At 45.5% G+C, this 106,673-nt stretch overlaps 2 protein-coding genes across 6 annotated transcripts; both read left to right on the top strand.

The window, feature by feature from the left end:
* Positions 1-1,618: 1,618 nt before the first annotated feature.
* Positions 1,619-16,400, top strand: RAD51D (RAD51 paralog D). 2 transcript variants are annotated; one of them, XM_080679289.1, is made up of 10 exons: positions 1,619-1,869; positions 2,177-2,238; positions 2,466-2,584; positions 7,975-8,056; positions 8,298-8,432; positions 9,424-9,519; positions 12,885-12,975; positions 13,100-13,170; positions 15,555-15,719; positions 15,935-16,400. In XM_080679289.1, exons 1-10 carry the CDS (start codon positions 1,788-1,790, stop codon positions 16,016-16,018), a joined length of 987 nt encoding a protein of 328 aa, XP_080535415.1. In that variant the 5' UTR covers positions 1,619-1,787; the 3' UTR covers positions 16,019-16,400. The 2 variants fall into 2 exon arrangements, with proteins under 2 accessions (XP_080535415.1, XP_080535416.1); XM_080679290.1 differs by lacking the exon at positions 8,298-8,432 and having other exon boundaries at positions 1,625-1,869; positions 15,935-16,399.
* A 13,373-nt stretch (positions 16,401-29,773) lies between these two features.
* Positions 29,774-104,412, top strand: RFFL (ring finger and FYVE like domain containing E3 ubiquitin protein ligase). 4 transcript variants are annotated; one of them, XM_080679857.1, is made up of 8 exons: positions 29,907-30,013; positions 34,879-34,976; positions 85,589-85,776; positions 93,604-94,014; positions 96,944-97,027; positions 97,968-98,178; positions 99,643-99,666; positions 102,196-104,412. In XM_080679857.1, exons 3-8 carry the CDS (start codon positions 85,597-85,599, stop codon positions 102,375-102,377), a joined length of 1,092 nt encoding a protein of 363 aa, XP_080535983.1. In that variant the 5' UTR covers positions 29,907-30,013; positions 34,879-34,976; positions 85,589-85,596; the 3' UTR covers positions 102,378-104,412. The 4 variants fall into 4 exon arrangements, with proteins under 4 accessions (XP_080535984.1, XP_080535983.1, XP_080535982.1 ...); XM_080679856.1 differs by lacking the exons at positions 29,907-30,013; positions 34,879-34,976 and adding exons at positions 57,459-57,564; positions 61,510-61,613; XM_080679858.1 differs by lacking the exon at positions 34,879-34,976 and having other exon boundaries at positions 29,774-30,013.
* The last annotated feature ends 2,261 nt before the right edge of the window (positions 104,413-106,673 follow it).

Here is a 106,673-nt window from a genome sequence, read left to right as displayed (position 1 = left end):
CCAGGGAACAGACTGCATCCCCCTTCCAGCTCGAATGCCCGGTGGTTCAGCAGCCCTGCCCTTCTGCAGAGATCTCAAAGGCTCACCACCTAGGATGCCCTTTGGAGCTGCCCTGGGAAGGAGGAGAACGGTGGTAAGAGAAAGGCACCCTGGCATGGAGAGAGGAGACTCTGGAACGGGTCTTCGGGACTGGGGGACTGTGGGATGCTGAGGCACCATGTCCAGAAATCTAGGTGGCAAACCCTCACTATGTCCAGTCTGTAGGCAGAGGGAAAGCTGAGCTGGCCCATGGGATTCATGGCTCACATATACCTGGGTTTACTGCTAGAATTCTAAACGTGTCACATGGGTCTTCCTGGGTTGAGTGACAGGGGAGGATGCAGCAGAGGGATACAAAGATGGACCAGACGTTATTTCTGTTCTCAGGGAAACCACTCTACGGAAGGAAAACATACACACAGCTTCTGGGTGGGAAGAGAAACTTAAAGCAGCACAGGCTTTGCACTTAGATGTGAATTTGTCGCCCTAAGTCCAGTTCTGCCCTTACAGGCTCTGTCATCTTTGGCCGCTGATTCACCTCCCCCAGCCTCAGTTTCCGCATCTGAGAACTAGGGGTAAGAATAGCGCCTATCTCACTGGGTTATGAGGAGATAACCCTGTAAGGTTGTTTTGTTCCAGAGGATGAGGCAAAAGCAAAGGACATTCAAAATAACAAATCCTGCCCTGACCAGTCTGGCTTAGTGGATAGAGCGTCGGCCTGCAGACTGGAAGGTCCCAGGTTCGATTCCGGTCAAGGGCATGTGCCTTGGTTGCGGGCACATCCCCAGTGGGGAGTGTGCAAGAGGCAGCTGATTGATGTTTCTAACTCTCTATCCCTCTCCCTTCCTCTCTGTAAAAAATCAATAAAATACATTAAAAAAATTAAAAATAACAAATGCTATGTTTTGTGTTTTATGTACTCAGGGTTTTTGTTATTATTATTTTTTCAAATGGTATTTATAAAACAATGTTAAATGCAGAGACGCAGCCCTGGCCAGTGTGGCTCAGTTGCATGGGCGCTGTCCCAGTGCACCGAAAGGTTGCGGGTTCCATTCCCGGTCAGGGCACATACCTGGGTTGCAGTTTGATCCCTGGTCGGGGAGTTACGGAAGGCAACCAATGCTTCTCTCTCACATGGATGTTTCTCTCTCTCTCTCCCTCCCCTTTTCTCTAAAAATAAATTAAGTACAGAGACTCAGGTGTCCTCTGTGCCCTCTGCTGTTTCTTAGCGCTCATCATAGACTCTGTAATATCCTACCTGGTTGATTTCATTCCTGCCTTGCCCTCACTAACAGGTAGGTCCCCTGAGCACAGGCACTTGTGGAACTTTCTGGCCTAGCGTTTAGAACAGGGCTGCATAGGTAGGTCTGCGTGCGTGTTTGGGAAAGGGGTAGAGGCGAATGTGGATGCCCAAGTGTGCACAGGGCTTGGGGGTGCAGGAGCCTGTGCGGATTCGCGGGTCGCTGGGGCTGCTCAGATGAGCGCAAGGGGCTTGGGCTTGTTTCGCCCCAGCTGGCGGGCCGCAGGAGGTCGCGCATCCGTCCCGCATGGCCAGCAGGTGGCGCTGCCCGCCGGCTCCGGAGCCTGGAAGCCGGAAGAGGCGGTGCGGCCCGGGCTGGCAGGCCCTTGGCGCGGGAGACCCGGCCCCCTCTGCGCCGCCGTCCCCGCTCCGGAAAAGGGTGCCGCGGGGCGTCTGGAGGGGGCCCTGCGGATGCCCACGGGACGAGCGGCGCCGGGCCCCAGGGAACATGGGCGTGCTCAGGGCCGGGCTCTGCCCAGGCCTCACCCAGGACATGGTCCAGCTCCTGAAGAGCCACGGAATCAAGACAGGTGACCGCGTGTGCGTGCCACCCAGCTGGGCACACCGCGGGGGCCGCCCCACGCCCTGCAGACCTGGGCGGGGGCTGGCCCTCCCTCCTCTGCTCCCCACCCTTCAGGGGAGCCAGGCCTCCAACGGGGCGGAACCCCTGCTGTGTGCCCGGCCCCATGCCCGGTCCTGAGGCTCTGTGAGTTCCCTAGGCTTCCTAAGATAGCCTGCCTCAAGGTAGAATTGTCACCCCACTTTGCCGATGGGTAAAAGCCAAGCGTGGGCAGCCGCGCCCTTCGTGCCCATCAACCACACGTGTTTTGTTTTCAGTGGTGGACCTGGCTTCCGCAGACCTGGAAGAGGTCGCCCGGAAATGTGGCTTGTCTTACAAGGTGAGCTGATGATCTGCTGCTTCCAAACCTGGGTGTCTCTAAATGTCTGTCCTGAGCCAAAGGAGCAAAGGGTGCTCAGAGTTTCACAAGGAGGGGAAGGGGGCTTACGGGACTCTGGGGTGCCCCCTCCCTCGCCTGCTCCTTGCTCCTTGCTCCTGGCTGAGTACTCTGGTCCGCTTGGGGTTGAAGTGCCCCGCCCATCCTGAGTTGCCCCGCCCCTTCGGCAGGCCTTGGTTGCCCTGAGGCGGGTGCTGCTGGCTCAGTTCTCAGCCTTCCCCTGCAATGGCGCCGATCTCTACGAGGAACTGAAGACCTCCACTGCCATCCTGTCCACTGGCATTGGAAGGTGTGTATGTGCCCGTGGGGAAGGAGGTGAGACGCCGGAGCATATGGATGCTTCCGGCGTGGCTTTTGACACGTCTAGAGCAAGCATGTCAAACTCGCGGCCCATGGGCCGCACACTTCGTTGATTTGGCCCATGTTAGCCTTTGAGTTTGACATGCTTGGTCTAGAGAGCAGGGTTTTTCAAGCAGGTGTGAGGGCAGCAGGGACTGATGGTCAGGGCTCCTGAGTTCTCTTACCTTCTAACAGGGTTTCTCAACCTCACACTCATGACATTGGTTTGGTGCATCATTATTTAGTGGTGGGGGGACATCTCGTGAGCTGGAGGATGTTTGGCCGAATTCCTCACCTCTATCCACTAGGTGCTAGTAGCACCTCCCTCCACCCCAAATTGTGCAATCAAAAATGTCTCCAGAGCCCTGGCAGGTGTGGCTCGGTTGGTTGGAGTGTCCTCCTGTACATCAAAAGGTGGTGGGTTCGATTCCCTGTTAGGGCACATAACCAGGTTGCAGGTTCCATCCCGGGTCAGGGCGTGCAGGAGGCCACTGATCGATGTTTCTCTCTAACATCTGTTTCTCACTCTCTCTTTTTCTCTTTCTCCCTTCCTCTCTATAAAATCAATTTTTAAAAATGTCTCCAGACATTGCCAAAAGACACCCGAGGAACAAAATTGCCCCTGATTGATAACTGCTGTCATATAACACAAGATGTCAGTATTTCATTATTATTCAGCAGATCAGAGCAACTCTTATTCTGCCTTATGTCATATTTCACTTAAGAATAGGATAAGAAAGAACATACAGGACTAACATTTATTGAGTGCCTACTATATGCCAGCCATTGTATATAGATTATGTAATCTCTTCAGGGAACCTGTGAATTAGTGATTATTAACCCACTTGAGTTTAGCCGAAGAGGAGCAAGGGGTGGAGTGGGGCTCAAGCCCTGGGGTACTTGACCCAGAACTTGGTTCATGCCCCAAACAGCAGCCGCTGTCTGACTGAGGGAGGCCAACCTCTTCCCTGGCCTGTTTGTGTGAAATGTGATGAACTCTACCATCACAAAAGTCTTTGGACTGGTTTGGCCCTTGCTGCTTCCATAACACATTCTCTTGGCAAGGTTCACACAGCGTAGTGCTTGCGCCTCCTGGTTGCTCTGAATCTGTTATCCATCAGTGCCTCCTGGTTGCCAGATACGTGCAGGTGATAGGTGTACAAGTGAGGCAAGGCGCCTGCACTGAAAGGAGGATGGGATCCCGTGGGTAGGAGGACGAGCAGGTGAACCCAGTAGAGAGGTATAGAAATGTGTGAGGCAGCATAAGGAGGGAGTGATTAACAGGAAGCACATGGGCCTTAGGGCTTAGGGAGCTTCTAAAACCAACATACTTCGCGGAAGCATTTAGGGAGCAGTCAAGCGGTACCCTGGCAGGGCTGCAGCTGCAGTGGGGCCCTGCAGGGGAGATAGAGCGGCTCAGGAAAGCTCTGTGAAGGAAGCAGGCCTTGGGCATTGAGGATCGGGTGGGCTTTCTCTGGGTGCTTACCAAGAACCAGGCACCGCGCTTGCTCTTCACAGTGTATTATTTCATTTGTTCTTCACCAGTGAGCGCTTCAATGTCTCTCTCTCTTCATCCCCTTTCCTCCCCCTTCCTCTCTCTAAGCATGTCCTCCGGTGATGATTAAAAACTAACATTTACTGTTTTTCTGATTATAAAAGTAATGCATACTCATAATAGACAATTTCCAATACACAGAAACACAAAAAGTAAAAACCATCTCAGTCAATAATTTTAGCCTCTTATACCCTGTTATCATCCCTTTTTGCTTAACGTTCAATGTCCTTAAAAGGTCTTCAAAACATTTTTTTTTCATTTTTATTGATTTTTTACAGAGTAGAAGAGAGAGGGATAGAGAGTTAGAAACATCAATGAGAGAGAAACATTGATCAGCTGCCTCTTGCACATCCCCTATCGGCGATGTGCCCGCAACCAAGGTACATGCCCTTGACTGGAATTGAACCTGTGACCCTTCAGTCCGCAGGCTGACACTCTATCCACTGAGCTAAACCGGTTAGGGCTCTTCAAAACATTTTAATGGCTATATATAATATGTATAAACCACAATTTACCCATAATTATTCAACCAGTCACCAATTTGGAAATTTCCAAGTTTTCTCCTGTAATTCATTCATTCATTCTTTTTAAAAATATATATATATTTATTGATTTTAGAGAGGAAGGGAGAGGGAGAGAGAGAGAGAAGAATGGATCAGCTGCCTTCTGCACGCCCCCCATGTGGGATCAAGCCCAAAACCAGGACATGTGCCCAGACCGGGAATTGAACCAGTGACTCCTGGTGTGTGGGATAACGCTCAAGCAACTAAGCCACACCAGCCGGGCAATACCTGCCTCTTTTTAAAACTCCTTTGGTGCCCTGGCAGGTGTGGCTCAGCTGTTTGAGCATCATCCCACGCACGGGAAGGTCGCTGGTTAGATTCCCAGCCCAGGCTGTGGGTTCTGTCCCTGACCGGGGTGTGCACGGGAGGCAGCCAGTTAATGTTTCTCTCTCACATCGAAGCCTTGTTGGAACTCAGATGCAATCTCCACCCCCAGGTGGGGCCTGAGAGTTTGCGCTTCTAATCAGTTCCCAGGTGATGCTCTGCCTCTCTTTAAAACTATACCTGCCTCTCTTTAAAACTCCTTTGGTGCCCTGGCAGGTGTGGCTCAGTTAGGGGCGACACCTGAGAAGCACTGCCGTGATGCGACTGGAGTTCTCTGATCTCAGTGGGAGGAATGGGATCCAGGAATTGCAGAGCCTGGATGCCTTTTTAAACAGAGGCAGGGACAGCTGTCCTAAGATGCTACAGGGCTGCAGTGTTTTGACTGGCAGGGGTCTGTGGTTATAATCACGGGGTCCCTGGAATTGAAATAGATGGGGTGCTTACTAAGGTGCTACTTGGCATATACAGAGGGGTCATGGGAGGTCTCAGGAACTATTTCTGAGGACTGGCACCTGTGAAGGTGATTGTAGGGTGAGCTAAGGGATGCTTGTGGGCACGGGGGCATTGGTATGGGCTCTGCTGTAGGAGAATCCAACCAGTAGGTTGGGTAGGACATGGAGGGTGGTTGGTTATTTGTTTCATGGTGGTTCAAGGACAGAACTCGGATTAGGAATTGGCCGTGTCTTGAGTTTCATCCCAAGGCTCCCACAGCCGGGGTGCCAGTAATAATAGGACTAAATAGCATGTCCTATAGCTTATTTCTCTGGGAATATTTATTGTGGGTCTCCTGTGTTTCAGGCACTGTGCCAGTGTTGCACAGTGTCTGGATGTAATACTGAACAAGGGCCAGTTCTTGCCTCAGGGTGCTCTGGGCCACACGGGGAAGACAGACAAAAACAAGTAAATAGAAAATAATTCAAAACCCCTAGAACTAATACGTGAATTCAGCAAGGTTGCAGGACATAAGAGTAACACATAAAAATCAATTGCATTTCTATATACTCAAAATGAACATGTGGAAATGGAAATTAAAAACACAATACCGTTTAAAATTGCTTCCAAGAAAATGAAATACTTAGGTCTAAATCTAACAAAACAGATATAAGATCTGTATGCTGAAAATTAAAAATGGCTGATGAGCCCTGGCCAGGTGGTTTAGTTGGTTAGGGCATCGTCCCAATGGACCAAGGTTGTGGGTTCGATCCTCAGTCAGGGCACATACTGGAATCAACCAGTGAATACATAAATAAGTGGCACAACAAATTAATATTCTCTGTCTTTCTTCCCCTCCTCCCTCCCCCTCCGTCCCTCTCTCTAAAAAATCAATCAATTGTATTTTTTTTTTAAATTGCTGATAAAAGAAATCAAAGGGGACCCAAATAAATAGAGGGACATATTGTATTTATGGACTGGGAGACCGAACATAGCAAAGATATCAATTCTTCCCAAAATGATCTATGGATTTTATGCAGTTTCTACCAAAAATCCCAGCAAGGTTGTTTGTAGAAATAGGCTTATTCTAATAATTTTATGGAAGAGCCAATGGCCTAGAACAGCTAGAACAATTTTGAAAAAGAAGAATAAAGTTGGAGGAACCATTCTAGCAAATGTTAAAGCTTACTATATAGCTGCAGTAATCAAGACAAATGTGATATTGGCAGAGAGATAGGCATACAGATCAACGGAGCGGAATAGAGAACCCAGAAATAGACACCAGAAATGTCCGACTGATTTTTGACAAAGATGCAAAAACACTTCAGTGGAGGAGGAATATAGCCTTTTGAACAAATGGTGTTGGAGCTATTGAACATCACAGGTAATAAATAAAAAAACCTAAAATTGAAAATGGATCGTGGACTTAAATGTGAAACTTAACACTATCCATCTTTTAGAACAAAACAGGAGAAAATCATTGGGAACTAGGACTAGGCATAGCGTTCTTAGACTTGACATGAAAGTATGAGCAATAAAAAAATTGATAATATGTTTTTTAAAAAAGTCAAAATGAAAAACTGTTCAAAATTTAAAACTTCCTCTGCAAAAGAGGATGAAAAGATAATCTATAAAGTGGGGAAAATATTTTAAAGCCACATACTCAACAAAGGACTTGCATCTAGAATACATAAAGAATACTTAAACCTCAACAGTAACACAAACAGTCCAATTAGAAAATGGGGCCTTAGCCGGGTTGGCCCAGTGGATAGAGCGTCAGCCTGCAGACTGAAGGGTCCCAGGTTCGATTCCGGCCAAGGGCACATGCCTGGGTTGAGGGCTTGATCCCCAGTGGGGGGCATGCGGGAGGCAGCTGACCAATGATTCTCTCCCATCATTGATGTTTCTATCTCTCCTTCTCTCTTCCTCTCTGAAATCAATAAAGAAATATATTTTTAAAAAAATAGCAAAAAAAAGGAAAATGGGCAAAAGACCTGAACAGACACTTCACCAAAGAGGACATACAGGTGGCAAATAATCACATAAAAGGATGTTCGATATTATTGTTCATTAGGGAAATGTAAATTAAGACGCACTGAGATACTACTACACACTTACCAGAATGATTAAAGTAAAAATGGTGAGCTCTGGCTGGCCTTGCTCAGTTGTTAGAGCAAACTGTGACCTCCTGGTTCATACATAGGTCGACACTCAACCACTGAGCCACGCCGGCCTGGCTGGAGAGATGATTTTTAAGCTGCGAGCGAAAGGATGAGGTGGGCTCATGGAGGAACATTTAGCCACGCCCTTTCCCTGAAGGAAACTCTTCCTAGAGAAACCTCCTGGCCAGAGACATTGAGAGCATTTCCGGACAGACCAATGTCTTGCTTTTCTTCTTGGCTACTACTTCCCTCCCTGCTCTCTAGTACCCTGGGTTGATCCTCTTCCTTCCTCTTCTGCCATCAGCCTAGACAAACTGCTCGACGCTGGTCTCTATACTGGAGAAGTGACTGAAATCGTAGGAGTCCCAAGTAGCGGCAAAACCCAGGTAACACATACAGCCAGAAGCCAGAGGATTGGGAGAGGTAGGTGTATGATCCTGGATCCCCAGGGAAGCTTCTGTCAGTAGATTGTGATTCAGAGCTTGGAAGAGAGAAGATGGGTGGTGAGGAGTGGGCCTTGAACTTGACCCATTCATGTCACTGGGATCTGAATAGATTTGGTGGGAAGCTCCCATCCTGGGCAGTCTTTGAGGGCTCAAGTTCACCCAATGCCCGGTCTCTACTTAGGTATGTCTTTGTGTGGCTGCAAATGTGGCCCATAGCCTGCAGCAGAACGTCCTATACGTTGATTCCAATGGAGGGCTGACAGCCTCCCGCATCCTCCAGCTACTTCAGGCCAGAACCCCGGATGAGGAAGAGCAGGTAAGGGATAGGAGTGCTGGATTCCTTTTTTTAAAAAAATATATTTTATTGATTTTTTACAGGGAGGAAGGGAGAGGGATAGAGTTAGAAACATTGATGAGAGAGAAACATCGATCAGCTGCCTCCTGCACACCCCCTACTGGGGATGTGCTTGCAACCAAGGTACATGCCCTTGACCGAAATCAAACCTGGGACTCTTGAGTCCGCAGGCTGACGCTCTATCCACTGAGCCAAACCAGTCAGAGCTGGATTCCTTTAAAGCTGTGACACAGCCAAAACCGGTTTGGCTCAGTGGATAGAGCGTCGGCCTGCGGACTGAAAGGTCCCAGGTTCGATTCTGGTCAAGGGCACGTAACTTGGTTGCGGGCACATCCCCAGTAGGAGGTGTGCAGGAGGCAGCTGATCGATGTTTCTCTCTCATCGATGTTTCTAACTCTCTATCCCTCTTCCTTCCTCTCTGTAAAAAATCAATAAAATATATTTAAAAAAAAACAAAAAAAACTTAAAGCTGTGACACAAAGACCCCATGATCCCTTACATTATAAGGATTTTAGCCATTTGGATGAGTAGCCCTGCTGGCTTTGAAACTTGCTGTTCTATGAATACTTCCTGTATTCTTCCAGTCTCCCTGTTATAACATCATCCCAACTTGGATGCTGTTCACACACTATCCCCCCAGCTCCTTGCATACCTTAATTCAGGGCTGGCAAATACCCAGCGTCAGTGTTCCTATCCCATTTCTTGCCCAGGGCAGACACCACCAATCAGTCCTATCACTCTTTCCCACTGTGCTTTGACGTAGCTTTGCAGCTCAGCACCCAGGCAGCCACCACTGTGAGAACTGGCTCGTTAGACAAAGCTTACTTGCCATCCTGGACCTGAGTCCTTCTATCCAGATGCCTCTTCCTGCTCAGCCTTAAAATCCCCCTTTGTCTTGCTGGACCCTGCTCCCTCTTATCCAAAGCCCCCCTTCTCTTTCCCACCCCTTCAGGCAGGAGCTCTCCAGAGGATCCAGGTGGTGCATGCCTTTGACATCTTCCAGATGTTGGATGTGCTGCAGGACCTCCGAGGTGCTGTGGCCCAGCAGGTGAGTCTGCTGTTCCGCTCCTCCCAGCTTCACCCAACTTGCCGGGTGCTATCTATTTGTGGGCAGGTGTCCTACTACAGGCTCTCTGGAAATGCAGATGTGCAATCTGGTGACTCCAGCTGGGCTTGCCACTCCCAGGATGGGATTCTGAGTGCTTAATTCATTCCCGAGTGCCTCGTTGTGTACACACTCATCTTCCCCACTAAACAGTAAGCCCCTTGAGTGCAAGGATCATGTCATACTCATCTCTGCATTCCCCCGATGGATCAGTTTTCAGCTGCACGTAATAGAGTATGACTGACAGACACTTAAACTTTGAGGACATTTAATTATCTCACATGTGTCTGGAGGTTGGCAGGGCCACATTATTAGGGCTTTAGGCTGGTGTGTGTGGGATTCTCTTGCTCTTTCCCCTTGTGATTGCAAAGTGGCTGCTATTGATCTAAGCCTCCTAGTTTCATTTAAAAAAATAATATATTTTTTATTGATTTCAGAGAGGAAGGGAGAGGGAGAGAGAGAGAGAAATATCAATGATGAGAGAGAATCATTAATTGGTTGCCTCCTGCACACCCCACACTGGGGATGGTGCCCGAAACCCTGGGCATGTGCCCTGACTGGGAATCAAACTGTGATCTCCTGGTTCATAGGTCAATGCTCAACTACTGAGCCATGCTGGCTGGGCTAAGCCTCATATTTTTATACAGCACATCCACATTCAGGGCAGTGAAAGTAGATGCCTCTTTTTTTGTACTTCTTCCCCTTTTATCAGGGAAGAAAATCTTTCTCCAAAACCCGCTGGCAGACTGCCCATTTCCCCTTATATATGATTGGCCAAAACTGAGTTATACGTATGTCTTAGACCAGGGGTTGGGCCCACCTTCCCTGATGTCAGAAGATCTGTGTCCAGTACCCGACCACATTTGGAGTTCTGTTAACAAGCAATAGGGGTTCGGAATGGCATTTAGGTTGGTTCCCTGCAAATCTGCTAAGACAGGATTTGGTGCACTGATTAGATTTGAAAGACACCTTAGAATAGTTTAATTCATCTTAAATGTTTTCCTTCACCCTGAAGCATGACATGTTCCTATGGGCATTCCCAGGATTGTACATCATTTTTAAAAACTTTAGAACATAAAATAGTTGAACAACTATTTGCCAGGGGCTGACCCCACAGAACAGGACCCACTGCAGTGGGGCTCTGGTGCCCGGTGAGCCCACCCCTGGAGTGTGGCACTGGTGGAGGTGATTGGGTGGTGCTCCAGCGTGGTCTGAAGCTGTCCACCGGGGGGGAGGTGGGGCAACATGCAGTCTTATCTTATATAACACTAGAGACCTGATGCACGAAATTCATGCAAGAGTAGGGCTTCCTTCCCCCAGCTGCCAGCACCAGCTTCCCTCTGGCACCGGGACCAGGGCTTCCCTCTGGCCGCTGGCAGGCACCCAGGAGCCAGGCTGCGTCCGGAAGGACATCTGGTCTAATTAGCATATTACGCCTATATTATTATAGATAGCAATCTCAGGAGTGATGTCTCATTACCTTTGCCATGTAGCATAGCCTAATTAAGAGAGTGACACTCCAACACTTTTGCCATTTTAGTCAGAAGTAAGTCACAGGACACATCCATGGTCAGGGGGAGGGGATTGTACAAGGGCGTGAGAACCTAAAGGTGGGGATCGTGGGGGCCACTTAAGGCTCTGTCTGCCACAGGTGACCTGGAAGTGACGAACAGGGCAAGGCTTGCTGTCCGATTTTAACCAGAGATTTCAACCTGCTCTCCCAGAGAGTAAGGAAGGGCTAAGCCATTTCAGTTTTAGCTCCTCTCTTTTCTGCCATTCTCTCTCAGATAAGCTGATGACTGGCCAAGAGTCAGTAAGTGGAAGACGAAGGAAGATGTGCCAGAGTCAGAGCAGATAATGCTGAATATCTACTAGTAAGACTCAGCTCACGTGACGTGAAAAAACAGTTGAGAAAACAGCAAATGACTTGGATATAAGGAGTAAGGGAGAAGAGAAGCATCAAAGATGGGTCAAAAAAACAACGAAAAACACACACACACACAAAACTGGAAGATGCTAATGCTTGTGTAGAGACAAAAAATTATGATTTTTACAGATGGCTGTCTGTATAGCCCCTATTTGGAACCATTTTAGATACAGAAAATGAGGCCCTAGGGGTGGGCAAACTTTTTGACTCGAGGGCCACAATGGGTTCTTAAACTGGACCGGAGGGCCGGAACAAAAGCATGGATGGAGTGTTTGTGTGAACTAATATAAATTCAAAGTAAAGGAGCGGAGGGGAGAGCAAGAGAACCGGATAGAACAGCCGGATCCGGCCCGCCGGACGTAGTTTGCCCACGGCTGCCCTAGAGGCATGATCTGGAAGGCGACAGTGAAATGAAGAGAAAGTAAACTTGAAGGAAGTTAGGACTCTGAAAAGTGAGCAGAAGAGGGAAAGAGGGGCCTGACAGGCTGGTCGGGGGCTGACCATAAGGAGAAAGGTGGCCACTAAGAAAATTCCTGACTAGGGGCCACAACACCGAACAGGGATTTCTCAACTGTCATTATTTTATTTTATTTTTTATTTTATTTTTAAATATATTTTATTGATTTTTTACAGAGAGGAAGGGAGAGGGATAGAGAGTTAGAAACATCGATGAAAGAGAAACATCGATCAGCTGCCTCCTGCACACCCCCTACTGGGTATGTGCCCACAACCAAGGTACATGCCCTTGACCGGAATCGAACCTGGGACCTTTCAGTCCGCAGGCCGACGCTCTACCACTGAGCCAAACCGGTTTCGGCTCAACTGTCATTATTTTAGGTCACTGGTCGGCAAACTCATTAGTCAACAGAGCGGCAAACCGCGGCTCACGAGCCGCAGTTTGCCAACCACTGTTTTAGGGTATCTGAGATGTCCGGATTTAAACCTTCTCTATCCGTCCAAATCTTCATTAAAATCTCTTATATGTACAAATGGGGTTGAGAAGAAAAGACATTGATGAAATTGGGTGATACCTGCATAGCTGTATTTGGTCAGGGAAGGTTCTTACCAGTTCCTTTAAAAAAAAAAATGTTTTTATTGATTTGAGAGAGTAAGGGAGAGGGAGAGAGGGATAGAAACATCATTGATGAGAATCATTGATCAGCTGCCTCCTGCATGCCCCCTCCTGGGGGCTGAGCCCGCAACCCGGGCATGTGCCCTGACAGGATCGAAGGTGATCTCCTGATTCATGGGGTGGTTGCTCAATCACTGAGCCACACTGGTTGGGCTCTTACCACTTTATATTAGAATCAAGCTTGTGTTGTAATGGGCGCCCCCTAGAGGCCAAGTGGTTCATGACACCTGTTTCCCCCTAACCCCTTAGGTGAGCGATTCTTCAGGAACTGTGAAGGTGGTCATTGTGGACTCTGTCACCGCCGTGGTCTCCCCACTTCTGGGAGGTCAGCAGAGGGAAGGTGAGTGATGTATGTGGCAGAGCCCAGGGTCAGAGATGTGACCTTGTCTCCCAGCTCTGGAGTCCAGTCTCCAGCCAGCCCAGTCCCTAATGCCCTGCTCCCTCCCGCTCTGCTTCTCCTCCAGGCTTGGCCTTGATGATGCAGCTGGCCTTGGAGCTGAAGACCCTGGCCCGGGACCTCGGCGTGGCAGTGGTGGTGAGGAAGGGCGCTTGGCCAGCGTCTTGTCCTACCTCTGATCCCTGGGCTTCACCAAGAGGGAAGATGAACCTGATTTCTAGCTGTAGCTAGAAATTTATTTCCCTTAAACGGCAGTTTCTTTATTGCCCTTATACGGCAGCTTCTAGACCCCCAAAATGGCCCTTTAGAAAAGGGTCACAGCCCAACCTCCCTGGGTCATCTGGAGCACTGGACCCTGAGGGGATCCACCTATAAATAGCTAAGGGATCAGAGGTAGTCTTGTTTTTAGTTTTTCTTTCTTGAAGTTAAGTAAATTCACGTAGAGGAACTTTCTTCTTGTTTCAAGTATGACTAACAGCCTTGTTTCCTGTCTAGACTGCAATCAAGAAACAGAATATCCATTTCTATCACCTCAGAAAGGTGCTCTGGGCATGTGCCCTGACTGGAAATCGAATCCTGACCTCCTGGTTCATAGTTTGATACTCAGCCACTGAGCCACACCGGCAGGGCAAGAATGCTATTTTTAGCAGTTACATATTATTTTGTTTAATACCTATGTTACAGGGGTCAGCAAACCTTTTCTATTAAGGGTCAGGTAGTAAATATTTGAGGCTTTATGACTAGAGGCCCAGTATACGGAATTCATGCACGGATAGGGACCCCAGGCCTGGCAGACGATGAGGGCCGATCGGGGCCTTCTGGTTGCCGGCCGGGGCCTCCCTTCCAGCTGCCAGCTGCTGGCCAGGGCCTTCCTTTATTCCGCGCCGCCCCCTGGTGATCAGTGCACATCATAGTGAGCGATCAAACTCCTGGCTGGTCGAACTCCTGACCGCATATTATGCTTTTATATATAGACTAGAGGCCCGGCGCATGAAATTCGTGCATGGGTACTGTCCCTAGGCCTGGCCTGAGATCAGGGCCATCTTCCCTGGCTGCCCGCTGCCGGCCCCGCCCCCACCCACCCCTGGTTTCCTGTTTGCTATTGGGTGGTTGGAATCTGCTGGTCAGGGGGAGGGACCGAGAGGTTGGCCATTCTTGCCCGCTCACTGGCCCTGCCCCCACCACAGGCCACCCTCTGTGTGTGGGACAACCGGTGGGTCGGGGGCCTTGGCCTGCATCCCCCACCACCCACCCCCAGTTCCCTGTTCGCCATCAGGCGATGGGAGCCTGCCGGCTGGGGAAAGAAACCAAGAGGTGGTCAGTGCACCTCATAGTGACTGGTCGAGCGGTCATTCTGGTCGTTCTGCTATTAGGGTCAATTTGCATATTGCCCTTTTATTATAGAGGATGGTCTATGTCTCAGCTACTCAACTCTGCCTATATAGCATGAGAGCAGGTGTAGAGAATACCCAAACAAATGGGCAGGGCTGTATTCCAAGGAAACCTCATTTTATAAAACAATTTTTGGGCCAGATGTGGCCTGTGAGCAATAGTTTGCTGACTGCTGATGTACCATAACAATCTATTTCTTGATTTGGAGCCTTTAGATCATTAGTGGTTTTCCTTTATTTTATTTTTATATTGCTTTCCCTATTTTAAACAAAACTATAGTGAACACCCTTATACCTAAATCTCTTTGCACATCTCATATTATTTTTTCAAACACCTAAAGGTATAATTACTGAGTGTGGGATACACATATTTTTTTAATATCTAGATATGACTTTGCCAAATTTCCAGGAAGGATTAATAATTGCACACCCACCAGCAGTGAAAGAGGATCTGCTTTCCTCGTCTTTTGTTCTTATACTGGGTTCCAGGGCCTCCCTCTTCTGACTTTAGGTTATATGTGATCACCTGCTGGATGCTATGCTCTGGCCTAGGCAGTGGGGATTCAGTGATGAACAAGTCATAACCCTTGCCCTGGGGCTGGGGGGAGGAGCGTGATGGAGGGTGAGGAGAACCTGATCAAGAGGATGCTTTGAGGCTTGGTTTGCTTACCTATGAGCCTGGGCAGAGTAGAGCTGGCCAACCAGATTAGGAACCCCTTTCCAAAACTCTTCCCCATTCCATATACAGAGATGCACCCCCTGACACAAAGGGCTGATTGGACATGGTCTCAGGATGCCTGTCTGCTGGGATGAGGGTGAGGTTAGTGGGCTCAAGACCACCACTGGCCTCCCTTCAGGAATGTGCAGACAGCACTGCTTATTCCCAGACACATGCCCCATCACCTTTGTTGGAGTCAAGCTTGAGGCATTGTGCTTTAGTGGAAAGAGCTGTGCACAAGTCAGGAGCCCGGGGTGTGGTTCAGGACCTATGTGGATAAGTTATGGAGTCCTGGGGAAGGAGTTTCTCCATGCTAGGCCTCAGCATTCCCATCTGTAAAACGAAGGAGTCAGAACAGATGTCCTCTCTGCTAGCATTATGGATCTGTAAGTCTTTGATTCTTTCTGCTGCAGGTGACCAACCACATGACCCGAGACAGGGACAGCGGGAAGCTTAAGCCCGCCTTGGGCCGCTCCTGGAGCTTTGTGCCCAGCACCCGGATTGTCCTGGCCATCAGCGAAGGAGCAGGAGCACCGGGCAGTGAGCGCACGGCGTGTCTGACTAAATCTCCCCGTCTGGTGAGTCAGTCCCAGGGGAAAAATAAAACTAATAATAACAACAAATAAAAATGACACTAATAACCATAAAACAAAAACAAATCATCTGGGCTCTTGAGGGTAGTGTCTATGCCCATAGATGTCTTACAGAGGAATTCTTGGATGCTGAGAACTTGCAACCAAAAACTTGGGTTGCTTAACTCAAAAACTTACCCTTCCCTCCTGTCTTCTTCCAGCCAACAGGTTCCCAGGAGACGGTAGACTTTGGGACCTGGGGGGCTCTGGAGCAGAGCCCATTGTTACAGGGAGAGCAGGCATGACTGTGCTGTTGAGTGGGAAGGGAGAGGCCTCAAGGCCCCCGACTCTCCTGTACGGGAACGCCTGCCGTTCACTGCCAGCCAGCTCTTGGGATGCGGGAGACACTCTTGGGCTGGGCAGAAGGGAATCTCAGATTCTTCAGTTGCTCTCTCTATGGAAACATATAGAACTACTGGCAAGAGAGGATGCTGTAGTGGAGGACCCAGAAATTCAGGCTGGAGCCAGGTTTTCTTCTCTTGTTTCTACCATGCCTGTGTCTACTGGAGCCAAGTTCATTCACCCTGGCTTGGGGCATCTCTGGAGAGGCACGCTAGTGGCTGGATGGATAGCCCCATGCATCACCATCGTGCCTGCACTCATCCTAATACAGTGACTGAACCATGAAACTTGCCTTTGCTTCTTTTTTGTGTGTGTTGTGTGTTTTTTTTTTTGGCCTCTGTTTTTTCATTTGTAAATGAGGCTCTCTTCCCCTTAGCTCTGTTTTTGAGTTACTGAGTTGAAGTAAATGCAAAACTCTTCTTCATTTATGTCCTGCTCTTAAAAATATAAAAAGGAAATTTTCTGAGCCCCAGATCCACCTAATTTCCCCCCAGGATGTTGTCCCTCGTCCCCCCACCTCAGTTTCCACCAGTGAGGACCCAAGGAACGGTTATTCCTCTTTGGCTCTTGCTGATTTGGTGTCACACACCTGCGTGCATCACCAGGCCCAGGTGAGACCGGGAGCTCGCTGCGGTCCCAGGCTATTATCTAATGAAGGGAGGATGTGACCTGCTCCTAGTGAATCCAGACATTTGTATAATATGCACGATGCCCTGTGGGGCCCCTCCATAGTACCAAGTACCCAGAGGTGCTGAACCATGCATGGCCTTGCCCATAAACAGACAAAAGAGAATTTGCTCAGTAAATAGAGCCAGCTGGGAAAATTGATGCTGGCATAAATAATACATGGCAAATCTAGTCTTCATGCAGAAATTCATTGCCGGTGGCTCCGAGATGCAATATAATTACCCTTCTCTTCCAGCCAGCTGTACCAGGGCGTAGTGCCCTAGCGTTTGAAATTCCCCCCCCCCGCCCCGCCCCCCCCCCACACACCCTGTCTGTTACCAGCACGGTAGCCATCCGTCTGAGAGCTGAGAGCTGTCACCCTGGCTGGGAGGAGAGGAGGACACCGGGGACGGGAAAACAGAGAAATGATCAGGTTGTTTACTGAACACATTTTTTAAAAGGAAGGCTGCCTTTCTCAGAGAGCCTGTTGTGTAATGAATTAGTTGTGTCTTGGCTGCAGGAAAAGGGGTGTCAGAATCATAGACCGATGATATGACATTTAGAGATGATAAACGCAGCAGGGATAGCAGCAAGAAGCATGGCGCGTTGGGAATGCATGGGGCACTGGCTCGAGGGTATCTGCCTGGGTGAGGACAGGGTTGGTGAGCCTGAGGGAACCCTGGTGCTGCTGCTGTCACAGAACACCACGGGAGGAGTTAATCTTCAGTATCCTTTTTAAAGAATACATATTTTTACTGATTTCAGAGGGAAGGGATAGGGAAAGATAGAAACATTAATGATGAGAGAGAAGCATTGATCGGCTGCCTCCTGCACGCCCCCTACTGGGGATCAAGCCCGCAACTCGGGTATGTACCCTTGACCAGAATCGAACCCGGGACCCTTCAGTCTGAAGGCCGATGCTCTATCCACTGAGCCAAATCAGCTAGGGCTTTTCAGTATCCTTATCCTGTGAGCGGTTGGCACATTTCTGCAGCCGTGGTAGGAAACGGTACTTGAAGCGAGGAATGACAAATCCCTGCCACGCTTACCATTTGGGCATCCTGAGCCCACGCAGACATCACCAACCAATCAAGCATTCTTTTTGGCGGAGCTCACAGTATTTTGCAGTTTTTCTCCACATAGCACTCCAGGTGACCTCAGCCAATCAGTTGGACGTGGCATTCAGCGTGGAACCTGGTTGCCATCTCTGCCCTGGGGATATCTGCCATGTTTCCAGGTGCTTAGCCCCTGACTGAGGGCCCTAGACTAACGTGGTTTGAGAGGCCTGTAAAGATCATCTGTCCCATCCTGTGACTTAGAAGAAAACTGAGCCCCGAAGAAGAGTAGGACAGTCCCAGTGGTAAAGCAGGGCTGGAACCCAGAACTCCTGATTCCTAGGCCAGGATTCTGTCTGTCCCCACATCGCCTTTAATTTCCAATCCGCACAGTTCTATTCCCACTGGGGCACTTACTCCAGCTGAAGGCGCCACAGCCCTCAAGCCCAGGTGGCATCTCTGGCCGTGGGAAGGCGCCCCATTCACTGCTGTGCCAGGCCACCGTGTGACATTCCTGCAGGACCTGGCCCCTCATACTTGCTTCCTCCTTGGGCCTTGCTCTTAGGCCAGGGCTTCCTTGCCCCACGTGCTGCCACTGCACACTCTGCTCCGGGCACATTGGGCAGTTCCCAAGCAGGCCTCAGGCCAGGCTGGCTCTTCTACCCAAGTGACTTTCCCCTGCTTTGTGCTGCCTCTGCCCCCCCCCCCCCCCCCCCCCCGTGGCTGGTGCATCCACACTGACATCTTCCCTTTCTTATGCCTCCATGGTGGTCCAGATAGACATTTCTCATAACGCCCCCTGTGCCATTCTCTCATACTTTCTGTTCATTTATCGGTCCATGAGCTCAAGATCCACTTTAAGGGTTCCCCTGTCAAATTTTCTTTTGCTTGCCCAGCTGGTGTGGCTCAGTGGTTGAGTGTCAACCTATGAATCAGGAGGTCACAGTTCAATTCCTGGTCAGGGCACATGCCTGGGCAGTGTGGGAAGTGCAGGAGGCAGCTGATCAATGATTCTCTCTTATCATTGATGTTTCTATCTCTCCCCTCCCTTCCTCTCTGAAATCAATAATATAAAATCAATATATATATATATATTTTATTTTTTTATTTTTTTTTATTTTTTTCCCAATGATTTATTTTATTTTATTTTTTATTTTTATTATTTTTATTTTTTAATAAATCTTTATTCATATTATTACAATTATTTCTCCTTTTTCCCCCCATAGCTCCCCTCCACCCAGTTCCCACCCCACCTTCTGCCCTTACCTCCCCACCACTGTCCTCATCCATAGGTGTATGATTTTTGTCCAGTCACTTCATGAACGCCCCCATACCCCTTTCCCCCTGAGAATTATCAGTCCACTCCCTTTCTATGCCCCTGATTCTATTATATTCAACAGATTATTCTGTTCCTCAGGTTTTTAATTCACTTGATTTTTAGGTTCACTTGTTGATAGATATGTATTTGTTATTCATAATTTTTCTCTTTACTTTTTTCTTCTTCCTCTTCTTTAAGAATACCTTTCAGCATTTCATATAATACTGGTTTGGTGGTGATGAACTCCTTTAGCTTTTTCTTATCTGTGAAGCTCTTTATCTGCCCTTCAATTCTGAATGATAGCTTTGCTGGGTAGAGTAATCTTGGTTGTAGGTTCTTGCTATTCATCACATTGAAAATTTCTTGCCACTCCCGTCTGGCCTGCATAGTTTCTGTTGAGAAATCAGCTGACAGTCGTATGGGTGCTCCCTTGTAGGTAATTAACTGTTTTTCTCTTGCTGCTTTTAATATTCTCTCTTTGTCTTTTGCTCTTGGCATTTTAATTATAATGTGTCTTGGTGTGGTCCTCTTTGGATTCCTTTTGTTTGGGGTTCTGTGCGCTTCCTGGACTTGTAAGTCTATTTCTTTCACCAGGTGGGGGAAGTTTTCAGTCATTATTTCTTCAAATAGGTTTTCAGTATCTTGCTCTCTCTCTTCTTCTGGCACCCCCATAATTCTGATGTTGGTACGCTTGAAGTTGTCCCAGAGTCTTCTTACACTATCTTCAACTTTTTGGATTTTTTTTTTTGCTTTTTGCTTTTTCGGTTGAGTGTTTTTTGCTTCTTTGTGTTTCAATTCTTTGACTTGATTTTTGTGTTCCTCTTGTCTGTTTTTGGGTCTCTGTATAATATTTTTTATTTCAGTCAGTGTATGTTTAATTTCTAGTTGGTCCTTTTTCATATCTTCGAGGGTCTCGTTATATTTATCGGCCTTTTCTAGGATATTCTTTAAAAGCCTTATAACCATGGTTTTGAATTCTATATCCAGTCGTTTGTTTTCCTCCATTTCTTTCGTTTGTGATCTGATTCTTTGACGCCGCATTTTCACTCTTCCCTGAGTTGGTAAGGTAGATTTGTGTGCTAGGTTTCCAATATGGCCCAGTGGGTCTGCCTCCCCAGTTAACCTGAGGTGGACACTCTTGGTGCACCCCTTTGTGGACTGTGTGTACAGCCTTGTTGTAATTAAGTCTTGATTGTTGTTGGTATCACTGGGAAGAATTGACCTCCAGGCCAGTTGGCTGTAAGGATCAGCTGTGTCTATGCTGGGAGAAGTTCGGTGCTGGAGACAGCCTTATAGGATTAGACTTGCCAAATTGCAATAGCCTCTGTGCTCAGCTTGGATGGGGTGGAGTCTCAGTCTTGGCTTCCTGTCAGCCTTACCCTTGCGCGCACGTGCGCGCCTTCAGACCTCCACCTTCCCTGGCTCCTGAGTCTCTGCCCGAGAGTCCAGACTCCCCCAACAAGAGCGTGGGTCCCCAGGGGCTCGCCTGGAACCGGGGTTCAGTGCAGTCAGGAACCTCCGACTCCCTTCCACTAGGGAAAGCCTGTGGCAACCTCCGCAGCCTTTGTGCGCACTGGCGTGCGCGCGCGCACTTTCAGTCCTCCGCCTTCCCCGGCTCCCGAGTCTCCGCCCGAGAGTCCAGACTCCCCCCACAAGAGCATGGGTCCCCAGGGGCTCGCCTGGAACTGGGATTCACTGCAGTCAGAACTGGGGCTCAGTGCAGTCAGAATCCTCTGACTCCCTTCCACTAGGGAAAGCCTGTGGCAACCTCCGCAGCCTTTGTGCGCACTGGCACGCGCGCGCGCTTTCAGTCCTCCGCCTTCCCCGGCTCCCGAGTCTCCGCCCGAGAGTCCAGACTCCCCCCACAAGAGCGTGGGTCCCCAGGGGCTTGCCTGGAACTGGGGTTCACTGCGGTCAGAACTGAGGCTCAGTGCATTCAGGAGCCTCTGACTCCCTTCCACTAGGGAAAGCCTGTGGCAACCACCGCAGCCTTTGTGCGCACTGGCACGCGCGCGTGCGCACTTTCAGTCCTCTGCCTTCCCCGGCTCCCGAGTCTCCACCCGAGAGTCCAGACTCCCCCCACAAGAGCGTGGGTCCCCAGGGGCTCGCCTGGAACCGGGGTTCAGTGCAGTCAGAACTGGGGCCCAGTGGAGTCAGAAACCTCCGACTCCCTTCCACTAGGGAAAGCCTGTGGCAACCTCCGCAGCCTTTGTGCGCACTGGCGTGCGTGCGCGCACTTTCAGTCCTCCGCCTTCCCCGGCTCCCGAGTCTCCGCCCGAGAGTCCAGACTCCCCCCGTAAGAGCGTGGGTCCCCAGGGGCTCGCCTGGAACTGGGGCTCAGTGCAGTCAGAACTGGGGTTCAGTGCAGTCGGGGGCTTCCTTCCCCCTTCTGCCAGAGAAAGTCAGCCAGGCTCTCAGCCGCCCTTCCTCTCTGTGCGCACAAAGACCCTTTGCTGTACCTCCAATTCTCTGTGAGCTTTTCTCTTTCCTTCTAGTTGTAGAATTTTCACTCAGCCAGCTTTCCTGTGGTTCTGGATGGTGTCCGTTCTCTCTTTTAGTTGTAGTTTTGAAATTGTTGTGCGTGGCAGCAGTTTAGGTTCTTACCTATGCCGCCATCTTGGTTTCTCATATATATATATATATATATATATATATATATATTTTTTTTTTTTTTTTTTTTTTTTTTAAAGAGTCTTTTTCATTCTGCCCTGATAGCAGTATAGACTACTTATCCCAACCTCTTTTCAGCTTAGCTCACCATAAAAAGCTGGACCAGAGATCTACATTATCAGCTCTTTCCGATTTTCTGTAATGGAGGTTGTGAAAGAATGACAAACACTCAGAGAAGGGAGAGATAATTGGTATTAAAGTCAACTGGAGCCTTAGGGGGAAATATAATTGAATAAAAGCAATAGGGTCTAATGTCCCTGAGTTATGAGCCAGGAGGAGATAAGGGATTTAGATACATATCTACTAGGTTTTGCTGTGTTTTGTCACGGAGTTGTATGGGATAGAGTTACAACTGTCCAAATCTGTGTGTTGGGGATGAATATTGGAGAAGGCTGTGTGATGCATGGAGCTTACAATAGAGCTAGGTATAGTATTCATCAAACACCACTCTCAAAAAAGTGCTTTCCATGATTTTTTTTCTTGTCCTACTGCATTGGCTAGACTAACTTCCGGTACTAAGTAGAATAGAAGCAACAATAGCCATTGTCCTTGTTCCTGACATTAGGGGGCTGTTTCCAGGATTTTATCATTAAGTAAGATGTTGTAGGTTCCTCATTTAATCAAGGTAAAGACCTCATTGCATTTCCTGTTTGTTCTGAAGAAGGGAGGTCAGGTTCCAAGGAATACAATTTTTTTACATCTCAAATAACTTGGTCTTAGCTCTGACACTCACTTGCTGTATCTCATTGGATGATTCAGCCTCTTTAAGCCTTCGCTTTTTTTTTTTTTAAATACAGAGAGGAGGATGGGGGGAGGGAGAGAGAGAGAAAGAGAGAGAGGAAATTGATTTGTTGTTTCACTATTTGTGCATTCATTGGTTGATTCTTGTATGTGCCCTGACCAGGAATCGAACCTGCAACCTTGGTATATCTGGACGATACTCTAAACAACTGAACTACCTGGCTAGGGCCTCTTTAAGACCTAGTTTCATCCTCTATGAAATGGAGAAAAAAAAAGTTGCTACATAGAATTGCTTTAGGGTCATAGAGCTTAGGTAAAGTACTGAGTGTTTTTCCAGCATAAAATAAGCGCTCGGTCTCATATCGTTGTGAGACTTACGATGCCTGGGAGATACTAGCGACAGCTACCTTCCGTCCAGGCAAGACCAGCTTCGTGGTAGGGTGACCAATGCAGTTGCACAGCCCTGTGCTTAGATTAATGCTCTGCCATTGCCATCCCGAAATTCTTAATTCTTTCTGAACAGGGTCCAACATTTGGCACTGTGCCCCGCAAAGTATGTGGCCAGGCCCGTCTCCAAGAATGAACAGAACTCTTGTACTTGTTCTTCTCTTTGGGAAATACCCCCAGCACTGATTTTTGTTGTTGTTGTTGTTAATCCTCACCTGAGGATATTTTTCCATTGATTTTTTTTTTTAAAGAAAGAGTGAAAGAGAAAGGGAAAGATGGAGAGAAACATCAATGTGAGAGAAACACATCAATTGTTTGCCTCCTGCACGAGCCCCAACCAGGGCCTGGGCCAGGAAGGAGTCTGCAACCAAGGTATGTGCCCTTGACAGGCATCGAACCCGGTGTTAGAGAGTGGAAATTTTTGAGCATGCTTACTACTACCATTCCAGAGAAGCTGTGGACTATGCCCCAGATAGAATTGTCAGTGCTGACACCAGGCCAGGCCTTGAGATACGGTCTCATGGCCCCTTCCCAGCACGTAGGCCTTCTTTCATAGAACACTGTCAGCTTTCTGAAGAACAGGATGACCCTGTGAATAACATGGTCGTCAATGGCATGATCCTGACGTTGCTTAGGAAAAACTGTTTTGTCTTGGGTTACTTGCTCTGCAAAAACAGGATATGGTTAATGTGCTTAAAAGTGGTCCTGCACAGCCCTAACCAGTTTGGCTCAGTGAATAGAGCGTCGGCCTGTGGACTGAAGGGTCCCAGGTTCGATTCCGGTCAAGGGCATGTACCTTGGTTGCGGGCACATCCCCAATAGGAGGTGTGGAGGTGTGCAGGAGGCAGCTAATCGATGTTTCTCTCTCATTGATGTTTCTAACTCTCTATCCCTCTCCCTTCCTCTCTCTGTAAAAAGTCAAATATATATATATATATATAGAAGCCCCTCCTTTAAAAATCAAAAAAAAGTGGTCCTGCACAAAGGGTCGGGGCTGCTCTCTGGACTCCCTGTATGGAGAAAGGCAGAGCAGTCGCCAGCTGGCCAGCCGGCTAATAAAGGCTCCCTAAAATTTTTTTTTTTTAATATATATATTTTATTGATATTTCACAGAGAGGAAGGGAGAGGGATAGAGAGCTAGAAACATCGATGAGAGAGAAACATCGATCAGCTGCCTCCTGCACACCTCCCACTGAGGATGTGCCCGCAACCAAGGTACATGCCCTTGACCGGAATCGAACCCGGGACCCTTCAGTCCGTAGGCCGACGCTCTATCCACTGAACCAAACCGGTTTCGGCGCAAAGGCTCCCTAAATTTTAGTTTGATCTGGACTCCAGTGGTCGTTCACTCGCGCTCGCTCCACAACACTGGGACCCTTTGATCCGCAGGCCAGTGCTCTATCCACTGAGCCAAACCGGCTAGTTCAGCCGTGGGCAAACTACTGCCCGCGGGCCGGATGCGGCCCGTTCGGCTGTTCTATCCGGGAGCAGAGGGTTCTCTTGCTCTCCCCTCCGCTCCTTCACCAGCAGCAGTGTTAACATGGCAACGTCGGGAAACACGGTTGCAGCTCCTTCTTCTGAGTGGGCGGATTCAGTAGAAGGAACAACCTCTCAATCTTCCAGAGGCTCCTTGTAATGCCCGCGGACGCGTCCCCCGACATCACCCTGGGAATGCGTAGACACGTTATCGTGGTGATGTAGGGAGACACGCCCCTGGAGAGCACAGTATCAGAGCATTAGCTAAAAAGGAGACCAACAACACTGTTTCCACTGAAGTTGATGTTTTAAAGACCAAAAACCTTTCAACCCAGTCTACATTGCCATCTAAATCTACGTCCTGGGCATAATTTGGAAGTTGCACTAAAGAAAATGTTTAATTTACTGTTTACACATTTTGTTCTTTTCTATTTGTTTTAGTTTTAAATTATTTTATTATATTTAAGTTTAATTTGAAAGGCTTTTGTACCTTTCCTTTGTTAGGCAATTTTATTTTGCCTTTGCCATCTTCAATATAAGGTATGTTATTGTGCTATGATTCCTCCATTTTTTGAAGTTTCAAATTATAATAATTAGTGTTTACATTCTTCTTGTTAAAATGTTTGAAATGAATAAAACTATTGAAATAAAAAAAAAAGACCGTACCCTTTTATGTAATGATGTTTACTTTGAATTTATATTAGTTCACACAAACACTCCATCCATGCTTTTGTTCTGGCCCTCCGGTCCAGTTTAAGAACCCATTGTGGCCCTCGAATCAAAAAGTTTGCCCACCCCTGGGCTAGCCCCTCCACTGATTTCTTAGGGAATAACTTCCCCCAGAGAGTAACCTCTCATAGAAAAACTGGGGTTAGCTTCCTGTGTCTCTTTACTTCTAACTGTTCCATTCTGGGGAAACCTGTGCAGACTCTCTCAGAAAGGAATATTTTGTATTGTACAGACATTATTATATTTAGGCTTTTGGAATCAAGATCTAGGTTCAAAACCCTGCTGGGCCCTTTATGGCTGAGTTACTTAAACAAGGTAATGTCTCTGTCTTAGTGGTAAAATCTGTTTCTCAGGTAAATTAAACAGATAACCGATGTGAAGTGCCTTTCACAGGCACAAAGTAGGTGCGTAGTCACCATGAATTCTTCCGGTTCTTGCCAGAACAAACAAAAATTAGGGCACTAGGACTATAAGCTATGCTGCTGCTAATAAAATAAATATGATTTATTATTTCACTATTGTTTGGGGAAAGGCATGGGCTTCATAAATATGTATTGGATAGTACTTAGCAAATGAGTAGAAATAATAAAAATATGGCAAAGTAAATAGCTCCTATAAATATGTCACTTGGTAGACAAATTAGTGTTTTATTACTACTAAATACGATTGCTCACTGAAAAGGATTTCAGATTACTTAAACAATGGGTACATTATTGAGTGCCTCTCTGGAAGCGTACGATAAAGATGAAAAATAGTGATGGCCCTAATGCTAAAGGTGGAGAAAGGGGGAGTGTGGGTAAACCAGCTCCCCCCCCCCCCCCCCCCGCCCCTGAGACCTCCCCGCTTCAGTGATAGGCACATTATTTAGCAGCGTTCCAAAGTTTTAGCTGTAATATGGACCCGGGGACACAGGAAAGCTGATTTCCACAGGATGTCTCTAATCCAGAGTCAATGATTGGGTTCAACAGTGGATGAAGCACACTCCCTATAGGAACTGAGTGCTCAGCTTGTAAACTTAAGTTTACAAAAAGACCTCTCTTGGTCCCACCCCATCCTTGACTGAGACCTGTTGACATAAAAACATTCAAACCCGTAAAGAATTTTTGTGAGTTTACTTGAGCCAAACGGTAGACAATTGCCGGGAAGCAGAACCTCAACGAGTTGAGATAATGCTCCGGAGAATGGCGGGTTACATCTGTATTTATAACTTGTAATCAAAGGAAGGGATGTAGGTGGGTTACTTGAAATCTATTGCTGATAGACTAGAGAGGCGGGAGAAAGCAAAGCCGGGGGTGGGGGTGGGGGAAGGGAGGGGGAACCACTGGGATTGGATAAAAAGTAAAATGATAGACACATACTTAGGTGGGTGCAGGAACAATTAACATGATAATTTGTGTTGTCTGTCCTGGCACCCAAGCACATTAAGTTGTACCCCCAAGGGGTCCAGAAAAAGGGAAGTTACAAGTTACCCAGACATTTCGAAGGTATGTTATTATAGATGCAAAAAGACAAATAGGCTCAGTTAAGGTAAAGGTTGACCTTGTCAGTGTAGATACCAGCCTAGGATGTAACTACCCACCATAACTGCTTTTAGTTAAAGTTTAATTTCAGACCATCCTTTGTGGTGACTTTAGGTCTCTGAGTTTGCAAGACCGCCATGCAGGCCTTCCCTGAGCTTGTCAGGTCAGCATGTGGCCCCTTTCCTCCACAGACCTATTAACTTTCTGTGACTATACACTAATTAACATGGAGCTATCCGGTAGAGAATGTTGTGTCTTAATCACAGATCACAAATCCATTTCAGCAGTAAGAGAGGCTGCACAAGCCCTGGCCTCTCCAGAGACAAGGAACCAGAGGGGGAAAGAGGAGAGAAATGCCTTCATGTGGGAAAATAAAACCCTGGAGAGAAGCAGAAGGGCAGGGAATTGCATCAAGCAAAATAGCCAGGTAGGGAAAAGATGGGCGGGCACATTTATTTCAGGTGCGGGAGGCGTCTAGGAGGCCAGTCATTCCATCAGTTTCTGGTGGTGGAAAGACCCGGTTTCAAATTTCAGCTCTGCCTTTTTCTGTATGGCTTTGGGTCAATACTTAATTCAGATCTTCATTGATGACATGGGTATACTACTACTCAGTTTGCTGGGTTTTGGGGAAGAATGTAAATGATATTTGTAAAGTGACAGTCTGCACATGAAATATTTTTACTTCACTTTTCCTTGTGATATTCCTTATTTAAAATGCAAAACAAAACAACCAAAAAACACACCCAAAACAAATTGCTCAGAAGACCTCTGGGGCCCTAACTGGTTTGGCTCAGTGGATAGAGTGTTGGCCTGCGGACTGAAAGGTCCCAGGTTCTATTCCGGTCAAGGGCATGTACCTTGGTTGCAGGCACATCCCCCGTAGGAGGTGTGCAGGAGGTAGCTGATCAATGTTTCTAACTCTCTCTATCCTTCTCCCTTCCTCTCTGTAAAAAATCAATAAAATATATATTAAAAAAAAAAAAAGAAGACCTCTGGGAGGTTTCCATAGGAACCTAAAGCATAAGAAAATTAAGTGTCAATAGATTCAAATCCTCTAATCAGAGGATTCAAATTTATATTATTTTCATGATAGGTATTTTTTTTTAACCCATGCTGGCTAATGATTCCCCATGCAACCCTGGTGTTTTATAGTTTACTAAACCTTCTGTGCATTAGCTCATTTAAATCTTCCTACCAAGCATGGAACAAAGTGTGGAATCTCAGAGGGAAGGAGGGGAAGGGCGGGTGGGGGGAGATAATCAACCAAAGACCTTGTATGCATGCATATATGCATAACCCATGGACACAGACAATGGGGTGCTAAAGGCCTGGGGCAGGGGGTGTGGGTGGTCTGGAGGGGGTCAATGGGGGAAAAAGGGAGACATATGTATTACTTTCAACAGTAAAGAATTATTTTTTTTAAAAAAAATCTTCCTACCAACCTGCATTTCAGGGATGAGGAAATGAGTTCAGAAAGACTAAGTACCCCACAGCAAAGGTACAGCTGGTGAAGGGCCAGGATGGGCTTTAGCCACCAGCCATTTTCACTGCACCACCGCCTTCCTCGGGACAGTTTCCTCACCTTCCTAAGGTGAAACTAGCTAGTTCTGGGGAGTTAGACAGGGAAATGCTAGTTGAGAGAGGTGCTGTAGAGCAAGTGGAACAAACGAGGGTTTTGATATTGACAAGAACAAACATTCTGAAATGTTTTAAATTAAATTACAGCGGGCTGGAGAATAGGAGAAGGACAGAACAGTTAGCCTGTTCACAGCTGGGGGCCAGGTGACAGACGGCTCACATTCCTGAATATATATTGGAGCTTTGAATCAACATCCAGACAGCTACTAGCCCACTACTGGTTGGGCCATCCCATCTTGCATGTGCATAAACTTTTCCAGATAAAAGTAGTAAATATTTCTTTCTTACAGAGGCTGCTGTCATAGAACTGCTCCCTCACTTCACCTTATCACACCACCCTTATCTGTAGCCAATGCAAATTCTTTCCAAACACCTTACATTCCCCCTCATTCTCTCCTCCATGAGATATAAGAGGCCTGTCACAGGACCGCTGGACTGCTGCTGCTGGTTTAGATTCATGCCCCAGGACCTGGTCTTTTATGGCCCAGTAAACCCTTTCTTTCTTTCTTTTTTTTAAAAAATATATTTTATTGATTTTCTTACAGAGAGGAAGTGAGGGATAGAGAGCTAGAAACATCCATCAGCTGTTCCTGCATCCAAGGCACATGCCCCTGACCAGAATCGAACCTGGGACCATTCAGTCCGCAGGCCGACGCTTTATCCACTGAGCCAAACCGGTTTGGGGTATAAACCCTCTCTTTTGAAAAGGCTTTCAGCCCTGGCCGGTTTGGCTCAGTGGATAGAGCATTGGCCTGCAGACTGAAGAGTCCCAGGTCCATTTCCGGCCAAGGGCACATGCCTGAGTTGCGGACTCGAACCCCAGTCGGGGGCGTGCAGGAGGCAGCCAATCAGTGATTCTCTCTTTAATGTTTCTCTCTCTTTCTAAAATCAATAAAACATATTTAAAAAATAGAAAGGCTTTCAGCCATAGAAGTTAAGTTTTTTTATTTAACAGTGCCCTACAGGTCTGGCTAATAATACCTTCCAGCTGTGGGACCTTGAATAGGCCAGTGAGCCCCGATGGGCCTGAGTTTCCTCCAATGTAACTTGGGAGCCATCACCTGCTTATAGCATCGCGAGGAACAAGGAGATACGAAGGTGCGGCAACTTTCCAACTTTTATTATGCAACGAGTTCGAAGAGGTTAAGGGACTCGCCCACGGTCACCAAGCTGGACAATGGCCCAGCTGAGACTCGGACCTGGACCCTCATCTCCTCGCGTGGAGAGCAAACGCCCTGACACCCGGGGACCCACGCCTTGCCCGGCTCGGGCTCCGGCAGCTGGGCTCCGCCAGGGGGCGCGCGCGCGGAGGCCGCGCTGTACCGGCGGCGCGCGCCCCTCTCTATGGTGCTCGGGCGCGGCGGAGCGGAGGCGCGCTCCCGAGAGGGGGCCTGTCCCGCTGGGGGCGGGGCCACGCGGGGGGCGGGATCAGCCCGGCCGGCCGGCTGGGGATGGCTAGGGGGGGGCCAACTTCCTGGGGCAGCCGGTGAGGATGTCGCGACTGCCCCCCGCTACCCCTCAGCCCCGGAGACGCGGCCGCGGCGGAGCCTGGAGCCCCCCAGCCTGAGGCGTCCGCCGCCCGAATCCGGGCCCCACTCCTCCCCTTCCAGGTGCGGGCCGAGCCGGCGGCCACGGCAGGTGAGGTGGAGGTGGCGGCGCTGACCCGCGGGGCGCCCGGCCCGGGATGGGGTCCAGGGGGAGGCTGGAGCGGGTGCGCTGCTCGGCCGTGGGTGTCGCCTGGTTGTGTGGTCTGGGGCGCCTTCTCCGTGCCGGACGCGGCCTGGGACTCTCCCCGCCCCGCACAGGATGGGGGAGCTCCTGCATCGCTGGGAGTCTCGTGCAGGGTAGCCCGCACCTGTCCTGTTACAAGTCCCTCAAAGAACGCATTTCCCTTGTGGGGGCACTAACGAGGGCCGGGGAACCTCAACTCTCTTCGAACGCCGTGCAGACCGGCAGGTCGGGTTAGCTGGTGGGGGGAAGAGACTGCTTTACGGCAGAGTAAACTGAGTCAGGACGGGGCGGCCTGCTCCCCCCTTTAAAGAGATAGCCTGTCCCTGCTTCTCAGTGGAGGAGGCCTGCGGGCTTCTTGGAAGGGGAGGGCGGCTGGAGTTTGAAGGCTTGATGGTGAAGTTGGGAATGGCCACTGCTCCTCGCTGGGGAGTTGTCCTGTGCTCGTTTGGGATGATGTGTGTGAGGTCGCCCATGGCTCAGGTGGAGAGGGACGCGGGGCCTGTCTGCGGCTCGCTGCCCGGGAGACATTTGACTAGGGATGGGGAAGTAGGGTGGACCCGGGAGCCCGAGCCGGGCAGGCATCTGTCTGCCCAGAGCTTGGTTTCAGGCTGGCAGGAGATAAGAGCAGCACATTTTCTCCTTTTTGTTGGTCTGTCATTCGTTCTAGGGGGGGTGGGAGGGGGGAACTGCTTGTGTAATCAAGGAAGAGTGTTCCACGCTCTCCCCGTCTACCCAGGGAAGGAGTATTGTTAGCTTGGAAATAGGGTTTTACCCACAACTGTCACTTTGCACCCTGGCAAAAGGCCAGTGACGTGATGAACAAACATCCCAGGTGCATATGACCTTCTAAGAAAACAGTAAGGACCGTATTACATCCCTTTTACAAGTGGTTGGGAGGACGGGGAAGACTTCCGGTCACCCCTGTTGCTACAACCCTTTGGAGGAGCTTGTGGTTTTCCCAGTGACAGCTCAAGTTACTGAAATGTGGTCAAGGCTGTTCATCTTATTGAACCAATTTTCTAGGAATAGTAGACAAGGGGACGTGGTGCTGGGCTGAGTTTGTATACAGAGTTCTAGGGGTGGGAGCTGGCAGGAATACTTCTTTTCTGTTCAGGGGATTTCAGGTTGGACAACTTAATTATCCTTCTTTCCTGATTGCATTCCCTTTCACATTCAAGGAAATAGATAATGGCGTGTGTTTCTGAAACTTTGTCAAATTTTCTAATAATTCTAGGCTTCAGAATACAATTCAAAAATTACAGTTTATTTAGCGGCAAATTGTATATAACAATTGCAAATTGACGTGGCAGAGCTTCCTAGTAACTTGATTGTGTTTGAAGAAAATTCCCGTGTAATCTAGGACACTCCCTTTTTAATGTCTATATCTAATTATGAAGACCAGTTCACTAAAAACTTTCATATTGATCAGGTAGACAGCTGTTAACCTGACTGTTTACACTGGGATCAAGAGTTGTAAACTCTCTAAGTTGACTCAATTTAACCAATTGCTAAAATAATACACAACAAAAAGAGAGAGCCCTTCTCAGAATGCTTAGGAATTAGTTTTCAAACCTTTTCCCAGCCCAAGCCCATTAACGTAACTCTGCTTAGCGCACCATCTAATAGGAATATCATTTTAAGAGCTTTAAAATAGCAGTGGAAAAGGCATTTTTCAGTTACCAGCATTTAAGAAGACAAAACAGCAACAATAACAAAAAAGGACAATTTTCCCCCTAATTACATGTGTATTGTGGAGTTTAATACAGCCACACCCATCTATAAGAGAGTTGTCCTTAGGACTTTTTGAAAGCATTTACATAAACCTGAGGTGTGTTAGGGGGACTCATTCCAACTTGACTTTTTTTTTTTTAATCCTTATAATAGAACCTTTAATACTACTGCTATTTTTTTAAAAAAATATATATTTTTATTGATTTTAGATAGGAAGGGAGAGGGAGAGATAGAGATAGAAATATCAATGATGAGAATCATTGATCAGCTGCCTCCTGCACACTCCCTACTGGGGATCAAGCCCACAATCCATGTGCCCTGACCGGAATTGAATGGTGACCTCTTGGTTCATAGGTCGATGCTCAATCACTGAGTCATGCTGGCCGGGCTATTGCTAATATTTTACTGGTAGATTAGAGACATCAAACTTGTGCTAGCCATAGTGCTTGTTTTGGAAGGAAAGATTTAAACTCTGCACCTTGGAATTTCAAAACCCCTGCAATACAGAGCTAAGCTACAATTTAGAGCTTAATGAAAATACATACTTTAAATTGCTGTTGTAGTCTCAAGGGGTGAGCTGCTTCTTCATCATCATCATCATTATTATTTGGTTGTGGTTACTGATTATTATTTTTGTTTGGTTACTGCTATTGGTAGTAGTTACTTGTGTTAATGTAAGAAAGAGTTTGGCAGTTGTAAGGACATTAGTTTTATATCCAAATGCACAGATTCCCATTTCTTCAATAGGAACATGGTCTGGTCACTTTCATGTTTTGACTTTGTTATTCATGGAGTTTTAAAATCCTAAAACCAGTTGGGCTCTTAATAGGAAATCCTATTATAGCTCACACGAAAGCCATCCCACGTAGGTAGGAATCCTCAGCCTCACGTGTCCAAAGACCTCACTTCTCCCGGTTCCAGGTTTTATCAGTTGCCATGGTCAGGACAGTGGTTTTAGCTAATCCTCTAATGCCATTCTTAGTTTAAACTCACTGTCCTCTTTTCTCTTAGTTAAGACTGCCTAGATTGTTTCTCTGCTCTTATTCAGGTTGAATATTCCACATTTTTGATGCCGTTGGGCCTGTTAACATTCTAAATTGGAGCTAAGCAGTTGGTTAAGAGAGTTCTGTACGTTTTTAAACATTTTCCTTTTTCTAAGCAAGCACAAAATCTACGTTTCCTCCAGGGAAAACCAGCTCTTTGAATCTCATAGAAAAACAAAAGTTGTCTTTTCCAGCTTTCCACCAACATAAAACCTTAACTTCTTTCTTTCTGGTTTTGCCAGTATGGTGATGAACTGGAGGCACTGGGAGAGCCTGCCATCTCCTGAATCATCAAAAAAGGTCACATTGTGTTCAGTGCAGCTTTAGCGTTTTTAGTATGTTGTATTGCAAGGAATTTTCAAAAGCCAGTGCTGTTTGAAAGATTCGGTGGTACCTCGCCCTTTGCAGCTGAGTCACCGAGGGGTTCCTTAAAAATACAGGTTTTCTCGTCCCACCTCCTGGAGATTTTAATTGCGTGAGTAAGTGATCTACATAATAAAAACCTCTCTGGCATCGGTCCCAAAAGCTCCGCAGGTGATTCTGATTTGTAGAAGGTTTGGGAGCCACTGCTGGACTGCTTTGAAATTCTTTATAAATTGGTAGTCCCTTTAAAAGCATCATGTTTTTCAGGATGTTTGATTTGCTAGAATAGTCCATTTCCTAGTCCTGACAGACAAAAAGGAGCTTTTATAACTTTTATGTAAATTGCTTTACTGAGAGGCCCTCTCTGCTGTATTATGTCGTGGGAGTCATGAGAGAGGGTTGGTGAAAGTGGCTTCCTTTATTTCCTGAGTTGACAAATGAATGATAATGTGGAAACAGCTGGAAGTCTGAAAACTAGTCAGTCTGGTTATGGTCAGTGTTGGATAGGAGAGATGCCTGGGAATTCTCCGTATGTAGGGTTTTTAAATAAAGCCAACTTGCCAGATGTTTCACTTCTACATAGCTGAAGTGCTTATTGAAAATAATAAGATGCGTAATAGTCAGTAAAACGTAGTCACAAGTACTTTGCTGAGTTCATGGAAAGAAGAAAAATTATTGAAATATAGAACCATCTGAGTTAAAACAGAATTGGGGAACTAAATATGTTAGGGCAGTGGTCGTCAAACTGCGGCTCGCCAGCCACATGCGGCTCTTTGCCCCCTTGAGTGTTCTAACGCCACTTCTTCAAAATAGACTCGCCCAGGCCGAAAACCGACTTCTGCGCATGGGCCACGAAGTTTCAATCGCACTGTACCGCCCGCACATGGTATTTTGTGGAAGAGCCATACTCAAGGGGCCAAAGAGCCGCATGTGGCTCGAGAGCCATGGTTTGCCGACCACTGTGTTAGGGAATTAAACTTGGGAAAAGCTAAACAATGTAGGAAATAGACAATTGTGGTTTTGAATCCCAGCTCCTCCATCTCCTGGCTAAGCTCCTTTAGACGTGTTATTTAACCTCGGTGAGCTTCATTTTCTCTTCACCTGTAAGGTGAAAAAAATGTCTGATAGGATTGTTATGTGGATTAAAAGAGATAAATATTTTCTGTGTATGTTGTAGGCAAGTCAGTGAGTGTTCTTTTCTCCTACTTTCTCATAAGATTTTTATTCTGTAGGCTTAAGATGTCTTGCTAAATCTAGCCTTCTCTATATCTCTAGGAATATCTACTCAGCTTTTATTTTTAATTTAAAAAACTTTTTCAATTACAGTTTACATTCAATATTATTTTGTATTAGTTTCAGGCGTTTAGACAGTCATATACTTTACAAAGTGTCCCCCCCCTCCCCATATTTCCAGTACCCACCTGGAACCATATGTAGTTATTACAATACTAGAGGCCTGGTGCACAAATTTGTGCACAGGTGGGTGGGGGACCAGGATGCACTTGGCCCTCTGGGCAAGTGGGGGGATGCCCTTGCCCGCCTGGGATCCGGATCCGTCCCACTGACATTCGTGCTGGTTGTCGGGAGCCACGTGGTGGCCACTTTGATATTGTTTCTTTCTTATGGAGCGTCTAGGGAGGGGAAGCGGCCGCGGTTGGGATCATGCCAGCGGCGCGGGTCCGTCGGTGCCTGGCCCATTCTCCGGAGATTGGACCTGCAGGACTACTGAAGGAGTGAGTGGCTGCCTCTGGGCTGGTGGGCTGCCGGGATGGGTCGGTCAGCTAAGTGGTCCTCCCGCTGTGGGAGTGCACTGACCACCAGGGGGCAGCTCCTGCGTTGAGTGTCTGCCCCCTGGTGGTCAGTGCTCGTCATAGGTTATTCAGGCGTGTAGTCCCTTAGGCCAGTGGTCGGCAAACTCATTAGTCAACAGAGACAAATATCAACAGTACAATTGAAATTTCTTTTGAGAGCCAAAATTCTTAAACTTCTTCTAACGCCACTTCAGAATTGACTCACCCAGGCCATGGTATTTTGTGGAAGAGCCACACTCAAGGGGCCAAAGAGCCGCATGTGGCTCATGAGCCACAGTTTGCCGACCACAGCCTTAGGCTTTTATGTATATAGACATAGATTATTAACTGTATCCCCTATGCTGTGCTTGACACCCCCATGACTATTTTGTAACTACCAATTTGTACTTCTGAATCCCTTCACCTTTTTGTTTTATATACTCACCAAAGTGAGTATATAAAACCAAAGACATGTCCATTGATTTTTGGAGAGAAGGGAAGAGAGAGAGAGAGAGAGAGAGAGAGAGAGAGAGAGAGAGAGAGAGAGAGGGAGAGAGAGAGAGAGGGAGAGAGAGGTGAGAGAGAGAGAGATGTGAGAGAGAGACATTGATTGGTTGCCTCACACAGGTGGGAGGCTGGGATCAAACCTGAGACCTTTCACAGTTTACAGCAGCGGTCCTCAAACTTTTTAAACAGGGGGCCAGTTCACTGTCCCTCAGACCGTTGGAGGGCCGGACTATAGTTAAAAAAAAAAAACTATGAACAAATTCCTATGTGCACTGCGGGCCCGGGACGAGTCGGCTGCTAAGCAGGACAGGCAGCGGCACCCGGCGGGCCGGATAAATGTCCTCGGTGGGCCGCATGTGGCCTGCGGGCCGTAGTTTGAGGACGCCTGGTTTAGAGGATGATCTCCAACCAACTGAGCCACACCGGCCTGGGCTTCACCTTTTTCACCCGGTCCTTCAACCCCCGTCCCCTCTGACAACCATCTGTCTGTTCTCTATATCTGAGCCTGTTTCAATTTTGTTTATTTTGTTCTTTAGATCCAACATACAAGTGAAATCATATGGTATTAGTGGTATTTGTCTTTCATTTGGCTTTTTTAGAAGATGTATGAAAGATTGAGGAATAAAGTTTGGGTCATCTGGAAACGCAGATGTGCTGAGCCCCCAAATGGTGCCAGCTCCCAAAGACTGAGAGTCAGAGGTTTTTAAAGGACTAGGCAGGCTTTTTCTGGGCGGAGAATTCTCTGTGCAGGGCCGGATTCTGGGAAACTCCAGAGGGGAGAGATAATGGTCTTAGCAGGTGGAATGTGGTCTAAGCAAGTGGAATGTCCATTGTGAAGTGGCCTAAAGGTCAGTTCCCAGGGGAGGGGTATCGATTCAGTTATTTGATCAGACCTCACATTAAGAACTAGAGATTATGGGTAAGAATTTTTTTAGGTGTGGAATGTAGGCTTATATCCAGAGTTATTGTCTGCAGGAATAATTTAACACTATCCACAGTCTGCCTTACGTGTCTGGGTGGTAGCCCAGGAGCTCAGTTTAGGCCAGGAGGTTTGAGGGTGTCCCCATTAGGTAGCACCTGACATCCATTTCTTTCTTCATCTCCCTTTTTCTGCCTTTTGGTCTCTTTTGTTTCTTTTCCCCTCTGTCCTTCCTTTCCCTCTTTCAAATTGGCCTTCCATTATTGAAGGCAGGCCCCTGGAACTCCAGGCTAAGAGGTTGCTGGTTGCTAACACCTGTCTCCCAGCTAAATGAATAGGCTCTTTTGTGGGCAGAATGTTAAAAAAGCTGATTAGTACAATACTGGTTTAAAGGACCTATTAAGGATACAGCATATGTAAATCACAGAGTGAAGTAAAGCCCATTCTAAAGATTTGTTTCTTACACTATACATTTTGTATATTGAATTATGATGTTGGTTGAATTTTTACATCCCAACCATGAATTTTATTGCCCAAACAGACTAATTTCTGTCGTATTGACTGGGAATCATTTATATTCTAAAGAAGTTCTGCCCTTAAGGGCCTTTGTTGTATTCCACAAATGTCTAACGAGTGTGTAATACAATTAAAGTTTTGTTCACTGCGCTGCTGACATAATTAGTTTAATTTCTGCTCCTTATATATTTTTGTTGGCAGCTGGGAAATTAAAATACTAGACGTTGCATAAAACTGCTTTTTTGAGGGTGATTTTACTGTCTGTTGAATGTATGTAGGCCCCAGGGTACATTTTTAAAGATGTCTTATTCAACTTTACTATAATAGTCTCTTTCTCTATATAGAATTAATGTATTAAGACAATAATTGGCTATTTAAGCATTCAAAAGAGACAGTATTTGGCCTTTACCCTGTGATTTATATTGTTTTCCACAGCTCTTGAGGAAATGTATGTAATTTTTGGGAACCCCTAAGTATATTACAGTTACATGAGCATGTGAACTTTTGCAAAGACTAGAGAATGGAGTGGTTTTCTAAGATAAGGTGTATCATTTAATTCCCTCCCCAAATCACTACTCTCTTCTTTTTAGATTATAGTGTTTGCAGACCTGATAGGAAAGTGGAAAGGCTGTGATGCCTGGCAAATCCACTTCACAATTTTTCTATGATACATTTCACGGAATCATAGGCTCTAGTCTTCAGGAACAGAAGTTGTTCTCAAGGAGACTACATTTAATAACTCTAATCCACACTTAATTCCCTGCACAAAGGCCTACAGGATTTTGGACCTACACAGGTTTTTATCTGTTGAGGCTGCTACCGCCCCCCCCCCCCCCCTGTTAATGAAAAGTGACCTTGGTCTGGTAATTTCTCCTTGTCCTCTCCTACAAAAAGAAACAGTGAAACCTTCTTGCTCTCTCAGTGGCTACAACTCGTGTGCTGAATTTGAACTTGTGCTGAATTTGAACTTAAAATTTTTCATTAAGCAAGAGTTACTTGACTTTTAAAATTTGCTCCTTTCCAGTGCTACGGGCTCGCCTATATCTCCTAGTTTGAGATGCACATGCCTTTTCTAGAATTGCATATAAAAATGTGGTTTCGTTATCGCTTGCCTGTGGAGTGGTCAGGGCTCCCTGGGACAACCCTTTGTTTCCACCAGGCCAGCTCTAAGCGTAGGGGAAGCCCATCCCCATTTGAACTGTTTGGAGCCAGAACGATTTGCTGAAACCCTTTAACTGCCTTGATCCTCTTTAAAGAAATGCTGCCTAGTCATCCTGAAATGTATAGGAAGTTTGGCCAAGTGGAGGCTCTGCTAGCCTCTGAGTAGTTAAATGTAATTCGTTAGTAATCAGCACCATTGTTTATTTGTAACTGCTGGATTATGTTAACTGAAAAAAAAAAAAAGAAAGAAAGAAAAGGAAAAAAAGGCTTTTCTTAAGTAAATGGAATGCCCTCACCCACCCCATCTTCCTGCTTGTTTCACTCTTCATTTGCTTTGGAAAATCTTTCCAGTCTTAGTCCTGATTGCACAGACGTATGACACACGGAATCAATATTTTTTATACTAAATTATAGAGGAAATTGTGTGGTCCCTCCAGCATTTTCTTCAAATCTAACCTTTTTTAAAAATTTTTTTATTATTTTCATAATGATTAAGATGTCTGCTTGAGAAATAATCAAGCCTCCTCTGTTGATTCCCAACCTTTTCCTAGGTCTTGAGTGAATGGGCCGATAGCCAATTAATTATACCCTTCATGACCAGGCTAAGTTATTATTTTACATGGTGTGGAAGAAGATTCACTAGAGCATAGCCTTTATTTGAAAATGCTGGACAAAAGGAGCATTCTAATTTGGAGAACGAGGGCAGAATGTTTTCTAGGGCTTTAGCAGGAGTGGGTCTGCTGAAGTTCAGCTAGTTTGAGAAATCCTTAGAAAAGGATGGTTCCGGAAGAGGGAGGAATTGTTTTTGCAGATTAGCAAACATTGTTCGGGCAAACTGGTCGGCAAACTGCGGCTCGCGAGCCACATGCGGCTCTTTGGCCCCTTGAGTGTGGCTCTTCCACAAAATACCATGGCCTGGGCAAATCTGTTTTGAAGAAGTGGCGTTAGAAGAAATTTAAGTTAAAAAAATTTGGCTCTCAAAAGACATTTCAATCGTTGTACTGTTGATATTTGGCTCTGTTGACTAATGAGTTTGTCGACCACTGGTTTGGGCAATTTGGATTTTATGGAGATGGAGAGGAACAGGGGCTAAGATTTCATGCAAGGAGCACAGGGTGGGAAGGAATAACCAAGGGACTAGGACTTGACCAGTCCACAGTGGGAAATTCTTAGTCCTGCATTTTCTACCTTTTGGGCATGACTAGATTCAGGTACCATTCGTGGTCGTTTTGAAACCGGACAACAAATGGGTCCGGGCTGCCTGTCACTACTTGAGCCTATTAAGCAGAGAAAGGGTTGAATCATGTATGAGCATTTATTCCAACAATGCAGGTAGGATGGGAAAGCATCAGGTCATCCACGAAAATCTGCTCTGCGCCCCTCCATAAACGAGCTGCTTAGATGGGATAGGAGGACAAATATTACATGGAGAAGTAGGCAGAGGGAATAAGAACGAGTATAATGGTTACAGATTACAGGCAATGTGGGCTGGGGGTTTGCAAAGGGCTGGGGCCTCTCCTGTCCACAAGGTTGTTAATCTTTCCATGATAATAGGCAGCTCTCAGATGAGGAGAATGGGCCGCATCCAGGTCTGGGGGCATACAACTCTCAGCCTGGTTAGAATGTGCTTTCTTTCATCACAATAACACAATCATGGTTAACAGAGCATGATATTTTTTATAACTATAGCTATTCTCCACTATTCTATTTTTCTCTCCTGCCCCTAACAATTTTACCATATATTGATGGAAGAGTTTGCATAATCATTCTGTGTCAAAGCTGAAGTTTACTTTAGCCATTGTTTGCTACAGAGCAGGTGGGGAGGGGCATGCCATAATATTTCCAGAGAACTTGTCAAACAGGCACTCCACCTTCCTCACCATATGGTTGGACCCAGCACAACAGGTGACGCTGAATCATCATGCCAGCACCCATTGATCTAGTTCTGTGTTTCCCAGCTCTGACTATTGACAAAGTTGCAGACCAGTAGCTTGAATAGTGACAGTGAATCAGCGGATTAAGGGGGGACACAGATATGATAGTCCTGCAGCTTCACCTCTAGATGGTCTTCATCAGATTCCTAAATTTCATTTATTTAAAAAAATTTATACAGCACATCAACATGTCTCATGTACAACCAAAACAAATATTAGCCTGGCTGGTGTGGCTCAGTGGTTGAGCATCAACCCAGGAACCAAGAGGTTGCTGGTTCAGTTCCTGGTCGGCACATGCCTGGGTTGTGGGCTCAGTCCCAAGTACAGGGCGTTCAGGAGGCAGCTGATCGATGATGTTCCTCTCTCATTGATGTTTCTATCTCTCTCTCCCTCTCCCTCTCTGAAATCAATAAAAATATATTTTAAAAAAAGATAGATTTCTGGTTCCTAGCCCAGACCTATAGAATTAGTGTTTGGGAATGAAGCTGGGATTCTGATGTAGCATCTCTGCAGACATCCTTGGAGAAAATCCTATCTAATAAAGAGGGAATATGGTAATTGACCATCACTCCATCACAAAGATGGCTGCACCCACAGCTGAGGCCAAGTTCCCATAAAGAGTCTTAACGAGCAATCAGCAGGGACCTGAGGCTATGCCCCCCACCTTGGCGTCATTGTTCCTCTCTCATTGATGTTTCTATCTCTCTATCCCTCTCCCTTCCTCTCGCTCTAAAAATCAATAAAAGACCGCACCCCTCACCTGGCAGGGCTTGACGGGGGACCTCAAGGTGCGCTTCCCGTCCTGGTGCTGGGCTAGGGGACCTCAGGCTGTTCCCCCCCCCGCCCCAGCGCCAGGCCAGGGGACCTCAGGCCGCACCCCCCACCAGGTGGGGCTTGACAGGGAACTTCAGTTCCTGCCCCAGCACCGGGCCAGGGGACCTGAGGCTGCGCCCCCCTGCCTGGCTGGGCTTGATTGGGGACCTCAGGCCATGCCTCCCACCCAGTGGGGCTTGACGGGGGACCTGAGGCTGCGCCCCCCCCCAGCGGGGCTTGACGGGGGTCCTCAGGCCATGCCCCCCACCCAGCAGGGCTTGACAGGGGCTCTCAGGCTGTGTCCCCCACCTGGCGGGGCTTGATGGAGGACTTCAAGGCACGCCCCCACCCCGGTCTGGGCTGGGGGACCTCAGGCCACACCCTCCCGTCCTAGCACTGGGCCAGGGGACCCTGAGGCTACACCCCCTGCCCGGCAGGGCTTGACAAGGGTGGGCCTGGCCGGGTCTGGATCTAGCCCAATGGGGGGGTGGGCGGCCGGGTCTGGGTCTCACGTGATTTTGAGGTGCATGTGGGTGGGCGGGGACTTGACTCTGGGTCCTGTGGTGTGCCCCAGACTCTGACAGGAGGAAGGTTTCCATATACATTTTACTAATTTTCTTTCATCTCTGACACTTTTATTATAGAGAAAGGGCAAATAGCAATATTAAATTATTTCCTCTAATTAATCCCCTTTTAATGTGCACGAATTTCGTGCACCGGGTCACTAGTATTACTATAAGAAGGAACCACAGATTAAAAAAAAAGGTTGATAAACATGGATCTTGGTGGGCTGCCTTTATTTTGCAGAGGAGAGAAGAGCCTCAGACTTATCCAGGGTTTTCAGCTCATTAGTTGGCTCTTGCAGAAAAGCAGAGAGGTCTTTTGACTCTTAATTTAGTACTTTCCATGAGATTATACCATGGTGTGTCCTTATTGGTTTCTGTAATTACCTTCAAATCAGAAGCTATAGAATAGAGAGGGCAAAGGTGCTTTGATAACGTCAGAGCAATAAGTGACTGAATTGACACTTAATGGTGTGAAATATTAATGCTTCTCAAACTATCTGTGGAAGGGCCAGCTTTGTAAAGTTTTTTCCAATCTGTTGCCAACTAATATTGTAAAGTATAAGAAAAATAAATTACCAGAAAAATCATGCTCTCGGAGCTCACAGCAATATCAAAGTGCTCTAAAAGTTCCTATGCACTTACTATGATTTTTTTTGTGTGTGTATTAATCTTGCCATGGACCTCCCTGGAGGGTCTGTGACTGCACACTCTGAGTAGTGTTGTTCTAGGTCAGTGGTCGGCAAACTCATTAGTCCACAGAGCCAAATATCAACAGTACAACAATTGAAATTTCTTTTGAGAGCCAAATTTTTTAAACTTAAACTTCTTCTAATGCCACTTCTTCAAAATAGACTCGCCCAGGCCGTGGTATTTTGTGGAAGAGCCACAGTCAAGGGGCCAAAGAGCTGCATGTGGCTTGTGAGCCACAGTTTGCCGACCACGGGTCTAGGTTATTCAAGTCAGGTCTTTTTTCTTTAAGCATCTCTAGAACAAATTGTCTTTCTAATTGAGGCAGGGTGGGTGGTCCTGGGGGCTGTTATGGGACTGTTAACCATCAGAGCCTTTTTTCCCTGGTTACTGACTATTCAGTATGATAGCATGTTGGCAGGCTGCGTGCTAGCCTAAAGCACTTTGGTTCTTATAACTTTGACTAGAGGCCTGGGTAAGGTCCCTAGGCCTGGTGGGCGATCAGGGCCGATCTGTGGGGCAACCAGTGGGGCAATCATCGGGCGGGGTGCTGGCACCTGCCTTGGCTGGCCTGGTGCCGCCCGCTCACCGGCCCTGCTCCCCCGCCACCGCCAGTCACCTCCCTCTGCCAGGAGACCAGCAGGGCGATCGGGGCGGGGGGAGGGGCACTGGCACCCACCTTGGCTGGCCTGGGGCCTGTGGGAAGGGGGAAGCTCCTGTATTGAGCGTCTGCCCCCTGGTGGTCAGTGCACATAATAGCGACCGGTTGTTCCGCTGGTCGTTCAGCCATTCGGTTGATTTGCATATTACATTTTTATTATTATACTAGAGGCCCGGTGCATGAAAATTCATGCACTGGAGGGGGTACCCTCAGTCCAGCCTACCCCTTCTCACAGTCCGGGAGCCCTCAGGGGCGGGAGGTGACCCGGTGATCAGGGAAAGGCGATGCCCCATCGCACCTCTGCTGCTGCCACTGCCGGCAGCGCAAGCCTCAGCTGGCCCTGGGCAGCTGGACAGCTGCCATCCGAGGCTTGCCTGCACCTCGGGCTGGCCCTGGGCGGCTGTGGGGCTGAAAGGACTGGGGGACTCCGGAGACAGGAGCACAGAGTGGTCAGGCCTGCCTCAGGGCGGGCCCATCCTTGCCGCGTGCCTGCTGCCCCAGCGGGGCTGAGGGAACTGGGTGCTGCCATATTGTAGCTGTGGGCACCGCCATCTTTGAGGGCAGGGCAGTCAATTAGCTATTCCCTCCTTACTGGCTGTGGGCACCGCCATCTTTGAGGGCAGGGCAGTCAATTAGCTATTCCCTCCTTACTGGCTGTGGGTGTCACCATCTTTGAGGGTGGGGCAGCAATTAGCATATTCCCTCCTTATTGGCTGTGGGGTGCTGCTATCTTTGTGATGGAGTGAGGGTTAATTAGCATATCCCCTCTTTATTAGATAGGATGGGAAACATGAGTGAGGGTATAGGTGTTTTTGAAAATCTCCATGCCTGCTATGTGAAGTCTTGAATTTTCACTTTGAACATTACATTTGGTGAAGGATGTTATAAAACCACCTTTACAAAACAGTCCCCTTTCATATTGATATGTTGCCAAGCAGAGCTTGGGAGTGTTAAGCATGCTCAACAGGGTTTACTTTACTCATTGCATTGTGTAAAATGATACTTTTTTCTGAATGTAATTGTATGCATTTTCGTTGTTGTTGTTAATCCTCACCTGAGGGTATTTTTCCATTGATTTTTAGAGAGTGGAAGGAAGGGGGAGAGACACAGAGAGAAACATCGATTTGTTGCCTCCTGTGTGTGCCCTGACTGGGGCTGGGGATCGAGCCTACAACCAAGGTACGTGCCTCTGACCTGAATTGAACCCGAGACCCTTTAGTCCTCAGGCCGATGCTCTAACCACTGAACAACCCGGCTAGGGTTATATGCATTCTTTAGTGGGAGTTAGAAGTGGAAGGCTTATCTGTGTCTAAAAGTATGAGAGAATTTAGTGTAGGACTGATCAAAAGACTGACATGTATTTTCTTGTGTGATAGATCTCTGTGTTATATTTCACTTGCACAAAGATTACCAGCAGTTAATGTGTGCTTGCCATGTACCAGGGACTATGTGAACGCATTTCATCCTCCCAACAATCCTATTAGGTATAGGTGTATTATTATCTGTGTTCTTACAGATGTGAAAATGCTGCACAGAGAAGTTAAACAGTGGGCCTAAGGCCACACAGTGTTTGAATCCAAGTAGTCTGGCTGTAAAGGCCCAGCTCTCAACCACCAGGCTACAGCTGCCTCCCACTCCATCAGCTCATCTGTTAGGTCTTTAGAAATAGGTTCCATTTTGGATTGGCTGGAGTGGCTCAGTTGGTTGAGTGTCGTCCCATGATCTGAAAGATTCGGTTCCTGGTCAGGGCACATGGTTAGGCTGCAGACTCCAGCCCCAGTAGGGGATGTGCAGGAGGCAGTCAGTTGATGTTTTTCTCTCCCTCTCCCTCTCTCCCTTTCTTCCTCTCTCTTTCCCTGTCTCTCTCTCCTTTCCTCTCTCTCTAAGACAGTCAATAAAAATATATTTTTTTAAAAAGAAAAGAAATAGGTTCCATTTCATATAATGTGGGCTTAAAATTATCCTTTTGTACATGGGCCTCCCAGTTTGGAAGGTGATTTAAAGATATTAGCAGTACTTGTTACTTGTTTTACTAGTTTTAGTTCTGTTTGTACTGAAGGATTGTTTTATAGTTTATTCCTAATTCTAAAATTATAATTGTATTTGTTGTGTAAACTAGTCACCTTAAAAGCACATTTGGCTAAACAGCATTGGGTTAGAGGAGAATTTATTGTAGTTTTTGTTCCCTCCCTCCCTCCTTCCCTTCCTTTCCTGTTTGTCAAGAGGCCTTCTCAATAAATTGGCTTCTACATAAGATATAAAGATGTGGGCACCCATGATGCCTCCTGTTGTGAGTGATCGTGAAATAAATGGTGATAGACTACTTTTTGTAAGAAGCCCTGATCAGTAAGTATAGAAAGTAAAACTTTGTTATTTGGATTTGAGACACATATTCTGCTTTCAGTATGTGTGAGGCCCTGTGAGGACTGGGTTTCTAGAGAATCACAGAGGAAGTATCATTTAAATTTTTTCCACTGACCTCTCCTTCACATTTTGAAGACAGCTACTGAGACTTTGGAGTAAAAAGAAAAACTATTTGCAGTAAAAAGCCTGTCACATGTGAGGTCCCCTACCTGGTACCCACAGCTTTCACAATTTATTTGTCTAATTGGTGCAGTTTTTAGATGCTTTTGATTTCAAGCGGATGCTTTTGGCTGAATGCTGAGCTCAAATTGCAGTGAGTTCATTCAGCACGGGTTACTTTTCTTGCCTTCTGATTTCGTTGTTCATGGCTCTAGGGCGGCTCAGATAAAAATACCTGGAGGGATGCTATAATTAATATAAAAATATTAAGATATACCAGGTACTATTATTTCTGTAGAAAATATTGGCATCTATGTTCTAAGGCAATATTAAACATGATTATTGTTTAAAATTTAAGAAAATTAGATTCCTTTATTTTGGCTTAAAATTTGTTCACTAGCTTAACTTGCCACAAAATGATAGATTATATAGAAAAATATTCTCCACAAATGAAGTACTTAAAATATTGCAAAGAAACCAGTAACATATGAATAATTGGCTTGATTATTTCAGATTTATTGTTCTCTGTTCATTAAAGGGTCAATCCTTAGAGCTTATGCTAAAATCCAACAATGAACCAATTTGTCAGATTAGTTTAAGTTACTGTATATACTTAAAAGAATGACTTTTTCTTGAAGAAATAGCAGTTATTTACTTAATCTGGCCTTCTACAAAGTCTGAATAATTGATATTTTACTACATTTATCACACATTAAATGTTTATGCACAAAATTGAGGAGTTACTATGGTGAATGTTTTTAAAAAATACTTTTATATTTTCTTTGGTAAGAGTTCAACTTTTCTAAATGGAGGTTTTGCTCTAACACTAAAAATTCCACTACATATTTTAAATTTTACTCTAGCTTCTGCTCGATAAATAAAAATCTCAAAAAAACAAACAAACAAAAAAAAACCTGGAGGGATAGGGCACAAATAATGCCTGAAATGTATTTCAGGTGGTTGGGCCACTGCCTGATCTATGTTTAAAGATTCTTTTTTTTTTTTTTTTTCATAGGAGGCACTGCCAAATAATATCAAATGTTCTTTGCTTTACAAAGTTTTCACACTTCTTTAGTTCTCCATAGTGGTTGGACAGTTGAATGAATAATAATAATTGCATTTTACAGTCACTCCCTCCCCCCCCATCATCCCTAATCCCTGTCCACCAGTAATCTGTTCTCTGTCTATAATTTTGTCATTTCTGAAATGTTATGGGAATGGAATCATAATAGTATGTGACCTTCTAAAATGGGCATTTTCTCTCTTAGCACTTCCATCGAGTAGTTGAGTGTAGCAAGAATCCATTCCTCTTTATTTGCTTATCATTCCATGGTATGGATATACCACAGTTTAACCATTCATCTATTGAAGGGCATACTGGTGTTTCCAGTTTTTGGCTATTACAGATTAAAGCGGTTATGAACTTTGTGTGGATACAAGTTTTAATTTCTCTGGGTTAAGTGCCCAGCAATGCAATTGCTGCATCTAATGGATTAGGTTTTTTAAGAAACTGCCAAACTATTTTCTAGAGTGGCTATACCATTTTACAGTCCCACCAGCAATGTATGAGATCCAGTTTCTTTGCATCTTTGCCAGCATTTGATATTGTCACCGTTTTTTATTTTAGCTTTTCTAATAGGTAGCATATCTGGTTTTAAAGTTAATCAGGTTACTTCGTAAAACTGATCTGACTGACAAAAAGCAAAGATTTTTGAGTTGAGTGTTGTTATTCCTCCATGTGGCTTTGCCTCTGTACAGTGCTCAGTGGTCTGTTGTCTTGCTTTTTAATTTCCTTGCTATGGTTTCCTTGAGAAAGGGATGACTAAGCAAGACTAGACTTAGAGAGAAGCAAGACTGTAAGCATGAGACTCTCTTCCTTTATCTGGCAGTACCTAGCACAGCCCTGCTTCTAGCACAGTGCTCCCAGCGATGGTGAACAAACAATGCTATCCCCAAACTATGAATGTTTGCTTAATTCTTTATAAATGTGCCTCAGTGAATATAGCCTTAAATATACTGAAAATATGGCTCAGAATGGCCCTCAGAACTTGTTAAAATTGTTGTTTCTTATTATTTGTGAAGTGATCCTAGGTCAGTGGTCGGTAAACCGTGGCTTGCGAGCCACATGCGGCTCGCTTGCCGCGGTTTGCCGCTCTGTTGACTAATGAGTTTGCCGACCACTGTCCTAGGTTATTCCTTTCTGGTAATACTAATTAGCTTGCACTACTCATTTTAAAATACCTAGCTGGTTTGGTTCAGTGGATAAGCATCAGCCTGCGGACTGAAGTGTCCTGGGTTTGAATCCGGTCAAGGGCACATGCCCGGGTTGCTGGCTCAATCCCCAGTAGGGGACGTGCAGGAGGCAGCCGATCGATGATTCTCTCTCATCATTGATGTTTCTATCTCTCTCTCCCTCTTCCTTCCTCTCTGAAATCAACCAAAATATATTAAAAACACACAAAACAAACTAAAATAGCACAGAAATATATATATATAAAGCAGAAGGCAAACCCCCATCCCTACTGGAAATGACTACTATTAAATGATTTTAGACATTTTAACTGTATGTGTTTTGTATCTTTCTCTCTGTATATATGGGGTGGGTAAAAGTAGGTTTACAGTTGTTCACATGGAAAATAATAATTAATAGATAATAATACAAGAATAAACTCTGTTTCATGCACTCACAACTGTAAACCTGCTTTTGTCCATCCTCTTATGTATGTATATATCCTGTGTATATATTTGTGTGTGTGTATTCCCCAGCTGCTGTTCGATAGTGCCTTTTTTTTTTTTTTTCTCCAGTGGATAATGTATAATAGACATTTTTTCCCTGTGCTTTTTTTTTTAAAGCACTTAATGCCTGAGACAGAGCTTTGGGTTCCTTTCCCTGACCTTTTTTTTTTTTTTTTTTTCTCTTATAAAAGGGATGAGAGATACCTTTGAAAGACCTAAACAAAACAGATTTTATTCCTGTTTCGGGGGTTTGGGTTGAAATAAGGTGGTAGTTTTATTTGCAAGAAAATGAATAGAATTCTGGATATTAGTATATATCTATCCATTTTTAAAATAACGTATCTGATTTTATGATGTGATCTCTTGCAGAACCTTGAGGGAAGCAAGAACTGTGAGCACAGTAATCTTTAGAGAATGTGTGCAGTCCTTTGGGTATTTGTCTGCTCCTCAGTAGCTTAGTCAGATGGTGTTTTCTTAAGTGCTGCTGAAGTACAGTTCAGTCTTTATTTTGAAATCTGTCTTCTCTCCCTCTTCCATTACTTTGATTACCTTGATGGGACATTCAAGCTGCGCAGTCTTATCCTTTTATTTCCAGAGCCTACAGAAGTCAGTTTGAAGATTAACTGTAGGTGAACAGGTAATCTTATCTGCTTGGCGAGGCATCACCTGTCAGGATGAAACACATGTCAACAGAGGCCTCCTAGACTTAGGACCTGAATGAAGGTAACTTAATTGTGTGGATGATAATTTAAGAAGTTTGACTGGTTGGAAGCAGGGCATGAATATGGAGTGAGGGATCAGAGAGGGAGAGAGAGGAGGAGAGAATGGGGGGGGGGGGAGAGAGAGAGAGAGAGAGAGAATGAATGAATTTGGGGAGGAGAAGAATCCAGAAGTATACAGTAAAGCATTCAGGGAGTCTTTGAAGTGGAATTATAGGATCTTTGTTCTGAGAGGGGTGGTTACTGGGGAATAGGTCGGGAGCTTACTAGTCATTTCATTGTGAAGCTGTTGGAGTTGTTTAGGTGAAGGAGTGTGATGACAAGGGCCTTTTCCCTGCCCCTTTCCTGTATTAGCAGCTCTGTATAGAAATTACACCCATGCAGTGGTGCCGAGATTTCTGTTGTCAGGTGTGGAAAGCGAGCTGGCCAAGATAGCAGTTTGGCCACATTGCTGACTTCCTTTCTCCCAGTGTTGCCGTCAGGTCCTCAGACTGTCCTGACTGTGTTGGATTTTTCCTTTTCCTGCAAGCTTGCTGTGCTTTCAGTTCCCAACATTAGGAGCCTAGTATTTCATTGCACCTGAGGTAGGCAGTTGCTGTCCCCTTGATACTGGATACCTTTCTGAACTCTGAAGTATTATACCACAGTGGACAGTAAAGTGCCCACAATTACATTACAGAACAGATTCTGGTAACTGCACCAGCGCGGACAGGCTCAGCCTGTGTGCCCTCACGCAGCTCCGGGGTTGTTTTGCAGCAAAGTGCTGTGAAGCGGGTTGGACCTCACACAGTGCCAGTTCTGTATCTGAACATGAAAGTGGCTCGTTAAAGTTTAAAGGGACTGCCTGGTCCTTCTGGCCCCAAGATGGAATGATTTCCACCATGACGACAGGCTTTGTCTCCCAGGAGAGGCCATTTTATACAGCAGGTTTGTGCTTCCAAATGTTACAGTAAGCCTGCATTGGCTGATGCTCTGGTGATAAGTTGGCATTTGGGTACTCTCAAGACATATGAGCTATATAGCATGCCATGGTTTGAATTTCTGGGCAAAACTGCCTCATCAGGAAGTCAAAAGCCTCTACTTTCAACCCCTGTCTTTGGGGAGTTTTTCTCCTTTGTTTTATTTTACTGTTCTGTTAAGTCAAGTGAATTTTAATTTTCACAGGCATAAAAATTCCATTAAGCCCCTTGTACTGCACCCCAGGTGTGGAAATGTCTCAGTATTGCACCATTGTGGATGACAGCTAAAATCCTTAAAAGTAGTTAGGATAATTGTCTCCGGAGGCTTGAAGAAAATAATGGTCCAACGGACAAAATAAATTCAGTTCAATTGTTATGTTCATGGTGGTTCTTGTGGGTGAGGGGACTAATGTCTAAGACATGCTCAGTGAGACTACAGTTCAGTGCTGTTTCATCAAAACCTTCGTTTTACTGGGAACAGTGCTTAGGGGACATACCTATGACCTGTCTCCAACTCATGATCCAAGGCCCGTCTGCATCAGAATCAGTTGGGAGAGGAGGATACTTATTAAAAATTCCAACTGTGGGGCCTCCGTCCACTTTTGTGAATTCAGTTTCTGGGACTGGGATGGGCAAAGATAATTTTCAATAAGCACCCCTGTTGATTCTTAAGTATCCTTAGAGTTGATTCTCGAGTGTCCTAAAATTTACTTCATATTTCACGTTTAATTTCTGTGTTTGGTTGACAAGCATATTATCCTTTTTCTTTTTTTAAAAAAATCCTCACCCCAGGGTATTTTTTTTTATTAAGGTATTATATGTGTACATGTCTTACCATTGCCCCTCCCCACCCCACTCCCATACATGCCCTCACCCCCCAATGTTTTGCATCGTTGGTTATTTCTTTTTTTATTTATTTTTATTTTTTTTAAAATATATTTTATTGATTTTTTACAGAGAGGAAGGAAGAGTGATAGATAGTCAGAAGCATCGATCAGCTGCCTCTTGCACACCTCCTACTGGGGATGTGCCCGCAACCAAGTTACATGCCCTTGACCGGAATCGAACCTGGGACCTTTCAGTCCGCAGGCTGACGCTCTTCCACTGAGCCAAACCGGTTTTGGCCGTTGGTTATTTCTTATATGCATGCATATAAGTCCTTCGGTTGATGTCTTATTCCGCCCCGCCCCCCCCCCCGCTCCCTAACCTTCCCGCTGTAATTTGACAGTCTGTTTGATGCTTTACTGCCTCTGTATCTATCTTTTTGTTCATCATTTTATAATGTTTTTTATTATCCACAAATGAGTGAGACCATGTGGTATTTTTCTTTCATTGACTGGCTTATTTCACTTAGCATAATGTTCTGCAGTTCCATCCAGGTTGCTGCAAATGGTAAGAATTCCTTCTTTTTTATGGCAGCATAGTATTCCATTGTGTAGATGTACCATAGTTTTCTGATCCAGTCATCTGCTGACGGGCACCTAGGCTGTTTCCAAATCTTAGCTATTGTAAATTGTGCTGCTATGAACATAGGGGTGCATATATCCTTTCTGATTGGTGTTTCTAGTTTCTTAGGATATATTCCTAGGAATGGGATTACTGGGTCAAATGGGAGTTCCATTTTTAGTTTCTTGAGGAAACTCCATACTGTTCTCCACAGTGGCTGCACCAGTCTGCATTCCCACCAGCAGTGCACGAGGGTTCCTTTTTCTCCGCATCCTCGCCAACGCTTGTTTGTTGATGATAGCCATTCTGACAGGTGTGAGATGGTATCGCATTGTCGTTTTGATTTGCATCTCTCGGATAATTAGTGACTTTGAGCATGTTTTCATGTGTCTCTTGGCCTTCCTTCTGTCTTCTTTTGAAAAGATTCTATTTAGGTCCATTGCCCATTTTTTTATTGGATCAATTATCTTCCTTTTATTAAGTTGTATAAGCTGCCTATACATGTTGGAGATTAAACCTTTATCAGTGATAACATTTGCAAATATGTTCTCCCATACAGTGGGGTTTCTTGTTTTGTTGATGGTTTCTTTTGCTGTGAAAAAGCTTTTTATTTTGATGTAGTCCCATTTGTTTATTTTCTTTTTGGCTTCCATTGCCCTAGGGGCAGTATTAGTGAAGAAGTTCCTTCGGCATATGTCTGAGATTTTGCTGCCTGTGATTCCTCTAGTATTTTTATGGTTTCCCGTCTTATGTTTAAGTCCTTGATCCATTTTGAGTTTATTTTTGTGTATGGTGTAAGTTGGTGATCTAGTTTCATTTTTTTGCATGTATCTGTCCAATTTTCCCAACACCATTTATTGAAGAGACTGTCTTGACCCCATTGTATGTTCATGCCTCCTTTGTCAAATATTAATTGCGCATAGTGGTTTGGGTCGATATCTGGATTCTCTATTCTATTCCATTGATCTATATGTCTGTTCTTGTGCCAGTACCAGGCTGTTTTGAGAACAGTGGCTTTGTAATACAGCTTGAAATCTGGTATTGAGATCCCTCCTACTTTATTCTTCTTTCTCAGGATTGCTGTGGCTGTTCGGAATCTTTTTTTATTCCAGATGAATTTTTGGAGAGTTCTTTCTAGGTCTGTGAAATATGCCATTGGTTTTTTAATGGGGAGTGCATTGAATCTATAGATTGCTTTGGGTAGTATGGACATTTTAATGATGTTGATTCTACCAATCCATGAACATGGTATGTTCTTCCATCTGTTTACGTCTTCCTCTATCTCTTTTTTCAGTGTCCTGTAGTTTTCCACGTATAGGTCTTTTACCTTCTTGGTTAAGTTTATTCCTAGGTATCTTAATTTTTTTTTTTCCAAATTTTTATTGAGGTATTATATGTGTACATATCTTACCATTGCCCCCCCCCCCCACTCTCATACATGCCCTCACCCCCCAATGGTATCTTAATTTTTTTGGTGCGATGGTAAATGGGATTGCTTTTTAATTTTTTTAATTTTTTATTTTTTAAAATATATTTTATTGATTTTTTTTTAATATATTTTATTGATTTTTTACAGAGAGGAAGAGAGAGGGATAGAGAGTTAGAAACATCGATGAGAGAGAGACATCGATCAGCTGCCTCCTGCACGCCCCCTACTGGGGATGTGCCCGCAACCCAGGTACATGCCCTTGACGGAATTGAACCCGGGACCCTTCAGTCCGCAGGCCGACGCTCTATCCACTGAGCCAAACCGGTTAGGGCTATTTTATTGATTTTTTACAGAGAGGAAGGGAGAGGGATAGAGAGCCAGAAACATTGATGAGAGAGAAACATCGATCAGCTGCCTCCTGCACATCCCCTACTGGGGATGTGCCCGCAACCAAGGTACATGCCCTTGACCAGAATCGAACCTGGGACCCTTCAGTCCTCAGGCTGACGCTGTATCCACTGAGCCAAACCAGCCAGGGCTGGGATTGCTTTTTTAGTCTCTCTTTCTGTAAGTTCACTCTTGGTGTCTAGAAATGCCATAGATTTCTTGGTGTTAATTTTGTATCCTGCTACATTGCCGAATTCATTTATTAACTCTTAGTTTTTTGATGGAATCTTTTGGGTTTTTAATGTACAATATCATGTCATCTGCAAATAAGGACAGCTTTACTTCTTCTTTTCCAATTTGGATGCCTTTTATTTCTTCTTCTTGTCTAATTGCAATGGCTAATACTTCCAGTACTATGTCAAACAGGAGTGGTGAGAGTCCCAGGATATGTTTTAGAGAGAGGAAGGGAGAGAGAGAGACATTGATGTGAGAGAGAAACATCAATCGGTTTCCTCCTGTATGCGCCCTGACTGGGGATCGAACCTGAACCTAGGTATGTGTCCTGATGGGGAATTGAACCCTCCACTTTTTGGTGCATGGGACAACGCTCAACCAACTGAGCCACACTGGCCAGGGCCATAATGTCCTTTTTGAAGAGGGAGGCACACTAATGTTTAAAAAAAAAAAAAAAAAAAAAGGTTATAAGATCCCAGGACACCAAAGATTAGAATTTGGCAATGTTCCTAATTCTCAACATGGTGAGACAGCCACTGGTTGTTTTGGTTTATCATTTCACTATCTGTGAATCAGAAAAAGTATGTGGACACAGTTAAGATTAATTTTGTTATAAAGAAGAAATGTGCAGGATTGACAGTGGTCGGCAAACTGCGGCTCTGTTGACTAATGAGTTTGCTGACCACTGACCTAGACTCTCGATTCCAGTAATTACAGGCTGTTGTTGTTCCTTGTGATTAAGCCCCTATCCCAGTGGTCGGCAAACTCATTAGTCAACAGAGCTGCAGTTTGCCAACCACTGGTTTAGGATGTTAGGAACAGGAAAGTAGGTAGGTATTGAGAAAGTGAGAAGGGGACAAGATTACAGTAGTTTAAAATGGTAAAATAATTTTAAACTTTAACTGAATTTTAAATTACCAAGTCATATTTGGACATATGCTTGTTGTTTAAAAAATTTCAGCCCTAGCTGGTTTGGCTCAGTGGATAGAGCGTCGGCCTGTGGATTGAAGGGTCCCAGATTCGATTCTGGTCAAGGACACATGCCTGGGTTGTGGGCTCATTCCCCAGTAGGGGGCGTGCAGGAGGCATCCAATTAATATTTCTCTCATTGATGTTTCTCTCTCTCTCCCTCTCTGAAATCAATAAAAATAAAAAAATAAGAAAATTTCAAATATTGATAAAGCCAAAAATACCTCCTTGATCTGCTCACATTGCAATTCCCTCCCTGGCATGTGTATCCTCCCATATCTTTTGTATGTATTTGGTAATTTTCTATGGATTTGGAAGACTATAGAATTCTGAGAAATGAATATTTTTATTTCTATTTTGACAGCTGGTTACTGTTTATAATGTTAATATGTAATGCAGAAAAAAACAAACATGTGGGTTATCAATGGCATTACATATTCCTGTTCAAGTAAAACAATGGGTATGGTGTATATACCTATATACACAAAACACACGCACACACACATACACACACACACACACACCCCGCTAGCATATCTGTTGTGGCCACCCATTAAAAGTATACTTACATAGCTTTGGGTGGTGAATTATTTGTATGAGTTTTCAGGTAATGCATTGAAAGAACTTAAGCACAAAGCCACAATTTGTAAAATTTCTCATATACTTTTATATTCTCATGATTTTCATTTATCCTCATAAAACATCAAGTGGCTGAAATGATTAATTCAAATTTAGCACCTTTTTAAAGCTCTAAATGTGTAATTTTCAGCCTTTCCAGTTTAAAGAAGGAACTAGGATGGAATAAGGTTGTATTTGGGGAAAACGGATTGGAACTGTACAGAATCCCAAACAGGGAAATGATAATGTGCGCTAGCTTACCTCACCTACTAAATGGTGTTTATCTTAGTATAGCTAGAAAGTTCTGATGTTTCTGGTCCTCATGTTGCTGTTCATATAATTTACATTTATTTCCTGGGCACAATACCATCTGGATTTTCTCTTCCTTATTTACTAATACAGAAGGAGTCAGGAGCTTCTAAAATATACTGTTTCTTCCTTGTGGAGGTTCCATATTTGTATATACTGTATGTGCCTTGAGAGTTGCTCCATCCATGTTAGAATGTTTGTGACTTATCGTCGACTACAGCAATATTTTTTAAAGTGTGGTCCATGAGATAATGGTTAACTGCTATAAGGATGCTTTTATCATTTGAAAAGGACTAATTAACATACAGTGTAGGAAAACTTTAAACACAGACATTTTCTGTAAAGGGAAACACTGAAGGGGAGGAAAGAAAAGAGGGAACATAAAACCTTATACAAGCTCAGTATGGCTAACCTATTGGAGTAATATAATTAAGGGGAATTAAGTGAGTTGGATAAAAAACATTTTTTAAAGTAGCTCCTTGAGAAGGAATAGAATTAAATAGCATATTTTTAAAACCCAAATTATGATGTCCTACATGTATCTTTTAATTGACCAAGTAACATATATTGAATGACCATCGGGTTGGCAGCTGCGTCCAGTTTGAGGCTAGATGTGGTGCCTCGAGTGACTGGGCTAAGAAATAGCTAATGACCATGGGAAATTGTGAGCAAGGAACCGAAGGATCTGATGTGAACTTTAATTTCTTTTTTTCTTAAATGAAAACACAAAGAAAGCAAGGACTTAATCTTTTGTTTTCTTTGTATAGCACCAACGCCAAATTCTAGCCTGTCAGGATAAATTAAATAGTAATTGCTGTTGATGAGCCAGTCATTCTAGAATTGGTTTTTATTTTTATTTTTATTTTTTTTATATATTTTATTGATTTTTTACAGAGAGGAAGGAAGAGGGATAGTCAGAAACATCGATGAGAGAGAAACATCGATCAGCTGCCTCCTGCACACCTCCTACTGGGGATGTGCCCGCAACCAAGTTACATGCCCTTGACCGGAATCGAACCCGGGACCTTTCAGTCCGCAGGCTGGCGCTCTATCCACTGAGCCAAACCGGTTTTGGCTAGAATTGGTTTTTAAAAATAAGCTAGCCATGCCGAAACCGGTTTGGCTCAGTGGATAGAGTGTCGGCCTGTGGACTGAAAGGTCCCGGGTTCGATTCCGGTCAAGGGCATGTACCTTGGTTGCGGGCACATCCTCAGTGGGAGGTGTGCAGGAGGCAGCTGATCGATGTTTCTCTCTCATCGATGTTTCTAGCTCTCTATCCCTCTCCCTTCCTCTCTGTGAAATATCAATAAAATATATTTCTAAAAAAAAAAAAATAAGCTAGCCAATAAATGAGAATCAACAAAAATTTAGGGATTTTCCTTTTAAAAGCAAGTATTAATGCAGTTTTCACAGACTCCTATATTCCTTAAGCATCTTCTGATGGTGGGTAATTTAGCTTTAGTGTAAGAGAATGTGACAGCTGATGAAAAAAAATCCTCCAGTATTTATCTTAATTAGAGAATTTGAGTTGTCTAGCAGGCATCCTCAAACTACGGCCCGCGGGCCCCATGCGGCCCGCCGAGGACATTTATGCTGCCCGCCGGGTGCCGCTGCCTGTCCTGTTTAGCAGCCGACTCGTCCCGGGCCCGCAGTGCGCATAGGAATTTGTTCATAGTTTTTTTTTTTTATCTATAGTCCGGCCCTCCAACAGTCTGAAGGACAGTGAACTGGCCCCCTGTTTAAAAAGTTTGAGGACCCCTGGTCTAAAGAAATAGAGAGGTCAGAGAGGGCCTGGTGGGGGAAAAAACAGCGAGCCTGGTTAGAGCTAACAAAAACTCACCCTGTGGTTTAAACAGCCTGTGATGATTGAGCAAGCTCCCCTAGTCCTCTGACCGAGGCGTTCTAATTTGTAAATGCAAAGTGACATTATCAGCCTCTTGGGGGAAATCCTCAGAGCAGTGAACCTGCTACCTGCAGTAATCTTGCTGTCCTGAGCCCCAGCTGTTCTCAGATGAAATTTCAGAAGGTGACCACCGGAGTTTTCTGAGTAAAGGCTCCAGAGTCCACCGAGTGACCAGCATTAGAGGAATGAGGTTTACCTGTTCCCAGTAATCAGCACTCGATTAAAAAAAAAAAAGTCAGTGGGGCACCTTTTCTTTTCTGGGTTGCAGTTGATTGCGGTTGGCTCAGGCTGAGTTGTTTGGGAAATGTGAGTTTTGCCTGGCATGAGTCAGCACTGCCCTGGGTAAACTGCCGGCTCTGTTGCAGTCTTGCTTACCAAAGATATGTCCCCAGGCGGCACCATTCACTTTGCCTGAAAGCCACTGCTGTTGGTTCCTGAGATGATCTCATCTGAATATGGCTCCAAGGACTCAGCGGCAGGAACTGGAGGCAGCTTGCTTTCTGCAGAGGCAATGTTTTGAAACAGGCAAAATCAGGTAACCCCAGACCGTTTCTCTTAGTTCCATTAGCTAGACGGAGCTGCAGTGGAAAATCCTTACTCTTCAGAAGTGAGTTACTGCCTGATCTTTGGGTATCTTAAAGTTAATCCTTCATCTCTTTGGGACTTACAGGGTAAAGTTTTCATTTCATTTGGCATCTGGATGTGGTTTTAGACCTAATTAGACCATGTATTATATCAACCTTAGAGAAGTGAAACAGATTTACAGCTTTATACATCTTTGCTCTTGGTTTCTGTTCTTTCTGTGTCTTGTGAGAAATAGTTTAATCAAACTAAACTATTGTTAAAGAAAGGGAGAAGGCAAATATATTTGCTTATCTACCTAGTGATCATGAATATTGAATTGTAGAGAATTCAGTCTACCAGTGAGTTTCCATATTCTTTTCTGAGATATTAGGAATGTTGTAGGCAGTTAGACAGACGTGAGCAGAGTAAGGACAATGGGTCAGGTACTGAAGGTCACCAGGGTGGAAAGCCCCAGGTGTCTAGCAAAGGACAATTGTAGAGTGGGACCACACCCCCAGGGTGACTTTTCCTCCCCTATCATATTGCTGGTCAGGAGATTTGGACCCCCTGACCTTTCCTCCCTAGAGATAACATTTAGACCTCAGCTGTATTTCAGCTCCAGGCCCAGAGAAGCAATAAAACCAGCCATGTCTGGACCAGCTGCATTGAATAATAACGCCTTGCCCTGCTGCAGGCCAATCAGTGGAGACCACAACCCTGAAAGGACACTCCTGGGAAACTGCTGAATATGCAATTGAGATCTTCCCCAGGGACCTCTTCTAAAATCTTCACCCTTAAAACCCTTAGGACCGGATCCTTTGCGCTCTCCCTCCTGGCAGCAAGCCCGAGGCCCGCCCCCGCCCCACCTTCACTTCCCCTCCTCCAACATTGTTGCCATTAGCTTCCTCACTCCCAAGCTCCAAGGGCCCTTCCTTTACCTCTGTAACTTGTTTCCTAAGCCCATTTCTTTTAGGAATTGCTTTTTCTACTTCTATGATTTACCAAGTAAATATTCTTTTACAGTTTGGGTCTTGGCTCTGAATTCTTTCCTAGCCAGAACCCAAATGTCGAGGTTGCTGGACCCAGGTTTGGTACAGCAGGAAGAACCTCCCATCATCCCTAATTCTGTTGAGGCTATTACCATATCTCCGCCTCTTCACCTTTAAACTTTTAAAATCTCCAAACCCTAGTTAGCTGCCCCTTTTGAAGTTTGCTTCTGCTCCTTACAATTGTCTCAAGTCCATGTTCTCTTTTGCCTCAGGCTTTTGCACAAATAAGCCTTCTCTGAAACACCCTGCCCCAACGTAGCGCTAGTGAACTGGCTTCAGCCTGGAAGTCCTTCCTCTGTGAAGTCTCTTGTTCCTCACCAAGACTGGATGGGTACTCAGGAAAGCCCTGTGTTCACTCCAGACATACGATATATTGAGAATCAGCTTCTCTTGTTAAAATTATATCCAGGGTGCTTGGCAAATAGTCGGTTCTCAATAAGGCTAGAATGAGGAAGGGCCTATACTCTACTTCCACAACTCTGATCCTCTTAGCAATCCTTTATTTTGGCTCCCACCCCCATTATCCTAGTGATGTTTCCCTGAAGATCACCAGTAAATTCCTAATTCCCAAACCCAGTGTTCTGGTTTTAGCCTTCATTTTACTTAATCTCTGCAAAGCACTTGGCACTATTAAACCATTCGTTTTTCCCCAGCAACCCTCTTCATTGGCCTTGCCTTGAGTATGTTTTCATTCTTCCCCCACCCCCTTCCTCTAAGGATCTCTATTATACCCAAAAATTTAGCTATGCTCAGTATTTCTTACCAGCTCAGCTATTTCTCCCAAACTTCAGATCCTTACTTCCAACTTCACAGATCTTGACAAATTTTTTCTAATTCGACAAACATACTAGTTTGTTCAAAAGGCACCAATTCAGCACATGCACACCATTATCTCCCCTACCCACTATGTTATCTGCTTATATTGCTGTATGTTTGAACTCTGTTAATTATATCCAGAAAATCTTCCTGTTTACTAGTACTCTAGCCTCACGTTCTGTAAGTATGCTAAACCCACAGTTACTAAACCCTTCTGTTTACTATTGTATTGAAGTACTGCTTGATGTGTGTCTTTTCTTTATTCCCACTGTAGTGCCTATATTTACCAGAGTTTGAAAACTAGATGTTTTGTTTAACGAACCCAATGGCTTACAATTTTGTGTGCAAATGCTTTTAGGCAGGGCCTGTACTCTTCAAAGGTTACAGATACCACCATTCTCCCAGACCTTGTACACTAAAGATTTTACCACTCTGCCTCTAGGCATTTGAGTTTCTAACTTCTGGTTCAGACCTTAGCAAATCTTGACCTGACTTTTCCACTCCGTAGGTCTTTCTCTGCTCCATCTTCATATTCTTGCCAAAGTTATTTTCCTAAAGGCCAAATCTAATCTTTTCAGTCTCGGGTTTTCAGAGTGGCATTGGCTCCTTATTTCCTGCTTAGCTCTGATAGGTGTAAAGTCCCTCACAACTTGACCCTGCCCTACCTGTTACTATTACCCGTCTTATTTCCTCCTTTCCCCAGCCGTTTCTCTCCTGAACTCTGCATCTTTCTAGTTCCTGGTTTTACAGTGTCCTTTTAGGACTCTGCACTTTTTCCTAGTGGCCTCCTCTTCTATAACTGGCAAAGTGCTCCCCCCGCCCCAGGAGACTTAGTTCAGATGTTACCCCTTTTCTGACTTTCTCATATAGAGTCATTCTTTCTTATTTAGATTTCTGCAGCACTATGGGTCTCTTCCACTAGTCTGTTGAGTTCCTGGCCCCTGACCTAGTTCCATCAGACAGTGGCTGAAGTGGGGCTTCAAGGGTCGAACCACTAGTCCAAATGTCTTTGTTACGCTTGGCACTATAAGAAAATTTATAAGTTCTCTTCAAGATGGCATGTTTTTGAGTTCTGTTTGATGAACTTGAGCCAATAGTGCCTTGTTCTGTATATGTCACTTGAAACCATGAGCTAACCAAAGTTAGTTTGAAGATTTATAGGGTTTGTTAAAACTGAGTTCCATAATGTCACCTAACTTTTTTCTTTAAAACATCTCTTTTTCTTATTTATTTATTTATTTATTTATTTAATTTATTTCAGAGAGGAAGGGAGAGGGATAGAGAGCTTGAAACGTCAATGATGAGAGAGAATCATTGATCGGCTGCCTCCTGCATGCTCCCTACTGGGAATCGAGCCCGAAACCCAGGCATGTGCCCTTGGCCGGAATCGAACCTGGGACCCTTCAGTCTGCAGGCCAATGCTCTATCCACTGAGCCACACCAGCTAAGGTTCACCTAACATTTTTATAGTACTTTACAAAATTATTCCCTTCTATCATTTTATTTGATATCTATAATACCCTGTGTTGGGTAGGCTTTATTATTTCTACTTTGGTGATTATAAAGCTACTTCTGGCATCTAGGCATATATTCAGGTAAGACTCAGAGAGAAAATGTGTTTTTACATTACCTTAAGCAACTTGTTAGTTAAGTATTGGGTTCTACAGCAAAGGTACCTTTGCTCGGTATGCAGATGCTAAAACTCTTTCCTTTTCCAAGGCCCCTTTATTTTTGAGGCAGAAAAAGGAGGTACCCAGACCCTGCCTCACCTACGGAAAGGCTCTGACAATGTTAAGAGACCTTCATGGAAATTAATGGTGTGCCCACTCCAACCTCTTAAGCTTTGCTTTTGTGCTTCACATGTCTAGAATTTGTTAAAACCTACTGCAAAAATGGACTGTCAAACGAAGTTGATGAGTGAAGGGAGTCATCAAAAATGGAGTAAGCCAAGTGTTTTTAAAAAACAGTTATTCATTTTTGAGAGAGAAAGAGAGAGAAACATCATTTTGTTGTTCACTTCATTGTTTGCTTCTTACATGTGCCCTGACTAGGGACCCACAACCTTGGTGTATGGGATGACTCTGACCAATTGAGCTGCCTGGCCAGCTGGAGTAAGCTGAGTGCTAAGAAGAGAAAAGGTTTCACAGTAATTCTAGTAAGTGATTAAGTTTGTAGGGTAATTCACAACTGTGGGGTGCTAATATGTTATATTTGGGACTATGTGGAATTAGATTATAGAAAGAGGAACCATAAGGGCTAGGAAATAATCTGTTAGATACTGGTATATGACATCTAATTCTGGTCCCTGCATACTTAAGAGAGGAAAAGATGATTAAAAAGTTTTAAAAAAAAGTCATCATTAGAAGTTTTTTAAAAAGGAAAGATTTTAGCCTAGAGAAAGATTTTAGGCATGGCTTCATTATCATCTACAAGTACAAGAATAGTTTCTGCCAGGGGGATTTTGAGTAGTTGTTCTTATGTACTTCAAAGACTTAAAAGGAAATGGGCTTAAATTGAAGGAGGAATAATTTTAATGAATATGAAGAAGGGTTTCTTGAGCTTCAAAGTTGAGAAACGTTTGAATGACTGCTAAAACAGAGTGTCGAATTTCTGACTGTTTCAGTTATCTATTACTGAGTAACAAATCACCTTAAAACTTTTAGTGGCTTCAGATGACAACCATTTTATTGCTCATAATTCTGTGGGTTTAGTAGTTCAGGGAAGAGGGACATATTACTTTTGCTCTATGTGATATTGATTAGACTGGAGGATTTATCATGGCTTCACTCAAATATCTGGGACTCAGAGCTTGGCTGTTGGCTGGGACATCTTGGTTCTCCTCCATGAGGTCCATTTCTCTCTTGGCCTCATCATTCATTAATTTAAGGAAAGATCTGGAATGGGTTCCAGTCTTTTTTTTTTTTTTTTTAATATATTTTATTGATGTTTTACAGAGAGGAAGGAAGAAGGATAGAGAGTTAGAAACATCGATGAGAGAGAAACATCGATCAGCTGCCTCCTGCACACCCCCCACTAGGGATGTGCCCGCAACCAAGGTACATGCCCTTGACCGGAATCGAACCCGGGACCCTTCAGTCCGCAGGCCGACGCTCTATCCACTGAGCCAAACCGGTTTTGGCTCATTCATTAATTTAGATCAGGCTCCTTTTACATGATGGTTGGCTTCCAAGGGGCCATAATGGAAGCTGCAGGGCCTCTTAAGGGCTGGGTCTGGGAGTCATACATCATCACTTTTGCCCCATGCATTTGATTTAAGTAAGTCACAAGTGTAGCCCACATCCAAGGGGAGGGAACATGGACAAGGGTAGAGGGTCAAAGTCATACTGCACAAGGGCATGGAGTATGGTTGGGATTATTGTCACCGATTTTGGAAACAATTTACCACACCGACCTTAGAGATTTTTAATGAGAGAATAAATCAATACACGTTTATTGAATAGGTAGTTTGGGCATATGATTGGCTGCATATCAGAGTCATCTGAAAGCTTTTTACAAGCATGGACTCCTTAGGTACCATGCATGTGACCCGGTATCTCCTGAGGGGGTTGGCACATAAGAGACACTGTGTCTTTTCCTTCAGGTGACTCTCAGTAAAATGACAATGGGGTTGGGGAAAGGGACCAAGACGGATAGATATGATATTTAAGGCTGAACAGGAGGTGCTATAAGATAGGCCTGCTGGTCTCCTGCTTCCAGGGCTTGGCTGAACCCTCCACTGGCATGCTCTGCCTTCCAGTCAGCCTCGTGTAAGTTACATCTCATTCAGTTAGCACATCATCAAAGGAGTGCTTCTTTTCTTTCTTTCTTCACTTTTTTTCTCATAGTTTCTAGCACTTTTTCCTTCCTAGCATTTTTTAGTTTGTAATTACATATTTGTATGATTATTTGATGTGTGATAGACAGAATAGGTCTGCTTTTGCTTTCCGGTATCTAACATAGTGCCTGCCTCATAATAGGTACTCAGTAAGTATTTGTTGAATGAATAAGTGGTTGATTGAATGCATGAATGAATGGATAGTTTAATTCCGTTTTAAAGGGTGATTAGAATTTTGGACAGGTGGAGCAAATGAATGGAAAATCATAGTTCTGAAGCAGAATGTGTGGATTATTTTGCTCATATAATTTCAGAATATTGGAGGAACTGGTTTCAGAAGAGATGAGGGTTTGGTTTTGAGTGTACTTGGGATGCTAAATTTGGGGTCAGGATATCTAGCAGGCATTTAGAAATGAGGTACTGACATTGAAGGGTGAGATTCATTCCAGATATTTAGATTTGGAGTTATCTGAATGAAGACTATGCAACCTATTCATTCAGTGAATACTTATTTGAGCTTCCATTGTGTGTCAGACAACTGTGTTGTAGGGAAGGTGAGCTGAAGTCTGACTGATAAAGAACCAGCTTCATGAAAAGAGCTGCGGACAATGTTCCAGGAAGGAAAGGAACCACAGGTGTGTAGGCCTGGGGGCAGTAAATAATTTATTATTTTTGAGGAACTGAAAGGAGACCACCAAGGGCTTAGAGTGAGGTGCAGGTAGAGAGGGAGATCATCATGAGGTAAAGTGAGAAGGGCAGGCAGGGCCCATAACACATGGGGCCTTTGTGGGCCATATAGGGAGTCTAGGCTTTACAAAAAGCATATTGGGAAGCCACTGAAGGCTTTAAAGCAGGAGCGTAAAAAGCAGAGTATATATATTTTAAACAAAAGGTTACCCTGACTACTGTGTAGCAAATAGAGCAGCAAAGAGGGGGCCACTACGGAGGTGTTTGCTGTAGTTCTTGAGAAAGAAAGTGGCATATAAGGCAGGGTATGGCAGTGGACATAGTGAGAATGGGATACACATTTGCAGGATATATTTAAAATGTGGGACCAATATAATTCACTAGTGAAGGGAAGGAAGAAGGGTTAGCATGGAGCCCCAGGGGATATTTAGAGGACAAAAGAAGGAACCAGGGAAGAAGAGAGAGGAAGATTGGTCTTTGAAATCAAAGGAGAGTCAATCTGCTGCACTCTAAGTGGGAACTGAAGGGAAGAAGGAGCCTGTGAGAAAGACTGAAAAAAGAACATAGGTCATTGGTGTATGGGTTAAGGACTTAGGAAAAAGCCAGGCATTTAGCTGTCAGAATATCATAGGTGTCCTTGGAGAAAGGTCTTTCAGTAGAGTGGAATGGAGTGAAAGAACAAGTGTATGATGTGAAGGTGAAGCGGAGTACCAGCTACTCTGTTGGGGAAGTTAGGAATTAAAGAGAAGGGGAGGCAAAGAGTTCACTTTGTGCAAACCTGCAGAGAAGTATGTGCGAAGGAAGACAGGGTTTTCAAAACTGTAATGGACCAATATTTACTGAGCATCTACTCTGTGCTAGGTAGGAGCTATACCATGTCTTCTATTTATCTTTGTCTTTGAACAGTTTGTCTAATAGTGTATGACTTCCAAAATGGATTTCCAAATTATAGGGGAAGGTAAGACCTTCCTTTGGAGTATGAGAAAGAAATATTAAAAGTAAGTTCTTCTGCCGAAACCGGTTTGGCTCAGTGGATAGAGCGTCGGCCTGCGGACTGAAGGGTCCCAGGTTCTATTCCGGTCAGGGGCATGTACCTTGGTTGCGGGCACATCCCCAGTGGCGGGTGTGCAGGAGGCAGCTGATCGATGTTTCTTTCTCATCGATGTTTCTAGCTCTCTATCCCTCTCCCTTCCTCTCTGTAAAAAATCAATAAAATATATTAAAAAAAAAAAAAGTAAGTTCTTCTGTATTTTTATCTTAACCCTTTGAAATTTCTTTTTAGTGTTATATTTTGGATAGAACACAGTATGTTCATATAATAGTACTTGTCTACTTTGCTGTTATACATAGATATATTGGAGATGTGCTATTTTAAAAAAAACTAAACTGATGGTCAAAAATGGTGGATTCTATTGGTCTAGTGAACAAAGGGGAGTTTTTGAGTTGGAGAGAAAAAAAGAGGCAGAGAGAAGGATGGGAAATCAACACGCAAAGTAGTCTGCATGTCGTTTTAAACCTCTAAAGAACCCTGTGAAGTTATTTCCCCCATCTTACAAGAAACTGAGGACTGGAGAATTTAACTTGTCCAAGGTCATACAAAGGGTTAAGTGGTAGAACTGGGATTTGAAATCTAGTTACCTTTAAAAGCCTTATCACCTCACTAAGTCTTTTCCCTCTTTATCTGCTTAATGCTTTTTCTTATTTTTCCAACTAATTATTATAGTGATTCTATAAGAAATATATTAAAATATCCATTTTGCTGTTGAATCTGACACAGCTGAAACAATTAGTGCAAGGCTACATATCTAGTATGTGACAACACTGGCCTCCTGATTCCCGTGTTCTTTCCACTGTACCACTGTTGCCTCAGAATAAATGGATGGAATTGGTTGTTTTGGTAAAGTAGGTGAGGAGGTTTCTAGTTATCTGACAAAGAAGTGGAAGAGGGGATAAGGGTTGGAAGATTACTTTAGATAAAGTAGAAGAAAGTAATAGTTCCCATTTGTGGAGCACTTTGTGTTGTAAGGCTTTGCATTAATGACCTCCAGGTATTCTGTAGGTAATGAAGTTTAGGTAAGTGAAGCACCATGAATAAGGTCACTCAGGAGTTTTGACTTCAGGCCCCATGTCCTAAACCCTCACAACAACAATGCTCTTTGGAAAGTTGATGTGGAAACATCAACTAGAGGTGAATAAAAGATTTTCAAGCCCAGTGATTGCTTTCCCAGTGTATGAATTTGTTGGGAACCCCGTAAATAAAGTCTTCTGACTTTTCTGTAATACTTGGTAGTTCAGGTGTTGGAGAGATTGGGGAAGGAAGGGGAAGAAAAACAGAATAACAGTTCAATAAATCAGAAAAAGGCTCCACGGTACAAGAATGGCAGATTGCAATTTGTGTTTTTTACTCATTCTTTTTGTTTTGAGTTTTTTTTTTAAATTATTATTGATTTTTAGAGGGAGAGAGCTATAGAAACATCGATGTGAAAAACATTGATCGGCTGCCTCCCACACCCCACACCAGGGTTTGAGCCTGCAACCCAGGCAATGTGCCCTGACTGGGAATTAAACCAGCAACCTCTTGTTGCATGGGGTAGATGCTCAACCACTGAATCACACTGGCCAGGCTTTAATTCATTCCTTACAATAAACTTATTGTGGTTCTGTTTGATGCAAGGTATATTGGGATATGGAGGAAATGATGCAAAGATGGATAAGATGGAATCTTTGACCGCTAGAATGGTAAGAGAGGGAGATACCGTGCTTCACCATAGCCCATGAGTGAAGCGTCTGAGAGAGGTGGAAGGTAGGGAAGTAGTATTCATTTTGGCTTGTTGTAGGTTGAGACTGGCATTATGTAGGGCTGGCCTGGTGGGTGCCATCTAGCTTCTCAGGAAGACCCCTGAGGGCTTTGGTTACTATGCTTTAAGTCTGGTTCTCAGGGCACAAAATGTATTTTGTTTTGCACCTGAAAATGATAGGTCTTTTGGTGACAGGGTTCTATTTAGAATTGAGTGACTGTGCTGAGAAAGGAATGCCAATTTATTATTTTAGAGTGAAGGATTCCTTTCCTGTTAACAGGATTCTGGATTTTGCTAGGGTATTGCTTTTCAATATCAAGAGATCTGAGAAATGAAATTTAATGATATCAAGCTTCCTTGGTGAACATGGAATAATACGATAAAATAGTTTGTGGGAAAGGATACATTTACAAAAAGCTAAGATTATTGATTGCTTACTATATGCCAGGTATTGTACTAAGTGCTTTGCATACAGTAGGACATTTAATTCTCCCAGTGGTCCTCCTGCAAAGTAGGCACAATTATCCTCAATGTACAAATGAGGAAGCCAGGGCTGTCTCCAAGATGCTAAGAGGCTGAACTGAGATGGGTAATAAGTCCCTCAGACTAAGTCCATATCCCTGGCTGCTACTGTATGCTGTTTCCATTTAAGCTTCAGGGAAGGATCTTATCCCACTGCAGAGAAGATGGAGTGTCACCTACCTTCAGTATTTCTCTGCCTTGGGTGATTCTGGAGTTGAAATGGCCTCCTCTATTATTATTATTATATTTTTGAGATTGTTCTAAGTTTCTTTGTTGACCACACTTTGATGTGACCACGTTCTTTATTTAAATATATTAATACCATTGTCCTCCTCTCTTCTTTTTTTTTTAAAATATATTTTATTGATTTTTTATAGAGAGGAAGGGAGAGGGATAGAGAGTTAGAAACATCGATGAGAGAGAAACATCCATCAGCTGCCTCCTGCACACCACCTACTGGGGACGTGCCCGCAACCAAGGTACATGCCCTTGACCGGAATCGAACCCGGGACCCTTCAGTCCGCAGGCCGACGCTCTATCCACTGAGCCAAACCGGTTTCGGCTTCTCTCTTCTTATTTTTGGTTTGGAAGACATTGTATCTCCTTAGAGGGACTTTACATATCTGTACATACTGCTTTTGTGTTGATTTTATTGTCTTAATTTTATGGGTTAAGTTATGAGATTTCTCCAGCTCCTAACTTGTCAATCTCCCCTTGTTCCCCGCCTCCTTTTCCACTGGATTTAAATTCAAATTCTGAGTTTGATTTTGAAGTACTCAGTCTGACTCCAATCCAGCTGTTCAGTTTAGCCATGGCTCTCTGGATCACTAGTTATTATTATTACCATCCCTCCCTTTGTGCCCGCTTATTTCCCAAGTCAAATCTAGTTATTCACTGTACCTATATGTCCTTGGTTTTCCTACTTGGGTGTCCTTGGTTCTGCTGTGTTTTCTGCTTCGAATGTCATTATTTCTGTGAAGCCTCCTTGTCTGACCCCTCATTGGCAGTAGTCACTTTCTCCTCAGGGTCTCATAGGAGAGGATTCTTTTCTGTCTCCTTTATGGCACAGTACACACATTTCAGTTGTTTGTGTACATGCCTTTATCTCTTACTAGACCAGAGCCCCATTGTGCAGGTCTATCTGGTCGACCTTTATGTCTCCCCCTGTGTCTAGTTCAGTTCCCTTCACACAGCGGGCATTTGATATCTGTTGGATGAGTGAATGAACAAACAGAATTTCAGATTTAAGTGTCTGCTTGTTGGTTTAGATTTCTTCTTCCTTTGCTTTCCTTACTCCTTTTCCATTTCCTTTTCTTTCAACCTTTCTGTGCTTTCTCTTGCACTGACTCACAGAAATTGTCTTCCCCACTCCCTTTTCTTACCCAGATTTTGCCTCATTCTTTCCCCATTAGCAGTCACTGTGTGGGAGTGCCACATGCCTGCTGGTCAGATTTTCTCCATCCTTTTGTGGCTGGCTCTATTCTCTCCAGGAATCATATGACCAGTGTGGTTGCATTAAGATCTTAACAAAAAGACCATGTGTCAAGAACAGTCCTTAAGATTTGCTAGCCTGTTGCTTTCAAGTGGCAAACCCGATCGACATTTCTAGGGAAAGGGAAAAAATCCTTGGGTACTTGGAAGGTGGATGAATGCATATATTCACACTGTGGGACTGGGATGTTAGAGGCATCCTATTTGACCATAGAAATAATGCAGGAAGCCACAGAAGCTTCTGCTAACTGTTGGCGTGGAATCCCTGAATTTTTTTCTACAGCTGGAAGAAACATTAGGAGATTGGTGTAATCCAACCCTTTCCAGATGAGAAAATAGACCCAAAGAGGCTAAATGACAAGTCCATGAAACAGGGCTATTCAGTGCCTGTGTTTACTCCCAGTGCTGAATGTGACTCGGGGGGACCACTGCCTCTTTGAAAGCAATGGGGGGACCACTGCCTCTTTGAAAGCAATGGAAGTTTCGCTTGCAGTGGAGGCTTTGGTCTCTAAAACTGGAGGCTTTTGCAGTGCTGAAAAGTAGACTCAGGCTGGTAGCAGGTTGGATCACTCTCGGAGTTTTGCTTCTGGGAATCTGCTCAGTGGGAACTGGCTGACAGAAAATGGTTCCTTCTCTATTTAAAAAGAGGCCAACGTTTAATAATAAAAACATATTCATCATTTCTTGTTATTGTCCCCAGCCCCCATATTCTAAGTTTTGTTTCCTATCTCGGCGCTTTCTGTGTTTTTGTTGTTTACTCTAGGTCAGATGTTAGAAGCAGCATGGGAAATCCAGAAACTGCCCGAGAGGCCCATACTTGTTTGTTGGTGCTTTTCAGGTGACTCTTACCTGACTCACAGAATAATATGTTTTATTGTCATTGAAATACTGTCCAGTGAACCAGTTGTTGGTAGATATGAAAGTTTACCTATCTGTTTGTGGCTAGGGAGCAGCCGTGTATAGAGACAGCTCAGAACAGGAAGTCACGTGCAAACAGGATGTGCTTTTCTTTACTGTAACTTGTGTGCCTGTGTTTTGAAAGTTACTGTGGTTAAAAAGACTTCGAGTATTTGAGTGTGGCTGAAGAAATGTCTGCTTCTGGTTTGAAAAGGAGGTAAGGTACCTAGACCATTACTGCCCTTGCCTATATACAGGTCTTTCTTCTAGGGATCAGGTCTCTCTTTCTGATGCTGAGGCATTGTGAGTTTCCTAGCTTACACCATTATTACATCCCTATCTATCTATATCTATCTATCTATCTATCTATCTATCTATCTATCTATCTATCTATCTATCAAAGCCTAAGCGACCATTAGGACTGAATGATTGGAAAGACCAGTCAACTGGTCACTATGATGCGCACTGACCTCCAGGGGCCAGATGCTCAATGCAGGAGCTGCCCCTGGTGGTCAGTGTGCTCCCACAGCAGGAGCGCTGCTCAGCTAGAAGCCGGACTCACAGCTGGTGAGTGCAGCCCGCCCCTGCGGCACCGCTACCGAGCGGCGGCAGGTGCAGCGGGGCCAGGATGAGCAGCAGTGGAGCTGTGTCCACCCCAGCTTGGGCTCCTCCCTGGCCGCCTGCCGCTTCGGCACTGCTGCATGTCCCCCGAGGGATCCTGGATTGCGAGAGGGCGCAGGCCGGGCTGAGGGACCCACTCGTGCATGAATCCCTGCACCGGGCCTCTAGTGTTTTATAAAACAAAACCACTGAATTGACTGATTGTCTGGTAGCTGTGGGATTCAAGCTGTGCTTGGCTATTATTTTTTAAATAACAATAGAAGATCTTAGCCTGGAGTTCACCAGCCTTTCAAATTATAGGTTCCTTTTGTTGGATTCCAGGATTTCTAGCACATCTTTTGAGTGTTTCTCCAGTTCCTAAGCTAGGTAGTTTAACAAATTAGTCTTTGAGTTGAAAAATTTTTCTTTGAGGATTGAAGGCTGGATCTATTGCTAAGTGCTGAATTGTTTTACCCCGAAGCAAGTTTCTGGAGAAGAGATTAAATAAGTAATCTGTTTGTGGGTCATTCAGCTGGTAAACAGCCTTAGGAACCCTATTTTCTGAACCCCCCTCCCACTCCTCATTGTTTCCCACTGTGAAATCTGCTTCATTATGTTCATCAGGGGGCTGGATTGGCTATAGAATAACTAATTTTGGGATCTTTGTGGGTTATTATAACTGCCCGAGTTATTTCTGAACAGGTCCATTCTGATGGTCTCAAACCATAAACTAATGAATATGAGGCAGGAAAAGGTCTGGTCCTGCTTTTTGTGCATTCTGTATCCTTGCCACATTGCAAAGAAGACTAGCCTTTCACTTTTGTAATTCCAGGACCAAGTGGGCAAAGTAGTGGCACATTTCAGCATCGATGAGAATAGCATTGCTTCCTGATATAGGCACAGGTGTCTTTTTTTTTTTTTTTTTTTTCTTTACAGGTGTCTTTTTTTCTTAGGAAAAAAGGAGTAGAAAAGATGAGGCAGTTTGCACTTTGTTGTGGGCAAAGAGTAAAACCTGGAGACCAGGTTAAGCACGTGTCACCAGGAGATAATATGGGGAGAATACAGAGGTTTTCTTTGTGATATTAGACAAACTAGAAATCTCCGTTTCTGCTTCTTGGGATAGGTACTAGGCATCACACATCCTGGCAGGAGCAGAAAACATTTTGGAAAGTCAGCATAATTTTCAGATTGAGATCAAACATCAAACCAAGCCAATGGACTGTGGAAGGAAGGGGGTGGGGAGTCTGAATTCACCCTGGATTTATCACAAAATCCCATCTGACTTTAGTTCAGTGCAAGCAGTTATGGAGCACCAGGTGGAGGGCAGAGGTGTATATGTTCAATTCTTGGAATTTGGTGGATAGAAGGGGCTGAGGAGCTTTGGGAGAAAGTTTAAACAGGCTGGACTGTGGGAAAAGTGACCAACTCCTTAGCACTGGGGTAGAATTGGGAAGAAATGTAACAGCCTAGGGCTGCATCCAGGATAAACTAGTGACGGCCTCTGAGAGGAGTTCTTTGGGGATTAGAAGATTAAGAGCTGGTGGGAGGGACCTGGAACCATTTAGTTCTTAGGAAACATCATTGGAAAACTAGATTGAGTCTGATTAAAGGTATCATCAGCATGTCTAACAAAAGATAGATGGGTGATATAGCAGATAAACTTTGTAACTTTAAAGAACCTTAAAAAACTTATTCATGAAATTATTTATAGCCAACTTTTATTGAGTATCTATTATGTGCTAGGCTTTAAATACCACTAGAATCTAGAGTCTTTGCTCATTCTGTACACCACAGCTCATTTGGCTATAGTAACTCGTGCAGTCCACTTTGGAAAGGTAAAATGCCTAATTTTGATACTAGACAGAATGCCTATCTTGAAGGGCTGCCTTTTCTTAGGGCACAGGAGTGCCAGAAATCCTCTCCATGAGCATTTTTTATCCTGGTTACCCATTAGTCAGTCACTGTGATAATATCTCGTGAAAGCAGCTTCTTCCCTCAGAAGATCCATAAAAGCGTATCTAGTAAGTCCTTTTTCCTGCACGAGAGAGTATGCGGGGGATTAGTCTCTTTATTCGTGATGAGCTTTATCATCAGTTTTGATGGAAGAAGGATCCTGTGGTAATTAAACTGCAGGCCCGTTTATTCTGTTTTCAGCATTGTTAGGAGATTTTACTTTGAACTGCTTTCTTTTCCTGATTTGACTCACCCTTTGGGGCAAAATGCCTGGGCTGAAATTCAATGTGTAGGTTTCTCTGCTGCAGTGTTCAATCTGTCATCTCCTAAACTTCACACTAAGAAGCAGCCATTTAATTGGTCAGACCCCGAGGGTGATATTTTGGCACAACTCCATTGTTTAGAATTACTTTTCCCTGAACTTCATAGCAGATGCTGAGGCCCCTCTGCAGATATTTGTCATAAACTAGTTGAAACAAGGGAGTTTCCAAGAACATTTATAACTTGTGATTATTATGTATGTTTTTCTGTTGTTTACAACAGTTACCACTTCAGGAAAAGAGCTCATTTATTACCAGTGGCAAGTGAAATCTCTCTCCTTTTCTTCCCCTTATTCATAGTGTCACCTTAACACTTTATGCTCCAATACCCTCTGTTCCAGTTCATACATCCTTTTGTCATGTTTCTCTTTCCACCTTGCTTGTGCTGTGCATGTCAATAGCAACAGGCAAAGCTCTGCTTAGACCTGGATGTATCTGGTGGAGGTCTGTCTCTTTGATTTCTAGGATTTCTTTTCTGTTATTTTACTTCGCCATTTGCTTTTTGTGCATTTCTGTTTGTGTCCTTTGCAATTCTCATCAAAGCACCATTCCAAACGCAAGCCCCTGGAGGGCATTGAAGCCTGGAGTGATGGTCTGTTGTTTATCTTTTTGGCTCTTTCCGGTTTTCTAATGCTGTATTAATTGTCAGTTTTAATATTTTTCTGTTACTTTCAGAAAGTAGTCTGTTACCATTCTTTTCTTATTTCTCAAGTAATCTTAGCAGACACTTAAAAATTATCTTCAGCATGTATGAGGTAGGCTTTTCCTTCCAGGTATTTATGTGGTTATATGTGTTTAAACCCCTTAATTTGCTGATTACCCTAGAATCATGATTGGGGAGTTTTCAAGCATGAATTTCTGCCTCACCCCCTTAAAGCTCTAATGCTGTTACCATTAGTAATCTATACTAATAAAAGGGTGATATGCTATTTAGACCAGGAGACCTTCTGGATGTCCTTCTGGACAAAGCCATGGTGGCGGGGCCGAGGCAGAGGCAGTTAGGGGCGATCAGGCTAGGAGGGGAGGGCAGTTGGGGGTGAGCAGGCCATGCGGGGGCAGTTGGGGGCAAGCAGGCCGGCAGGGGGAGCAGTTGGGGATGAGCAGGCCATGGGGGGGCAGTTGGGGGCAAGCAGGCTGGCAGGGGGAGCAGTTGGGGGTGAGCAGGCCGGCAGACAGTGTGGTTAGGGGCAATCAGGCAGGCAGACAGGCAGGTGAGTGGTTAGGAGCCAGCGGTCCTGGATTGTGAGAGGGATGTCCGACTGCCGTGGGATCGGGCCTAAACCGGCAGTCAGACATCCCCCTAGGGGTCCCAGATTGGAGAGGGTGCAGGCTGGGCGAGGGACACTCCTCCTCCCCGTACCCCCCTGCCCCGGTGCATGAATTTCGTGCACCAGGCCACTAGTACTTCAATAAATACCTGGTGATCACATTTACCTGGCACTAAGGCTGGGACTAATGCTGTAAAGTAGACTCACTCTTGTTTCCTGTTTCACTTTCCACACCTAACCATGGGAGATGAACACTTTAAAAAGAATTATACTTTGAGCGTCAGCCCAAGGACTGAAGGGTCACAGGTTCAATTCTGGTCAAGGGCATGTACCTCATTACCTTGGTTGCAGGCTCTATCCCCAGCCCTGGTTGGGCACATGCAGGAGACAACCAATTGATGCGTCCCTCCCCTCCCTTCTGTTCTCTCTAAAAATCAACGGGGCCCTGGCCAGGTTTGCTCAGTGGTTAGAGAGTTGGCCCGTGGACCAAAAGGGTCTCAGGTTCGATTCCTGGTCAAGGGCATGTACATTGGTTGCCGGTAAGGGCGAGTGTAGGAGGTAACCAATCAATGGATGTGTCTCTCTCATGTCAGTGTTCCTCCCCCTCCTATCCCCATTACTCTCTCTAGAAATCACTGGAAAAAAATCCTGGGGTGAGGATTAACAACAAAAAAATAATTATACAAATTGTTAGGCAGTTGTTAAATACAGTGCTACTTAAATGCTCATCCCCTCCGAATGCAATCACCATGCAATGCAGCGACCTTGCCAGTTTTTATTCTTGGAATGCTCAGCAACTAGAAGAAGGTTTGGCAGACAGTATTGCTAAATAATCAGATGAATGAATTAAAATTATCGGGAGGTGTACAAGATGCCATGAGAGCAGACAGGGTCAGAGGTTTTCCTGAGGAAATAAATGCCACCTGCGGGAGGTAGGTGGGAGGCTGAGAAAATAACTTGAGGGAGGTTCCTGAAGCCAAAATAAGCTTGGCATTTGAGGGACTGAAAGAATGGAAAGGTAGGGGAGCTGGAGCTAAGAGCAGGGAGAGGGAGGCCCTGAGCTCTGAGGATTTACTTTCAGTTTTATTTAATGGTTACCAGTGAAAAATTGATTGAAAGGAGGGTAATAGAGCATTAGTTGTAGTTGACACAATTAGGTCAAAAACCCCTACTCAGCTGGAACAAAGATGGCCAGAATGGAAACTGAAACATCCTAAATGTCGATGAAGGGCTTATCTTTAGAAAATTGGGGTCTATCTATAGCTCCTGTACCCTGAAGTTGAAAGTAGGAAATGCAGATGACTTCCTGGATGTAAAAATTAAAATGCTGGGGTTCCTAGGGATGGTTTTTCTGTCCACTCCGAGTCTTGAAAGGTTGGCTTGGTGGGTAGGTATCCCTTTTTGGTGTCCCTAGAAGGGAGTAGAAATTAGTGTTAGATAATTCCTCCCTGCTAGCCACTTTATGTGATTTCTGTTGCCCTCTCTCACAGGCAGTCCATTAACCTGCTCTCCCAGCGCACAGGCCCTTGAATTCCTAGTGCTAAGGGTAGGGAGTATGGATGGTGAAAGAAGACGCCCTCTTTCTGTAGGACTACAAATTAATTAAAACACTGGACTTACATTCTGTCACTTTCTAGCTGTGTGACCCTGGTCCAGTTACCCAATCTTCTTTATTTACAAAATGAGCCTTTAAATTCTGATTTTTGCAGGATTATTGTATTAAATGAGAGAATAGATGCAAACATAACAACCCACTTGGCACATGTTAGGTGTTCTGTAGTGTTTTTACTTTTTTCTTAAAAAATGAAATTTTCTATGATCATTTGAGAAAGGGAGCCCCTGAGTCTAAATAACTCCCCCAATTTTCCTCGTGTCTGCTGCTGGAAGAAACAGCACAGCAGTCTCTCTCTCTCTCTCTCTCTCTCTCTGTCTCTCTCTCTCTCTCTCGCCTAAAGCTTCTAAAGCTTTGGTAATTTTTATTAAATTATTATTTGGGAAGTGGATAAGGAGGCTGAGCCTGAGCCCGAGCCCTAGCGTCTTTGAAATCTTTACCATGTCAGTTTGTATAGAGGCTCTGGAAGCTGTTTGGGAGAGAGGCAAATATTTAACACTAGAGGCCCGGTGCACGAAATTTGTGCATGGCTGGGGTCCCTAGGCTTGGCTGGTGATCAGGGCCTATCGGGGCTGTCTCGCCCAGTCCCTATTGGGGCTGGGCCGGCCAGGGCCTGCAGGACAGAGGGAGGGATGGATGCGGGCAGTTGGCCACCAGCCCCAAGCAGGGAGCTGGCCCTTGGCCCCCCTGGGAAAGGGGCCGTGTCTGCCACCACTTACCTCGTTTTCCTGTCCCAGCCTGGGGCCCGAAGGCCCCGGCGGGGTCAGGAGAGGAGGTGACAGTCACTGGGTCAGGCGTGGAAGGAACAGACGCCGGATGCTGATGCCACTGGCCAGCCGTGGGAGGTTGGCTGTGGGAGCACACTGACCACGAGGGGGCAGCTCCTGCGTTGAGTGTCTGCCCCCTGGTAGTCGTAGTCAGTGTGTGTCATAGCGACTGGTTGACCGGTCGTTCCGGTCATTTGGTCCTAACGGTTGCTTAGGCTTTTATATATGTAGATTAGCCCCATGGCTTATGATAATGCCTGCCATTTACTGAAGTACTGCCTTCTGCTCTTTCTGCAAGTTGAAAGCCTGGTAACTTGCCTCATGCCTTGACCAACAAAGGTATGCTCTTTATACTGATCACCTACTCTGTCTCCAGCTGTGACAAATAGGTACATCCATTCATGTTATACTGAAGCTCAGAGAGGCAACTCTCTCAAGCTCATTCAGTTACTGTGGTAGAGCCAGATTTAAGGTCAGATGTGACTGTCCGTTTAAAACCAAAGTAAAACGTTTATTTGGGAACTTTTTCTTTTTACTTGTTTGTTTCCTAAAAATTTAACCCTAAAATGAAATTCTTATCTAGGAACTATCCAAATTGTCTGTTAGGTTTTAGAGCCTGGGGGACTGTTTTCCCCTGCTGTGTCCCAGCCTTGTGAAATACCCTTGTTTATGTCCTGCCCACAGACCACTTGAGCAGGGCTGTGGATCTCATTTAGGCCTTGGGTTCTAAAGTTCCACAGTGTACTTGTCGCCTCTGTGACTTAGGTGTTCTGAATTCTTTATTCTCAAATAAATAGCTCAGAAATAATCTCAGTATCACAGAGAACATGCTTCATTGTCCCACACCCAGCAAGTGAGACCAGTCTACAGTATGGTTTACTCCGTGGGTTGGTTGCTTACAAACGCAACAGTTGCCCTATTTGATGCTCGTGTTGGCACCAGCATTGTAAATCTTCCCCTTCCGAGGTGGACACCTCAGGCAGGTTTACTGGAAAATTCCAACTGCGATTCTGAGATTCTGTATTGAATTAAACAGTTTCAAAGGGCGTTCAAGTTTCTTTTCAGTAACTTATTTTTTAAAGTAAGCAGCATTCTACGTGGAGAGATGATTTTAAATTTCAGGTGAGTGCTCAGATAATGATTGATTCTTTATTGTATGGGTGATGTGATCAAGTGTGCTAGAGCTCCTACCCGGGTCCCTTGGGTGGTAGGAAACTCAGACTTTAGGTAAACACAGAGAGAGAGGGACATAGCGCTTTCCAGCCAGTCATCACTATTGAACATGTTGCCGTAACTTACAATTTAATGGTAATTTATTTTAATGAGCTATTTATGGAGCACTTACTGTAGGTTAGGCACTTTATGTATGTTCCCTCTCATCCCTACAATTACCTTCCAACAGGGGAGGTATTATCTCCCTTATGTAGGTGATGAAGGAAACAGACTTAAAAAGCTTATGTAAAGTGCCCAAGGTTAGCTACCCTTTGCTTTTGATAAGGGATTTTTTTTCATAGTCACTTTATGCCATATAAATATTGATAAATTGCTTTGGGCTCTTAGGAGAGATAACTAGTACTTGCTTCACCAGCTCCTATTGATAAAATACTGAGTGTTCTTTTGGTCTCCGTTTGTTTATTTCACAAAGTATTTGATTATCTGCTATGAAGTGGCAGTGTGCTTAGATGATGCCAGTAAAAAAGTGAAGACAAAATAAATATAATTACAGATGATGATAGTTATCACGCAGGAAACAAAAAGGTCAATGAGAGTGTATGTGACTGAGGAGGATCCTCTAAATAGGCAATATTCAAGTTGAGACCTGAAGGATGACAAGGAGCCAGGAGAACACGCAGCGTTTTAAGTTTGCAGGAAGGAGCTTATATGCTTGAAGAATGGAAAGGATACCATGGCTTGAAGCTTAGTGAGTGGTGAGGAAAGGAGCATGACGTGAATTGGAGAGGTAGGCAGGGGCTGATGGCACACGCAGGGGCTGATGGCACACGCAAGGGTCTTCTCCTGAAATGCAGTGGAAATCCATTAAAGAGCTTTAAGTGTGTGTGTTTTGGGGGGAGGAGGGAAGTGGATGATGCCTGTGGAGAAAGAATCGGAGAGGGGCAGGAACTGAAGCTGGGAATCTAGTTAGGAGGCTGTTCTAGACTGGAAATACAATAGAGCACGAAGTCCCGGCCCTCATGGATCTTTTATTTCAGTTAGGTGATGCAGTTAACAAGTAAGCAGATAATATTAGCTGGTACTAAGTGTCATGTGTGAGATTAGAAAGTGATACTTAGACTAAGGGGTGATTGACAAGAAGGAGCCAAACATGTGAAGGTCTGGAGAGAAGAGTCTAGGCAGAAGGAACAAATAGCAAGTTCAAAGGGCCTAAGGAGGGAAATGTAATAGACGAGAGATGGTGATTTAGACCATTGTCAGGGGCAGGGGAGATGGGAATTTTTGAGTCTTCAGCTTAAGCATGGTATTTAAAGTCACTGATTGGGGGTCTCCTTGGGAGAGAGAGTGGGCACCAAACACAGCCTAAGCACTCCCAACATTTAAGAAAAGGGGGAGGGGAAGGAACCAGCAAAGAAGCTTTAAGGTAAGAGGGAAATCAAGAGTACGGAGTTCTGCCCCTGACCAGTTTGGCTCAGTGGATAGAGTGTCGGCCTGCAGACTCAAGGGTCCCAGGTTCGATTCCAGTCAAGAGCATGTACTTTGGTTGGGGAGTGGGGGGTGTGCAGGACGCAGCTGATTGATGTTTCTCTCTCATCAATGTTTCTAACTCTCTCTCCCTCTCCCTTCCTCTCTGTAAAAACATCAATAAAATATATTTTTTTTAAAAAAGAGTGCGGAGTTCTGGAGGCTCAAACAGTTAGCAGGGCCAGTGTTTCAGGGAGGAGGGAAGGAGGGCCACTGTGTCCTGCAGGAGATCGAGAAGTGTCGCTTGGAATTCCTTGGGCATCTTGCAGAGATTAGGTGCAGTGGTTAGACCAAGCTAGATTGGAGAAGGCTGAAGAGGGAATTATAGGTTGAGCAAGTGAAGTCAAATACTGAGAAAAATCTTGATGTAGAGGAGAGCAGAGGAAAGGGCCTTCACTAAGGAGTGGGGACATGGGCTCAAAATGGTTTTCTTTGTTGTTGTTTTTTTTTTTTTTTTTTTACAAATTACAAACACTATCCTAGATGCTTTAAAAGCCTTTCTTAAATAAACTTTTAATTGAAATATAACTAGAGAAGTCCACAAATTTTAAGTTAGGGTTTGATGAATTAATAGGCTTTGGGGTCTAAGCGACGTCTGTTCAAATCCTGGCTTACTACCCGTTAGCTATGACCTTTTGCAAGTCAGTTAACTTCTGTAAACCCTGGTTGTCTCACCTGAAGATGGGAAGAATGGATCTGCCTTGCCAGAATTGTTGTGAGGATCACATGAAATAACACTGGGCAGCACCCAGCTCAGTGCCGGGCAGATAAGAGCAGTCTTCCAATGAATGGCTACTTTCTTCTTTCCTTGTTAAAATATGTAATTATTTATCAATTACTTCAAAGAGGCATAGCTCAGCCATATTGCTAGGCTTTTCATAGCTGTTCAAAGCCATTGCAATTGTACTTTAATTGCTTTTTATGGATAATATGCAAGATGAAGCAAAGCCCATTCTGTAGTAATGATCCATGACGTGGGATACTTTTCTTTATGCACCCAGCATAGATGCTTTTAATAATTCCAGGAATATCGTATGCAGTAGGCAAACCACTCTCAATAAACGAGATGATTCTGTAAGGCTTGCCATCTAGACATTTTCTGATGTGCCACATCAGAAAGGTGCTTATTTGAGGATTTGGGGGCATTTTAATTAGGTGTTTTAAAAAGATTTTTATAAAGTCTTATGCATTGCGTTCACCATAAATAGGTTAATTCCAAAATGTTGCTGTCTCTGCATCCTTGTGAAGCCTGTTGTTGCAGGGGTGCTTGGACACACAGACCAGTCAATTAAAATGACAACAGACTGGATGAGAATCGTGGGGACTTGACTTTACTGCTGTAGAATTTGGTGGTTAGCAAGATGCTTTTGGAGTCGTACTGCACACTAGCGCTAATTTTACTAGGACACTGACATTCTGACCCCTCTGTGCCATGTGGCCATTCTTTTTTAAAAATATATTTTTATTGCTTTCAGAGTGGAAGGGAGAGATAGAAACATCAATGATGAAAGAGAATCATTGATTGGCTGTCTCCTGCACACCCCACACTGAGGATCGAGCCCGTAACTTGGGCATGTTCCCCAACAGGGAATCGAACCATGGCCCTCTGGTTCATAGGTTGACGTTCAACCACTGAGCCACGCGGGCCAGGCTAGGGACCATTCTGACCCTTCTCTGCTCCATGGTAAAGCCCATGACAACCACTGATCCACTTAAAATTATTTGACTTGATCAGGTGAACAGTGAAGTGGTTGTGTAGGAAGAAATCACATTACCTCCCCTCCTGCCTCTGACTGTACTCACCCGACCTGGGATAAGTCATCTGTCTTACCCTGGGGTACCACTGTAATTTTCCTGTTCAGCAGGGATCAGTCTCCCAAGAAATAGCAGCATACTTTCCAAGCTGACAGAATCTCGTGTGCCGTTCTTGCCTCACACCACAGGACTCTTCCCCAGGGAATGTCAGTTTTCTTGTTCACCCCAGCCCTACATCTTTCCTCCTTCTCCCCTGCAGGCAAAGTGGAGGAGGAGAGCGTGGCAGTTTTCAAACACACTCAGTGGGAGAGCAGTGAGAGACCGCGTTTGAGGATTAAATCTCCCAGTCCCTCTTTTCTGAAGAGGGTGAGGGATTTGGAGAAGGGATTTTCAAGCCCTCAGTGAGGATTTAATAATTTTCTTTCAAGATCAGAAGGAGGTTTGCAGATCTGAGAAGGAAGTTTTTCAAAGTTGTTAACATAGGGAGACTTCTTTATACACCTCACAATTGGTTCCACTTTCAGTCCTTTAAGTTACATAATCAGATGCCATGTATTTGAATTTGTTTAGGGCTGAGGGATGAAAAAAATATTCCCAAGAGAAAAATGTGTGGTTTGTATGGCAATGTTAAAATTACAAACTCTTTCACTCCCCAAAATAACCCTGAAGATAGTTATTATTTAGACTTAGGGTTTTCCAGTTTGGCAAGAGAGTACTTTTTTGTTGTTGTTGTTAACCCTCACCCAGGATGAATGGATATATATTTATATAATTTTTTTTAGAGAGAGTGGAAGAGAGGGAGGGGGAGAGAGAGAGAGAAACATCTATGTGAGAAGGACACATCCATTGGTTGCCCCGCAAATGCTCCCACCAGGGCAGGGATGGAACCAGCAAACCCAGGTACTTGCCCCTGACCAGGTATTAAACCCTGACCCTTTGGTGCACAGGCCAGCGCTCTAACCATTGAACACACTGGGGGGGGGGGGGAGAAGAGAGTACTTTTAACTGACCACGTTAGGAAATGTGTCTTTTTGGTATGTAAATATATGTCAAAAAGCGTAAAAGCCTAGTCTGTCGACTGGTGAACTTGTTCTGTTTGAGTGAGCAGGTGTGAGGTATGTTAGCACTGGGGATTCTTTCCATCTGGCCCTTTCCATAATAACCCCTTCTTCCACATATACATATCCCCAGGATAAGACTGTGCTTCGCTCAAACATGGGGCTTATGAAATAACAGTGACAAATTTCAAGTCTCACAGAGCCAAGACCTTGTAAGAGTAGCCAAATACTTACACAGGCCAAGGGCTTTTCTTCCAAGGCTCCCTAGAGGAGGCAGTTAAGATTAGATACAAAGTTAAGAGAATGAAAGTAGTGCTAGGGATGACTCATTCTCCTGACTCCCAACTGAGGGAGAGCTCTCTTAGCTTTTGTGTCAGGGTGAGCTGTAGTGCCTTACTGGGCTGAAGTCCCCTGGGTGCAAGGACCTTGTCAGAACCACTTTTGGTAAACCCCAGTGCCCAGCACATAGCTGGTGCTTCGGAAATAAAGCACGAGTTGGAACAGTATACAGCGGGCCAGCTTTCATTGGGAACATACTGGTTCCTACTGATGGTGCTTACCACGTGCATTTACCCGTTGTGGCGAAGTTCTTATCTCTTAGGAAACAGTTGCAACATGTGTATTCCTAGTGTGGAGGAAAATGTGTTTTCTCATGGTTAAATCTATCATTTCCCCTCCTTTTCCTTTTTATTTCATTTTTCTCTGCTAATGCTGTAAGCTTATCTTTGGTTTTATCTGTCTTTACTTCTAGTGAGAGGTGGCTTTTCTCCTGCCCAGAAGTGTCTACCCAGGGTCTGACTGATCCCTAGGTGTCACGTTTCCTGCTACTCTGGCCCTTACTCCCATGCTTTCTCACTAGCTTCCTTCCTCTACAACCTCTTAATCTTCGGCGGTTTCTCTACAGTCTTCAAATATGTCTACATTTCTCTCTATTTTAGTGACCTGGATCTTCTTCAGCTGTTGCCTTCTCTCTCCTATTCACAGTCAAAAGTTTCTTGAAAGAATAATTGATGCTTAGAGTCTGGCAAATCCTCACTTCTCATTCACTTCCCAACCTGTGGTTATCTTCCTAAACTGCTCAGGCAAAGAGCATACCCACATGTTCCTAAAACTAGTCCGTTTTGCATTTTTTATTTTGTTCTACCCTCTGGGTCATTAGCTAGCGTGGATAATTTCTTCTTGAAACTCATAACTCTTTCAGTTTTCCCACCTCTGAACATTCTTCCTTTCTCTGTTCTGCTGGTTGGTTTTCCTCTGCTTGCCCTGTAGATCGGGTCTTCCCAAGGGTTCTCACAGACCCACCTCTTTTCTGCCCTCGACCATCCACCAGTCTTTTGCCCCACTCTGGGTTTATTTACATACTTGTAGAAGGCTGAGGATTCCCAAACCTTCATCTTCAACTGAGACCAAACCCCTGTGTGCTGTGCATACATCAGCATGTCCCACAGTACAAAACTCATCATCTTAGCCTGCCCCCTCCACACACAGGTACATGCCTCTTCCTGAGGGCTTTATCCCAGTTAGTGATCCCACTGTCTGTCCTGTTGTGCAAGTCAGAGTCCCTGGGATTCATCCAAGACTGTTTCCTTTCTCCCTTCCCCTACCTTTTCAGTTCATTGACACAGACTGCTAATTCTGGCAGAGATCTGGGACAAGCCCAGAAAGCCACATCGTAGCCGTGAAATCTCTAGGTTTGCTTCTTGCCTATGCATTCCCAGAGAAGTTGTAGTCAAAATACTGTTACGATGACAGTAGCAACAACGAATGTTTATTTAGTGCTTCACAGCCAGAGAATGAGAAAAATGAAGTACAGACAGGTTATGACTTGGGTAACATGGCCCATAAACGGGGCTTGGGACCTCTGTTTTACCCAGATCCTATATGTTCTTTGTATTATTACACTGTCACAGGTGTTCCCATCAGTCGATGATTTAAAGAATTACAGAATCCCTCCTTCAGAGGGCTACCACACCACTGTTGTCTCCATTCTCTTGACAACAGAGAACTCGTTTAATTAACTGCTCTTTTCTTCATTATTCCATGTGAACTGTTCATTACCAGTAAGGCAGATTACGCACCCTCCCCCCACCCCCCACCCCGGTCTGTGGAAAGTAGGAGTCTTCATGCAAGTACTAGTGAGTCAGAGGGGGATGTGTAGGAAATGGAGCAAATGTGTGCTTAGTTAAGATTTAAATATGGTGTGTGATTCATTCACTCAGTAGTACTTGTTGAGCCACCTATCTGCTGAATACTGTGTGACTAATGGTACCTGTTCTCATGGGGTCACAGGTAAGTGTTTGGGGTGGGGTGTGGCAGATGTAAATTGGATCCACCTACAAAAGTGAATGAATTATATCACAGGTGTATTGGAGGCAAGTGTTGGGAAGCTAAAAAGGCCCTAGAGTAGTCAAGAGGCCTGACGTTATAGCTGTGTGAACCAGGAAGTTATTCCCTCTACTGGCCTTTTGCTTTTCCTCTATAAAAGGGCCAAGGCTGAACCTGTTGGCTTCTTAGTTCCTTCCAGCTTATCATATCTTTGAACTATGATTTCACAAAGGCACTTTCAAGAAGTCAGGAGGCAGTGCAGAAAGTACCATTCTTTTATGTGAACTGATTATTGAGTAATAACACTAAATGTTCCACTTATTATCTCTGTAAACATAGAGTTCAGGCTCAAAATGTCCATGTTGACTGCCTTGGTCTACTGAGAAAAGCACACTCGTACTTTATCACGGCATTACTTGGCATTTTAGTGGACTGTCTTGCCATCTTTAGGTTATTCTGACATTTGGGAGATTAACTCCTCTTTGTTTTGTGATCTTAAAAAATCACCAATCCCGCCCTGGCCGGTTTGGATAGAGCATTGGCCTGCAAACTGAAAGGTCGCGGGTTCCATTCCGGTCAAGGGCACATGCCTGGGTTGTGGGCTCGATCCCCACTGGGGACTTGCAGGATTATTAAAAAAAAAAATCACCAATCCCTTTGTCCCTAGTACCTGTATTTGGTATGTCAAATGGGAATAATAATCCAACACTTTTTAATAAATTCACAGAGGCACTGATTGAGCAGTGAAGCTGAATTTTATTTACTGAGCATCTACTCTGTGCACGACACTGCTAGGGGAAGGTACAGGCGAGAATAAGAAGTGGTTACTTCTCTCCAGAAACCGGTGGTTTAGCGTTAGAAAACAAAGGGTGAGCGTATCTGCAGCCAGCTGCTATAGGTGCTGTGATGGAAGCTTACGTGGGATTGCAGCTACAAATGTCAGAGTAGTTAGTTCTGCTGCTGGTGGGAGGGGAACCAAGGGGCAGCAGCATGGTGCAGGGAGCAGAACTTGAGGTTTAGAGTCAGAAGGACCTGGGTTTTCCAAATCTTGATTTTCTATATATTAGTGTGTGACCTTGACTTCTCACCTGTATACAGGAAATAATACCTTTTCACATAGTCAGTGTGAGCATGGAATTATGCCGTGTGTATGCATGATGAAGTTGTGTCTGTGAGCTCTAGGGGAAGGTCATGTTCCTGAATAAAGTGGGCGTTAGGCCCCTTGTAATCGCTACAGCAAGAGATTTTATTTGAAGTTAGATCTCAGATTAAACCCAAACATGGATCAGCAACCTTTCAAAGGTAGTGTGCCAACTTGGCCGCCCATGCTATCCTGGCAGATCAGGTGTCTGTAGTCGCTTCTTATGGGCAAAGGTGACGTGGTGGTGCAGGAGGTGGCAGGAAACCAGTGGCCCAACATATTCTGCCTTGACTCTGGCAGCAGGAGTGGTTTGAGTGTCCCAGCTCACCTGTGCCCTCAGGAATGGGAATGCACTAGAGGTGTGTCTTAATTCTGACCTTTTTCCTTTCCCTCCCGTTCACCAGATTTTATCATGTGGGCAACCTGTTGCAACTGGTTCTGCGTGGATGGACAGCCTGAGGAGGCCGCACCACCCCAGGGAGCCAGGGCGCAGGCCTATTCCAATCCTGGGTACAGCTCCTTTCCTTCCCCAACAGGCTCGGAACCAAGCTGTAAGGCCTGTGGGGCCCACTTCGCAAACATGGCCAGGAAGGTGAGTGTTGACCACCTCAGGCCCTTGGGCCAGCTCCCTGGCCTTTCTATCCTGCCTCTTGCCTTGCCTCTGCTTATGCAATGCCAGTAACCCAGACCCATTCGTTTCGCAAAAGCAATCAAGGAAAAACTAACCAAGCAAAATCAAAGCATCTCAGCATAGATTTGGAGCCTGCTAGACTGAATCTAGATCTCAGCTTTGCCATTTACTAGCTGTGTGACTTAACCTTGCTTGAGATCCTTTTCCTCGATTATGAAGTGGGGATGTAGTAGCTGTACCCATCTCACAGTGTTGTGAGAATAGAATGAGACAAGCTACAAAGGCCAGTACGTTCAATGCCTGGAATGCAGCAGGCACTCCATGCTATTGCCTTCATTAGCTGTCCTCATAAATAGCCTGACTGCAGATTAACTTGTTCATTTTAGCGAAAGCAATGCCACGGACGTCTCCGGTACGTCAGGACCTTAACAACGCCGACTGGAGCTTATATACTGTGGCGATTTGAAATGCTCCATGGCATGTTTTCCAGATTAGTGAGCAGGAAGGAAACTTACTGGCTGGGTAATGGTGTGTGGGTGTGGGCCCTCCCTTTGTCAACTCCCAGAGGCAGTGTGCTCTCTGGTCAAGCGCCATTAGAGCTGACTGGTGAACCTTGACCTGGAGAAAGAACTGTATTCTGCATTCTTCGGTAAAAGGAGAGGTTTGCAACCCAGAATGGGATGTTAAAATGGTGATAATAGGAAAATTGAGAGGAAGAAACCCTTTTTAAACCATCTGCTGTATGCCAGGACTGTTTTAAGCAATTTAGATTTGTTTCATTTAATCCTCACAATAACTCTATGATGTAGGCTTTAGGGTTCCTAAACTCCCATTTTATGAGAAACCAGGGCTTAGAGTTTACCAGTTAAAAGGAAACTGTGTGAAGTTCCAGACAAATAGCATAAGAGACATTAAAATACTGCTTCTCTTCCCTCCTTAGGTAGAACCTCAAGATCACATAGTTATTAACGGCAGAGTCAGGATTCACACCAGGTCTTTGACCCCCCCAGCTGTCTCCCAGAAGACATTCACATGTCAGAACTTCTGCCGCTTGGAATGTGGCGTGAAGCGTTGAGCCACCTGCCCTTTCTGTCTGTAAATGGTGGAGGATTGGCCTTTTACCCTGTAGGTTGGATTTGGCCTGCACTTCACTGTAGTGCAGCAAAGGCGGGCGGGCACGTGGCATAGCTTTATTGTGATTGCTTAGCTACCCAAGAACTCAGCCAGAGAGGCTGCTGCAGGCGGTCAGGGCGCCGTGGCTCGGTGGGCAGAGGTGCCCTCCTTTTATACTTAGACAAAAGGTTGCGTCAATAGATTGAGACCGAAGTGGAGAATAGAAGGAACTCGGTGCCACGTGGCCTCAGTCTTCTCAGTGATGGAGACGGTGGGGTGGAGTTAGGATCTGAGATGAGATGGAAGGAGGGCTGTTGGGTATTCGTCACATGCCTGGTGCTGAGTTTGGCATTTCAAATGCCTTATCTTCATTGGTTCCTTACAAAAGCCTATGAAATCTGTACTATTATTTATTCCCACTTCACAGATGAAGAAATCGTTCTCTTTATCTAAGGCAGTAGTTCCAAGGACTCCTCAGGTACATCAAGAGACTGTTGGATAGCCAGAGCTGCTGTTCTCACAGCTATACTGTGAGGAGTGTTAGGAACAACTGCTGATAGAAGTGGCAAAGTAATTGGCAAGAAGGAATAGGAAAAACCCTTGTGTAAATGAGCAGCATGAATTTGTAGTAGGCTTATTTGAACCTTTTTTTTTTTTTAACCTGGTAGTGTATAACCTTTTATTGTTATTCAACAATTTAAAAAATTATTACAGTTACAGAAGTATATAGCTTAGAGCCAAATTGTTCAAAAAGTTTGTTACAAGCAATAGAACCCCCCTCTTCTCATTTCGCTCTTCTCAGAGGCAGCTACTTTCAGTTCTTTGGGCTGGTTCTTTTGGTAGTTACCTCCACATTACTGTTATATATCTACTAGTGGCCCGGTGCACGAAAATGATGCACTCGGGGCTGGGGGAGGGGTCTCCAAGCCTGGCCTGTGCCCTGTCACAGTGCGGGAGCCCCTTGATCCATTGCCCCAAAGAGGTAGGCCGGAGCCAGGGGAGGCCTGTGGACCCCTGGGCCAGGCTGCAGTGGAGGCCTGCGGACTTCCACATGCCTGCAGACCCGGGGCCGGGGCTGAGAGGCCTCTCTGCTGCGGCCCCACCTGCGTCCCCGACACTGCAAGTCCCTGCCCACCCGCGCCTGCTGAGCACGCAGCCTGCTGATTGGTTGTTACTGTGACGACATCCTGACCAATTTTCATATTACCCTATTATTAGTATAGATACCTATATATAGCTATCTATATATATATATATATACATACATACACACACACTTACAGTTGGCCTTTGAACAGTGTGGGGGTTAGGAGTGCTGACAACCCCCCTCCCACCATAGATACATGTATAGCTTTTGACTCCCCCGAAATTTAACTGCAGTTTCTCAGTATCTGTGGGAGATTGTGACCACCTTCTTAAAACATGTTAGTTATACTTTATGGAGTGGAAATGGAGAGAGAAAGAGCACAGGACAGTGATGGTGATCCAGGCTTAGGGGTTCAGCATGTCAAGCATGTTTAAACCTTGGGAGAACCAGGGGATCTAATGAGTTCTTGACATTTCTCAGCCAGAGGGAGAACTAGAATGAGCGAGGAAAGCTCCCCCAGAGACAGGAGAACGATGGTTGGGTGAGGAAGGGAAGACGCTTTATTTTTCTTTATAGTTCACTGCCTGACGTAAATATGTTTGTGGGTTGCCTGTCTTCTCAGGTGGTACATAGGAACAGAGATCTTATCCATTTTGTTCACAGCCTTTTATCCCCAGTGCTTAGAACAGTGACCGCCACATAGTGGTTAGGCAATAAAAAATTTAAATAAATAATGGACAATTGAGGTGAGAACAGTTTGAAAAAGAGAAAGTAGACCAGAGAGTTTCTACTTTCATTGCTTTGTGGCTGACAATTCCATGCTGAGGATGTTCATCGAGGCCAGTCCTGCACTGGCAGCCTGCTAGCTGCTAGAGGTCTAGCTTTGTGGAGATAGAGGTTAGAGGAGAGGAGGACCTTAGGCCTTTTCCCTCAGGCGCTTCCTCTCTGATTAAGGAGGCCCACCTTTGCCAAGAACTGCTAGGAGTCAGCTGAGTAAGGTGAGTACTGGGAATCGGGTTGCTGGTAAATTCGTCATTCTAGCTGATAATTCTAGGAAGGTTTATTGATTTGCAGAGCAGTGGCTGAAGTGAAGGTACCAGATGTGGGGCAAGTGCAAGGCGTATTTGGGAATTGTGAGTGGCCTGTTTGGCCGGCGTGCAGGATGCTTGGGAAGTTAGGGTAGAACGAAGGTGGGATCAGGTGGTGAAGGGCCATGACTGCCGTAGCAAGGAGCTTGGAGCCATCAGAAGGACGTTACACAAAAGAAGACTGATCAGTCCTGTTTCAGGCAGTAGACATGGCTTCACTAGCAACAGGTGTAGCACTCAGGGACTTTTGCCCACTTGACACCTGGTGAGAAGTGATCCGAGGCTGGTCTAGGGTGGTGGCTGAGACTGATCATATAGCTCATTTAGTGAGCACCTCTTCATGCCATTCTCTGTGAAGTAGTACTTGTTAACCCATTTTACAGGTAAAAAATAGGAGACTCGGACACTAAGTTACTTGCTATGAAGACAGATGAAATGTAGGGGAAGAAGGTAAATTTGAAGATGACAGGATATTGGTCATTGTGCCTAGGAGCATCGCAAATGATCAAAATAAGGAACTTTCCCCCCCTATTTATTGGAAAAATAAATGATTGAATATCTACTGTGTCTCAGGCATTGCCTGGGCTAGACAGGCAGAGACGAAGTAAGTCATGCCTGCCTAATAGAGAGCTTGCAGCCTGACGGGAGGTGGGGCAAATACATAGCCATACAAAGAAGATAGAAAGCAGAAGCAAGAACACTTTTGTGGGGGGTGGCGGGGGGGAGGCAAGTTCCAGTTTGGATATTTTCTTGTTACAAAAGTAAGAAATAATTTTGTGTGATTCACAGTGAATTTTGTGAATATTAAGGATGTTTTCTCCAATTAGAAATTTTCATTTGTAATTTCATGCTTAAGTGGATCAACATTCTTATCAGAAGGGTTTGGCGTTTAACAGCCATGGGCTTTTTAAATGTCTTGTCTGAAGCGGTTGAATTTAAATGATTACAGGGATCCTACTACCTTCCTTTTCTTCATGTGGTCAGTATTTTCTGAATGCTCATTCGGTACAAAGCACAGATAACATTAGGGATTTCACAGAGAGAACCTAAGAAAGATGTATCTCCTGCCTTCCCAGAGTTTCCAGGCTTATAGAGAAATGGCAGGCTGTTTTTGCCACAAGCCAGCTATCCCGTCTGGATTGCTAATAATACCTACCGGTGCTAGCAGCCCTGACAGTTCTGTAGCGAGTTTGGCATTCAGCCTCTTCAGTTGGATCAGTTTGCGGAGGAAGATGAATCTGTGTTTGGAAACATGGATGAGGTATTCAACTCTCTGAGTGGAAAGAGGGGCTGGGTTCCTAGGTATTGCAAAAGCTCAGAGATGAGGCAAGAAGGAACCCGTTTGTGAGTACCATACCACCGTATGCTAAGGTTCAATATACATGATCTCATGAGATACCTCCAGTAGTCCTTAGGCCGACAGACCACCTGACTTCTCCGGTGGGGGATCTGATGCTCTGGGAGGTCATCTGTTTTGCACAAGTTCCCTTAGCTAGAAAGTGGACAGCCAGGACTTATCCTGAGTGTGTCACTCCTGGCTGCCCTTTCCCCTCTCGGGGGGATGCAGCAATGAATGCCTGTAGGAAGGGCCATGAGGAGGAGGGGCCGGGAGGGTGAGAAAATGCCAGGGAATATGGGGGGTGGAGTAAGTGAGGGGCGGATTAACAAAGGAGAGCATCTCCCCTGGCATCCATGAAGGGCAGTGTCTGGCTGAGGTTCCACTGCCGGCCTTTTAAATGCTGGATGTGTGTGTTCTCTTGGCATTTATGCAGGCACGTTGGCTCCACCAACTTATCTTTCATGCTACCTTGTTACTCCGCTGGTTTGCACCATTTGCTAGAATTCATACGTGCATGATTCTTTGGCTCATTCTGCCCACATTTGTTGATGGCCAGCTGTATTTCCCTTTCCTTTGTTCTCTCCTGCCTCTGCAAACTGGGATTTTAGCCTCGAGCTCTCTTTCTCCTTTAGGGTGTGTTTCGGATGCAGGCTGACTTCAGAGTCCCTGTTGGATGGTGGTGGACATAAAAGCTAGGTTGCTGATCTTGCACCCAATAAACCACACACACTTAAAAAAAATTAAAAAAAAATATTTATTTCACAGAGGAAGGAAGAGGGAGAGAGAGAATCATTGATCTGCCTCCTGCACACCCCACACTGGGGATTGAGCCCGCAACCCGGGCAATATGCCCTGACTGGGAATCGAACCTCGACCTCCTGGTTCATGGGTTGATGCTCAACCACTGAACCACGCTGGCTGAGCTAAACCACACACTTTAGAAGAAAGAGGAGAGCGTTGTTTAGAGCTGGGCTGATTGAGCAACTCAGGGCTTTTTAATTGTGTCAAGCTAGGTCTTGTCAAACTGCATTGACAAGTAATGGTCCATGTCAGGACCTACAGCATTGTGACATTGAAGCCTCTTCATTTCACTATCAGTCATCCTAAACACATTTTTTTCCCAATAGCAAAGCTTCTGGTATGAATGAACCCCCAAACCCCAAGATATCCGTTTTCCACCTGAGTTGCTCTTGGTCCCAGACCATTAGGAAGCGAGTGCAGCCTTGCGTCCTTTGAAGTCAGTTTTGAACATTTTATTGTCTGGTTATAACTGTGTGGAGAATAGGGAACTTGATATGTATCCTTTCGCAATGCCTTCTAAGTATTTATAGTCAACTGGGTGGTAAACATTATGCCCGCCTCCCCTCACTACATGAATGACACTTAGACAAGACTAAATATAGCTGTCTCAGCTCTGCAGACTTGTGCTTCAGCCCCCCACCAATGTCTGTGATTTTGCCTGCGAGAATCTAAGTCTCTTGGGCATTCTTGTTGGCTTGAATAGAAAAGGAGGAGCAGAAATGTTGAGGTTAATACTTAAGGCACCACAGGATGAAAAGGTTTTTATTTCCATAAACGATGAGTGAGTGTGCCCTTTAGGATCATCCCAGTGTGCCAGGAGTTACCTCTCCTGTGGGAGTGTGACCTGCTCCTGGCTGCAACAGCTCAGTGAGATGTCACTGTGCTCGCTCAGCCTGTGGGGCAAGAGGCTGAGGATTTGCTTCCTGCGAGTTGAGCAAGCCGTCATGTATTGTGTTGTCTGTGATTGCGGGAGCTGCTGCTGCCAGGCGGTGCCAGCTTGCCTGCCAGGCCTTCTTGTTGCCCTCTGAGACACTCTGTACTTTCACAAACGAGAGCTCCCTAATCATGTCCAGAGGGCCTCCTATAGCTATCTAAATATTTGTCTTGGATGTGCTCTCCTGCCCCACTGAATTCCCAGAGCTCTGAGTGGGCCTTCCGGGGGTGAGGGAGCCTGGGCACCAGCCTCTGGGTGGGGCACTGGGTTGGGAGTTTGGAGATGGAGAGCCAGGCTCTTGACCCAGTACCACTGTCAGCTTGAATGGGGCTGAATTAGGCAACATGGCCTGGTGGAAAGACATGACTGTGGGCATCAAGCTCAGACAGACCTTGGGTATGAATCCTAGCTCTGCTGCTTGCTGTCTGCCCGTGAATATGATTCTTCTAACTCTAGGCCTCAGTTGCTTTGTGAAACACAGAGGTACATGAATACCTACTTTGCAGGGTTGCTTTGAGATTTAAATGACAAGCTAGGTATAGCTCTAGCATAGAGTGGCCCTCAGTAAATTTAATTAATGATAGTAATAATAACCACCACCACAACCTTTATACATTTGCTTTCATATCTCAGCAATAAATACAATCATAGTTCAGGATTTGAATCCTGCCTCTCATCGTTAGCTTATATTTCCTAGCAATAATAATAATTAAACAGTTACACTTATTGTGGACCCCTATGCTACATGCATTATCTCTTAACTTTACAACAATCCTATGAGGTAGATACTATTACCACCCCATTTTGCAGATGAGGAAACTGAGGGCAAGAGAAGTTAAGTTACACCCAAGGTGACACCACAGAAATGGAGGAGCGAGACAATAAAAATGTAGGGATTTTATTTTTAAAGAATAGTTTATTGATTTTTTTAGAGAGAGAGGAAGGGAGAAGAAACATCAATGTGAGAATAACATCAATTAGCTGCCTCCTGCACACCCCCTACTGGGGATCGAGCCCACAACCCTGGCATGAGCCCTAACTGGAAATTGAACCCCAATCTCTCAGTGCCTGGGATGACACCCAACCTACTGAGCCACACCAGCCAGGGCAAAATGTAGGGATTTTTTTATTCTAAACCTGGTAGTCTTAATAGCCTTTGTTTCTCTCTCAATAAAACAAATAAAGCCCCACATGGGATAATAAACGTAGTGTCCTGTACATGGATACACAGATGCATACAGAGGGTCTGCTATCTGAGTGCTTTTTACCTGAAATCTTCAAGTTAGCTTGCATCCTTAGATATAGGAGATAGCTTAGTTAAAGCGTGATTGGCGGTCTCGCTCGTCTTGGCAGCCCTAAGCTCCCAGCCCACTCTGTCTTGTTCTCAGAGTCTGATGTGGTTTCCTCTGCCTCTTGCTCTAAGCAGCAGACCTGCCTGGACTGTAAGAAAAATTTCTGCATGACCTGTTCGAGCCAAGTGGGAAATGGGCCCCGCCTCTGCCTTCTCTGCCAACGATTCCGAGCAACAGCCTTTCAGCGGGAGGAGCTCATGAAGATGAAGGTGAAGGACCTGCGGGACTATCTCAACCTCCATGACATCTCTACTGAAATGTGCCGGGAAAAAGAGGAGCTGGTGCTCTTGGTGCTTGGCCAGCAGCCTGTAATCTCCCAGGAGGGCAGGACTCGTGCCCCCACCTTTTCCCCGGACTTCCCTGAGCAGCAGGCCTTCCTGACCCAGCCTCATGCCAGCACAATACCTCCTACCTCACCCAGCCTCCCTTCTTCACCCTCACAAGCCGCTTCTGTTCCTCCCGCCCAGGCTCAGGAAAATCAGCAGGTACGGCTCGTTGGCAGTCTCTGCCAGTTGGAGGGCTCGCTTCCCCTCCTGCCTGCTTGTGGGAGTGGGGTGGCAGCTTAAGTGTCTTGATGATGTGAAACCTTGCTGCCTACTGATGCGTGAGTGGTATTTCCTTGAAACCACACTCAGGTTTTGGCTTTTTTCAGAGGTGTTAACGCACAGTCCCAGGTTTTTGGTGTTTTTTAATATATATATATCCCAGTTAGACATTAAAAAGATTCATTGTTCCAGAAATACTTGAGAAAACTCAGTTAACTCTCCAAATTTAGTTCTGTTCAAAGTGCTCTCCCACGGACTCACCTGTATTGTGGGCTTTCTTAGCGGGGTAGGGAACTGGGTCCTTAGTAGCCATCCCAAGGCGCATAGGAAAGGAAGGAACATGAGAGGGAAGGGAGAGCCGGGAAGCACAATGACCAAGACAAGGGCACTGCTCCTCCGGCCAGTCACTGTTCGGGCAGGTGGTTGGCAGAGGATGGACAGGACGCTGCCCATCATCCTCCCAGTGGGGCCGGGGACGGTGAGCTAAGAGCAGCACATTGACTGAGTTCTGAACAGGCCCGGGAAGTCCAGGAATGAGTAATGCATGGTCTCTGCCCTCAGAAGGCGCCTCTAAGAGGGAAGGTAGGCACACAGACCTAACTGGGATAGGAGTGAGGCGGGTGGACTTGACCACTGTGTAAGGAGTGATGGTGTCCTGTAGGTGAACTTAAGTGCCTTAGTGGGGGGATTAGAAGATCCATTCAGTTTCCACACCCAATTTGTCACTGACTCTGTGGTCACCCCGGGTGAGCTTTGAGTGTTTAACAGTGAGATGAGGTTTGTAATCCCAGGCCACTTTCGTTCTTGCCAGGTGGTGGGAGGATTGACTAGAGTGATGTCACGTCCACAGAGCTTTGAGCTACTTAGCGCTGGCATAGTGCTCACGTTGTCTGTTCCCACCCGGGGAGTGGATGGCTGCTGCCCGTTGATGAGCTCCTCTTTTGCCAGGACCGGGCCCCCTGGTTCAGCTCTGAGGGGCCTAAAGGCCAGCGTGATAGCATACTTTACCTGCAGTAAACTCACTCACTCCCTTGTTGGCTGAGCATGCTTTCCACCCAGCTGGAGTTTAACTCTTCACTAAGCTCCGGCTCTCTCTCTGCTGGGCAGGTTTTACCCCCTGCTGCGACTTCCTCCCTGTGCTTGGCCGAGCACTCCTCTCTGTTTAGGGGGAGCTAGGAGAGCAACTTGAGCAAATGGTTTCCCCCAAAGAGCCTTCAGGTGGGTTTTTCACGGAAAGGAATAGGTTTTAAGCTTCCTGTCATTAACTGGAAATTTTCAGATGCACCTCCAGCTTACAGTATGTGCCAGATCTAATTGGGCACTTCTCTGATCTCCGATGTTTTCAGAGGGCCTTCACGTCAGCTCACATCCCCTGTTCTGGAGAGCGCTACATTTTGCAAGCCAGAAAAACACACACGGGGGGAGTCAAGTAACTTGTGCACGGCCACCTGACAGTTCCACAGTGAGCTGCACCTAGTGTGCAGATCTCGTAGTGCTTGCTCCACCAGGGCTCTCTCTGTTACCTGTAGTGCCTGGCAGTCGTTGCTAGGGAAGGAAGTGTATGGAGTAAGCAAAACTGGACAGATGCTGGTTGTAGATTTTGATTTAGCCAGTGGGCAAAGGCAATATGCTTTGCGGCATGAGATCCAGTTTCTCTTTCCAAGAAAAAAATGGACCTACAAAAGCTGCCTATTCAGGAACAGGTTAGGCGCTGAAAGATTGTTTTGTAACTCCCAGGTGACACCAGGAGGCCAGTCCGTACCACATCTACATGAAGCTGAGAGAAAACGAGAGGTGTTGATAAAGACATGCTTTCGGGTGCCTCCCAGTACCTGTTCTGCTACACACGTGATCTTACTCTCTCTTGGCATTTTTGGTGGTGGTGGCGATTTCTACTTTTCGTTCTTGCTGTAGTTGCTTGCCTCTTCTTAATTAGCTCCATGTACGGATCCTAATCGGGAATGAGTGGCTGGGGCCAGCGGGTGACTGGTTTCCTAGGCTGTCCCCACTACTGGAAAAGGCCTATGGGCTCAGACACCTCTTTGCTTTGGGCTCACAGGAGGCTTTGCCTGGGGGGAGTAGTGGGTGAAAAGGATCTAGTTAAGGGACTTGTGGCTTAGATGGTGATGGGATTAAGAGACTCATAGTTCTGAGTACTCTTTGGCAAAACCTGAAGAAGTTACCTAGGAAGAACTGTTTGAGAGGTTAGAATTCTAAGCAGAGTGAAACTTTTTAAGCATAGGCATTGGTCTTATGTAGTCTGAGGCTAGTAGGCTCTTAGATGCTTTAAAATAAATGTTTGACCAGGTTTTAAGGCAGCTCTTAGTAATAGTGTGCCCTGCTGGGCGGGTTGGACCCATTTCCAGAATGTGAGAGCGGTGATGGGCCAGAAGAGAGGGAGTAAGGTGGTGAGGGTCCGGAAACTGTTTCAGCTGGGCCAGTTGAGGATTTAGCATTGAGGAAGGAAAGACATGCTATGAACAGTTTGAAAAAAGCAGTAGACATTGGTCTGAGGGGCAAACCAAGGATGGAGGGTGGACGTTATAGAAAGGGCAGTTTGGGGTCAGTGGCAGTTAGCGAGCAGCCTCCTGCAGTGGACACGGGATCTTTCTCCCACCGGAGTGTTGAAGGAACATCAGCGATGAGTGGGGTAATGCCATCCTGGCGGTGGGCAGAATTCATGCACTCTGGCTCTCTACCTAACAAAGTCAGTATTAGGGAGCAAGCTTTTGTCACGCTGTCGTGCGAGACTACAGATTTCAGGAGCAGGTGGGAGTCATGGGACATGCTGTGAGCTCAGGACAGGTCAATGCTCTGCTAATCCCTGGGCCATCTCTGCGGATGTGATGGCACCTTTCTCTTTCCACAGGCCAATGGCCACGTGTCTCAGGACCAAGAAGAACCCATCCACCCGGAGAGCACAGCCAGGGCACCTGCTGAGGATGAGACCCAGGTGGGCCTCTGCTTGGTCTGGGTCTGGGTCTTGGCGTTGCCCTTTCCCTCATGTGCTTGGGCTTTATTAGGAACCTCTCAACAGACTCTGAAGTGGAGAGGAGAATCAGTCTGTGATGATAGTCCTGAAATTCTGTTTCAGGGCTCATGTTCCTTCGAAACTATCAGCATGCCAGTGCGGAGTTGGGAGGTCACAGCGGAGACTGGGGCGTCGCATGGCCCATTAGTTTCCAGTCTCTTGACTTTCTGAGAGCTGCCAGAGTGCAGGCCCCAGGTGCTGCTGTGCAAATCTCATTGTTCTTCTGCTTCGAGCACATTGTAGCCATTGTCAGGGGAAGGAGGTCAGATAATCAGGAGGAAAGCTGAGAGGGAGGCCGGCCTCAGCTATGGCGGGGCCAGTCCAGAGGGCCCAGCCGTTAGGGCCACGGAGTTACGGTCAGGGTTGCCCACAGAGGGTTGCTCGCCAGGGAAGCCTGCCTCTTCCGTGGGGAAGCAGAAATCTCTGCAGCGGGAGAGAGAAAGGCCAGCACCATGTGAGGAGGCTTGTGCTGCCACATTTAATCTTCACAGGAACCCAGTGAGCTAGCACTGCTCTCCTTCATGCGGGGGCAGGCAGGCTCGGAGAGAGGAGCAGCTCGCCACATGTTACTCAGCATTAATCAGTGGAGGGGTTAGGATTCAAAGTTGGGGTCATCAGACTGAAATCGGTGCTCCTTCTCTTACATGCGCTGCTGGGTTTGTGGCTGTTGGGCCTGAGCAGTGTGGGCCAGGCAGGGACTGGTCTTTTTCAGTGCAAAGCACTGTGCCAGGTACTCACCCTGCCTCTGTTCCTGCTTCTGAGGTCAGTCACCAGAAGACGGTGTGAGAGTGCTTTGGGGTCCTTGGGAGAGAGCCAGGGGAGTTTAGAGCTTAGCCCACCAGTCTCATCTCTGCCTGTTTAGTCCGTCGACTCAGAGGACAGCTTCGTCCCGGGCCGGAGGGCTTCTCTGTCTGACTTGACCGACCTGGAAGACATTGAAGGGCTCAATGTGCGGCAGCTGAAAGAGATCCTGGCTCGTAACTTCGTCAACTACAAGGGCTGCTGTGAGAAGTGGGAACTGATGGAGAGGGTGACGCGGCTGTACAAGGATCAGAAGGGCCTCCAGCACCTGGGTGAGGGCCTGAGTGGCAGCTGTCACTCCACAGCATTACAGCATCTTCCAAGAAGGAGTCCCCTTACACGTTTGCCCCATCTAGTAATAGCTGTCATTTGGAGTTGAGTGCCAGGACTGGGTTAGGCGTTGTACACATTTATTTAATCCCCAGAGCAGCCTATGACATAGGCATTATTCATCCCCTTTCTATTTTAGAGCCAGATTGGAATTGAGAATTTCCTGGTCTAAGTTCATGGCCTTTCCCACTGTATGTCACCCCCACCACACTCACGACTACCTCCAACAATACTTAAATTAAACAGTAGGGAGATTAGGAAGCAAATCCTTGCGCACACTGTGTGAAGAACTGTTATACTAGTACCTGGGCTTTTCCTTTTATTCATTTCCCAAATCATTCTACATGGTATCATTTTCAGGTGACTTCCAGTAAAGTGTCTAGGTCTGTGATCACGTGAGTTCGGAAAAAATACTTTCTGCTATGACACCCCACCCCCAGCCCCTGCCCTCGCCGCTCCGTTACTGATTCGTGGTAGATACTTTACTAGTAAAGGCAGAAAGTCCTGCAGAAGAGAAACGTATTTAGCTGTTTTGAGCTCTGCACATCCTGAAATGATCTCACTTAGAACCCTCTCCCCTTCCCCTCCCTTCCCTCTCCTCCCCAACTGATTTAGTTCCTTCAACATTCCCATTCCTTGCATGCTAACAGTGATTGAAGTCAGATTTCAGGCTCTCCTGTCCCAGGAGCTCAGATTCATCAGAGTTGGGGACGTCTGGCCATTCACCTGATCAGGCTCACTCTTCCCTTTGGGACTGTCCCCAGAATTGCCCTAGAGTTGTGAGGACATAGAGAACAGGAGATGGGAACTCCCAATGGGAACTTCATCAGGATGCCCTGGCTGACTGGAACAGACTTTACCTTCTTTCCTGACTTAATGCTAGCTTTAAAAGCAATAGGAATGGGCCCTAGCCGGTTTGGCTCAATGGATAGAGGTCAGCCTGTGGACTGAAGGGTCCCAGGTTCGATTCTGGTCAAGGGTTCCCGCTGCGGGCTCGATCCCCAGTAGGGGGTGTGCTAGAGGCAGCCGATCAATGATTCTCTCTCATCATTGGTGTTTCTCTCTCTGTCTCCCTCTCCCTTCCTCTCTGAAATCAATAAAAGTATATTTTTAAAAAAGGCAATAGGAACAGGTATTGTGCTTATGCAGTACCCTTCCTGCTTGGCAGTTTTGTTCATGCAAACCAGTAGAGCCCCCCTGTTCTGAGACTAGACCAGACACACCAGCAGGAGCTTTCTGAGTCCTCAGCGTGTGCAGTGAGTGGGGAGGGCGGGTGTTTCTCTGGGCTCTCGGCTACCCTGGTTCCCAGCAGGGAAAGAGCAGAGGTCAGAAATGAAGTCAGGGAGGTTGGAGGCTTTCCTGGGATCATCACATATTCAGATGTCTTCTCTCTCTTTCCTTTTCAGTGTGTGGTGCCGAAGACCAAAATGGTATGTATTTGTGTCTGTTTGGGAATGGCTCATGCTCTTAGCTCTTCTCTCCTTCCCCTCCTTCAGCCCCAGTGGAAGTCTGAGCATGCCAACATCTGGACAGAGGGTGTGAGGAAATTCACTGAGAGCCAGGGCTTCGCGGCATCTTTCGAAATTCCCAGGGCAGCATATCTGGGGGCAGACTGATTGGCACATCTCTGGGCTACCAGACTCAGAAGCCAGCATTTGTGAAATACTTACCAAAGCGGTTCATTTTTCATTGTCCTAGTCCTAAGGCACACCTTCCCCTACACTCAGTTCTCCTCTTCAGGGAAATCACTTGGGTTGTTTAAGTTTCCGTACCGACCAAGAAGAAAGGTGATGATCTGAGCGAGCCTTGTTTGTCCAGGGCTGGGCAGTGGCCCGAGCTGCCCTGGGGACAGATCAGGCAGGTGTCACACATGGTGCTCTGTAGGCACAAGATGCATATCCCAGCTCAGCTGCCACACATCCACCTGTGTGTTAAAGACCACCCGAGCCTTTGGGTACTCCCAGAATGCACTGCGGGAAGCTGACTGGGTTTGGCATCATTCTAAAACGCTCTGGTCTACCTTTGTGAGAGCCTCAAGGCTGTATGGTTGTGAGCTCCTCCCCAAGAGAGAACATTCTCAGAGTAGTGTAAGAGACTGCAGAGCATTTTGAAACTTTCAGAAGACGCCGAATTATTACTTAGTAAAATGGCCTTTTGCTCAAAATGGGACCGAGTCTTCTGGCTGATAACTTATCAAGAGTTGAGCTCTTTTCAGTTCCCCCAAACCGTTTGGGGTTCTAGATCTACTCCCTCACCTTGGTGCCAAGATCATGCTGATCTACTTGGTGTCTTCCTTTCTTTTTCTGATTCCCTGGGAGAATGCTGGCAACTGAGTTGATGAGTTTATTGTTATTCCTGAGAGAAGTAATCAATCAGTGATGACATTCTGTCAATTATTCCTGCTCACTTTAGGTATTTGTGTAGTTCAGCCCTTTCCAAACCTTCCTTGTTAGGGCTAATAGCTCCTCAAAGGGGTAAACAGGTCTCATGACCTTTCACAGCCAGCCCACTGCAGTGTTTCTAGTCTCCTCTATTTTGAATAGTTCAGGAAACAGGAAAAGAAAGTGCAGAAGCAACAGAACCCTGAGGGGTGGGGGTGGGGGAAGGGGAAGGTGAGGGTGGGGGGAGGGGTTCCTTTGGGAATGGTAGAGGTGACTGGTACAGCCCAGTCCCCTATTTATGGCTACCTCGTCCAGGCTACCTGGCTGGGGTGTCTGGGGTTTTGGACATGAAGGTTTTTCTGTTTGTGCAGCTAAACTAGGATGCTGGCCCACTGTGTCTCACCACTCAGATAAGAGGGTGAGCTGTTAGGAAGGAACTCTATGCACTGAGCATTTAATACCATCTTGGCCACTGCCCAGAAGGCCCCTGGGATCTGAATTCTGGCTCCTCTATTTAGCAGATGTGTGCCTTGGGCAGGCCACGGAACTCTGGCCTCAGCTGCTTCATATATAACATGAGTAGTAGGAGAAGGTACTTCGTAGTTTTGTGAGGATTCAGTGAGTTAAAATATGCAAAGCTCTCAGGACCTTCCTTGTCTGGTCCCTGCAAGCATTCCGTAAGTGTGAGCTGTTATTCCCTGGGGAGATGTTAATTTATTAGACATTTTGAGAACACCTACCACATGACTGGTGTTTCAGGGATTCAAAGATGAATATCTGACCTCAGAGCACATAGCAAATACTAAGAATGCAATTGTAGAAACGGAATGAATTTGTTGGATTAAGGAACTCATAGTATAGTGGGAAGAGAAATAGGAAAATTTAAACATTCTAACCCAGTGTGCTGAGCACTCATGGAGGTACGCATGCAGTCCTGTGGGTGCAGCACAGAAGAGGGACCTGCATAATCTGTTGGGCTCTTGTACAAGGAAGTTTCTGAGGATGCCTGGGAGGCAGGGGAGTTTGTAAGATAGCTCAGGGGGCCCCCTGGTCCTTGGCTTTATTAAATTGGGGATATGTTTACAGGTAAGCCTTGCTATCCTTAATCACTCATTACAGTTGCATTTATACCTAAACTTTTCTGAACCACTTTTTATCTTTTCAGCATGTTCTGCCTCAGGGGATAATGAGTCCCTAAGTGCCATTCACTCTCTGTATTACAGCAGCAATTGTCTGAAAATGATTTCTTTTGAGCTTTGAGGACTTGGCTTATTTAGTTCTCATGTTCTAAATACATTTAGAACATGAGAACTAAATGTATTTAGAACATGAGAACTAAATGTTCTAAATGAGAACTAAATGTTTAGAACATACGATCTACAGATACTTTGTTCTTCAAGTCTAAAACCTGGTGTGTGGAGGTGCGGCTTAGAGCAATGGAATTGGTTACTGGAGGAGTGTTTCCTTGGGGTCCTGGTTGAGGGGAGGTGTGGGCTTTAGGGGTTTGTTCATAGTGTGCCTGTGCTCTCCCACCTTCATACACACACTCTGCCCCTCTCCTGCCCTGTGTTTGTACAGGGGGAGCAGTGCCACCCAGCCTGGAAGAGAACCTGTGCAGGATCTGCATGGACTCACCCATTGACTGTGTTCTGCTGGAGTGTGGCCACATGGTAACCTGTACCAAGTGTGGCAAGCGTATGAACGAGTGTCCCATCTGTCGGCAGTATGTGATCCGAGCTGTGCACGTCTTCCGGTCCTGAGGGCTTGGTACCGGCTTCTTCAGTGCCTTACAGGGACACAGTGCGAGGTTTCTGGGCTCAGGGTTGGCAGCTGCAGAGGGGCAGGCTGACAAAACCTGCAGTGTTCCCAAGACCAGGGCAAGCAAAGATGCTGTCACCTCTGAGCATGCCTGTCTTGCACGGAGGTGCACCTCTTGGCTGGCAGAGCCCGAGGCAGTGAGAACATGTAGATCGCTTGGGCAAGTCCCTGTTTCAATGATCTTGGGTGATGGAAACTGATGGAGAGAGGACTTTCCAGAACTTGGACCGTATCTTCCCCGCTTCCTCCTATACCCCACCCCCTGAGCTGCTGGCTGTGTTTCACCAATCAGAAGTCCTGGTAGAAATGGTTCTCTTCCTCCCCAGCACATTTGGATTTATTTCTGATTTCACTGGCTTTCTCTGCTTTAACCTACCTTCGCTAGTTTCTTGCTACATTGCCTAAAATCTATTTGTTTCCTCAGACCAAAAAGATGTTAGCTTACTAGACCAATAATGATTCTCCCTAGGACAGAATTTGGACCAGTCAACTTCTCTCTGGTGAAAATGAAACACAAATGCTATTGAAAAACTTCCAAGTCATTAAGAGCTGCTTCCTTCAGTGCTGGGATTAGCTGTCAGTCTCCCAACCCGACCTTGGGAGCCAACGAAGCATCTTGTTCCCAAACTGCTGGGAAGTTCCAGTGTCTGTGAGATGGTGCCTGGATCATCTCCGCTGCTTTTGAGGCCCGACTTAGCACCATCCTTCATTTTAGTTGGAGAAAAGGGGGAGTGTTGGGTGGAATCAAAGGCTTTGTGCTTAACTCTGACTTCTCCAACGGACAGGGGTTCTAAACCCCTCGCCCCTGTGAAAGAAGTCTCTCTTTCCCACAAGATTCAAACATGGTTTCACTCAAGGCATCGAGACTTAGGCCAAGAGCCTGGCTCTCTCTAGCCAGTCTTCTCATAAGTTCCTGGGACCAGATCTGTGAGACACAGAGCCCCTCCAGGTATCAGGCACCGAATGAGGCTGGTTTCAGCCCTTGAGCAGACAGCTGGAAGCCTTAGTTCCCCAGCTTGGTGGGGACTCCCTCCTGTTTCCTTTCTCAGTCTACTGATGTGGGGGTAGATGAGGAAGAAGCATTCTCTGGGCTCTCTAGGAAGGGTCGTGCAATGAGTAGGTCGTGTTCTCGAGCCCTCTTAGGGTCTTTACAGCACTGGAAGAACTGAAGGGCTAAAGAAATGTTTGCTGGACCAGCTTGGCCAAGCACAAACACATGCTCTCAGAGGAGCTGTGTGCTGCCATTACCCATGGATGATCTATGCAAACCCTAAACTCCCGAGGGCCTTGGCACACACCCTCCCCCGCAGTGCAGCCAAGATAAGAACCAATCGTAACTCTGGAAAGCAGTGGGAAACCTCCAAGAGGACCTGTTCATTGGTACAGACATACTTGGCTTTCCCTCCATCATCAACCACTAATCCCGTGGGAAAACCAAATTTCATCATTAGTTGTCAACTAATCACTGGGCCACTTACCTCAACATTATACCAAGTCCTGGATGATTTAATTCTGGGCCATAGCCTTTGTAGGAACCGGGGAATGGAGATTTCCCTGTGAAGACATTTTTTGCTGGACAGTCAGTACTATAGTTTACAATGCCTACCAGTTTAGCAAAGGATTCAGCTACTCAGTTCCATTGTGAAGCAGGTCTATGTATATGCAACTCAGTTAACCTCTAGCAATAACTTCAGGGTAGAAGCTGGTTCTCTTCCTACTTAAAACTGGCTCAGGCCTTATCTCTCCCTGCCTCCCAATTTCCCTCCTAACATGGAAGATAATATGGTAATGGTTGGTTTGTAACCTCAGTAAGAATTAGAACTGATGTCATTTACTCATTTTGGAGAAAGAACTTGCCTTTAAGTCTTCTAACCTCTTTTGGTGACGGTTTTCACTTAAGAAAAATAGTGTCAAGCAACCCTTTTTTTTTTTTTTTGTATTTTCTCTATTACACCAAATAAAAGTTGGGAATTCCAAGATCCCATTTTAGTTACTATCTAACCTAGGGAGAAAACTTGATTTTTATCCTTGAATACTCCTTCTGGCCCCTCATGGATCTTTGGTCTTAATTTTATCATGGAAACATGATTCTTCCAGTTATTTCTTGGCTTTTGCTGTGATTGAGAAACTTCAGTTGAGACTTTTAAAACAAGAGAGCTGACTGGTTCATGTTTGAATACTTGGATCCAAACTAGTAAGAATAAGCTGTACAGGAATTAGTGCTCAATAATATTGTATAAATTTGTTGAAATTTTTTGGATGAGAATGTGTTACTTCAAGTGGCTTATATTAAGATTCTCTCAGACTTGGGTGTAATACAAACCCAAATGTGTATTTTTTGTTACAGATCTCTGCTTTTTAATTTTGTAATAAAGTTTCATTATAGATGCCTGTCCGATCTGGTGTGAGGCTGCCAGAGATCTGATAGTTAAGATTGACAAGAGTTGATCAACCACAGGCTAATCCCAGGCGTGTGCACACAGGTATATGCACTTGAGACTGCATTATTGTTGGAGTTGTTTGGGTCATGTCCTGTGGCTTTGGTCAAGACAGCCCTGTTCCACAGATAAGGAAGGAAACTGAAGCTTAAGTGTTGTTGTGACTTAAGAGCTCACTACTATGAGGGAGAGGCCTGGAACAGCCTAGATGAGAATGGGAGCTGGGTAGAAAAAGGACCAATTATAAGACCAGATATGAAGAAGCAGTGAGTTCAAACATTGCCACTGATTTGGTGAGAGATGGGCCTTAAAGATATATGTATAAATAAATAAAACCTGGCCGATATGGCCTAGTGATTGTCAACCTATGAACCAGGAGGTCACGGTTGGATTCCCTGTCATGGCACATGCCCTCGTTGGGGGCTCAATCCTCCCAGTACAGTGCGTGCAGGTAGAGTGCATGCAGGAGGCAGCCAGTCAATTCTCTCATCATTGATGTTTCTCTCTCCCCCTTCCTCTCTGAAATCAATAAAAATAAATTTTAAAAAGGTGATGTGTGTAGAAAGGAGTCTGAGGACAGCCAGTGTATCCAATTAAGTCTTCATGTGACCCTGAAAGATGGATGGTGGCTTTTGGATACAGCTATGGTAGCTGGCGTGGCTCAGAGGTTGGCCCAGCCTTGTGGGCAGACTGCTGTGTGCACAGGCCTGCAAACACCTCCTTGATCAAGTGCCCAGGGGAGGGGACTCCCGAGAATGCAGCCTTTGGGAGAGCTAGGTTGTGTGCAGCTCTGCCCTGTGACTGAGGAGACTTGTCCAGTGTGTAAAGGCTTGAGGCTGAGCCACAGCCTTTTGTCCTCATTGTTCGGGGCTGCTGACCCATTGAGCACCGTGATGACCTCTATCTGCTGCCAAGCAACAGCTTACAAAGGCTCAAGGCCTATGGAAATACATGAAAGGATACGAAATTGTATGTGTGGTGTAATCTCAGCAGCTCAAAGAAATCTCATGTCAGAAAGACTGGAAGGAAAGCACTTTAAACAGTGAACGGAAGTGAACACCCAGCAAGCACACCCCTCAGCTGTGAGGCTGCACCCTGAGTGTAAGCACCCAGTAAGGGCAGGTGGGGCTGGGGCTGGTCAGTCGGGCCAAAGGGCAGCGGCAGTGTCCTTTGGCAGATTCTCCAGGGGAGGAGTGCCTTGTTCTGCTGCCCTGTCCAGTTGTTTGGCCTGGAGGCTAGAGAAGGGGGTGGAAATTTATGTAGGTCAGCGCTCAAAGGATCAGCTTTTGTCTCCACTGAGGATAGAATAAAAAGGGTGTCTTATTCCCAATACTGAAGCCAGACTGAATGGTGCCTATTCAAAACCACCCAATGTCCTGAGCCAGAGACAAGGCAGCACCTCCCCCTCCTGCTTCTGCCTCCCAACACATTTTAACCAGCAGGTGGAGACCCAGGTCAATTAGGTTAAAGTTGGCCTCCAAGCTGACTGGCCAGCAGCCTCCCAGCAGAGTATATTGCCTTCATTGCGTAAACCAGAGGAGGGCTGGATGGTGGTTCTCAACCTACAGGCCCAGACAAAAGTTCCAGAGGTTGAGCCCTATTCCCCTCACAGGGGAGGACACACAAGCCTGCTAGCTTAATATGAAAAAAGGGAACTGACCCTCAAGCCTGAGAACACAGGAGCTAGTGTAGAACCAGATGGCCACCTGATGAGCAGCGTGCAGTCCAGTGTGAGCTGTCACACAGGAGGCTGTGGGAGTGCTCAGGCCTCTCCTGGGTAGGGTCTGAACATGCATGCCA

This window comes from Plecotus auritus (assembly GCF_963455305.1).
Source record: "Plecotus auritus genome assembly, chromosome: 7".
NCBI lineage: Eukaryota > Metazoa > Chordata > Mammalia > Chiroptera > Vespertilionidae > Plecotus > Plecotus auritus.
Note: the sequence above shows the minus strand (reverse complement) of the source record. Positions and strands in the feature narration are given on the sequence as shown.

Excerpts from the sequence above, each read along its gene's own strand:
- RAD51D (XM_080679289.1), top strand. The coding sequence starts at position 1,788 with ATGGGCGTGCTCAGGGCCGGGCTCTGCCCAGGCCTCACCCAGGACATG. Across the intron at positions 1,870-2,176 it reads GAGCCACGGAATCAAGACAG|TGGTGGACCTGGCTTCCGCA; the intron begins GTGACCGCGTGT and ends TTTTGTTTTCAG. Across the intron at positions 2,585-7,974 it reads CTGTCCACTGGCATTGGAAG|CCTAGACAAACTGCTCGACG; the intron begins GTGTGTATGTGC and ends TTCTGCCATCAG.
- RFFL (XM_080679858.1), top strand. The coding sequence starts at position 85,597 with ATGTGGGCAACCTGTTGCAACTGGTTCTGCGTGGATGGACAGCCTGAG. Across the intron at positions 85,777-93,603 it reads TCGCAAACATGGCCAGGAAG|CAGACCTGCCTGGACTGTAA; the intron begins GTGAGTGTTGAC and ends TGCTCTAAGCAG. Across the intron at positions 98,179-99,642 it reads GAAGGGCCTCCAGCACCTGG|TGTGTGGTGCCGAAGACCAA; the intron begins GTGAGGGCCTGA and ends TTTCCTTTTCAG.